We start from the raw sequence: 144,179 nt of genomic DNA, 5'->3' as shown, positions 1-144,179 counted from the left end.
TTTTTGCGAACTAGAATAAAGGTGATTTTTGCTATGCTTTAGCAAAGAGGCTGGTGACATTTTGCTTCTGGTCTAGAGATCTGTGGAACTTTGAACTTGAGAGAGATGGTTTAGAGCATTTGGCAGAAGAAATTTCTAAGCAGCAAAGCATCCAAGAGGTGATCTGGGTGCTCTTAAAAGCATTCAGTTTTATAGATTCACAAAAGAATGGTTTGGAATTGGGACTTACATTTAAAAGGGAAGCAGAGCATAAAAGTTTGGAAAGTTTGCAGCCTGATGATGTGATAGAAAAGAAAAACCCATTTTCTAGGGAGAAATTCAAGCCAACTGCAGAAAATTGCATAAATAATGATGAGTCAAATGTTAATCACCAAGACAATGGGGAAAATGTCTCCAGGGCATGTCAGAGGTCTTCACAACAGCCCCTCCCATCACAGGCCTAGAGGCCTAGGAGGAAAAAATGGTTTCCTGGGCTAGGTCCACTGTCTTGTTTCTTTGTGCAGTCTTGGGACTTGGTGCCCTGCATCCCAGCCATGGCTGAAGGGGGCCAATGTACATCTCAGGCCATTGCTTCAGAGAGTGCAAGCTCAAAACCTTGGCAGCTTACACATGGTGTTGGGCCTGCAGGTGCACAGAAACCAAGAATTGGGGTTTGGGAACCTCCACCTAGATGTCAGAGGATATATGGAAATGCCTGGATGTCCAGGCAGAAGTTTGCTGCAGGAATAGAGTCCTTATGGGAAACCTCTGCTAGGTTCCCCTCTGCTAGGACCCCAGAATGGTAGATCCATTGACAGTTTGCACCATGCGCCTGGAAAAGTCACAGGCATTCAATACCAGCCTGTAAATGCAGCTGGAAGAGGAGCTATACTCTGCAAAGCCACAAGGTTGGAGCTGCCCAAGGCCATGAGACCCCACCTCTTGCATCAGCATGACCTGGATGTGAGACACAAAGTCAAAAGAGATCATTTTGCAGCTTTAAAAATTAATGACTGCCCAGTTGGATTTCAGACTGGCATGTAGCCCCTTTGTTTTGGCTAATTTCTCCCATTTGGAATGAGAACATTTACTCAATGTCTGTACCACCATTGTATCTTGGAAGTAACTAACTTGCTTTGATTTTACAGGGTCCTAGGAGGAAGGAACTTGCCTTGTCTCAGATAAGACTTTGGACTTGGAATTTGGGTTAATGCCGCATTGAATTAAGACTTTGGGGGACTGTGGGGAAGGTATGATTGGTTTTGAAATGTGAAAGTGACATGAGACTTGGGAGGGGCCAGGGACAGAAAAATATGGTTAGGCTTTGTGTCCCACCCAAATCTCATATTGAATTATAATTCCCATAATTCCCACATGTCAAGGGAGAGACCAGATGGAGGTAAATGGATCATGAGGGCAGTTTCCCCCATGCTATTTTTGTGATAGTGAGTGAGTTCTCATGAGATCTGATGGTTTTACAAGTGTTTGGTAGTTCCTCCTGTGTTCATTCTCCTTCCTGCTGCCTTCTGAGGAAGGTGCTTTGCTTCCCCTTCACCTTCTGCCATGATTGTAAATTTTCTGAGGTCTCCCCAGCCATGTGAAACTGTGAGTCAATTAAATCTCTTTCCTTTATAAATTACCCAGTTTCAGGCAGTTCTTCATAGCAGTGTAAAAAAAGACTAATACAATGACACAGGTTTAGGGAATCCTCTCTGGAAGTGTCACCTAAATAAAAAAGAAGCATGATCATCATGGCTTTCCACCCACGTCTGCCAGGTTTTGCCATGGCTACTTGGCAGAGAGCTTCAGTGCCACTGCTTTGCAGCCAGAGGGATCTGAGCACCAATCTTAAGTCACCATGCTGCCCTTAGACATAGGCTTTTACCCTCTCTGAGGTTCAGTTTCCCCATTTGTACAGTGGGTCTAATTCTCTACGTCAATGGCATCCTTGGGGAGGATCAAACTTCCCAGTATGGAAAGGGCTGAGCAAGGGGCCTGCCTTGTAAAAGCTACTCAGCAGCTACTGCCATTGTGGAAATTGACTGACCCTTGCCACTCATAAAGCAGGCTCAGCCAGTTTTCTGACAAAAGGATGGATTTTCTTACAGTTTTAAAGGTGAGTTTTGCTCTCCAAGACTCCCTTCTGTTGGGCCCTTCTTTCCCCTCTACCTCCTTCTCTCTTTCTCTTACAGAAAGAAAGCCAGTCATTAAAAAAAAAAAAGAAAAAAAAAGGCAAGAGGAAAAATGCCACTCTTGGCTTCCTCTGGATGCCTTTCCTGTCTGCTGCCGTTGTCATGGTAACCTAAAGCTATTTGCCTGCCTCTTTCGGCTGTGCCTTCTCCCCAGAAAGCTGGGTGTGTGGTTGGTCTTTTCCCTGCCCCCTGAAAGCTACGTTTGGAGTTCCCTAATCTATTCTTAAATTTCCCAGCAGCTCCCCATTCTCCCTGCTTTCTCTGCCTCTTACACTTGAGAGGGAGAAAGGACCATAGCAAGCAGGTTCCCCATGGCATTCACTCCACAGATGTTTACAGCAGACCTCCTGTGTGCAGGCACTGTGCCAGACAGAAATTTGTCAGTGCTGGAATGCATGAAAAGAACTAGTCATTTTATCCTGGAGAAACTGAGGCCCAGAGATGGGAGGAGAGCCTGTCTCAGAGCCCCATGTCCTCATGCACAGGTGAGTGCTGAGTTTTTGTTGTCATTAGCCTTTGCCAATGACCAGCCTCATGTGGGCCCCAAACTTTCCATCTGCAAGTGCAATGAAACTGTGGAGCCACGGGCAGAGCTGGCCAGTTTTCCCAAGATTCTTCTTTCCCCTAGTGCAGCTGGGGGTTTAGGGCCCAGATCTCCTTATGAATGTCCTTTTAGCACAGCTAAGGCAGATCTTTCCCCACCATGGCCCTATCCACTGCAACAGACTTCCAGGAGTGCATGGAAGCTCCTGCTTCTCCCATCCTGCCTTGCTCCTTACCATGGGCAGAGCTGGAGAGAGTGTGGCTGCAGCTAGCTTTGCTCCACTTGACCTGCCAGATTCATCTGCAAGCTGACGTTACCTGAGCCACCACTATTCCTCCCACCCCCACCTGGCATTTTCTGCTTATTAAAACACACATGCCATCTCCGCTCCTGCACCATTAAGACGTTTGCTCGGCAGCACAAACTCGGAAAAAGGGAGGGATGGAGAGAGAGAGTCCACACACAGTTGAAATAAATTAATGTGGAATGAAACAGCAGTCCTGGCTCCCATAAGGTGGCTGGTTTGAGAGGCAGATAGATACTAAAAGGCTCTCATTACTAAATGAGGAACACTTAAAATAAGCACCCGTTGCTAATGGCTCACCCTTAAAAGCGAGAATATGACAGAATGCCTGAAGACCAACTATGGGTCAGCACTCTATCGTCTTCATCATGACCACATGTACACAGTACTTACTACGTGTCAGGTGCTTGACCACACTCGCTAAATCTGGTTTTCATTTATACATCCATTATACTTTCTGCCATCTCCACCCTCTGCTCCCTTCTCTCACTTTCTGCTGCCCATAGCCCATCCCTTTTTATTCTTTTTGTTGATTCTTTTCAGATTCATCATATCTATAGATAATCTATTTATTAGGGTGACTGACTTGGAGACTTTCTCTATTGACTTCCTACTAGGGAATTTAACCCTCTTTCCTTAGCTCCTATACCCACCACAGACACTTCCTACCTTCATCCTCCCAACACGGTCAAGTGGTCATTTTATTTAGATCAGCAGCTTTGCATGATCATGACTATGTGAATTTTTTATGTAGATAAGCCATGTAGTGTGGTGTGGTGGCCACAAAATGCACCACTCCAGTGTCTTCTTGAAGGGAGTATAATAAACTAACAGCTCAGCTGCTGTCCCTCTGGGCGCATCATTACCTTCACAACAAGGCCACTTTCCTGTGGCCCAGTGACTGAGCACGGGTCCATTCCTGCAAGACGTGCAACTTCTCCAATTGGCTTCTTGGGCTGGAGGCTCTCCTGTTGTCCTGGCTGTTCCTTTCTGGGAACTGTGCTGCAGCCTGGGCTGTCTCCCTGCCCCATCTTCCTCCCTTCCCTCCCTCCTGCACAGGGGCCAGCCCTGCACTGAGTTCTACAGGTGCTGCTGCCTCTGTCTGGGCCCTCCCACTAGATCCTTCAAAGGTGTTTCCCAAAATCAATCTCTCCAACATCTAATCCCATCTTAGTGTCATTCTCATCAAACCTGTACTTGTATATTTAGAGTCAATCATTGTCCCTCCCTCATACCCTGTTTATTTAGCTTTTTATTTGTCTCTTTGTTCATACCAGCTTTATTTATGATAGCTAAAAGCTGAAAATAAACATATGAATGGATAAATTAATAGCAGCATATTCAAACATCGGAAGAGTACTCAGAAAAAGAAAAGGCTGAACTACTCATACAACATTATTAATAAATCTCAAAGTAATTACACAAAACAAATAAAACCAGAAAATAAGAGGAGTAAACACTTTATGATCCAATCATATAAAATTCCAGAAAAAGTAAACATATATATTGTAGGGTAAAATAGATAAATGGTTACTTGGAGGCCTGGGAAGGATGAGGAGAGGGATTATAAAAGGACGTGGTTTCACAGCTTCATCTGTATGTTAGAATTTGTCCAATTGTGTATGTCAAATATGTGCAGTTTATTACATGGAAATTATACCTTTATAAAACTTTAAAAATTGATTCAAGATAAAAATCTACATATCCCACTCTCAGGCTGTTTGTTTCTTGTTTTATGAAACAAAAAATTCGTTCAAGAAAAAAATCCACATATCCCATTCTCAGGTTGTTTGTTTCATTTTTTATGTACTTATCACTAACTCTATTCTGAACTCTCCTGTTATGTAAATCTTCTCCCAATGTGTGCAGACACACTAGGCAGTCTCATAATTGCATTGCATCTTACAGAAACTTCTCCTGGCTCCTTCTAACCTCCTCCAGTCTGGGCTGGGCTCTCTCCACCTGCTGTGCAACTGACCTCTTGGAATCTTCGTTACCATCGTCCAGGGGTCTTCCTCTGTTGGGCCCCCTATTTCCTGTTTTTCATGCCTGGATCTCCTTTGACTCACCCTTACCTTGGTGTAGCACATCCTCCAGTAGCTTCCCACTGAAGGGTGGGATTACACCTGCAATCCCAGCACTTTGAGAGGTCAAGGTGGGTAGATCATTTGAACCCAGGAGTTTGAGACTAACCTGGGCAATGTAGCAAGGCCTTGTCTCTACAAAAAAAAAAAAAAAAAAAAAAAATTAGTAAATCTCAAAGTAAGATGCAAATTCTAAACCTGTCTTTCATCTATCCTCACACTTTAACAAGAATCTGGCTGGACCCAAAATTCTAGATGGAATCATTTTCCTTCAGAGTCTGGAAGGCTCTGCTCCCCTGTCTTTTGTGTTATGCAGTGCTGGAGTTCACAAGCCTTTTTCTCCCCTTGGAAAGGGATGGGATTCCTCCTTCCCCGCTATGTCCTGAAAGCTCATGGCTATGTGCCTGGTGTGGGTGGGTCTGTTGTCCTCCCTTCCTCTGTGCTCGGTGAGTCTTTCCAGGCCAGCAACTTGGCTCCTTCAGTTCCAGGAAAGCAACTCGAATTCTTTATGGGTGAATTCCTCCTTTCTCTTTCTTCCCTTTTCCTTATTTGCAGCTGCTTTTCCTTGGATATTGAATGTTCTAATGTGGTCCTCACATCTTCTCATCATTTAGCTCCCATTTTCTCATCTCTTTGTCTCTCACTCAACTTTCCATGAGATTTCTCAACTTTATCTTACTACATTTCTTATCTTTTTTTTTTTCTCTCTCTCTCTTTTTGAGACAGGGTCTCACTTTGACACCTGGGCTGGAGTGTGGTGGCACAATCACAGCTCACTGCAGCCTCAACCTCCCAAGCTCAGGTGATTCTCCCACTTCAACCCACACCACCACGTCTGGCTAATTTTTTCGTTTTTTGTAGAGACAGGGTCTTGCTATGTTGCCCAGGCTGATTTCGAGCTCCTGAGCTCAAGTGATCTGCCCACCTTAACTTTGCTCAAAGTGCTGGGATTACAGGCAAAGGCCACTGTTTCTGGCCTATCATGCTACTTTTTAATTGATTTTTTAAATTTCTTCTATCTTTTTTTTAATTTTCAAGATTTTTTTTTGGTCTTGGAATAGTCCTTTCTATAGCATGTTCTTTTTTTAATCATTCTTCTCTGTAAAAGAATATATTAATCATATTAATTGTTAAGAATAGTAAGAATAATTTATGTGAAGTTCACTCTACCTGAATAGCTTCTTCTTCTTTCAAGTGGCTTTTTTTTTTTTTTTTTTTTTTTTGAGACAGAGTCTTGCTCTGTCACCCAGGCTGGAGTGCGGTGGTGCAATCTACAGGCATATGCCACCATGCGCTGGCTAATTTTTTTTTAGTTTTAGTAGAGACAGTTTTCACCATGTTGGTCTTGAACTCCTAACCTCAAATAATCTGCCCATCTCGGCTTCCCAAAGTGCTGGGATTACAGTCAAGTGGCTTTTTGTTTGTTTCAATAGCTTTTGTGTTAAGTGCATTCCCAAAAGTCTTAGCTATTCAGTAGTATTTACAACTAGTCTTTGAGAAGGTAACTAGAAATCTGGGCAAGGTGGCTGGGGGAGCTTGTTATCTGTAGTTATGTTGGGTGATCTGACTGTTTCCTTAGGAAATTCCAGATCTTGGTATCTTTGACACTTTTCTTTTGAGCTGGTGAAATTTCCTAGAAAAGACTCCTAATCTCTTTCTGGACGTCAATAGATTGTGCAGAATTCACTGCCCATGATCAGCATTTTCAACTTGTAGCAGAGTCCAGCCCTCTCCCAGAGCAGACCCTATTTACAACCCCCTCCTCTATACGAAAAAATTATTCCCAGTAATAGTCATGTAAGAATCAACATTAATCACTTCTTTATTTCTTCTTTAGTTTTAAAACAAACAATTAACATAACAGATGGATAAATTTTCATTTTAATTATATTATGCAGATTCAGTAAAGTATTTTATGTAAGAACTAAAATCCGCACTTGCCAAACCAAAGTACTGCATTCAGTTCACACTCTGATTTACTAATTTAAATTTTAAGCATTCATGAAATTCCAAACAGTCATATAGAATGCCAAAGGTGAAATAACTCAAATTCTACTTCTTTGTCTTTGCAATCACAATGTCTCATTGTTGCAATCTTCTTTACAAATGCAAGAATATGCCGCACCCCAGGGATGGGACCCAGGTCACAACCGAAGAAACTGCACAAGATCTGAAGTGTTAGCCATCTCCTCTCAACCAAATGCATATGCTGAGTCCTCATATGCTGGAGTTCTTGCAAATAACTTCCATGTAGAATAAAATACTTATTAAAGGGTAAGTAATAAAATGTGCTGTTTTGAAGCTTACATCTATATGTACGTCTTTAATTTTTTGAAAAGGGATTTTGCTGTGTCACTCAGGCTGGAGTGCAGTAGCCCAATCACGGCTCACTGCAGCCTCAAACTCCTAGTCTCTAGTCTTCCTCCCATCTCAGCCTCCTGAGCAGCTGGGACTACAGACATTTGCCACCAAGCCCAGTTATTATTATTATTATCATTATTTTCTTTTTGTGAAGATAGGGGTCTCGCTATGTTGACCAAGCTAGTCTTGAACTCCTGGGCTCAAGCAATCCTCCCGCCTTAGCCTCTCAAAGTGGTGGCATTACAGGTGTGAGTGTGCCCAGCTGACATCTGTATTATTGAAACTCAACAGTAACCACACAGTTACTTAGAATATAGACTAACAAGATATTTTTCGGGGAGGAATCCTTTATCACAGCATTGTTTAGAATTACCAGCACATGGTGATAATAAAAAACCTTTGTTTTTTTATTGTTGTAAAATGTACATACCATAAAATTTATCATTATAGCCATATCTTTTTTTGGAGATGAAGTTTTGCTCTGTTCTTCAGACTCGAGTTTAGTGGTGCAGTCTTAGCTCACTGCAACTCCAAATTCCTGGGCAGAAGTGATCTTCCTGCCTCATCCTCCTGAGTAGCTGGGACTACAGGCACATGCCACCAATTTCAGTTAATTTTTTTTTTTTTTTTTTATGAAGTCACACTCTGTGGCCCAGGCTGGAGTGCAGTGGTGCTATCTCGGCTCACTGAAACCTCTGCCTTCTGGGTTCACGCAATTATTCTGCCTCAGCCTTCTGAGTAGCTGGGATTACAGGCGCGTGCCACCATGCCTGGCTGATTTTGTGAGTGTGTGTGTGTACGTGTATTTTTAGTAGAGATGGGGTTTCACACCATGTTGGCCAGGCTGGTCTTGAACTCCTGACCTTGTGATCTGCCCGCCTCGGCCTCCCAAAATGCTGAGATTACTGGCGTGAGTCACCGCACCTGGCCAATATTTTTATTTTTTGTAGAGACAGGGTCTTACTTTGTTGCCTTGGCTGGTCTCAAATCTCTGGCATCTAGTCACCCTCCCATCTCTGCTTCCCAAAGTGCTGGGATTACGGGCATTTTAATCATTTTTAAGCTTACAGTTCAGTGGCTCTAAGTACATTCATACTGTGGTGAATCACCACCATCAATCTCCAGAACTTTTTCATCATTCCAAACAAAACCCTGTACCCATTAATACACGAACTCCCCCTTCTCCTCTCTCCCTAGTTTCTGATAACCTCCTCTCTACTTTCTACCTCTACAATTTTGACTACTCTAGGTATCTCACATAAGTGGAATGCTACGCTATCTGTCCTTTTGTGACTGGCTTGTTTCACTTAGCATAATTCTTCAAGGTTCATCCATATTGTAGCATGTGTTGTTATGCCCAGACCGTTTATTCCCCTGAGAAGACCACCAGAGTCCGGAGTCAAAGCCAAGCAGCAAGGATCTTTATTACAGGTTCGAACCTGGAACTCTCACACACCCGTGAAACGAGCCGGGCGGGAGAGTTCCCCAACTGGGCTCAGGACTGTGTTATATAGTCTGGGGTAAACAGGCACAGAGTCATTATACAAATCAGATGTATGATTGGCTGATATTTGAACAAGGCGATTTGGCTGATTATGATTGGTTCCCGCCATTTCTAGTATTTCAGTTAATTTTGAAATTCTGATGACGTTTATCAGGGGCTTGCAGGGCAGGGGCAGGGCTTGTTTTCGCAAACCCCGAGGCGGGAAAGCAGTCCTACAGAAGCAGAACAAAGGCAGTTAATCATATTGTGACAGGTTTCACAACAGGTTTTGCAACATGAATGTACCTTACTTAAACGCCTCTTGTGACCTTGCCAGTGCCACAGAAAGAAAAACAGGAACTTACAAAATCTTTACAAAATGTTTGTGAGAGCAGAACAAAGGTTTAGCAATAGGGTGGGCACACACTTTTATGCCCTTTTAAAGGAAGGAATATCCTTCCTTTTTAAGGCTGAATAACAACCCATTGTATGCATATACCACATTTTATTTATGGGCACTTGGGTTGCTCCTGTTCCTGGCTATTGTGAATAACCACTACTATGCACATAGTTACACAAATATCTCTGTGAGTCCCTGCTTCCACTTCTTTTGAGTATATACTCCAAAGTAGAATTTCTGTACTATATAGTAATCCTATGTTTAATTGTTTGAGAAGTCACCATATTCTTTTCCACAGCAGTTGCAACATTTTATGTTCCCACCAGCAATGCACAAGGATTCTGATTTCTCCATATCCTTATTAACACTTGTTATTTTCTGTATTTTTTAAAAAAAATAATAGCCAGCCTAATGAGTGTGAAGTGATACACTGACTTTTCACCAGTTGAATAATTTTGGGGAAGTTCTCTAGAAACAGCCTGTGACTTTGCTACCTGCACCCAAGACAGACTCTTCCACCATCTCCCCTTGGTACTTCTCTGGCCTCCAGGATGTAGCGTTTTCCAGCATTGTGCCCTTGGCGCCCCAAGTCCAGAGCCCCTCTCTTTATCTTCTGCAGGGAATAAGGCTCACATCCCTCTGCTGGAGTGGGAAAGGGGCATGCCCAGTAGCATGAAGGGGCTGAGGAAGCTGGAAGTCTAACTGCTTCTTGAACTTTCAACCAATCCTTCTGTTTCTAGCCCCAAATCACTTCCACTTCCAAAACTGCAGTGCCACCAGGTCCAGAGCCTGTACGGTGTTCGGTGATGCTCATCCATTGCTTCTCAGACCCATTTTGACTTAGGATTTAATGCCTCCAATCTGCTCAGTCAGTTACCACGCATCCATCTGCTTTCCAGCCTGCAATTGCAGATTCCAGATCTGCTGCTCCCTCCTCTCCTTCTCTCTTTGGCCTTAAGGGTCCAAGCCTTCTTAAGAATTCCTTTGTTGTCATTTTCGGATGGGGTTTCAGGAAGGAGTAAAGCTAAAAACATGTGTTCAATCTTTCATCTTCAAAAAGCCTCAACTAAACTTTAATATGCATTATTTTACTTAAATTGTACTATTATAAATGAAATTAAACATGAGGATCTGAGCTGTGGTGGAGGTGGAGGGGCATGTGGAAGTTCAGGTAGGGCCTCCAGTGCAGCAAAGGGTATCACCGAAAGCTCCTCAAGGAGGTAACATCTGAGCACATGAACTGAGCTGTGAAGGCAGAGCAAGAGTTTGATTCATTTTACACCTGTTCTGTGCTGAGAACAGAAGCATAAAGTTTTAATAATTCATTGTCCATCCACCCAAACTAACACTTAGCTGCTCTCACCATGTGCCAGACCCCAGGAAAATGCTGGTGAGTCCTCAGCACATGCAACCAGCCCAGGGGTCTCCCCTGTATCCTCAGCTCTCTGAAACAGCCCCACCCAGAAGCCATCTGCTTTCTATGATCTGGCATCACCTCACCCTGCTTCTGAATGCTGATAAATCTCCCAGCCTCACCTAAATGTTCAAGCAGCCTGTGTGTAACCCAATCTTTGTAAAATTGTTGTAAAGTCCCTCCCGCCTTCTCCAAGAATGGAAGGTTACATAAAGGTCATACAGAAGAACTTGGATGAAATAGAGAGATTGTGCAGAATTCATTGTTGATGACAGCCAAGCTGGGGACAGATAATCCTAGAGAAAGCATTAGAACTGACTTGAATCTCTGCCCACAGAGAGGGGATCCAGAATTCAGAGTGTGACCTTGAACAAAATTTCAGTCTGCTCCTAGACTGAATATCAACAGCACTTAATTAATTGGAAGTGAGGTCCTTATGAATGACAGGTTGGCAGTGATTAATTATCTTAATATTTGCTTTGGGTTCTGAGGATGTGCAAAATGATTAAAGAGGGGTTTTGGAAACAGTGACTTGTTTGTTCTCTGTCCCCTAATTGTTTGCTAAATGATTCACCATAATTACATGTAGCGTCTCCCTGTTCTCCCAGATAATACTTGCATAATAAGGAAACAAAACTGAAATTCCTAAAGTACAAACACAGTGAGGACTGGGGGGTAGGCTGAGAAGTTCCAGAAGGCATCATATATGGGATCCGCTAATCCAAGGCTCTGATCTTGTACATTGCCTGGATTTGTAGACACCTGAACTGTAGTTCACACAGAGCTGTGGAGGGAGCAGTATTGTTTCACAGCAGGACATCGAGGGGGTGATTAAGAGGTGACACTGGGGTTAGGCAAGGAGTTAACCTCAGTGCCATCAGGAGACTGGGGTTCTAAACCTACTGTTGCCACTTTGTGTGCAGAAAAATAATTTGAGGCAGAGAGAATCAGACTGAGCCATCATGGGTCTTCCTAAGCTGAATGCTCTGATCCAAACCCAGCCTCCTCAGCCAAAGGCCCCCAGGCTTCCCTGCACAAACAGGAGAAACAAGTCCTGGACCTGCCCTCCTCTTCCGTTGGGCAAGGGGACAGCCACCACCTCTCACTCACCCTCCAGCGCCCACCCCTTGCCCATCGCAGCCATTGGGATGCTTGGCTAAGAAGAAATCAGCTGATCAGGGTGGGGAGTATCAGGGAGCATCAAGGTAGATGTTGGGCTTCCAAATTCCCAAAAACCCCCATCCTGATTTCAGCACTCCTTTATCAGTCAGTACCAAGGACAGCGACGATCGCTTCTGGTTCCAGAAAACACAATACAAAGGTTCAAAGATTCGAGATCCAGGAAGACCTGAGAAGTGGTAAAGTCTAGTCTGTCCCCTTATAGGAAAGGACACAGGCCCAGAGATCAGGAGGTATTTTCCAGCACCAAGCTGAGCCCAGGTATTCAGGACAGGCAAGATCTGACGGTTTACACTGCGTGCTACACCTGGAATGCTGCAACGCTGCCTGGACTCTGGGCTCCTTGGAGGAAGGGGCTGGACATAACTCATCTGTGTCCCCACAACCAAGTCCAGGGCCCAGCACAGAGGAAGTGCTCAGTGTACATGGGTTTAACTTATCTGTGAATCCAAATCCTCCCAGGAACCTTCCCATAGGCCCAGGCCAAGGAACACCTCCCCTGGGGAGACCACCCTCTCAGTGGTGGAGAAAGTGCCTGCAGCGTAGAGCTGGTATCACCATTTCACAGGAGTAAACCTTCTGTGTGTTATTCTGCTTTTCCCCCAACTATATAAATTGTCTCCTCAATAAAACTGAGAATTATGAATTCATATTCTCTGAATCTTTAATAATGCCTGGCATAGATATTTGTAGGACTCCCACATGACATACTGTCCCAATAGAAGAGGGAGAGAGAGAAGAGGAGGAGATAGTTAGAGGGACAGAGACTTAGAAAGGCAGAGACATTTTTAAAGAAGCAAGAAGAACACTATGCATCACTGTGTCACAACTATTGTTCAGTGGCCCCCAAAGCCCAAGAGGACCCATTTAAGCAAGTAGGAATCACCGGAGAGATTTCAGACTGTGCTTCCTTTAGTTAGATCCAGAAGAGAAAATAAATATTATGACTCATTGTTGGTTTAAAATGAGCTTCCCTACCTCCAAACCCCAAACACAAAACAAGCATGGATTCTATTCATCTTCCCTCCAGCCTACACTCTGGGCAACACCTTTGCATGCACACATCTGTCACCGCCTGTCACTTCCCCGTGGCGAGGGAGCATGCTGCTCAGTAAGGCTTCCCAACAGAAAGCTTATATCAGATTTGCAGAATCAGGTGAGTGAGTCACAGACCAGGCCCCTGGGCCTCCCCTGCAGACCAGTTACTTGGTGGAAACGTGCAAGGGTTGACAAACTGAAGGATGATAAAGTCAGAAGAGAGGATCCTTCAGCTATGTTGAAGAGACTCCTTCCTAGATGGTCAAATAAGGATCTTCAGGCTCCAGATAGAAAGTGTGGTTTTGTAACACGCTGATTTGATTGTATTTGGTTACTACTGAAGACCACCATGGCTCTGCTTTGCTCACAAAAGCTGCTTAACCCAAATAGCAGGGCACCAAGGTTGGGGTTATTCCATGAATGTGGTCTTTGCTTCTACCCCACCCTTTGCTCTAGCACCACCCACTGCTCAGCTAGGCACACACAAGGTGGCCCTCTAGGGGGACTCGTCCCTCCTAGGAATGCCTTTCTACCCTCCCCTGCCCCAGTTCTGCAATTAGCTGGAGACTCCCAGTCATCTTTCAGGACCCCAAGCTGAGCCAGCTGTCATTCCTCTGTGCCCCAGAGGCAGGCCCTTTGTGACTCCATTGGCTCCTGTATTACAGTGACTTTTTTACTCCCACCACTACACTGTGAACCCTTGAGGACAGAGTCTGGGTGGTGGACACTGGCTGGCTGCCAAATACCCCCTGCCATTCCCCGTGCCTCCCACTATACAGCAGAATGAGACCTGAGAAACAGACTCCAGTCTGCGGATGGCGGTGTGTTAGTCCAAACTATTGGGGCAACCTCATCCCCTTGGGCAGTGACTGGTCCTGAGCCCAGGGCTAAGCCAATCAGTGTGTGGTGGTGCCCTGGAGATGCTATTGGTCAGGGGCAATAGAGGCACAAGAGCTGCTCCAATCAGAAGGAAGATTGGGCTTTGCCTGTAGAGTCAGTGAGGAAGAACTCTTTTTTCTCAACTGGCCATGAATGAGGAACTCTCTTCTCCACATTTGGTCCAATGGCTCCTTGACCATGAGGCATTCCAGCCCCAATCCAGCTGGACACAGTGTGTCCAGCACTGTGGATGCCAGAGGACAAGATGGGAGAACCTGCATCCTTGTTGGCACCATAGAGCCTCTGGGTCCTCCAATTGCGCTCTGAGTTTCTGACACTGCTAAGAAGTGCATTTCCAGTGTTAGCCAGTCAGGACAGAGTTATCTGTCACTCAGAGTTGAAACTCCAGAACTGATATAGTTAGTCTCAGTCACCTTTGTGTGTCAGTGCTCAGAAGCATGCGGGAAACAGGAGATGCTCAAATATGAGAGTGTCAGCATTGGGTGCTCAATTCCTGTTGCTGGTCAGGGAAAGAATCAACGAGGAGGAGGAGAGAAGCTTGCTGAGGACAGTGAGATCACCAACCACCAGGTTGGGATGGATCAAGGGCAGGTCATGACAACCACCTATGCAGATTCCACAGGGGAGCCAGAACCCAGCCTGGGTCTCTGTGGCTCCAGTGCCTGGTTTATCTCTACCATCTGTCCTACCTTGTGGTCCCAGACCCAAAGAAGGCATTACTGGATGTATTGTGTATTCCATATTCAAGATATTTTATCAGAAAATGCTTTAAAGGTGCATGTTAATACCCGTCAAACAATATTATTTTATATTATTTCCTTTTACATCAGCATCACATAAAAATATAAAGTCCTTTTATCTTAACCCAGCAACCAGTCATATCTCTCCAGGGCCTCTGCTGATTATTATCAATGTGTCAACATTGTTTTGCTGTCTTTGTAATCCATATATATCCCTGCTTCCTAGGTCTTTTTAGTTAACTCTTTCATTGACAGGTAGCAAAGTAGCAAAGGACCTTATCTGTGTAATCATCATATTTATCATTTTAAACATCTGCACCCCATTCCATCATACTAATAGCTTGATTTTTCAGCCTCCAGTGGTTGGGCCTGAGGACTGTATCTGCTTTCACTGAAACAGTCATTGGAGTAATACAGCTGTACTGGTAAACAGTGACTGCCCTTGAGATGCTAACAGCCAGTGGGTAGAATGCAAAGTAGGGATCCCGGGTCTCCACCACTCATCAGTTTCAATCAGGGTGCATTAGTTTGCAAGGGACTGAAACTCACTCAAGCTGCCAGAAGCCAGGAGTTCAGTATGGACAGAGCAAAATATCTGGGAACCAGAAAACAGCCAGGCCTCAGGGAGCTGCTAAGAACCATCTCTGGCCGGGCGCGGTGGCTCAAGCCTGTAATCCCAGCACTTTGGGAGGCCGAGACGGGCGGATCACGAGGTCAGGAGATCGAGACCATCCTGGCTAACACGGTGAAACCCCATCTCTACTAAAAAATACAAAAAACTAGCCGGGCAAGGTGGCGGGCGCCTGTAGTCCCAGCTACTCGGAGGCTGAGGCAGGAGAATGGCGTAAACCCGGGAGGCGGAGCTTGCAGTGAGCTGAGAACCGGCCACTACACTCCAACCCCGGGCGACAGAGCGAGACTCCGTCTCAAAAAAAAAAAAAAAAAAAGAACCATCTCTACAGTTTTTCTGTGTCACCCTGTCTCTGTCTCTGTGTCTCTGTCTCTGTCTCCGTCTCTGTCTCTTTGTGTCTCTCTGTCACACATGAATCTCCACAACCACCAGACCTCAAATCCCCACTGACCCGCTGGTCCAGGGCCCATCACCAACCAACCCAGGGCTGAAGTTCGCAGAGGATTGTGCATGTCTATAGCCAGTGGGGGCTGGGGGAAGGGTATCATATGCCATTAACCTACACGCTGACTTCTGTCTCTTCAGCCAGGACTGAAGGTGAGCAGCTTTCAGAGAAAGGGGTTCTGGGGGAGGGAAGCCACGTGCACCCCCTCCACTCTGGTACTTCTATTATTAATACATCACAGAAAAGCACTTTATAAATTTTAAAATTCCCTTGAATGCAGATTTTCTTTTAAAGGCAGGCCTCTTGTATTTGAATCTGGCTCCACCACCCACCACTCTCTGATTTTGGGCAAGTCGTGCCCCACACCTAGTGAGCTCCCTGTCCCTAGGTGTATTCAAGTCAACAAACATTGACTGCCTGTTCTTAGCTGACATTAATTGCGCATTTACTCTGTGCCAAGCGTGGTTGTAAGCACTTTGCGTGAGTTAACTCAGGGAATGTTCACAGCCTCCTAAGATGAGAAATCTGAGGCACAACAAGGATAAGTAAGTACTTGTAGATTGGACAGTTAGTGTTTAGTATGCAAATAAATGCAAATCAAAGTAAGATGCCGCTTTGCATTCACCAGACTGGCAAAATGAGCAAGTTGGGTGACACTAAGTGCGGGCTGGGATATGAGCAAAGCAGAGCTCTCTTGCAATATTGATGCGTGTGAACTTGGAACCGCCTTTCTGAAGGGCATCCTCGCTGTGTTTATACTGGATGTATGCAAGTTCAATGACCCAGCACTGTCACCTTCAGGTTCCAATCCCGGAGAAACTCTCCACAGCTACCCACTGAGGCATATTCAAAGATGTTTGTCGCTCTGTTGTTTACAGTAGCAGAGGACTGAAAGTGACGTAATCTAGGCTTCACTCGCTAGCAGAATGGAAAAGAAAAGATACAATCCACATCTACACAGCTGTCAGCTTGATTGCAAAACCAGAATGAGGAGTGAAAACTGTGAGGAAAACAGAATTATTGTGAAAGGAAAATATCTTGGGCTCCTTCAAGCTGGGAACTGCGCAGGGCAAAACTGCCTCCCATTCTATTCAAAATCACTCCTCTGCTCAATGAGATAGATGCATATCTGATTGCCTCCTTTGGAAAGGCTAATGAGAAACTCAAAAGAATGCAACCTTTTGTCCCTCACCTACCTGTGAGCTGGAAGCCCCCTCCCTTCTTCTAGTCTTCCTGCCTTCAGGTTGTCCCGCTTTTCCAGACTGAGCCAATGTACTTTTTACATATATTGACTGATGTCTCATGACACCCTAAAATGTGTAAAACTAAGCTGTGCCCTGACCACCTTGGACGCATGTTGTCAGGACTTCCTGAGGCTGTGTCATGGTCGCACATCCGCAACCTTGGCAAAATAAACTTTCTAAATTAACTGAGACTGTTTCAAATTTTGGGGGTTCACATTATACATATGGTAAACTGTTAGGGACAAACCACCCCAAAAAAGCTTCTTGGTACTGCCAACACCCCTCCCCTTCCTCCAAGGCTTTTTACATTTCTAAGCCCTTATCTAGGCACTGTGGTGAAGCCCGCAGACTTTACCTATCAGGCCTTACTGCCATAAAGCAAACCCCAGTTACAAACCATCCAGACCACACAGGGGGAGGTCGTAGGAAGCATAAACAAACTTTACCCTCCTGTAAGTTCCTGCTATCATAAACATCACCAGGTGATATGTGGCAGAGTTAACCAACAAACGACCCCACGGTCTCTCTCCCTCATATAAAACCCCTCATTTTGTAAGCTCAGGGCTGCCTCCTTTGTCTGTAATGTAGGAGCCGGCATGTTCAATAAACTTACTCGCCTGAACTTGGGCCTCTCTTTCTCTCGTCCTTTCTCTCGGCTGACCTCACATAAACAATATGCATAGATATCCAAAACAATTACATATAAATTCAATATATATGTGTGTATACATGTTCCTCAAATTATGTAATTTTCTTGAGACATGTGAGTAAATAAATGTTTGGCAGGACACACAGTACGTGAGAATGCAGGTGTATGGAAGGAGAGGGCAATTGGATTGGGAATAAGGTGAAGAGAATGAAATTGAAATAAAATGAAATAAAACCCTAAGAACTCAGCTTCCCAGGTAATTTAGTTTGGATGTTTGTCGCCTCCAAATCTCACACTGAAATATGATCCCTAGTGTTGGAGGTGGGGCCTGGTGGCAGGTGTTTGGGTAATGGGGCAGAATCCCTTCTGAATGGCTTGGGGCTGACCTTGCCATTGTGAGTGAGTTCTTGTGAGAGATCAGGTTGTTTGAAAGCGTATGGCACCTCCCCCATCTCTTTCTTGCTCTTGCTCTGGCCACATGACATACTGGCTTCACTTCACCTTCCACCATGATTGTGAGCTTCCTGAGACCTCCCCATGCCAGCACCATGCTTCCTGTACAGCCTGAAGAACCATCAGCCAATTAAACCTCTTCTCTTTATAAATTATCCAGCCTCAGGTATTTCTTTATAGCAATGAACAAATGGCCTAATACACCAGGGCTTCTGAGAATCAACCTGTCAGGTGCAGAGAGCTGCTGCAGACACCAGATTGGTGTCCAAACTGAGAGATAAGGAGTAGATACAACATCAGTATCTCCAGGCCCCTGCCCTCCACATCCCATGGTGAGTGCCCTCTGCAAGAGGCATCTCTAAATCTGCCTGCTATGCTTGGGTGCTGCATCAGGTATTCTCGGTACTTTTACTCAGTTTGGTAATTGGACAATTCAACAAATGCTTAAAACTCTACACAACTCTTGCGACTGTTGTTCAATTACCAAACATGGGTAAAAGTACTCAGAATCCCTCTACTATATAGACACATGCACAAGTATGTTTACTGCAGCACTATTCACAATAGCAAAGGCTTGGAACCAACCCAAATGCCCATCAATGACAGACTGGATAAAGAAAATGTGGTCTTGTGGAAGCATGGATTGCGGGCCCCACCCCCCAGAGCTCCTGACTCAGTAGTCCGGGTAGGGTCAGGGAATTTGCATTTCTAACAAGTTCCCAGATGATGCTGATGCTGCCGGTCCTGGGACGATGCTTTGAGAACCAGTGCACGATACCATATTGCCTTCATTAAGCCAGAAGGGCTGCTATGTAAGAGCAACGACAATAATCATAATTAAAAATGAATGTTCCGCAGTGCTTTTTAGGTTCCAGCCAGTACTCTAAGTGCTTTAAATACATTAGCTCATCTCATCCTCACACCCACACTCCATGATGGAGAGATGGTCATTACCCTCATTTCACATGTGAAGACATTGACAGCAGAGAAGCTGAGTAACTTGCCAAAGGCCACTCAGCCAATAAGTAGTGAAGACAGGATGCCATCTACCTGGTTCCATATTAAATTGATCAATAATTACTTTTGGTGCATTCAGACCTCATTCTGACTTGACTTGACCTGCCCCACCCTTTTTTAACCTGTTCCCTTATGGTGTCTTTTGTTCCTGTGATTTTATGTACTCAAAATACAGCAGCCATGTTTTTTCCCCTGGGCCAGTCCAGCCTCTGAAAACTGGAGTGTGCATGGCATGGACTCATGGGTTCCCTGTTTAAACAGACAGATCCCTAGAACAATGCGGGATAGGGCATGAACTCATGACTATGGAATAATTTATCAGAAAAATGTCTCTCCAGAATAGTGATTCTTAACCTTTTGTGGGATACAGACTCTTCTGAGACCCTGATAAAAATAGTAACCCTCTTCCCAGGAAGACACACATGTCCATATACACCCGAGATGTTGCATCCAGTGCTAAGGCAGTTATGAATCTTCTGAAACCATTCACGGTCTGTACACCCCTATGTAGGGCTCTGCCTCAGAAAGCAAAGAACAAAAAGCCAGGGCAAGTGGTTTCCCCAAGTTCAGCCCCTCCTTCCATGAATGCAGCTTTCATCACATGGATCACATGGCCTTAAAGTCCCCCTCTGCCTGCAAAGCAGTGTCTGACCCTTAGCCTGCCATGCAAGGTGCTCCTACCTGGGAAACAGTACCCCACTCCTGCAGCTTCACCTCGGGAGGATCTCAGGCTACCCTCAGGCCCCAAAGACCATTGAATTTCCACTGGTCTTTGAAGTGTTCTGTCAAAAATGCAAATACTACAGGAAGGGATCACTGACCACAGCTGGCCCTAGTACAAATGCAAAGTGTTATGAAATGTTATGAGCTTTAAGATCTTTGTTGCAGGATCTGGCCAGCAGCCCACAATGCAGCCAGGCTCTTTCTTTGTTCCCAGGTGGATTGGCAGGTCGAGAAATAATAGACACACACAAGATAGTGAAAGCTGGGTCCAGGGGGGTCACTGCCTTCTGGTCCTGTGATACCACCAACGCACTGGATATACCAGCATTTATTACTAAGTTTAGTGAAAACAAGGGTAGGTTAGTGAGGGATTTAGGATCTTTTGATTATGAGGTGAGATGGTCACATGGGGATGAAGTAATTCTTTAACATAACATCTATATGCAGAAGTACAGTATACAGAGGTAAGAATTTACAATATAGTATGTGCATCAGTAATTTCTAACAGAGCCTTAAAACAGAAACACAGTCTTTCCATAACCTATGATTAGCAAGATATTAATCAGCAGTAACAGTTGCAACAAAAGCTGGTTATAAACAATCCATAGAAATAAGACCTGCGGCTAGACAACTAGTTAGACCAGAAATTCTCAGAAAGGAGTATGCCTTAACCCTAAAGAGGCCTAGAAGAGCCGTGGCAAGATGAGGGTGTTTATAGCCCTATCTTATCCATATGAACAGGCGCCCCTTATGTGTCTGTTTATAGGCCCTCCACAAGGGTCACATTCCATTCCCAGAGCTATGAACATCTGCTTTTCTGGGACAGGAATCTTGGTGATGTGAAACCTCCCTGACTGCATGTCCACTCATAGGCTCTCTGCAGGGGGAAGCACATCACGTGCTGTTGGCTCATTCTGGCAGTCCAATCTTGCATTGTCTTTACACAAGCCTGCATGCAGTTTTGTATTTACAATAATCAGGAGCATTTCATCTTTTATTCCACAGCAATAGTTTCAGGGGGTCTCCCTACAGATCTTGAAGCTGATTATAAGGAGAAAAGAGGCACCTGCTTAATTCTAGTTGTCTTGGGCCTCTGTGAATGATGCTGTAACAGACATCTTTGTCCATACTGAAACCACCTTAGCAAAGATTATGACAGCAAGGGGAGTCTAGCATGGCTGACTCTATCTTGCTTCTAGCCTCACAGGCTGGCTATCCTTGCTCATTCCTGGGCATAGGACAAGCTAACTGTAGGAGGAATTTAGTTTACAGTTTTAACTTTGAAGCCAGGATGATCATAGTCCCTCTCTAAAACTGATCCCCTGCTTGTGTTGGGGCCTGAAACTGCTTTAGTAAGACTAATGAAAGGCCACAAGATCATGATTATGGGCGGGGCCTGAATTCTGCTAAAATGTAGGCATACTTTCTGTAATCCCTTACTGCTCTGGAGTCATGTAGCCAGAGGTCACAAGATTTGTGACTTCCCCAGTTGCTCCAGTAAGTAACATCACAACTGTAAAACCTAAGACTGGCCTTTGGAGATGTTTTCCAGACTTCTGAATTCTGGTATCTGACTGACCCTACCTGGACTCATGACTCATGACTCAGTTGGTCCTGTGATCCCACCAAGAGGCAGGCTCAGAGCATGAGGACCGCTTTCCACACCCCTGTAATTGCATCCCCAACCAATCAGTAGCACCCATTCCCTAGTCCCCTGCCCACCAAACTATCCTGGAAAAACCCTAACCTCCAAGCCTAGGGGGAGAATGATTTGAGTAATAACTCCACCTTCTGTGTGGCTGGTGTAGCATTAGTTAAACTCTTTCTTTACTGCAATACCATGATCCAAGTGAATTGTTTTCGTCTGTGCGGCAGGCAGGAAGAACCTGTTGGGCAATTACAATATAAGAGTACATGCCAGTAGTTTCATTTCTATGGAATATATCCCAGGAACGGGATTGCTAGGTCAAGGTTCATTTGAATTTTTAAAGGTAACAGTTGTTGGCAGATTAGTTTCTTGAAAGTTTCTAACCATTCACACTTCCATTCACAATGCAGGAGAGAGCTTTTTGGCCTACATGGCCTCTGGCAATATTTATCATTCTCTTAGGTTTTGGTCAGGCTCGGGGGAAGAAAGTGATATACCATTGCAATTTTAATGCTTATGTAGTATTTAAGCTCTTTTCTTAACTGCTAGAAAATTTTAATATAATTTTTGGCCATTCGAATTTGCTGTTGTATACATTGCTTCTTCAGATAGCCTGCCCTTTTTTCTCTTGTGTTGTTTGTTTTCATCAAATTTTAAAGCACTGAATACATCATACATACATATATACACATATATACATACATATATATACACATACACACATACATACAGTCATCTGTGCTGTCAGCATTCTTTCCAAATTCACCATTTGTCTTTTTTGTTTTAGACAGATTCTTACTCTGTTGACCAGGCTGGAGTGCAGTGGCACAATCTCAGCTAAGTGCAACCTCTGCCTCCTGGGTTCAAGCGATTCTTCTGCTTCAGCCTTCCAAGTAGTTGGGACTACAGGCACGCATTACCATGCATGGCTGATTTTTGTATTTTTAGTAGAGACAGGGTTTCACCATATTGGTCAGGCTGGTCTGGAACTCCTGACCTCAGGTGATCCACCCACCTTGGCCTCCCAAAGTGCTGGGATTACAGGCGTGAGCCACAGCTCCCAGACTACCATTTGTCTTTTTATTTCATTCATGAGTGTTTTTGCCAAGTATATTTTAAAATTTTATAGACCCAAATATGCCTACCTTTTCTTTTTTAACAGCTGGGTTTCTTGTCTTGGTTCAGAAGGTTTTTTCCACCCTTTGATTATACATATCTACATAAATTTGCAAGTTTATCTTGCAAATTTCTAATCTTTTTAACACAAGTCTGTAATCCATCTAAATTTTTTGGGATGGATTCAAGTAGTGATTCAATTGTGTTTCCTTCCAAAAGGAGAACCGTTCCCGCACCATGTGTTCAAGTATCAAGTTTCCCAACCAAATTTAGCCACCATTTTTTTACATGAAAATCCTTGTTAAGTAGGACCAATTTCTGCATGCTCTATTCTGTTCCACTGATCTGTTTAGTCCGATACCAGTGCCAGATTGATTGGGTTACTATTGTCATGTGCATCCGTGTGAAGAGACCACCAAACAGGCTTTGCGTGAGCAAAAAAGCTTTTTAATCACCTGTGTGCAGGCGGGCTGAGTCCGAAAAGAGAGTCAGCAAAGGGCGATAGGGGTGAGGCCATTTTATAGGATTTGGGTAGGTAAAATAAAATTACAGTCAAACGGGGTTGTTCTCTGGTGGGCAGGGGTGGGGGGTCACAAGGTGCTCTAAGGGGGAGCTTTTGAGCCAGGATGAGCCAGGAAAAGAAATTTCACAAGGTAATGTCATCACTTAAGGCAGGAACAGGCCATTTTCACTTCTTTTGTGGTGGAATGTCATCAGTTAAGGCAGGAACCAGCCATATGGATGTTTACGTGCAGGTCACAGGGGATATGATGGCTTAGCTTTGGCTCAGAGGCCTGACAACAATGACTTTTTCCAAAATTCCAGTGTCAGGTAAGATGAGTCCTTCATTCAGGTCCTTTCAGCCTACTTTCAGGTCCACACATGTTTGGTGTGTGTGGGGGGACAATTATCAGGCATTTATTTTTCCATATAGATTTATATATTAATTTATTCAATAACTCACTTCAGAAAAATATTGCATTTGAAATTCTAATCAAAATTATATTTCATTTACACATTTATTTTGAGGTGAACTGACATTTTTATGGTAAGACATATTATTGTACAACTCACTATGTCCTTTCCTTTGATCAGTTCTGTATCAGTTCTATATCCTGCCTTAAGATCTTCTAATGTTCTCCATATAGGTCCTGTCTTTTAAAATTGTATTTATTTATAAATACTTTAGAGTGTTTATCACTACTGCAAATAAAATATTTCTCCTCATTTCCATTTCTAGATGCTTATTTACTGAAAGAGAGAAAGGCTATTGATTTTTGTGTTTTATCTTATAACAATTCCACCTTACTAAATTCTTTTTGCCATTCCCTTTATTTTAAGCACTTATTACCATCTTAAGCATAGTTTTTTCAAACACAGAATATGGTTGCATTTCATCTTTTAACCCAATATGAAAGTCCCTGTCTTTGAGTGGGAAAAGTCCAGCCATTCAACATACAGAGTAATTGCTGGTACGCATTGTTCTATTTTTTACAATTTGCTTTATGTTTAGTATTTGGTTCTCCTTTTTTGACTTTTGTTGTCTTAGTTTAGGTCGAATGACCAAGATGTTCCTATTCATTTTATTTCTTCCCATTGTGAATTTGGAGCTCTTCTGTCCACTCCCATTCCATTAGCATTGACTTTTCCTTTGCTGGCTCTCTTCTTTGACTATACATTTTGCTACAAGTATCTGTAAGTAAGATGTTAACTATCCTCTCTCTCTCTAAAGATATATATTTATCTTTACTATATTTACTAGTAAACTAGATATATTTACTCTATCTATCTATCTATCTGTCTATATCTAGCTATCTATCTATATCTATCTATCTAGATACATATTTACTATATCTATCTATCTAAATATCTATTTAGTTTCCTGCCCTGAGTCAGGAAACTAAAATACCTCTTGGTCTAGGTAGACACTTTCACTGAATGGGTACAGGCCTTTCCTGCAGGGTCTGAGAAGGACACCACGGTCATTTCTTCCCTTCTGTCAGACATAATTCCTTGGTTTGGCCTTCCCACCTCTATACAGTCCGATAACGGACCAGCCTTTAGTAGTTAAATCACCCAAGCAGTTTCTCAGGCTCTTGGTATTCAGTGAAACCTTCATACCCCTCACCGTCCTCAATCTTCAGGAAAAGTAGAACAGACTAATGGTCTTTTAAAAACACACCTCACCGAGCTCAGCCTCCAACTTAACAAAAGGGACTCCATCAAGAATAGAGCCCAAAAACTCACCAACCACACAAGTAATTACACTGAATCCCCTTGGATACGCTCTAATTGGAGGTCCTGGGGCCCCCTAATTCTTGGTCCTTTAATACCTGTTTTTCTCCTTCTCTTATTTGGAACTTGTGTCTTCATTTAATTTCTCAATTCATATAAAACCACATCCAGGCCATCACCAGTCATTCTATATGACAAACGCTCTTTTTTTAAACAACCCCACAATATCGCCCTTTACCACAAAAATCTTCCTTCAGCTTAATCTCTCCCACTCTAGGTTCCCACACTGCCCCTAATCCCACTTGAAGCAGCCCTGAGAAATATCACCCATTATCTCTCCATACCACCCCCCAAAATTTTCACCGCCCCAACACGTAAACACTATTTTGCTTTATTTTTCTTTTTTCTTTTCTTTTTTTTTTTTTTGAGACGGAGTCTTGCTCTGTCGCCCGGGCTGGAGTGCAGTGGCCGGATCTCAGCTCACTGCAAGCTCCGCCTCCCGGGTTTACGCCATTCTCCTGCCTCAGCCTCCCAAGTAGCTGGGACTACAGGCTCCAGCCACTTCGCCCGGCTAGCTTTTTGTATTTTTTAGTAGAGACGGGGTTTCACCGTATTAGCCAGGATGGTCTCGAACTCCTGACCTCGTGATCCGCCCGTCTCGGCCTCCCAAAGTGCTGGGATTACAGGCTTGAGCCACCACGCCCGGCCTATTTTTCTTATTAATATAAGAAGACAGGAATGTCAGGCCTCTAAGCCTAAGCCTGGAGTACACATCCAGATGGCCTGAAGCAAGTGAAGAATCACAAAAGAAGTGAAAATGGCCAGTTCCTGCCTTAACTAATGACATTCCACCATCGTGATTTGTTCCTGCCCCACCTTAACTAAGCCATTAACCTTGTGAAATTACTTCTCCTCGCTCAGAACCTCCCCCACTGAGCACCTTGTGACCCCTGCCCCTGCCCATAAGAGACAAACCCCCTTTGACTGTAATTTTCCACTATCCATCCAAATCCTATAAAACAGCCCCGCCCCATCTCCCTTCGCTGACTCTCTTTTTGAACTCAGCCTGCCTGCACCCAGGTGAAATAAATAGCCTTGTTGCTCATACAAAGCCTGTTTGGTGGTCTCTTCACATTGATGCCCGTGACAGGCTCAAGTAATCCTCTGTCCTCAGCCACCATGCCCAGCTATTTTCTCTCTTCCTTTCTCTCTGTCTCTCTCTCTCTGTCTCTGTCTCTCTCTCTCTCTCTCTCTCTCTCTCGTAAAGACAAGGTCTCACTATGTTGCCCAAGCTGGTCTTAAACTGCCAGCCTCAAGCAATCTTGCCTCAGCCTCCAGAATAGCTGGGATTACAGGGATAAGCCACCAAGCCCCGCAGATGTGAACTATTCTCTTTCCCACCAAAGATGCCTATGCTCCCAACCAAGATTCTCAGCATTGCTCATGCTCTCTCTTGGCCCAGTGAGATGGGTCCTTTTTCTCCTTCAGCTTGGTCCTCCTCCTTGCCCGCTGCCCCCTCCCTCCAGCCCATGCAATGAGACTTTGAAGTTGATGTCAATTTGCCCCCTTACCACACCATTCCGAACTCCTAGGTTTTGCTGGGATGGTTTGATAGTTTTGAACTCTGTGTGATAGTCTCTTCTTTCTGTTTAAAGATAATTTAACAAGCATATTATGCTACTCCCAGACAGCTTCATCATGTTCATCTGCATGTAATTGTGCATACACATATATACAATATTATATTTAACTACATATCACTGATCACCATGTACCTTCCCCTTCATCTCCCCATCTTTAGTCTATCTTTGGCTTCATTTCTCATTTAATGAATATTATTATCAAGTCCCTTTTCAGACGGATCATGTGAGTATATACTTCTAGTGAAGGATGACCTTGACTGAGTATGGATTTGGTGTCTCCATCCTTTTCACTCAGCTGTCTGTAGATGCAATTCCACCATCTTCAATCTTTTAGTTAATGCAGAGAAATCTTATGTGAGTCTAACTATTCCTCCTTTGTAGATAATTTATTTCTGCCAGGAAGCTCATAAAACCTTCTCTTTATCCTTAGATTCAGGGATTTACCAGGATATGCCTATATCTATGCCTTTGCTGATTAATCCAGGCCTAGAACTTGGTACAACTTTTCCATCCACAGACTCCATTTTTTTCTTTGGCTCAAGAAAGTGGTCTTCTATTAAGTCTTCTCTTCATTGATTGTCCTTTCTGTATGTATCCCTTTCTTATTTTCTGAAATTCCTGTAGTTCATGTATTAAGTCTCCTGCCTCTCTCCTCATAGTCTCTTATCTTGTCTCTCCTGATTTCAAAGCCATGTTGCTCTGAGATTTCAGATATTTCATGTGCTTGGCCCTCTGAGCCACTGACTTAGGCCTCAGCTATGACTGATACCTCCTATTCCTTTGTTTAGCTCAGAGACTAGTCCCAGGGAGTCTTTTTCTTACTGTCACCTGAACATCTTTATATTACTCTTATATTTTAAAATTCACATCATCATCTGCTTCCCCCAGGCCCTCTGTTTCACTGAGCACCTGTTCTGTCTATCATGGCTTCCCCCTCTGTCTCTACCTTTGGACCCTCTAGATAGGTTATGGGTTTTTGTTTTTTCACCTCTTTAGGGTGCTGGTTTAGTTTGATTATTAATATGTCCTCAGCAGAAGTTTATGCAGGGGAAAAGGTAGAGCTGGTGCAGACCACGGGTTAGCCCCTGGCCTCACTGCTGAGGCTCCTGGCTAGCAGGGCCTCCCTGCTGTCAAGGCTTCCTGTGCTGACCCAGAATCAAGGGAAGGCAGGACTTAACTCGCTATTTCATTGTCTTCTTCAGCAGTTGATGTCTAAGGGGCCAGGCCCATTGTGTGGGTAAGTGGTAGCCTTTCCTTCACTCCCTCTGAAGTCCTCAGGTCTCTGAGGCCCAAGTGCTTCTCACTGGGTATCTTAAAATGCCCAGTGCTTACCCTGGAACTCCAAGAAGGTGATGTCTTGGCCCTCGCTCAACACCACAGGGGTACAGGGGATAATGATTCATAGCTGTAATTACCACAAAGCCAGGACCCCGCCCTCCTCCACCCACACCCCCCTGCTCCCCGGCTCTGGAGCTTAACTCCTTCTGGGGATCTGTAGACAAGGCAAACAGAATGGAGAAGGGAAGAAGGGAGACAAGGGCTCAGCCAGTTAACAGACTTCCAGATTCCCCCTCATTAACTCTTTAGTATTAAACATTAGAAGGAGGGAGGATGACACAGGGAAAAAAAGTGGGACAAAAAAGAGTGGAACGTTTTGCAAATCAAGATGCTTAGGAATTTGAGACTAATACTTATTAAGCATCTACTATGTGCCAGATAGACATTGATACTTTTGTACATTATCACATCTCATTCTCTTATCAATCCTAAAATTAGATATGTTTATCCTCAATTATAGATGAGAAAACAGCTACAGATGAGAGATTCAGGAAGGTTCGTCCAAAAGTTCAAAGTCTAACGGGTAGAAGAAATGGCAGAGGTAAGATTGAAATTGGAATAAGGTCTTCCCTATTCTGAGATCATGATCTTTTACTACACCATACTGAGCACAAGTACTTTCAAATATTTTTCTTAAAAAACAAACAAACCATTCTGTCTAGTAGTGTCTGGTTATTTTACAAGGCCTTGTAACAGTCACATCTCCCAGTGGTGACACTACTTGGAATGAACATGCTATTTCTGTGCAGGGGAATAATTCATTTTCCTCCTGTAAGAATCTGCCAGAACTAAGAATAGGCCAGTGACAACCTGTGTATTTAATAGAGCTCTGCATTAGGAGCGCCAACCTGGTGAAGCATCCCCTTGGCTAATGAAGGAAGGCAGAGAGATGGCTGTGGCCTTCATGCTGAGGCAGGGCTGGGATCACCAGAACTTGCCTCTCAGAGGTGCTGGACACCTGTGCACCCTCACACGCACACATAGGCTGCTATGGTTTGAATGTGTCCCCAAATTTTATGTGTTGGAAACTTAGTCCCCAAAATCATATATTGATGGCATTTGGTGGTAGGGCCTTTGAGAGATAAATAGGATAGATAAGGTCATCAGGGTGGGGCCCCCATGGGGGGACTGGTGGTTTTATAAGAAGAGGAAGAGAGAACTAAATTAGCACACTTGCTCTGTCTTGTCATGTGATGCCTCCTGCTATGTCATGAGGTAGCAGGAAGGCCCTCAGCAGATGCTGATGTTATGCTCTTGGACTTCCCAGCCTCCAGAACTGTAGGATAAATAAACCACTATTCTTTATAAATTACCTAATCTGTGTTATTCAGTGATAACAACAGAAAATGGACCAAGACACATGCATCCACACACATGACATGTACATATCATACACACACACACCACAAACATACACACATTCACATCCATACCAGACATGCCACACATACACCACACACATACATACACATGCACACATAACCATGATACACATACACACAAACAACACATACACCACACAGATGCACATACACACACCACACATGCACACATCCCACACACATACTCACTGTGCATAAATATACATATACATGCATGCACACACACCACAGATGCACACACATACACACACATGCACACATACACATGCCACACATACACACAAACGGCACACAGTTATTCATATCACATATGTGCACACATCACATGTAGTCACACACACACACACATCCCACGTACATACATGCACCACACACATATACATATACATAGATACATGCACACACACCACACATGCACATGCATATGACACATATACAAATACTTGCACACAGACACACAAACAATGTACAATGTAATACTTCCTTCAACTTGAGTGTTTGCTGGACTCAAGTCAAATATCTTTAGCATAAGAGCAAAGAATAAGAACTTCCCAGTTAATGACTTTGTATTTTTTAAAAACTGTCTTTTTTAAACTCATGGCTCTTATATATTGCACAAGTAGCTTTATGCTAGCCATAAAGCAAATGAGAAAGATGGGAAAACATTCAACCAGAATCCCTCTAGTCCAGTCCAACACTTTGTTTTAATTTTTCCCCATCTCTCCACATCCCTTCCTCAGATGAAGGCATATTTTACAAAGCTCCAGTGTGTTTTCACTTGTCTTTTCCTGTGTTACAACATTACTTTCAGAGTTATTGTTATCAGCCAAAATTTGTTCCATCAAGTGGAGATGTCTTAATTTACTTTGTTGTGTAAATATCTCCACTGCTATATTTTTTTAATTGTTTGTAAAGATTTGCCACCATATGTAACAGCACAGGGAACATTTTCGTGGAGAGGGGTTCTACTGTTTTGGAGGCTGGATCAGTGGGTGGGTAGATGGGAGAGGTTGAACTCAAATTTCATCTTTGTGGGACTCTTGAAGAAACCCAGAGATGGCGCGAGGTACTCAGAGCGAGAGGCTGAGCTAGGAGAGTCCAGCCACCCATCTGCCCTCCAGCCAGAGCTTTGCTTTTGTCTTTTAGATGTTAGACCTTGGAAGACAGTGTTGTTTCATCCAAAAGTGGCACTGCTGAACATATGTTTGAAACTCAGAGGTCAGAATTAGACCTAAGCAGATTCCTATCCAGCTCCCTTTTGTTCATTAAAGTGTATTATCATTCACGAATGGGCATTGCATTTAATTAATCATTCATTCAGCACTTTTTGAAGATCCATTCTGTGCCAGGCTAAATTCCAAAGATAAACATACTAACAGGGAGTCCCTGCTTAACTGGCCCCAGTTTAGGACAAGTGAGAGAGACCCTCTAATGATGATCATGATAAAAGTTTACATTCATTGGATTTTTACTAGTCACCAGTATATTCCCTTGTTTAATTTTCATAAGAGCCTTTTAAGGTTTTACCTGTGATATGCCCATTTTACAGATGAGGAGATCGAGGCTTAGTAATGAGCCAAAGGTCCAGGGGTAATAAGTGTCATGCAGAGCTCTCTACTGCCATGCAACCCTGCATCTCTTGAAGAGATGACTTGTCAAACCATATGACAATGGCAGCACTGTGCAGTATAAGCCATACAGTACTTTACAGTGCTATGTAGTATAAACCCTGGAACATCACGTGTTTTCCAGGACAAAAACAGCAGGGGTGACAAGGAGGAGAAATTTCCCTGACAAAGAACAATGGAATGTGGGGTTTTAAGCATAGCAAGTCCTTTTGGGCTCTTTGAAAAACTGGGTCAGCTCCCAGTGCTGAACACCCTTTTTGCCTGGGGTTTTCTACCTGGAACTCTGTTTCTTGCAGTGTAGACGTCATTACTGCCCCCCAGGGGACTGAATGATCTGACAATGCTCCCCAAAGTTAATGACCAAAAATTATGCAAAATCTCAAGGAAATGAGAAACAGGAAAAACGTCCCTCACTCCATGCCATCATCCTTCCCTTTGCGGTTGAAGTTTTGAGATATGAAAACCAATCCGTTTTTACACAAACCCCATGGATGCTTCTGGAAATGATGAAAAGGCTGCATTTGCAAGGAGATAAGAGAAGGTAAGGTGGGCCCTCTTTGGCTCTGTTCTCTCCCTCTTACAGATTTCTGAAAAGTCATCATTTGGGGGACAGGAAACAGCCTGGGATCTAGCTACCAACTCAAAGCGTAACCCTAGGCGTGTCACTTCCCCTGGATGGCTCTTAGCCTCTCCTCTTGGAAGGCATTAGACCAGGTGTTTACAGTCTGGGCTGTCCAGAGAAACTGAGCCAATAAGAGCTATCTTACATTTAGACACACATACTTTATGGATATCTTTATATACCTATATATCCATATCTATGTAGATATATAGGTACCTATATATGCATATATTATATATTTTGTATATGTATTGTGAAAGGAAAATCTTGGGGCCCCAAAATTACTAAGCCAAAGGGAAAAGTCAAGCTGGGAACTGCTCAGGGCAAACCTACCTCCTGTTCTATTCAAAGTCATTCTTCTGCTCAATGGAAAGGCTCATCAGAAACTCAAAAGAATGCAACCATTTGTCTCTCACCTACCTGTGACCTGGAAGCCCCCTCCCTGCTTTGAGAACCAAAGTATTTCTTACATATGTTGATGGATGACTCATGTCTCCCTAAAATGTATAAAACCCAGCTATGTCCCGACCACCTTGGGCACATGTCATCAGGACTTCCTGAGGCTGTGTCGCAGGTGTGCGTCCTCAACTCTGGGAAAATAAATTTTCTAAATTAACTGATGCTCAGGGTTCACAGTACATACAATACAAATTTTGTTTATATATACCCATGTATATACATACCTCCATATATATCTTATACATTATACCTTCATATATTTTTACATATTTATGATTTATATGTACACATATAGAGACGGAATTATGGGAAGGAATGGGTTCCCGTGGTTGTGGGGCCCGGCAGGTCCAGTATCCGTAGGGCAAGCTAGCAGACTGAACACTCAGACCCAGGTCGAAGCTGCAGTCTTCAGGTAGAATTTCTTCTCCAGGGAACTTCAGTTTTTACTCTTTAGGCCTCTGACTGATTAAATGAGGCCAATCTATATTATGAAAGATAATTTCTTTTAGTTAAAGTCACCTGATTGTGACTGTCAACCATATCAACAGAATACCTTCACAGCAGCCAACATCTGGAGTGTGGTTGATTAAATAATTGAGTACTAGAGCCCAGTCAAGCTGACTAACAAGGCTAACATCCTACCAGGTGGTCTCCAAAGTCCCTTTCAGCTGAGAAGGAGCAAAGGCTTACTGATCCTCTGGGCCCCAGCGATACCAAAAGAAGTAGGGGATGCCCCTGGAATGGGTCTGTTCAAGCCTCCATCGTTTTTCACCCTTACCACTAAGCCCAGTGCAGGCTCTGGAGAAGAGAGCCTGGTCCCCACCCCAGCTCTGCCACACAGCAGCTAGGAGCTCTTAGGACTAAAACCTGGTCTTCTCACCTGTCAAAAGGCGGATAAATGGGGCCGGGTGTGGTGGCTCACGCCTGTAATCCCAGCACTTTGGGAGGCTGAGGCCAGTGGATCACCTGAGGTCAGAAGTTCAAGACCAGCCTGGTCAACATGGTGAAACTCCTACTAAAAATACAAATTAGCCGGACAGAGTGGCAGGTGCCTGTAATCTCAGCTACTTGGGAGGCTGAGGCAGGAGAATTGCTTGCACCTGGGAGGCAGTGAGCCAAGGTCGCACCACTGGACTCTAGCCTGGGTGATAGAGAGAGTCTCAAAAAAAAGGTGGAGGGGATAAATGGTCCTCACCTCGAAGGCCATTAAGAGTTAAAGGAAATGGTATTTGTGAGCTGCTTAGCAGAGTAACAGGCACATCAAAAATGCTCAGAAAATCTGTGCTCAAAAACCCGATACTCACAGCCTGGGGAGCCAGTTACTCTCCCCTTGTTCTCTCTAAAACCCACTTCAATCAGGCTGACACCTCTGCCCCTCCCCCAAAGTTGCTGTGGTCAAGGTCAGCTGAGCCAACAGCAGCAGTGCTGCCCTGGCCCTTCCCTCACTTCTGGAAACACTCCCTTGCTTCGATGGCCCAAGTCCTATACATGACCTCATCATCCTGCTTCCCTGGCTGCTCCCCTCCCCTCCCCTTCCCTTAGTTGGTCCCTCCTCATCACCCTCTATACCTCTTCCCTGTTTAGTTTTATTCAATTGCTATGTGAAACTTGTTTATTTTCCCTGGCTCCTCCCACTGTGAATCCGTGAAGGCAGGTGCTTTGACTGTTTTGTTAATTACTTTACCCCAGTGTCTAGAAGAGTGCCTTGAGCATGGATGTTTGTCTGTGGACGAATCAATACATGTGATTGATGATGACAATGGTGGCAATGGCAGTGACGACATGATGAAGTGTGCACGTACCCTAGATGCTGTGGACACGTGAGACACTGCTCAAACAACACCCAGTTTGGACGGAACAAAGATGTGCAGTGAAAAGTATATAAAAGGGCTGTGATCAAATCTGACTTCTCATCCCAGTACCCTCTGTTCATTACGAGTAGTTTAACCTACCTAAGCTGGATTCATCCCAGAGATTGAGACAATATCCAGCCCAAGAACCAAGGGACAGTCAGATTCTACCTCTAACTGAAGACGGTAAGTGCACCCACCCACACGTGGAGAACTCTCTTCCCTGAGATAGGCAGGCTTGACTGGCTGGAGCCGAAGTGGCTGCCCTCTTCCCACATTCACCTGCTAATGGCTTGTGTCTGGGCTTATGTCTCTTTGCCTCAGACCCTGGCGGCTGACCTGCCCCCAGCTCCTTCTTCTGCTTTCCCCAGCCTCTCAGCTTCCAAAGATACTGCCTAGAGCCCTTTATAGCTGCTTTCCTTCCCTTCTAATTTCTCTTCCTGCCTTATTTCACCAGCATGTATACTTTACTTATTTTAATTACAGTGAGCTTACAATTTTGAATCCAGCTTTTAGTCTTAACATCATGGCCTCCACATTGTATGCAGTTACAGCATGTTTTCATTTTTATGCCCCAGTAAGCGTACTGATTGGATTATCCAACACCCACTCAGTGTCGGAGCTGGGCTCTGTGCTAGGTCCGTCTCGGTTTCCAAGGAACTTACAGCCTGGCTTCACGATTTCATGCCCACGCTAGCTCAAATAGTCCTTATTATTGGATGTTTGGGGTTTGTTCAGATATCCCCTTTGGTAAATGATTCTGGGATTAATATCGTTGGGCATAAGGGTTTTCCCAGTTTGGGGGTCGTTCATTTCTTTGACCACTTCTATACTGTCAGGTGGTCTGCATTCAACTTGGCAACACCCCTGCACTCCCATCCCCTTCTTTGCTGCATCACAACCAAATTTCCCAGAATCATCTTTAAATTAAGTTTCTCTTTCATTTCTACAAATGAGAAGCCCTTGCTTGACACGTGGAAGGAAAAAGAGAAGAAGCTGTTTCTGTTCAAAGGAATCTGAGGATAGGCAGCTGGGATCATCAGTACCAAATGTCCTTTGCTTCTTGGTGTCCACTGCAGTCCTCCTGCTCCAGGTACATGGGCAGCTGGGATCACCGATGACGCCTTTGCTATAAAACCCAAGCCTTTATGCTACCTCAGATGGATGATGTGGTGTTCCTCTCATATCCTCTCTTCAGGGGGCGGATGGGTTACAGTTGTATCCCTCACTGGACATTGCCCTACCAGTGGGGTTTGGCCTTGCCCAAGCTTACATCCTTTCCAAGAGAATGGCCAGTAGCCAGTGGCTGGCCCGTGCCTAGATACAAAGGCCCAACTCTCTTTTTCTGGTTTGAGACAACACTAAAGGACCATCCCAGCTCCAGAGCTTCCTGTAAGACTGGCTGAGGCTTTGTGGCAACCACACTGGGAGTCAGTATCTCCTTCCACCCAGTCTTCCTTCCTCTCCTTACAGCTGCATCCGCAAGACACTTTTCAGAAAGCCTTCTATATACAACTGTCCTTCTCAGAGCTGTTTCCAGGGAACCCCTAGACACTGATATTTGCTGCCCAAGCTCTTACAATACTCACATAAGCCATACAATTTCAGAGTATGTATTTGCTATGGCAACTGCACTGATTATCTTGATGAAAACAGAAATTGGGGTTGGAAGTAAAGCTCTGTTATGGCAACAAACCTAAAATATGTGATACTTACTTCATTGTGGGGTGACAGGCATTGAGGAAAATTATAATTTAGGATGCAAATATGTCAATTCATGTTGTCATAAAACACTACCATGTGTGGCGAAACCTGCCTACGGTTATTTGGGAAGCAGACCATGTGCTTACTAAATTGACAATTCTAGGGTAGGGCTTGGAAAACATATGTTCAGTGGTATGTTTTGGTTGCTATTGGCTGCATTTCATAAAGTTTTATAAGAAGAGCTGAGCTTACAGTGAAAAAAAAAGGTTGGGGTGGGGGAGCAGAGAGGGAGGAATAGAGAGAATCCAGAAATGTGAAGATTAGTTGGATGAAAAGCTAAGTGCTTCTGGATCCCAAACAGGAAGACATGGAGCAAAAAAGGCTTTAAGGTATAAAAGCTCAACCAAACTTCCCTGTAAAGATCAAATTCATGGCAAAGAGTAAGGGCAAGATTTTCCTACCTACTACTCCAGATGACCTCAGTGGTGCCTCTATTGAGTTGGGTGGGGCACACAGCAAGGGAGCGAAGAAGTAATGTAGATTGAGAACCAGTTTTAAAACAATTTTTGGGTGCAGTTACTGATGCATGGATTTGGCTGGGAGCAAATAAATCACAAGTGTATAGCGTACCTCAAAGATACTGTCGGTTTGATTTCAGACCACTGAAATAAAGTGAAAATCACAATCAAGTGAGATACATGAATATTTTGACTTCATCTTAAGAGATTTCAGCAATTCAGTGATATCTTCAAGCTTCACTTCTAATTCTAGTACTCTTGCTATTTCCACCACATCAGTAGTTACTTCCTCTGCAAAGTCTTGAACCCCTAGAAGTCATTCATGAGGGTTGAAATCAATGTCTTTCACACTCCTGTTCATATTGATATTTTGACTTCCTCCTATGGATAAGGAATGTTCTTAATGGCATTTAGAATGGTGAGTGTTTTCCAGAAAGTATTCAATTCACTTTGTCCAGATTCATCAGAGGATTTACAATCTATGGCAGCTATAGCCTTATAAAACGTATTTCTTAAATAATAAGACTTGAAAGTCAAAATTACTCCTTGATCCATGGGCTGCAGAATGGACGTTGTCTTAGCAGGCATTGAAACAACATTTGTCTCCTCCATCAGAGCTCTTGGGTGACTAGGCTTCTTGTCAAAGAGCAGTAATATTTTGCAAGGAATCTTTTTTAATGAGCAGTAAGTCTCAACAGGGGACTTAAAATATTCAGTAATTTATTCAGTAATCAATTTCATTAATTTCTCCTCTTCAGCTATGGAAGTCCTAGATGGCCTCTTCTTCTAGTAGAAGGCTGTTTCATCTGCACTGAAGCCACCTTCATCAATGATCTTCTGGATAACCTGCTGCAACTTCTACATCAGCACTTGCTGCTTCCCCTTGTTCTTACATGTTATGGAGACAGTTTCTTTCCTTAAACCTCATGAACAAACCTTTGGTAGCTTCCAGCTTTTCTTCTGCAGCTTCCCCACTTCTCTCAACCTTCGTAGAACTGAAGAGAGTTGGGGCTTTGCTCTGGGTTAGGCTTTGGCTTTAGAAAATGTGGCTGACTTGGTCTTCTATTCTAATCACTAAAACTTTCTCCATATCAGCAATAAGGCTGCTTAGCCTTCTTATCTTTTGTGTGTTCACTGGAGCAGCACTTTTAATTTCCTTCAATAATTTTTCCCTTACATTCATAACTTGGCTAACTGGCCCAAAAGGCCTAGCTTTTGGTCTGTCTCACTTTTTGACAAGCCTTCTTCACTAAGCTTAATCATTTCTAGCTTTTAATTTAAAGTGAGAGACGTGTGATTTTTCTTTTCACTTGAATGCTTCAAGGCCCATTGTAGGGTTATTAATTGGCCTAATGGCAATATTGTTATGTCTCAGGTAATACGGAGGCTTGAGGAGATGGGAAGAGATGATAGAACAGCTAATCAATGAAGTAGTCAGAACACATGCTTTTATCAATTAAGTTCACTGTTTATGGCACCCCAAGACAACTGCAGTAGTGACATCAGAGATCATTGATCACAGATCACCATAACAGATATAATAATAATGAAAAAGTTTGAAGTATTTTGAGATTACCAAAATGTGAAACAGAGACACGAAGTGAGCACATGCTGTTAGAAAAATGAGACTTGCTGAACACAGGGTTGCCATAACCCTTTAATTTGTAAAAGATGGAATATCTGTGAAGTGCAAAAAAGTGAAGTGCAATAAAATGAAGTTTATACTTGTACTACATTTTCAAGGGTCATATTACCAAAGAAACCATATAGACAGACTGAATAAGACCTTCAGTCTTCAAGCCTTAAGGCTTGCACCAAACTTTTAGAACAACTGTCCCTAAGGAGGGCTTATTTCTCAATACCTGATTCACATGCTACCAAGGAAGCTTACAAAAAAACAAATAACCTCATGGGTGGAACCAGGCTCGTGGAGAAAAGTGAACAAAGAAGCATCTCTCAGAGAGCAAAATTAGAGCCTCACCACGGATGCTGAGGATACAGGCTTTCATGACATCTGCCTAGTGGGATTTCAGAACTGCTATGGACAGTGACTCTATGTACTTCCCATCCTTCCCCTTTCCAAGTGGGAAGTACCTATTGAGGCCATATTATCTCAGTTCCATCATTACATATTGGAAGCAGGGATGGCAGGGGACTTTTTTTTTTCAGTTTGGATATCCTTGGATGTGAACTTGCTGGGAAGATGGCCAGACATCACCCAGAGATCTGAGTTTGAAACGGATGTGGTGACTGGGAGAGATTTTGGAGGAGGGGTTGAGTGAGCTCTACATGGGGGCAGAAAGAAATGAGGAGACAGTTAGTGATGAGAAGGGCATGCTTGGCAGAGATGGCATGCACCAAATACTCCATGTGCTTCTTTGCACTTCTCAGCCTCTCTTGCAGTTGGATTGAGACTATGTCAATAGTTATTGCCTATGAATGCAAGTGACGTGTGTCTTTCTCTCTTGCAGAGGCAGTATACATCAAGTGACATACTAAAAAGTAGAAGAGGCCCCCCTGAGCACATTGAACTTTACACAAGGAAAAACATAAACCTTTATTCCATGAAGTCATAGAGATTCCTGGGTTAGTCAGTTTCTGCGGCAGACCCTAGCCTGTCCTGACTAATATTCTGACTATGTGCTACTTTTCTTCAAGTCACTGAGTAGAATCAGATGTTGAATAAAAAAACAACATGTTTAGGTAGTTACAAGGTTTCCAAATGTTTATAAAATTCTGATGATCCTGGTCCCTGAACTTCTAGAACCTCTTCTGAACCAGTGTATAAGTTTGGTTGAACTTATTTTTTCTGCTTTTATTTCTGAGCATGAGGGAGGAGCTGGAGGACTTACTCTTTCTTACTCCAGCCCTTCAGTAAACAGTGAGGGCCAGGTTCTGGGGGGACTTACATTATTTTATATTCTTTAATTTACTGAAATACTATGTATTGATATATAAATAATATACAACTGCATTCATAAATACTATCATTCTAGATGACACACTCACTGAACTTTCCTCTATACTCCCCAATCCCACACTGAGTTACATTTGGGTTTGAGGTCCCCGATGGGACCAGATTGTTTCATTCCTTCATGCTTTGGCTGCACTCCTTCTTCTGCCTGGAACACCCTCTCTCCCCACTGCCTTCTCCATAATCCAAACTCACCCGTTCATTTTCTCAAATTGGGCTCCTTCTGTGCTCCTAGGCTGACTAGACCACCCCCTCATTGGTGAACCTGTGGTGCTTCCAGTACACCAGCCTCATCACAGGAAAGCCCTGTAGGCATTTCCCTTCTGTGATAATTAATTCTGTGTGTCAACTTGACTGAGCTAAGAGATGCCCAGATAGCTGGTAAAGCATGATTTCTGGGTGCGTCTGTGAGGGTGTTTCCAGAAGAGATTAGCATTTGAATGAATGGACTGAGTAAAGAATGTGGGTGGGTTTCATCCAATCTGTTGAGGGCCTTGATAGAATAAAACGAAAGAAGAGGGGCAAATTCTCTTTCTTCTTCAACTGAAACGTCCATCTTTTCCTGACCTTTGACATTGACTCCTTGCTCTTGGACCCTCAGACTCCAGGACTTACACCAGTAGCCCCTCTGTTCTCAGGCCTTTGGACTCAGATCGAATTACATCACCAACTTTCCTGGGTCTCCAGCTTGCAGTTGGAAAATTATGGAACTTCTGACTCCAAAATCACATAAGCCAATTGCCGTAATAAATCTCCTTTTAGATCTCTCTCTTGCTCTCTCTCTCTGTGTGTGCGTGTGTGAGTATATATATATACACACACATATATTTACCTTGTAAACATATACACACACACACACACACACATATATGTGTATATATATACACACATGCACACACACCTATATATCTTATTGGTTCTGTTTCTCTGAAGAGTCTTGACTAATACACCCTCTGTCTTCCCTTCCCTTCTCAACTGTGGGATCATGGAGCCAATATCTGTGTTCTGTGGTCTCTGTCTCCCCTGCACCAGCACATCTCATTTTGAGTTATCCATTGGTCTGGTCTTGGCTTGTGTGACTTTGGCTTTGGGAGGAGGAGTCCTTGGGACTTGAAGGCTCCTGCTATGCTGAGACCATGGGAGGTGGGGAGCTCTGACTATGCTGGTCCTCAAAACAGGGCAACCAACCACCCCTTCACTGCATCTCTCTGCCTTTAGGACTTGAGTGCTGCTCTTGAAAGTAAGGAAACCCAGGGAGTACAGTGAGGAAAGAAATCAAAGAACTAAGAAGGGAGAATTCCCTAGATGAGCTCTTTTTGGAATTCCTCATGGAATAGGACAGGCCCCAGAGGACACTAACTCTGCCATGATCAGACATCTGAATGTGCTGAGCCAACTAAATTCACGCTCCAATTACCCTCTGTTGTTCCTTCTAGATATTCAGTGAACTTTTTGGAAGTTCTTGTGGCCTCAGCACAAGGACTCCAAAAACAGGAGCTTGGTCTTATGCAAGCTCCATTATTCAAGGGTGAGAGTCTCCTCATGGGAACCTGAATAGCTAGAGAGAAGAGACCAGGGATAGAGCAAAGGATGCCAGGTGGACTGCCACCACCCGACACCTGCAGGCTTAAACACTGAGTATGTTTCAATAAGAAAACTGTTCCCAAAAGGCCCTTTGCCAGATGAATATGAAAACAAAGCCTGGATATATGCTGAGCAATGACACCTGAAGTGAGGAGGCTCCCATATTTCTCCCTCATATCCCATACAGGCAGGGTGGTCATCTTCCCAGGGATCTCACCTACTATAGCTACTGTTGCTGACCACCTGCTATCTGCTCTTCCCTGTTAGAAGTCACCTCTGCACCATTCCAAGTTTCCCACCCATTCAGCCAACATTGACTCACTGCCTACATGTACCAGGCACTGTGCTAGCCATTGACAGTCTGAAATGAGTAAGGTGTGTGCAGTAAATAGCAAGAGGGCCAGCCTCCTAAAATGTGCACCATCCAAATGGCCAAGACTGATCTCAGCCCAACATGAGACAAAGGCCCAGATGGTCAATGTCCCCTTCCCATTTCAGCTTTACGCTTTCCCTGTTGAGCAACTTTCCCTGAGCTGTTCTCAGGCACTAGTATCCCCAAGGTGAGCTGCAGAATTCTCCACCCTCCTCCAGTAAGGAGCTGCACACCCTCATCGAAGCTGGCCAATCCACTGTCTGCCCAGAACTCAGCTGACCACAAACCATTTATTTTCTTCTTTGATGCTCTGTAGACAACTCATTCACCCAGCAAACACTTAAGAAGTCCCTTCTAGGTGGTGGTCACCCTGGAGTAGACCCTGGGGTATGATGAAAAATGAGACAGTGATACTGCCTTCAAGGAGTGAAGGCTCAAAGCTGCAAGGTGGGCATACAGTGCCCCATAGTATGGCAGGTAAGATGGCAGGAGTAAGGACATGGAACAACATGAAGGAATGTAGAGTCAATGCTCTCTGAGGACAAATGATTCCAGAGAGGTTTTGGGGAGGAGATTAAGCAAAAGGCATGAGCAGTTATTCTTGGGTTTCCAGGAGAAAAGGTCAGTTGGGGATTTGTGTAGAAAACATCTCTCGGGACCATAGCCATTGGCCTCCTAAAGGTTCACTGAAAAATCACTGGAACGAGACTGTTTGATTGACAGGAGAAAAGGCATAAAAATTTATTTAATGTGTATGCACAGGATCCTTCAGAATGAAGACCCAACTTCCCAATGAGCTACAGGAACTTATATATCATTTTGAAGTTACAGAAGAAATGGGGGTTTGGATTCTGGTAAAACAGGTTATTGGTCAGGGGGAGAAGAAGAATTCTATTGAAGGGCAATAAGTGAGTGCCAGAAAAAGTGATTGGATGGGGAACAGAGCTTACTTTGTAAATAGTAAATAGTTTTATTTGAAATGTAGACGATCCTTGGACAGTCATTATACTTGTAAAAGAGTCTGTTCACGTGTGGTCACATCTTGGTCTTCTTTTCTGCAACAGATAATGAGATAATAGGGAGCGGAAGAAAGAACAGTTGTTCTCCTTGATGGGTCTGGATTTTAGGTAGATAAAGAAACTTCAGCTTCTTTGAGAGAGATGGTGGAAGAAGGAGGAGGTCAGGGAGACCTGAGGCTTCTTCAGTTCAGCATGTCAAAATGCCATATTTTGGAGTATCAGTTTCTGAGCTCCGATACAACATTCAGGAGAAGGAAATAGCATGAGCAAAATCACAGTAGTATAAATTATCCTTGAGAATTCTCCACAGTCTAGATGGTAGGGGAATGCCCAGTCACGATTGTTAAAATAATGAAATGGGAGGTCACTAGATTGAGGTGGCTCTGACACCCTGGGTTCCTATATAATCAAACTGAAACCTAACTCAGAAATTAAAAGAAAACAAAACTTAAGCTTACCAATCACAGGTAGCCAACTGGGCATTTGTTATTTTGTCTTGAACTTCCTACCAGGATAGTTCAAATGAGGCTATAACCATCCAATGAGTTCACCTTTCCCACTGCCGAGATAGAGCCAATTTATCGAAACAGAGGAATTGCTAGAGAAAGAGTTTAACACACATAGAGTCAGCCAACCAGGAGAACAGAGTTTTATTATTACTCAGATTGGCCTCCCCTAAAATTTGGAAGGTAGGATTTTTCAAATACAATTTGGGGTGCAGGGGGCTAGAGAATGGATGCTGCTGATTGGTTGAGTATGCAATCACAGGGGTGTGGAAAATGATCCTCATTCTCAGAGTCTGCTTTTGGGTGGGGGCCATAGGACTGGTTGAGTGGAGAGTTGTGGGTCTGCGTAGGGTCATCTGTTCATGAGAAATGCAAAAGTCTGAAAAGACATCTTAAAAGGCTAATCTTAATTCTACAATAGTAACGTTATTTACAGGAGTAATTGGGGGAGTTGCAAATTTTGTGACCTCTGGAATAATGGCTGGTAATCATTTAACTGCAAATTCAGATCTCTCTCATCCTTCTAACGTGGTGGCTTTTCATTAGCTTTACATAGGGGCTTTAGTTTTGAGGAAGAGCTATTGTCATTTAAACTATAAATTTCTCCCAACATTAACTTGGCCAATACGCAGAAGTGACCAAGGGCAGTTTGGAGGTTAAAGGTAAGATGGAGTTGGTTAGCTTGGATCTCTTTCACTGTCATATTTTTCCCACCGTTACAATTTTCGCAAAGGCTATTTCAAGGCAATTGCTCAAACATTAATTAAATCATCTTTTGCTCTGCTTCCACGTTTGTTCTATAAAAGCTTTTCCTTCAAACTTCTTTGGCAAGACCCTGAACCATTTGAATTCTGGAGCTGCCCAGTTCATGGATTGTTGAATTCTCAAATAAGCTCTAATATTTTAACGTGTCTCAGTTTACCTTTTAACAAAGTGTACGGTGTGTGTGTGTGTGTGTGCACATTTATGTGCTGTTGGGGAAAGAAGTACACAGGAAGGAGCATTAGGCAGGGGCTGGATTCTGCGGGGCTTGTGGGACATGCGAGAGAGAGGCTGGACTTTTCCCTGTGGACAGGAGTCTCAGACTTCACTGTGCGTCAGAATCACCCAAGGGTCTATTACAGGCAGATTGCTGGGCCCACATCGGCAGCTCTGGTTCAGTAAGGCAGGTAGAAGGCAAGGAGTCTGTATGTGTGACAGATGCCAGGTGATCCCAATGCTGTGGTCCTGGAAGCCCTGAGTGTTAACGGAGAGGCAGAGCCTGTGGACATCACCTTGACCCAACCCCACCCTAGCTGACAAAATCAAAAGCCAATCACATTTGGTAGAGTTCACACTGTTACAGGAAAGGGGTCCAGATCCCAACCCCAAGAGAAGGTTCTTGGATCTCGTGCAAGAAACAACTCAAGGTGAGTCTGTAAAGTGAAAGCAACTTTATTAAGAAAGTAAAGATATAATAGAAAGGCAACTCCATAGACAGAGCAGCCCCAAGGGCTGCTGTTTGCCCCTTTTTATAGTTATTTCTTGATGACAAGCTAAACTAGGGGTGGATTATTCATGCCTTCCCTTTTTAGACCATATAGGGTAACTTCCTGACTTTACCACGGCATTTGTAAACTGTCATGGTGCTGGTGAAAGTAGCTGTGAGGACGACCAGAGGTCACTCTCGTTGCCATCTTGGTTTTGGTAGATTCGGGTTGGCTTCTTTACTGCAACTTGTTTTATCAGCAAGGTCTTTATGATCTGTATCTTGTGCTGACCTCGTATCCCATCCTATGACTTAGAATGCCTTAATTGTCTGGGAATGCAGCCCAGTAGGTCTCAGCCTCATTTTACCCAACCATTACTCAAGATGGAGTTGCTCTGGTTCAAACGCCTGTGACAAAACCATCGTCTCCTAAAATCAGGATTCAGGATCCCTGTGAAAATAAGAGCTCTGCCCATTCTGCGGTCCCACTCACAGACTCACAGACGAGGCTCTGAGACAGAAGGAGCTTGCTGGCAGCTGCAGCCTATATCTGTCAGTGGCAGAGCTGAGATTAGAAGCCTCGCTATTACCCTGCTCCACAGTGCCACAGCCATAGCCATGACTGTCGCAGAAAAGTCATCCCTGGCTCTCCACCAAACTGTCAAGGCCCAGGATGGGTCAGCTGCTAGAGTCCCTGCTGTTCTGCCTGCAGGGTATGTTAACTGAAGAGAGTGCTCTGGAGAGCCAGAGGGATGAGTCTGTAGTGAAGACAACTCAGGTGCTATGACAGGAGAGAGTTGGGGGCAGATCAGGACTTTCTCCCAAGCCTCAAATCAGAGCACAAAAGAGTCATTCAGTCATCACTGAGAAAATTTCAACAAAGAATGTCATTAAGTACTTTTCATTTAATAAAGGGCCTTTAAGTGCAATCGCATATATAAAGCCACCCTGGAGTGGCATTAATGGTCAGACTTTGGGTCTATGGAAAGCTAATTGAAACGTTTTTGGAGTCCCTGTCTGAGCCCTGCCGGCAACAGAAAACTCACTAATCCTGAAGACAGGCTGTTCTGTTTGGGGATGCCCCTTAGTGGAGTTCAAATTCCTTTTTGCCAGGCTCTTCAGCCACAGGTTTGGGTAGCGTCCACAGCAGAAAGAGGCTTCTCCCCGATGGGTCCCATCAGGAGCTAGGGAGACAGGCGCTCTGCAATTGCAGAGTTCGCTGTGTTCTGAGAAGGCAAATCATTTACTGTGGGGAGAATTTAGCCAATTAGCAGAATTTAGCTGATAGCATTTCTTATGCACCAGAGCCCCCTGCTGGCTAAATGGAAATCTTGCTAGTCCTGCAGAAGGACCCTCTGTCGGAGCACTCCCAATTTAGGGTATCCGGACTTTCTGCTGGTGGAATCAAATCACGCACCTTCAAAATCTATTGAGAATCGTGTGGCTTTTCCCATAATGAGTTCCAGGGGTCAACAATTTAGGGGGTGGAGGGAGTTAATTAGAGTCCATTAGAGTCCTGTTTCACTCAGAACACTGAGATGAATTCCCAGATGAATTAACGAGTTACATATTAAAATAAAGAATACTAAAAGAACCAGGAGAAAATAAATATGAATGCATATTAATTTGATTCGTGATGGAAAATACCTTATAAATGTGGAACCAAAATAAGATTTTACAAATGAAAATATAAATAGATTTGGCAAGGGAAAAGATGTTTATTTCTTCATAGCAGTCATCTTACACTGAAACGGACCTAGGACGGAGACTTGTGTGCAGGAGGTTTATTGGGAAAGCCTGTTGGAATGGCACCTGCAAGAGAATGAGTAGGACAGGTAGAGGGACACACTGAACTGCAGTGCAATAGCAACAGGGCTGAATTAAAGTGAAGGGCTCAGAGCTTTGTGTGTCCCAATGGCCCAATCATTGGATGTGAGATCCATTAGGGAGGCAGCTTCCTTAGGCAAGGATAATTTCTAGGGAAGGACTCTGCTGTGAGCCATGAGCAGGCAGCACTCCTGGCAGCTGGGGAAATAGGTGCCTCTGTCCTTCAGTGGGAATCTGAGTGGCACACTACAGCGTCCACTACACTTGTGCTTGGCTATGCCCATGCCCATTTTATCCTACCCTTGGCAACACTTACAATTGATATGCTTAAATCTTTGCCAGTGTAAAAAGAAAAGACTATTGTCTTCATTTGTTAAAGTACCTTTTTGTTAATATATTTACTGATTTTCTCCCGTATTTTGTAGCTTGCCTAGTCAAATGTCTTGTTTCTTTTTCTACTAATTTATTTTATCTAAGTATATTCTTAAGAACTTTAAAACTTTATACTCTAATTTATGTTTACTCTCCATTCCAACCAGTTAGATTTCATTTTCTTTCTTTTCCTTAAAAGCCTGAAGGTAGCATCTTTAATGAATGCTAGCTGTCAACTGCTGAAATGACAGTCAAGTTCTTTTGAGAGAAATTTACCTTCTAGCAAAAAATAATTTAGCTTCACTTGTAGATGTTTTGGAATCTAGATATGGTTACTGAATCTTTTGTATCCTCAGAAGTGTACATGGACAAGCCTCTAAAAAAGCTGTATATTCTTTTAAAATTATGCTTTATTTAACTTTTATTTTAAGTTCAGGGCTACACATGCAGGTTTCTTATGTAGTAGGTTAACTTTTGTCATGGGTTTTTTTTTTTTTAACAGATTATTTAATCACCCAGCTATTAAGCCTAATACCCATTAGTTATTTTTCCTGATCCTCTCCCTCCTCCTACCTCCTCTCTCCATTAGTCTCCAGTGTGTATTGTTCTCCTCTGTGCGTTCACGTGTTCTCATCATTTAGCCCCCACTTATAAGTGAGAACATGCAGTGTTTGGTTTTCTGTTCCTGTGTTAGTTTGCTCAAGATAATGGCTTCCAGCTCCATCCATGTCCCTTTAAAGGACACGATCTAATTCCTTTTTATGGCTGCATAGTATTCAGTGGTGTATATGTGCCATATTTTCTCTTTTTTTCTCCAAAATATGTTATCTTAGCTATCATGTTAAGTAGTATTAAAAACATGTAACAGTAGACTTTAATTAATTTGTTACTTTATTTTTTTTAATTTTATTTATTTATTTATTTATTTTTATTATTATACTTTAAGTTCTAGGGTACATGTGCACAACGGGCAGGTTTGTTACATATGTATACATGTGCCATGTTGGTGTGCTGCACCCACTAACTCGTCATTTACATTAGGTATATCTCCTAATGCTATCCCTCCCCCCTCCCCCTCCCCACAATAGGACCCAGTGTGTGATGTTCCCCTTCCTGTGTCCAAGTGATCTCATTGTTCAGTTCCCACCTATGAGTGAGAACATGCGGTATTTGGTTTTCTGTCCTTGCGATAGTTTGCTGAGAATGATGGTTTCCAGCTGCATCCATGTCCCTACAAAGGACACGAACTCATCCTTTTTTATGGCTGCATGGTATTCCATGGTGTATATGTGCCACATTTTCTTAATCCAGTCTATCACTGATGGACATTTGGGTTGATTCCAAGTCTTTCCTATTGTGAATAGTGCCACAATAAACATACGTGTGCATGTGTCTTTATAGCAGCATGATTTATAATCCTTTGGGTATATGCCCAGTAATGGGATGGCTAGGTCAAATGGTATTTCTAATTCTAGCTCCTTGAGGAATCGCCACACTGTTTTCCACAATGGTTGGACTAGTTTACAGTCCCACCAACAGTGTAAAAGTGTTCCTATTTCTCCACATCCTCTCCAGCACCTGTTGTTTCCTGATTTTTTAATGATTGTCATTTTAACTGGTGTGAGATGGTATCTCATTGTGGTTTTGATTTGCATTTCTCTGATGGCGAGTGATGATGAGCATTTTTTCATGTGTCTGTTGGCTGTATGAATGTCTTCTTTTGAGAAGTGTGTGTTCATATCCTTTGCCCACTTTTTGATGGGGTTGTTTGTTTTTCACATTTTCTTTATCCAGACTATCACTGATGGGCATTTGAGTTGATTTCATGGTGCTGCAATGAGCATATGTGTGCATGTATCTTTATAATAGAATGATTTATATTCCTTTGGGTATATACCCAGTAATGGGATTGCTAAGTCAAATGGTATTTCTAGGTCTTTGCGGAATAGCCTGTATTACACAACTGTTGAGCTAACTTACGCTCCCACCAACAGTGTATAAGTATTCCTTTTTGTCTGCAAACTCACCAGCATCTGCTATTTTTTGATTTTTTAATAGTGACTATTCTGGCTGGTGTGAGATGGTATCTCATTGTGGTGTTGATTTGCATTTCTCTAATGAACAGTAATATTGATTTTCTTCCATATGATTGTTGGCCACATGTATGTCTTCTTTTGAAAAGGGTCTGGTCTGTTCATGTCTTTGGCCCACTTTTTAATGGGTTTTTTTTTTCTTATAAATTTGTTTAAGTTCCTTATAGATGCTAGATATTAGAGCTCTGTCAGATGCACAGTTTGCAAAATTTTTCTCCCATTCTATAGACTGTCTCTTTACTCTGTTGATAGTTTCCTTTGCTGTGGAGAAGCTCTTATTTTAATTTGATCCCATGTGTCAATTTTTGCTTCTGTTGCAATTGCTTTTGGGTCTTCGTCATGAAATCTTTGCCTGTTCCTATGTACAGAATGGTATTGCCTAGGTTGTCTTCCAGAGTTTTTATGGTTTTGGGTTTTACATTTAAGTCTTTAATCCATCTTGGGTTGATTTTTGTATATGGTGTAAGGAAGGTGTTTAGTTTCAATCTTCTGCATATGGCCAGTCAGTTCTCCCAGCACTATTTATTGAAAAGGGAATCCTTTCCCCATTGCTTGTTTTTGTCAGGTTTGTTGAAGATAAGATAGTTGTAAGTGTGTGGTTTTATTTCTGGATCTCTATTCTGTTCCATTGGTCTATGTGTCTGTTTTTGTACCAGTACTATGCTGTTTTAATTACTGTAACCTTGTAATATACTTTGAAGTTGGGTAGCATTATGCCTCCAGCTTTGTTCTTTCTGCTTAGGATTGCCTTGACTTTTTTGGCTCCTTTTTGGTTCTATATGAATTTTAAAACAGTTTTTCTCTAGCTCTGTGAAGAACGTCAATGGTAGTTTAATAGGAATAGCATTGAATCTATAAATTTCTTTGGGCAGTATGGCCATTTTAACGATATTGATTCTTCCCATCCATGAGCATGGAATATTTTTTCCATTTGTCAGTGTCATCTCTGATTTCTTTGAGCAGTGTTTTACAGTTCTCCTTGTAGAGATCTTTCACCTCCCTGGTTAGCTGTATTCCTAGGTTTTTTATTGCAATTTTGAATGAGAGTTTGTTCCTGATTTGGCTCTCAACTTGACTGTTGTTGGTGTATAGGAATGCTAGTAATTTTAGCACATTGATTTTTACATACTGAGAAAATGCCATGTATTTTTAAGGATCACCTTCCAAGAAAGAGTCATTAGTTGTCAAGACAGGAGACTTTTCTTCATAATGAATATAAATGTCACATTTTGGCATAGTGAAAGTGTTCGGAGAAATGCTGTTGTTAAAAAAGACTTGGTGAGGCTGAGACTTTGAAATCACCTCTCTTTAAGTAAAAGAAAATAGACAATTCAAAATAGAAACAATGAAGATTCTATCTATTGCATCCATTTAACTCAGTGTTCCAGGTAATTGTTGAATATCTGCCCTCTGGAAGGCATTGGGCTAAGCTTGAGTGATTTATGTGTAACTTCTTCAATACAGCATTCGAAGTCCTTCATGTTTTTGTTCAACCTAAGGTTTGAGACTTTTCTCCAGCCACATCTACAATGACCCTTAAAGTGCAGCCACACAGGACCCTGGGGTGGTCCCAGAATGTGTCGTCTGCCTCTCACAAGCCGCTGTGTTGATGAGAGTCCTTCTAGCATCTCCCTTCTCCACATCAGGAGCTGCTACTGAGATCCCAACCTGTAGCTCAAATCTTCTTTCCATGTCAACTGTTTGCTTGCCCCTGTCCCTAGCAAAAGCTAACCCTTCCTTCTCTAGGCTCCTACAGCACTTTGTCCAATGCCAACCATAGTCTTTTTGTAGATTTTGACAATTGCTCTCTCCAACATCCTATGAGGCCACAAGAGAGTGAGTTGAGCCCTTCACATTGTGCAATGTGCAGCATATAGGCATGGTAACAAAAGTTTGTGAATAAACAAATGAGTAGATCTGGAAAGCACTTTGTAGTTTACAAAATGTTTTCATAGATTTGAAGCAATTTAATCATCACACCAGCCCTGAAGGCTTGAAATTGTTATGAGAGAAAAAGAGAGAGAGAGAGAAAGGAGACAGAGAGTAAAACAGGTCCCTGCCTTCAAAAGGTTTACAAGCTGATGAGGGAGACAGAGATATTGTCAGCACTGGATAGTAATAGAAACCTAAACAAGATACTGCAAAATCAGATTTGGGGATCAAGAGGTAAAAAAAGTGAATTCCAACTTAAGGGGAAAATAAATAATATTCATTTTGGTTTTTCTATGAGTGAGAGAAATCCTAGCAATAACTTGAACACACCACACAGGGGCAGAAGAAGCTCAGTGTCATTAGGATTTAATATTCCTCCATGAGTGTGTGCCTGCTCATAATTCTACGTTAAGTGGAGATGCCAAAGGAAATGAGGATCCTCACATTTATTGAGTATCCACTGTATACCAGACAGTTTACATGGAGTGAGTTGGTTAATCCTTTAGCACAAGTAATCCTATAAGGGATTCTTACCTGTCCTCCCTCATCTCCTTTCCAAATTCTCTCCACTTCCTTTCCTCCCCCAATGTGATGTGACTCATCCATGGTTACACATGTGGACCAAAGTGAAGCTGGCATTCAAATTCAAGTCAGATTCCAAAGTCTAATTGCATTTCTTTCACTTCTTTTACTTTCTTTATTTTTTCTTTTTCACACTTTTAAAATCACACAAATAATACAAAAATATGTTCTCATCATTAATAAAGATATTGCAGATAAACACGTGTCACCCTGACCCTCACCTAATCCCATCCCATGCTCACATATACAAATGCTTCTTTCAGTTTGGTGTACCTCTTTCCAGATGTTTGTCCATGCACTTGCAAACATGTAGATATTTATTTAAACAAAAATGAGTTCACATAGAATCATTATTTCACTCTTGTGATATACTTATTGACTTAAAAATATAGCTTATAATTACATACTATGTTCAGAATTTCTTGATGAGCAGAATTTGTTTTCGCAAAATAATCCATTAGGGTGGAAGGAAGTAGGGTAGAAATCGATGAAACTAATGAGGTCTTTGGTTGATCATTGTTGTAGCTGGGTGATGGAGTTCATTATACTGCAATTTGCCATAATACAGTTTAAAAAAATACTCATAGACTTCCATTCTCCACTTAGGAGATAGGCAAATGGAAAAAAAATTGCTTCCATCTTAACAACAACAAAAATGCTGGACAACCTGTAAATCTTGCACCTGTTAAAGAGCTGAGGTCACAGGGCAACCAACTAATGTGAAATCTAGGGAAATACAGGATCCTCCAAGAAGAAAGGGGAGGCAAACCCTTGCTTACCTGTGGCAAATCTCACCAGACACTGGTAAGAAAAGTCAGCTAAAAATGCTAACAAATTGCTAAAGGACAAATACAGACAGGCGAGAGGATATAGAACTACTGGGCATCACAAGCACAAGGGGAATTTGTAGCTGCTAGCTAGCTGTTCTCCAAGCTAGATGATTACAGGAAAGATGGGTCAGAGCATGAGTGCTGAGAGGCATCACTGATGGTGCTGACCCAGGAGAAAGGCACTGTAGCAACTGTGAGAAAAACATTAAACCCTACCTGGATCCTTTTTTCTATGTCTCCTACAGAACAAATGGCTTATACCCCTGAGGAAAGACAATATACACTCTATCACACTCAGCACATTGATGGAAACCCATTCTAGCTGGGTGAAGGAACATAAAAATACCTTCTACCTTTGCAGAAGGTGCAAGATCACAATCCCCTGACCAGACCCACAGTTGGAAGTGTGCGATACTGCTGAGAAGGCCCCATCTCCAAGACCCAGGGACAGTACTTGCCTCTAAAACTGAGGCTTAGCCAGAACAGGAGAGGATGCCCCAGCTCTGTCCCCCATTAGAGGCAGAAATGACTTCATGGCCAATGACTTGTGTGATCACACAGCCCATGCGTAGAAGGGTCCTGCGTTTGGTTTAATACTGTGCTATTGCCATCTTGACCCTTTTAATACTTTTTGAGCAAGGAGCCTTCATTTTTATATTTTTCACCTGCAAACTCTGTAGCACATCCTGTCAACAGGCTACAACAGTATCAAGTAACAAATGACAGCAGTTTTCAGCTGGGAAAGAGACAAGAGCATGAAGAGAGACTCTTTCTCTCTCTGTCTGTCCAGGCATGGCACAAAGGAAAACTCAAAGTCAAGGGTGGAGCAGATATTGATTAAAAACACACTCTTTAAAAGCAGCCCATATGCTAGATACGACTTCATTGGTGAATTCCACCAAACATTCAAGGAAGAAATATGAATTACACACAAACTCTTCCAGAATGTAGAAGAAGAACAAAGACTTCCCAGCTCATTTTCTGAGGCCAGCATTACACAGGTACCAAAACCAGCCACAGAAATTAAACACACACACACACACACACACACACACACACACACACACACACACATACAACCAACTGGAGAAGAATATCACTCATGGATACAGACACAAAATTCTTCAGCAAAAATATTAGCAATTGTGCCATATATATGTACTTACATGGTAATACACTATTACTAAGTGGGATCTTTTGCAGGAAGTTCAGGCCATTTCAACATCCAAAAATCAATCAATGTAATTAATCACGTCAACAGACTAAAAATGAAAGACCGTGTGACCGTTTCTATAGACGCAGAAAAAATAATTTATACAATTCACCAAGTCTTAAAAATATTGAATAGAGGCCGGGCACAGTGACTCACACCTGTAATCACAGCACTTTGGGAGACCAAGGTGGGTGGATCATGAGGTCAGGAGATCGAGATCATCCTGGCTAACACGGTGAAACCCTGTCTCTATTTAAAAAATACAAAAAAAAAAATTAGCCAGGCATGGCAGCAGGTGCCTGTCATCCCAGCTACTCGGGAGGCTGAGGCAGGAGAATGGCGTGAACCAGGAAGGCAGAGCTTGCAGTGAGCCGAGATCGCGCCACTGCACCCCAGCCTGGGCGACATAGTGAGATTCCATCTCAAAAAATAATAATAATAAAATAAAATAAAAAGCCATGTTTAATATCATACTTAAAACAGAAGTCTAAATATTTTCTCCCAAAGATCAAGAACAAGGCTGGGATGCCCCCCTCCCCATGCTTATTTAACATCATACTGGAGTTCCTAGCTAGTTTAATAATGTAATAAATAAATATCTCTACTTGCAGACAATGTAAATTTCTATGTAGAATATCCCAAAGAATCTACCCAAAAAGCTACCAGAACTACTAATTTTCACAAGGTCATAGGATTAAAGGTCAACATTTAAAAATCAATCGGGCAGTGGAGTCAAGATGGCTGACTAGAAGCAGCAATGGTCGGAGGCTCCCACTGAGAAGAACCAAAACAGCATGCAAATCCTACACCTGCAACCAAGATACCCAGGTTCTATCATCAGGACTAACTAGGCAGTTGGCATGACCCATGGAGGGCAAAGAAAAGCAGGATGGTGCATCAGCCTACCTGAGAGCCACACAAGACAAGGAGAGCACCCCTATGCCCAGCCAAAGGAGGCAGTGAGTGAGTGTGTTACCCAGTCTGAGAAATCGTGCTTTTTCCACAGGTCTGTGCAACCCACAGATCAGAAGTTTCCACTCATGAGCCCATGCCACCAGGACCTTGGGTCCCAACCACAGAGCCACAGATTCTCAACAGCCTCTCAGCTGAAATCTGCTTAAGACTACCGAGTTCCCAGCGGGAGGGGTGGCCATCGTCATTGTGCCTGCCTGTTGTCTAAGCCATCTGAGATCCCTGGGGGAGGGGCAGCAACCATCACTGTGGTTGCCACCTGCCAGCTGCCTAAGACAACTGAGCTCCCTGAGAAAGGGGCAGCCATCATCACTGTGGCTGCCAGCTGGCTAGGAAAGCTGAGCTCCCCAGGGGAGAGAGGGCAGACATCACTCCGGCTGCTAGCTGCTTAAGACACTGAACTCCTGGGGCAGGGGAAGGGCGGCAGCCATCACTATAGCTCCAGGCTGCATTTCTTCCCTGCTAGAGCCAGGGAGACTGGATGGCTTGGTCCCAAGAAGTATTCCCCACAGCAGGGTGCACAGCTATGGCAGACTATGGCCAGACTGCCTCTTTAGGCTGGACGCTGACTCATCCCACCTCACTGGGCGGGGCCTCCCTGTAGGAACTACAGCAACTCCTGCCAGGGGATGAGGGGCAGAGCTCTGATCTCCCTGGGCCTGAACCCCTAGGGGAAGGGGTGGCCACAGTCTCCGTGGACCTGCAGACTTAGTCTCTCTGCCTGCTAGCTCTGAGGAATCTGGACAGCCCAGATCACTGGCTTTCCCCTCAGTGCAGCACACCCCCACCACCAAGAGACAGCCAAAGTGCTTCATTAAATGGGTCCTGATTCCTGTGCCCCCCAATTGGGTGAGACCTCCCAACAGGGATCATCAGATACCCTATACAGGAACATTCCTACTGCCATGAGGTTGGTGCACCTTGAAGTCAGAGATCCCAGAGGAAGGAGAAGGCACCCATCTTTGCTGTTCTCCAGCTTTCTCACATGACATATCCAGGTGGGGGAAGGACCCAGATGAATACAGCCCCAGCAAACTGCAGCAGCCCTACAGAAGAGGGACCTGACTTTTGAAATAAAAACAAACAAACAAACAGAAAACAACAACAACAGCTTCAACAAAAAGGTCCACACAGAAAACTCATCCAAAGGGCAGCAGCCTCAGAGATTGAAACTAGACAATCTCATGAAGATGAGGAAGAATCAACAATAAAATGCTGAAAACTCAAAAGGCCAGAGTGCTTCCTCTCCAAATGATTGCAACACCTCTACAGCAAGGGTACAGAAGTGGACGGGGGATGAGATGGGCAAATTGACAGAAGTAGACTTCAGAAGGTGGGTAGTAACAAAATTCACTGAGGTAAAGGAGCATGTTCTAACCCAATGCAAAGAAGCTAAGAACCATGATAAAAGGTTACAGGAGCTGTTAACTAGAATAACCAGCTTAGAGAGGAACATAAATTATCTGATGGAGTTGAAAAACACAGCACAAGAAATTTACGATCCAAATGTAAGTATCAGTAGTTGAATCGATTAAGTCAAAGAAAGAATATCAGAGCTTGAAGACTATGTGGCTGAATTAAGGGAGGCAGACAAAATTAGAGAAAAAAGAATGAAAATAAATGAACAAAACTTCCCAAAACAATGGGACTATGTAAAAAGACTAAACCTACGACTGATTGGAGTACCTGAAAGAGAAGGGGAAAATGGAAACAAGTTGAAAAACACACTTCAGGATATCATCCAGGAGAACTTCCCCAACCTAGCAAGACAGGCCAATATTCAAAGTCAGGAAATACAGAGAACCCCAGTAAGATACTCCGTGAGAAGATTAATCCCAAGACACATAATTATCAGATTCTCCAAGGTTGAAATGAAGGAAAAAAAATGTTAAGGGCAGCCAGAGAGAAAGGCCAGGTCACCTACAAAAGGAAGCAGTGGACTTCTCAGCAGAAACCCTACATACCAGAAAAGAGTGGGGCCAATATTCAAAATTCTTAAAGAAAATAATTTTCAACCCAGAATTTCATATCCAGCCAAACTAAGCTTCTTAAGCAAAGGAGAAATAAAATACTTTTCAGACAAGCAAATGCTGAGGGAATTTGTTACCACTGGGCCTGCCTTGCAAGAGCTCCTGAAGGAAGCAATAAATATCAAAAGGAAAAACTGGTACTAGCCACTGCAAAAATACACTGAAATACTAAGACCAATGACACTATGAATAACTGCATCTACTAGTGTGCAAAATAACCAACTAGGATCATGATGACAGGATCAAATTCACACATAACAATATTAACCTTAAATGTAAATTGGCTAAATGCCCCAATTGAAAGACACAGACTGGCAAACTGGATAAAGAATCAAGACCCATTGGTATGCTGTATTCAAGAGACCCATATCATGTGCAAATTCATGCATAGGCTCAAAATAAAGGGATGGAGGAAAATTTACCAAGTAAATGGAAAGCAGAAAAAAGCAGGGACTGCAATCCTAGTTTCTGACAAAACAGACTTTAAACCAACAAGGATCAAAAAAGACAAAGCAGGGCATTACATAATGGAAAAGAGATCAATTCAACATGAAGAACTAACTATCCTAAATATATATGAACCTAATGCAGGAGTATCCAGATTGACAAAACAAGTTCTGAGAGACCTACAAAGAGACTTAGACTCCCACATAATAATAGTGGAGGACTTTAACACCCTACTATCAATATTAGACAGATCACTGAGAGAGAAAATTAAGGATATTCAGAATTTGAACTCAGCTTTGGATCAAGTGAACCTGATAGATATCTACAGAACTCTCCACCCCAAAACAAAAGAATATACATTCTCACTGCTACATGGCACTTACTCTAAAATTGATCACATAATCTGAAGTAAAACACTCCTCAGCAAATGCAAAAGAACCAAAATCATAATAAACAGTATCACAGAACACAGTTTAATCAAATTAGAATGCAAGATTATGAAATTCACTCAAAACCACACAACTACATGGAAATTGAACAACCTGCTCCTGAATGACTCTTGGGTAAATAATGAGATTAAAGCTGCCATCAAGAAGTTCTTTGAAAGCAATCAGAGCAAAGAGACAATGTACCAGAATATCTGGGAAGCAGCTAAACCAGTGTTAAGAGGGAAATTTATAGCACTAAATGCCCACATCACAAAGCGAGAAAGATCTCAAATCAACACCCTAACATCACAACTAAAACAACTAGAGAAGCAAGAACAAACAAATCCCAAACCAAGCAGAAGACAAGAAATAGCTAAGATCAGAGCAGAACTGAAGGAGATAGAGACAGGAAAAAAATCCTTCAAAAACTCAATGAATCCAGGAGCTTGTTTTTTGAAAAAGATAAAAAATACACTGCTAGCCATACTAATAAAGAAAAAAGAGAGTAGAATCAAATAGATGCAATAAAAAAATGCTAAAGGGAATATCACCACTGACCTTGCAGAAATAAAAACTACCATTCAAGAATACTATAAACACATCTACACAAATAAACTAGAAAATCTAGAAGAAATGGATAAATTCCTGGACACACACACCCTCCCAAGACTAAACCAGAAAGAAGTTGAATCCTTGAATAGACCAATAACAAGTCCTCAAATTGAGGCAGTAATAAATAGCCTACCAACCAAAAAAAGCCCAGGACTAGACAGATTCACAGCTGAATTCCACCAGAGGTACAAAGAAGAGCTGGTACCATTCCTTCTGAAACTATTCTAAGCAATTGAAAAGGAGGGACTTCTCCCGAATTCATTTTACAAGGCCAGCATCATGCTGATCCCAAAACCTGGCAGAGACACAACAAAAAAAGAAAACTTCAGGTCAATATCCCTGATAAACATTGATGCAAAAATCCTCAATAAAACACTGGCAAACTGAGTCCAGCAGCACATCAAAAAGCTTATTCACCACAATCAAGTCAGCTTAATCCCAGTGATGCAAGCCTCATTCAACATACACAAATCAATAAATGTAATTCATCACATAAACAGAATTAATGACAAAAATCACATGATTATCTCAATAGATGCAGAAAAGATCTTCAATAAAATTCAACATCCCTTTATGTTAAAAACTCTCAATAAACTAGGCATTGATTGATTATATTTCAAAATAATAAGAGCCATTTATGACAAAACCACAGCCAATATCATACCAAATAAGCAAAACCTGGAAGCATTTCCTTTGAAAACCAGCACAAGACAAGGATGCCCTCTGTTCTGGCCAGGGCAATCATGCAAAAGGTATTCACATAGGAAGAGAGGAAGTCAAATTGTCTCTGTTTGCAGATGACATGATCCTGTAACTAGAAAACCCCATTGTCTCAGTCCCAAAGCTCTTTAAACCAATAAGCAACTTCAGCAAAGTCTCAGGATACAAAATCGATGTGGAAAAATCACAAACATTCCTATACACCAGCAATAGACAAGCAGAGAACCAAATCATGAATGAACTCTCATTCACAATTGTTACAAAGATAATAAAATATCTAGGAATTCAGCTAAAAAGCAACGTGAAGGATCTCTTCAAGGAGAACTACAAACCATTGCTCAAGGAAATAAGAGAGGATACAAACAAATGGAAGAACATTCCATGCTCATGGATAGGAAGAATCAATATTGTGAAAATGGCCATACTGCCCAAAGTAATTTATAGATTCAATGCCATCCCCATTAAGCTACCAATGACTTTCTTCACAGAGTTGGAAAAAATTACTTTAAAGTTCTTATGGAACCAAAAAAAAAAAAGAACCCACATAGCCAAGATCATCCTAAGCCAAAAGAACAAAGCTGGAGGTATCATGCTACCTGACTTCAAACTATACTACAAGGCTATAGTAACCAAAACAGCATGGTACTGGTGGCAAAACAGAGATACAGACCAATGGAACAGAATAGAGCCCTTGGAAATAATACCACACATCTACAACCATCTGATCTTTGACAAGCCTGACAAAAACAAGAAATAGGGAAAGGATTCCCTATTTAATAAATGGTGCTGGGAAAACTGGCTAGCCATATATACAAAGCTGAAACTGGATCCCTCCCTTACACCTTATACAAAAATTAATTCAAGATGGATTAAAGATGTAAATGTTAAACCTATAACTATTAAAACCCTAGAAGAAAACCTAGGCAATACCATTCAGGCCTATATAGGTGCGGGCAAGGACTTCATGACTAAAACACCAAAAGCAATGGCAACAAAAGCTAAAATTGACAAATGGGATCTAATTAAACTAAAAAGCTTCTGCACAGCAAAAGAAACTACCATCAGAGTGAACAGGCAACCTACAGAATGGGAGAAAATTTTTACAATCTACCCATCTGACAAAGGGCTAATATCCAGAATCTACAAAGAACTTTAAAAAATTTACAAGAAAAAAATCAAACAACCCCATCAAAAAGTGGGCAAAGGGTATGAACAGACACTTCTCAAAAGAAGAATACATGTGACATTTATGCAGGCAACAGACACATGAAAAAATGCTCATCAACACTGGCCATCAGAGAAATGCAAATCAAAACCACAATGAGATACCATCTCACACCAGTTAGAATGGCGATCATTAAAAAGTCAGGAAACAACCGATGCTGGAGAGGATGTGGAGAAATAGGCACACTTTTACACTGCTGGTGGGACTGTAAACTAGTTCAACCACTGTGGAAGACAGTGTGGCGATTCCTCAAGGATCTAGAACTAGAAATACCATTTGACCCAGCCATCCCATTACTGGGCATATACCCAAAGGATTGTAAATCATGCTGCTATAAAGACACATGCGCATGTATGTTTATTGCAGCACTATTCACTATAGCAAAGACTTGCAACCAACCCAAATGTCCATCAATGATAGACTGGATTAAGAAAATGTGGCACATATACACCATGGAATACTATGCAGCCATAAAAAAGGATGAGTTCATGTCCTTTGTAGGGACATGGATGAAACTAAAAACCATCATTCTGAGCAAACTATCACAAGGACAGAAAACCAAACACTGCATGTTCTCACTCATAGGTGGCAACTGAACAATGAGAACACTTGAACACAAGGTGGGTAACATCACACACTGGGGCCTGTTGTGGGTGGCGGGAGGAGGGAGGTGATACACCTAATGTAAATGATGAGTTAACAGGTGCAGCACACCAACATGGCACATGTATATATATGTAACAAACCTGCATGTTGTGCACATGTACCCTAGAACTTAAAGTACAATAAAATAAAGTACAATAAAAATAAATAAAATAAAGTACAATAAAAATAAAATAAATAAAAATAAAAATAAAAGAAAGCTAAAAAATAAAATAAAATAAAATGAAAAGACCAGTCACAGACTGGAAGGAAATGTTTGACATTGCATGTCAGGTAAAAGATTTGTTTCTAATGTATAAACAACTTTTAAAAGTCAATAAACAAACAACTTTTAAAATAGACAAAATATTTAAATGGGCACTTTATCGAGGAAGATATACAGATAACAAATAAGCATATGAAAAGATGCTCAATATCCTTAGTCATGAGGAAAATAAAATTTTGGATCAAAATGAGATAAAGCTGCATGCCAATTAACATAACTTTATAAAAAAGCAAACCTGATGACAGGAAGCTTAGGTGAGGATGAGGTGCAACTGGAACTCTTATACCTTGCGATTGGGGATGCAAATGGTACAGACACTTATACTTTGGCATTTTCTCACTGTATGAGGCCATTCTTGCATTGCTATAAAGAAATACCTGAGACTGGATAATTTATAAAGAAAAGAGGTTTAATTGGTTCACAGTTCTGCAGGCTTTACAGAAAGCATGGTGCTGGCATCTGCTCAGCTTCTAGGGAGGCTTCAGGAAACTTACAATCATGGCAGAAGGCAAAGGGGAATCAGGCATGTCACATGGTGAAAGAAACAGAAAGAAAGAGAGAATAGATCTCATGTGACCAGATCTCATGTGAACTCAGAGCAAGAGCTCAGTTATCATCAAAGGGATGGCCCAAGCCATTCATCAAGGATCTGCCCCCATGATCCAAACATCTCCTACCAGGCCCCACCTCCAACACTGGGGGTTACATTTCAATATGAGATTTCAGTGAGGATGGCTATCCAAACTATCATTCTGCCCCTGGCCCCACTAAATCTCATGTCCCTTTCACATTGCAAAGCACAATTATACCTTCCCAATAATCCCCCAAAGTCCTAACTCATTCCGGTGTAAATTCAAAAGTCCAGAGTCTCATCTGAGACAAGGCAAGTCCCTTCCACCTACAAGCCTATAAAGTCAAAACAAGTTATTTACTCCCAAGATACAATGGGGGTATAAGCATTTGGGAAACATTCTCATTTCAAAAGGGATAAATCAGCCAAAGAAAGGGGCTGCAGGCCCCACGCAAGTTCAAAACCCAGCAGGGCAGTCATTAAATCTTAAAACTCCAAAATAATCTCCTTTGACTCCATATCCTGCATCCAGGCACACTGGTGCAAGGAGTGGACTTTTAGGCAGCTCTGTACCTGTTGCTTTTCCATGCTGAGATTGCAAGTTGCTGGTGGCTCTACCATTCCTGCCTCTTGAGTGCTGTGGCACCCTTCCCACAGCTCCTTTAGGTGGTACCCCATTGGGGACTCTGTGTGGGGACTCAGTCCCACATTTCCCCTTGGCAATGCCCTAGTAGAGGTTCTCTGTGGGGGCTCCACCCCTGCAGCAGGCTTCTGCCTGGGTATCCAGGCTTTCTCATACAGCCTCTGAAATCTAGGCAGAAGTTGCCAAGTATTCTTCACTTTTGCACTCTGCACACCTGAAGGCTAAACACCACATAGAGGTTGCCAAGGCAGCAGGGTGTGCTGTATCTGGGCCCCTATGAGTCAAGGCAGGAGCTGGAGCAGCCCAGATGCGGGGAGGAGTGTCACAAGACTGCACAGGGCATTGAGGCCCTGGCCCTGGCCCTTAAAATCATTCAGTCCTTCTAGGCCTCAGGGCCTGTGTTGAGAGAAGCTGCCTCTTACATCTCTAAAATGTCTTTGAGGCCTTTTCCTCTTTGTCTTGGATATTAGCACTTGGCTCCCTTTCAGTTATGGAAATATCTTTAACGTGATTGCTCCACAGCCTGCTTGAATTCCTCTACCTAAAAAGCTTTTTCTTTCTTTGCCACATGGCTAGGCTGAAAATATTCCAAACTTATATCCTCTGTTTCCTGTTTCCAGCTGTTCCAAAATTCCAACTTTAAGTCATTTCTTTGTTCACACATCTGAACATAGGCTGTTAGAAGCAGCCAGGCTACACATTGAACACTTTGTTGCTGAGAAATTTCCTCCACCAGCTCTTCTAGGTTGTCACTGTCTAGTTCTAACTTCAACAGATCCCTAAGGCATGAACAAAATGCAGCCAAGCTCTTTGCTTAACACACATGACCTTTGCTCCAGTTCCCAATAAGTTCCTCATTTTCCCCTGAGACCTCAGCCCCTGGACTTTACTGTCCATATCACTGTCAGCATTTTGGTCACAACCATCAAACCAGCTTCTAAGAAGTTCCAAATGTTTCTTCATCTTCCTTTCTTTTCCTGAGCCCTCCAAACTCTTCCAACCTCTGCCTGTTAACCAGTTCCGAAGTTGCTTCCACATTTTCAGGTATTTTTATATCAATGCCCCGCACCTTGGTACCAATTTCCTGTGTTAGGCCATTCTTGCATTATTATAAAGAAATACCTGAGACTAGATAATTTATAAAAAAAAAAACAAAAAAAAAAAAACAAAAAGAGGTTAACTTGGCTCATGGTTCTGCAGACTTTACAAGAAGAATGTTGCTGGCATCTCCTCAGCTTCCAGGGAGGTCTCAGGAAACTTACAATCATGACAGAAGGCAAACGGGAAGGATGCATATCATATGGTGAAAACCAGAGCAACAGAGAGAGAAAGAGTGGGCAGCAGGAGGTGCCACACACTTTGAAATGACTAGATCTTGTGTGAACTCCGAGTGAGAGCTCACTTATCACCAAGGTGTTGGCCCAAGCCATTTATGAGAGATCTACCCCCATGACCCAAACACTTCCCATCAGCCCGACCTCCAACATTAAACATTACAATTTTGCATGAGATTTGACTTGGGACAAATATGCAAACTATATCACTCACAAAGGTAAATACATACTTAACATATGGCACAACAATCCCACTCCAAGGTATTAATCCAAGTGAAATTAAAACTATATTCATATAAAAGCTGTGTATGAATGATACCACCACAAGAAATGGTGCAGTAGGGACTTTACATAACAAATTTCCACCCCATTTTTAATAACAAAACAACTAGACAAAAGATAAAGAAATATAAGACTTGAACAATACTGTAAAGCAGCTATATCTGTCACCAAGGAAGACAAACATGTATAGAACATTCCACTCAGCACTAGAAAAATGAAGTCTTCTTAATTTTTAAGTATGTGGAACATTCTCCAGGATAAACCATAAGTTAGGCCATAAAATAATTCTCAACAAATTTAAAAAGGTTAACTGAAATCATACTAAGTATTTCCTCTGAGCATGATGGAATAAAATTAAAAATCAACAACAGAAAGAAATTTGGGAAATTCACAAATATGTGGAAATTAAACAAAACACTACTAAGTAATTAGTAGATCAAAGAAGAAATTATAAGAGAAACTAGGAAATATTTTGAGATGAATGACAATAGAAACACATCATACCAAAATTTATGAAATTCCGATAAAGCAGTGAAAACAGGAAAATTTATAGCTCTAAATATCCATGTCAAAAAAGGAAATCCCCAAATCAATAACCTATCCTCCACCTTATGGCATAACAATCCCAAAGCCGACCCAAAGCCAGCAGAAAGAAAGAAAGAATAAATATTGGAGTAGAAGTTAATGAAACCGAGAATTTTAAAAACAGAGAAAGTCAATGAAACCAAAAATTTGTTCTTTGACAAGAATAACGATATTGACAAAACTTTGGCTAAATTGATGGGAAAAAAAGAGAAGACTCAAATTACAAAATAAAATCAGAAATGAAAAGAAGAGACATTATTTCTGACTTCTGAAAAATAAAAAGGATTTTAAGGGAATACTGTGAACAATTGTATGCCAACAAATTAGATAATCTAGATGAAATGGACGTAGATTTAAGTCCCTAGATCTGGCAATGTGTCCCTACATTAGGCAATGTTCTCTTAGATATAATCCCCAAAGCACAAGCAACAAAAGAAACAATAGATAATTGGGCTACATCCAAATTAAGAACACTTGTACTACAAATGATACCATCAAGAAAGTGAAAAGACAGCTCGCAGAATCTACAAAAGAGGAGAATATATTTGCAAATCATAACTATGACAACGGACTTGTATCTAGAATGCATAAAGAACTCTTAGCATTCAACAATAAAATGACAAATTCTCAATTTAAAAATTGGCAAAAATTTGAATACACATTTCTCCAATTAAGATGCAAATGGCCAATAAGCACAGAAAAATGCTTAACATAATTTAACAATTACTGAAATTCAAATAGTGAGACAACATTTCACATCCACTAGGACTGCTAGTGTGAAAGTTAATTATTCAAATTGGGTCATTCTTGTCATACCCAAATAAATCAGTCAAGGGGCCACGGGGAAAAACCTCTGGGAGCTCATAGCACCTGCTCCAAGAATTAAATCTTCTACAAGCCCAGCTGCCAAAATGGCCTGCTGTAACCCAAAAAACAGCTTTACCTAGCAGCTGCTGAAACAACCTGCTTGGACCCTCACACTGGTTTTACTTACCACCATCACTCACTAATCAGAGCTAACAAGAAGCTTACTATTTCCCAAAAGCTTCTCTAGTGCAAATGAACTTTCTTTCAAAACCGGAATATGTCTCTTTCTAATAAAATTTCCAACGTTCTCTTTGGGACATACTGAGGACCACTTGGTCTGTGTGTGTGCCCTGAATTGCAATTCTTGTTTTCCGAATAAAACATTTTAAATGTAAAGATTCATCTCTATATTTCATTTTACTTAGACACTAGAATCAACACAACAGGCAATAACAAGTATTGACTCAGATGTGCAGAAATTGGAACGCTCATACATTGCTGGTGGAAATACAAATTGGTACAGCCACGCTAGAAAAAAAGAAATGGGTAGTTTCAACAAGTTAAACATGAAATTATCCTAAGAGCTAGTAATTCCACTCAAAGTGAATTGAAAACATATATTCATACAACATTGTACGTGAGTGTTCACAGTAGAATTATTCATAATAGCTGTAAGTAAACAACCTAACTATCCATCAACTAATGAATGAATAAATAAAATGTGTTGTGCCTATACAATGTAATATTTCCAGCTATAAAAAGAAACAAAGTAGGGATACATGCTCCAACACTGACGAAACTTGAGACAAGCTAAGTGAGAAAAGCCAGAAACAAAATGCCATATATTTTGTGAGTGCATTTATATACTGAAAGGGGAAGATCAAGAGCGACAGAAAATAGATTAGTGGTTGCCATATAGGCTGGCAGCAGAAGCAAATTGGGAGTAAGTGCAATGGATATGGGGTTCTTACTGGTGTGACGAAAGTGTTCTGGGATTAGATAATTATAATTGTTGCACAATTCTCTGAATATAGAAAAGATTACTGAACTGTACACTTTAAAATGATGTATTTAAAGGCATGTGAGTTATAGCTCAATTTTTTAAAACTATGTATGAGTGTTTATAGTGGGTTCATTTTTTTGTAAGCCAAATAAGGAAGAGGAGGGGCAAGGGAAGAAAAGAGCAAGAGAACAACTTCAAGTTCCTCAAATGGGGAATGGATAAACAAACTCACACAGTCATACATTGGAATACCCCTCAGCAATGCAAAACAGAATGAACTACTGAAACACAATGACATCGGTGTATAGCACATTCATTACACGAAGTGGAATAGCCAGACTCAAAAGTCTACATACTGTGTTATTTCATTCTACGACGCTCTCGCAAGGACAAAATTATGGGGATAGATTACAGATCAGTGGTTACTTATAGCTGGGATGTTTGTAGTGGCTGACTACAAAGGAACATGGGGTACACTTTGGGGGTGGGTGATGGAACTCTTCTATTTTTCATGGTGGTGGTGATGATTACACAACCGCCTACATTTGGCAAAACTCACAACAGTGTACACTGAAAAGGGTAAATTTTGCTTTCTGTGCATTATACCTTAATTTTAAAATGGGTTGTTTCTTCCTTAATGCCTTAGAGCCCTGTCGGTACGGGGAGTGTTTGAGTACTGCATAGATTCCACACTATAAATATATTCTAATCTGTTTATATAGTCCTTAATTGATGGTCACTGAGGTTGTTCCTTTTTGTTCTTTTTCTTTCCTTTTCTTGCTGTTAGAGCATTGCTTCAGTAAATATTCCTGTACTTGCTTTCCTATCCCGTGTGTTTTTATTTCACTAAGACACACACGTAAAAATGGAATTCCTAGGTCCAGTTTTGCAGAATATGGAAAACTCTTGGAGATTTTTCTGCCAAGTGGCAGCCTGGAGCCTTCCTGTACAGCGTAGTATGGGGCTGAATACTGAGTACTCCTGCTCAGCCTTTCATTTTGTAAGTTAGTTGCTTTTTGGCTCAGAGACTTGTCTCCAGCATTATTTCTCTGTTCGGTGGGTTGAACTGGCTGATATATATCCCATCCGTGGTTCATTTATCTTGATTGCCAACAATCCTCCATTTCAGGAGGTAGCCAATAGATGTGATTCTAAAGCTACACAGGATTTCTTTGGCAGAAATATTAATAATTTTAAAGCAATGCTGGACAATCTTAGTTACCATAATCAATGGCCTTCTTTACCTTCCATGGATGATTGCTGCAGTGTGTGTGTGTGTCTAATTGAAAATCCCCAGGAAGGAGAAGCAGTGGTTTCCCACAGTAATGTAATGTAAATACTATATTTTAATAATATATTGTTACCCATGGACTCTTGAAACTAGGAGGGATCCACTAGACTCATAGGGAAGGAACCACAGATAAGATACTCACTGTGGAATTCTCAGTGGCTAGCAGTTCCCGGCATGGAGTAGGTATGCAGTAAGTGTTGAGTAAACAAACCCCCAGGCATTCAGTCTGGGCCAGCCAGTTCATTACAGCATTTATCTTCCCAGGCTTTGTAATCAGACAGGACAGCTCGCTCCCACAGCTCTTTCTCCACCCCAGCATTCTCTTCTGAGCCCTAGAGGTGCATGTCTGTTGCCTACCAGACCTCTCCACTGGGATGGCCCATCTACACCTCAATTACCATGTGCTTAAAACTGGACATGGCTTCCCCACTCTGCTCCTCCTCCAGCATCCTCACCTTGGGAAAGAGTGGGCAAAACGGCCCACTTGGTTTGCCAAACCAGAAACCTGGGTATTTTCCTTCTATATCACTTCCCACATCTAATCAATCCCCAGTCCTAGTGAGTATACTTAATTTTCTCTCATAAATGTCTCTGGAAATTGCTGACTGCTATCCATCCCATGATCACAGCCACATCCAGACTGTGCCCAAGAAGGACTATAAGCTTTTCCCAGCTGATCTCTTAACTGGTGCCTTTCTTAATGTCATTCTCCTATTAGCAGAAGTGATATCTTTTGAAAGAAGCCTGCTTAACACCCCACAACACCATCCTTGGAATAAAGTCGCGACTCCATGTGGCATCCCAGTCTGCCATGACCTGTCCCTTGTCTACCTCTCCAGCTTCACTCCACACCCCTGCCTCCTTCTCCAAATGTGTTCTTAGTCATTTGGCCTCCAGAAGTGACTACGATTTCTCTCAGTGTAAGTAATAATAAAATACTAATTGGAAAAAGAGGACAAGGAGAAAGAGGGAGAAAAGGACAGCAGTGGAGAAGAGGGAAGAGAAGGAGGAGGGAGAGAGAAGGAGAATGGGGAGAAAAAGGTGCTCAAAATATTTGTTGAATGAAGGATAGATGGGCGGATGGGTAAGTGGACAAATGGATAAATGGATGAATAGATGGATGGATGGATGGATAGGTGGGTGAGTGGGTGGATGGAAGGATGGATGGATGGATGGATGGATGGATGGATGGATGGATAGATGGGCAGATGGATGGGTGGATGGGTAGATGGATAGATTAATGGATGCCTGGAAGCTCTGGGTTTTGAATCTCTGATTGGCCACTTAATCTTTGGAATGTGATGATCTTTGGTGCTACCTATGGATACAGAGCTTTCTCCTTCCTCTGGCTATCTGGTAGACCACACTTCCTGCCTCCATATGGTAGATGGGGCCAAGTAGCTATTTATTGTCAATGAGTTGTGAGAAATGACCTATATCACTTTTGTTCCAGAGAAGTGTGAGGTCTTCTAATGCTTCTTTCTCTTCCACATGGCAACTGGCAACACTCAAGATGGTGGTTGCTCCCATCAGCCTGGATCTTGGAATTCTGCCCTTTCCTCCTCCTTCTCTCTCTCCTCCTTTTCCTCTTTGAGTACAGTAAGCAGAACTCCCCTTCCAATTTGCTATGAATATACAGTATGAATGAGAAATATCATTTGATATTTTAAGGAATTGAGACTTTCCAGTTGCTTACAGTGTAACCCATCCTATCCTGATTGATACAGAGTCTGAGAGAAGTGGTTAGCCTTTGTGAATCAAAATCTTTTCTGTAAATGAGAATAATAATGATACAACCATAAGATTGAATAAGGCAATTCTATATGGTACATAACCCAGCACCTTTGCTGCTCCACCCTCCAGGGCTTTCCAAGGGGTGCCATCAGCCCAAGTCATCCTTGGGAAGCCAGTCTCTTGGTTCTGAATCCTCCAGAACTTCTCTGAGATATCAAAACTCTGCTTCCCCGTACTCTCTGACCCCTCTTTCCCTAGTCCATCAATTTTATCTGCTTTTGTCCAGGAACTGGTTCTTATATCACCCTGCATTCTTCTAAATTTTGCTGTTTATGTGATACTTTTTGTGTATTGAGTCCTTCAGGTTTTGACCCTTAATGTTCAAAGACAAAATTTTGTAACTTCAACAAAATACTTGCTTTTACAATTGATTGAAACTTTGTCTTTTGCAACTGTTGTGTTGGCTAAGAGTATAAAAATAATGTACATAGAAACACAATTGACAACTTCGTTCTCTCAAAGGTTGGCCATTCCCCTGAGGCTGTAAACCTCAGTCACCTAGTACACTTTTAGTGTTGGAATGATTGTGGGTAAAAAAGAATTACCTAGAATTAAACAATACATGTGTCAATATTTCAAAATGTTCTCCTTGCATCCTATTTGGGAGCAGAAGAATAAATGATATGAAGTACACTGGGAACCTGAATGCTGAAGCTGCCATGGACATCTCAGAGGGCCACTCAGCGGCCAGCTCCATCTCTGAGTCTGGACCTGTGGGACTAAAGTCTGAGAAGGACCTGGACAGTATCAGTTCTTTGCCTTCATTAGTCACATGGGCACCTCTGCCATGTGTGGTCACCACATCTGCCACATCAAGAAGGAGGGCAGATGGGTGACCTACAACCACCAGAAAGTGAGTGCCTCTGAGAAGCCACTGAAGGACCTGGAATACATTTACTTCTACCAGAGAGTGGCCAGCTAAGAGCCTGTCCTTACCCCTATGTAGCATGAGGGCAAGAGAAGACCACCTAGCATGAGGGAGAGGACCTGAGGGATGGACTTCAGCCCCCCTGCTCTCTAACCTTTTTCCTTTTGTCCCCAGCAGCAGGGAAGAAGCTGGAGGCCATGAGAGAATGACCAGACAAAGCAGAGAAGCACTCGATAGAGTCTGGGGATGGAGCAGGAAAGGGGACAGGAGGGACCAACCACTGATCCATAAGGAGACTTTCTTGCTTCCCCTGCCCCGGGAATCCACAGTGCTCGACTTCTCTCCATCACCCTGCCGAGCACCCTGTCATGGAGGGAAGGGATCTTCCTTGTGTGCATGTGTGGGTGTAGCTTTGTGCATCCTCTTCGAGGGGAGGGATCATCTGCTTTGTGTTTGTCCCATGTGTGGTTGAGAAAGGAGAGGGTGATATGGTTTGGCTGTGTCCCCACCCAAATCTCATCTCAAATTGTAATCTGAATTGTAATCCCCATGTGTCAGGGGAGGGACCTGGTGGGAGGTGATTGGATCATGGGGGTGGTTTCCCCCATGCTATTCTCATGATAGTGAGTTCTCACAAGGTCTGATGGCTTTATAAGGGGCTCTTCCCCCTTCACTCTCTCTCTCTCTCTCCTGCCACCATGTAAGACATGCCTGCTTCCCCTTCTGCCATGATTGTAAGTTTCCTGAGGCCTCTCCAGCCATGTGGAACTCTGAGTCAATTAAACCTCCTTTCTTTATAAATTACCCAGTTTCAGGAAGTTCTTCATAGCAATGTAAACATGGACTAATAGGAAGGGATATGAGAAAAATGGGGACTCCCCTTGCCTTTCTATCTCAGTCTTTCTGCCACCCCGTCTCTTCCTTGTCCTTCTCTGGAAAATGCCAAAATACACAATGTGAATAAAAGTGCAGTGGCTAAAATTAATAATAATAATGTGAGCTCCACACACACATAATGGACAGGGAAGCCTGATGCCTGGGCTAAGATATTCAGTTCTGATGAGAGTAATCACAATAGCAGGTCCATTTCTTATTCTGTCTTCAGTTATGGAAGAAAAACTTAAAGTTGATAAGATTTAATTTTTTTCCTAAGAATCAGGATGTGCTAGAGATATATAACTGCAAGGAATAGAAAACTACTCAAGTGAGTTCAAATACAAATGGACTTACTGAAATGGCAGTGGGAGGCTCATGAATATCAGGTATAGGGGGTCTCTGAGACTAAAAGGTGTCCACTCCTGCTGCCCACTGGCTCATGCACAGACATGGTGGGGGTGCCTCTTGGATCAAGTGGTTGAGGGAAACACTGAGGGATGAGGCAATAATTAGACAGAAGAAGCCTGCAGTCCAGCAACTTTGCAGAGTAGAGCTCAGTAAACCAAGTTTTCCAGAGTGTGGAATGAACAGATGTGCTGCCCCAGTCAGTAGGTTCAAGAAGGTATTCATGATGATAACACAGGCTCACTTGGATTGAATGCATCAGTAGATTCCCCAAAGTGATGATATTCAGCTTGGGAAACAATTAGCTAATTAGCACAATAATCCATCACTGGAAATCAAGGTCATTACCCAGGGAACCTGTCTCCTGCTGCCAAGCCTCTCTTTGGAGAGAAGGCAGGATGCCCATGAAATCTGCCTGTGCTCCGTCAGGTGGCAGGGCACCCCTCCCAAGGCAATGCAAGGTGGAGCCCCTCTGGCAATGCCAGTGGCTCAAACACTCATGCTCATGCTCATCCTTTTCAACCAGGTGATGGCAAGATCAGTTTACATGTATGGAATGCAAGGCAAAGAGCTCCCTGTGGAGGAGCTGAGGACCGAGATGATTTGTGGTGGCCTGGACATTTACTTGGGGCACCTGTCTTTAGAACACCCTGAGCCAAAGACTGGGAAGTGGATCAGGCAGGCTGTATGCCTTAAGGTTACTGAAAAGATCTGAAAAGATCTAGGACTTGGAGCTTATGAACAAATAAAAAAGTAAATCAATTAACTATTAAACTAAGAATAATAGTAGCCTTTTTCGAGCATGGCCCATGTGCAGGTACTGGAACAGGCACTTTCTATTTAATTTCATGACAACCCTATGCTGTACCATCATTGTGCTCACTTTACAAATGAGGAAACTCTTCGAAGTCCAGGTCTTGAAACGTTTCCTCTTTAACACCTGGGAGCAGGCATGGCCATGCCACACACGTCAAACCTCAGCACTGTGTGTTCATAAAATGTGGAAAATTCCATATGCCTTTGGACATCCTTCTTCAACCAGAGAATTCTTTTTTAAAAAAATCTATATGCCAGGCATAAATACCACCCCCACCTCCCACATGCACATATGAGCACAAAATATCACACTTAGAAAATAAAATTTTAAAACATCAAATCAGATCTGGTTCTGAGCTGCTCTCATAAAAGTTTCTGAAAAGCCCAATATCTAATGCTGGAGGTCCCACCTCCTCCAGTTAAACCAGAAACCCCAAAGCTTATGCAAACCCTAAAATTGGGAGAGAGACCTGCACTCTCCTCTGTGGTACCTATGTTCACTATTGTCATCCACAGTGGCTGTTTGTGGGAACAGAATCCAGCCACACTCCACTCCACTCCAGGGCACCCTAAATCAGCCCCTTTCCAAGCTCAAGACCACTCCATGCCCCTTCTCAAAGCTCCGAAATAGGCTCTTTTATGAGAAGAATCAGCTTAGTTATGAAAAACACAAAATTATTAAATCTCTTTGAAGCAAGAGAGCCTCCAACTTGGAACAGAAAGCCTGGCTGCCCATCCTATTGGTGTAAGGATGGACAAATTCCTTTTCACTTTTCCTGAAGAGTCCTCAGCAGTCAAAGAAGCCAGACATCAATTAATTTCTCAAACACTCACTCAATCACATCTGTCTTACCCACTGAGCTTCTTTGAACAAAGTATGTCACAGCAAAAAATAAAATGGTTGAAACTGGGGTCCACTGTTTGCATCTTACAGATGAGAGTCAGAGGTGAAGAATTACTCCCAAGGTCTCTGAGCTACCAGAGAAGCTCATCAGTCCCAAGTGTTGCCAGATTCTAGACTCAAAAGCTCAACAGTTACTAGATATTGGTTTCTTAATGTCAATTCCACTAAAAGAAACCAAGGCTCCTTGGAAGAATGACTGGTCCCCAGGCTGAGAAAGAAAAAGTATGACATGGGCCTGTAACATCTAATTGTTTCTGAAAAGTAAGTAAGTGCTCAAAAAGAAAAATGATTGAACATATAAAAAGAACACAGAAACCGACCTGAATCCATTTGAATGGCCAGATTTCACAATGTGAGCATTAGAATAATGATTCTTGTTATGAACTCAATTGTGTCCCCAAATTGTTATGTTGAAGCCCTAATCCTCAAGGTGATAGCATTTGGAGATGGGGCCTTTGGGAAGTGATTTGGTTCAGATGAGGTCATGAGTGTAGGGCCATCATGATGGGGTTAGTGCCCTTGAAGAAGAGACACACGAGAGAGCTTGCTACCTCTTTCTCCACCACATCAAGACACAGTGGATGGCGTCACCTGCAACCCAACCATGCTAGTACCTTGATATTGAACTTTCAGTCTCTAGAACTGTGAGAAAATTAATTTCTGATGTTTAAGCCATCCAGTCTATGGTATTGTGTCATGGCATTGCTAGCAGACTAAGACAATAGTAAGATCGTAGTTCATTGAATAAAATAAGAATCCAAGAGTTCATACAGATAGGAAAGGAAACCTCTTTTTTCCCCCTTGGTCCGGAGAGGGTATTTCTAGACTCTTCTTGGAATATGTCTATCCCTGGTAGACTGTGAGATGTAATCACTGACAGTCCAAGTTTGGGTCATAAAGTAACGTCCAAGGCTGAGAAGCTGGAAGGTGGAGTTGTCAACCTGGTCTAACCACTCTGTGTGACTGTTGGCAAAGTTTTTGGAAGAAAAGCAGGGTTTTTAGAGCAAAAAAAGACCAGGATGGGTGTGAAGCAGGCAAAAACAATAGATGTCAACAACATCCTGCCCTCTGACTGTCCAACTTCCATATACCAGTCTTCTGACACCCTCAAAAATGCCTGCACTTAACAGAATGCAACAAATCATGTACGACCAAACACTGCCCTCTCCCCTACCCCAAATAGAGACAACCTAAAGTCTTGTTCACATACATATCCAGTTCCAAAATGGGTAAATTTCACTAATCTCCATTAGATCTGAATGTAGTTTCTAGAGTTCCAGCAACCTACAGCTGAACTCCCCCACTCAGCCTATCTCTTGTACAACAGTGGAGAGACAATAAAAAAGAAAAATTGCAAGAAAAATTCCTTTGGGAAAAGAGGAAGCAGCATAAGGCTGTCACTTCACATTATTTAGCTTATGCATAGCCGCTAGGGGTTCCTCCTGGCAATGGATGAGTTCCTTGCTTAGCCATGTTTGGCTGCCCCTGTTTCTGCTCTCTGGGGAGATCCCCCTCAGCTGCTGACCTTTACTGCTGGATCATAAAGGATGCTCCTTTGACAGTTACATGTCTTTTGCAATCCAATTCTTGTTGGTGTAGGCTCAAAACTTCACCATTGTCTTGGGGGTTGAGTAACTCAGGCTTTTAATTCCCATGATTGGGAATTCTCTAGAAGTCCAGTAACTTGCAAACTCATTAAGATTCTGGTCTATTATGTCTGGACAGCTCCATGGAGCAGCACCCAAAGCTAGAAGTTTGCTCGAAGTCTAGTGCTTGCATGCAGGTTGTGCACAGCTTGGGAAATTCTATGGATTAGAAGCAGGCCTCCTTCTGTTCTCTCTCAACCCCAATCATCCCTCAACAATGTGGCCACCACCTTGGCTAGGCAACCTAACAAACAAAGTGTGGAGAGGTGAACATGCTCACCTGCTCTGTGCCCAGGCTAAATCCTAGTGACGTCTTTTTCTGGAGTAACTCTTACCCTGGTGGTTGGCACACATGGGACATGAGATTGATATTTGGAGGAAGTGGAGTGTGAGGTGGATGTCACACTTTTCTCAGATCCTACATGTCTGTTTCTTTCCCCCAAATTAACCTGATTAAGGAACAGAACTGGTTTTTCTAATTCTGTAAGGAGTAAGATGATCTGACTCTCGGTCAACTTGGATTATTGGCCAGAGACCAAATAAAGCCTCTTGTAGGAAAGCCAGATTTTATTCTCTCTCATCACTTGGATGTGCCAGTTTCCTTCAAAGCTCATCTGTTTCTTGTAAGGATTTACTGAAGTCTGTAAGAAGCATCCAAAATGCTCCAAGATCCTTTTTCCTGCCATGTCTCTTAAAGTTCAATACCAGTCGGCACGGAGCCCCAGTCCCAGGACAAGCAAGCAACTCTCAGGCTGATTTGCTCCTGCATAACAGGGAAGGCCAACTTGTCACCTGCAGTTAGAGAAATCCTTGTCATTCTCACACTAGTCCCTTTCAGCTGATCCTTCATTCCAGGTTCTATCACTTGCAACGTGCCACTTCTGCTACCAACTTTAACACTGAGTAAGAGCTTTTGGTTGCAGGAGACAAAAACTCTAAATTATTTTTTCTGGTAACTGAAAAATCCAGGGGTAGATAGGCCTTCAGGCCCCAAAGGATCCAGATGCTCGAATGCTGTTACTGGAAACTCTCTGTTCATTTCTCAGCTCTGCTTCCCTACCGGTTGACTTTGGTAGGAAGATGGCAGCTAGCAGTTTCCCATTTATAGCCTATCAGGTTAGCAACTTCTCAGACTGACAGTTTCTCTTTGCAGTCAAAACGCCAAGGCTCACTCTCATTGGACCACCTTGGGATCATGTGTCCTCCCCTGAATAAAATCGTCCATGGTGATGGAGGATAGGATCAGCCCAGCTGAACTCCTTGGACAGAGAGTTGTTGATGGGGAAAACTGGAGCACAGTAACCAGAGGAGGGAGAATGAAGACTGGACAGGCACAAACATCACATATCCACTATAAGGTGCCAGACACACAAGGCAGCTGCACTTGGAGAGCACAAAACGAGAGGGAAAGAACACTTTTGGAATATCTACTATGTGTCTTTCTTCTGCTTATTTTTTCAACATAAAATTTTTAGCACCTATTATTACAAATAATAGTAATAGCTAATTCATAGCCTTTTTGTTTACTTGGCTTTACACTATTAATTCATTTAATCCTCACAAATCCACAAAGTGAGGACTATAATATTCATTCTCATTTCACAGGAAAGTGAGGTACAGAGCATAAGCAAATCGTTGAAGATTAGACACCATGAGTTGTAGAGTTTAGCATCTCTTTTCATTTCCTGGGGCTACTGCAACCAAGTATCACAAACTGGGTGGTTGAAAACAATAGAAATTTGTTCTCCACATTTCTGAAGGCCTGAAGTTCCTAATCACCATGTCAGCAGGGGTGTGTTCAACCCCAAGAATCCTGGTGGAACCCTTCCTTGCCTCTTCCCTGTTTTCATGGTGGCCGGCAGGCCTTGGCATTCCTAGGCTTACAGCAACATCAGTCCCGTCTCTGCTTTCATTATCATGCCTTGATCTTCCTGTGAGTCTCTGTGTCTCTTCTCCTTTTCTTATAAGGACATGAATTATATGAGATTAGGGCCCACCTTAATGATCTGTGTTAACTTGGTAACCTCTGCAAGATCCTACTTCCGAGTAAAGTCACATTTAACAGGTTCTAGGGGTTTGGAATTCAACCCCCTAGAACCTGTATCTTTTTGGGACATGCATAACAGCATCTAGGCCAGCCTGGTTCCAGTATCTTTGCTCACCTTTAGCCCCAGTCTAAGAGATAGCCACTGGGTCCCAGTGGCAAGGAATCCAGGAGTGTATCTTCCAGGGACTTTCAGGTTGTAGGCAGATGTATCTGGTATGGTAAGCAATGAGTGCTCCAAGGAGGGTGGTCACAGAAACTGAGTACCCACTGAGCCCCAGCAGGTTCTGAAGGAGGGGATGTCTTCACGGAGCCATGAAGGAGGAGGAGGATGCAGCCGAAGGAGAAGGAGAGGGAAGGAGTGTGCTCTAGGAGGAAGGAACACCGGAGCAAAGGCTGAGGGTGCAGAGGGAACACGGCTTGTTTGGAGAGGACAAATCAGTTCAAAGAGATGGCAAAGAGTGAAATGAAAAAGAGGAGTTAAGAGGCCGGAGGGAGGGCAGAACTGGAAGGGTTGGGGCAGCCATGCTGAGGAGTTCAGACATCAAGATATCAGGACATCTTGTCCTAGGTGATGTGAGGAGCATTGCAGGGCAAGTGAGGGGCTCAAACAGAGGCACTGAGACTGCAATTCAGTCCTGGCTGTCCTGTGAGGTTGGTGGTATTAGCTCCATTTTACACAATGTAGAAAGAAACAGAGGCTCCCGAGATTAAGTTGCTAGGTCTGGACAGAGGCAGAATCTGGACCGTACTCTCACCCTGCAAGGTTCCCAGGGGACTCAACTTACTCCAGGAAGCAGTGGGGCATGAGGCAGTGGCAATTGCCAGCCCAGATGCTGAGTTCAAGGTCCGCCCTTCAACTCATGAGCCGGGTGACAGGAAAGTTGCTCCTCTTCTCCGAATGCAGACACCTTGCCCTGGCCTGGGCTGCCTTGCGGGGCTGCTCTGGGGAGTGACTATGTGATGGGTGCTAAGGGCTGGGAAAATCGACATGCAGGGAGACAGGAGCAGGCTGGAGACCACGTGGTCACTGTCATCATAATTGTTGTTCTGCGAGATGATGGGATGTGGCTACCCTGGGCAGGCAGAGCTGCAGGAAGAAGTATCTTACAATTTGCTTCCTGCATCACCACTCTGCCACCCTCCCCAGCAGAGCTGCATGTTCCCCCATCATTTCCTTCCAATGCATTCCTCACTTTAATTAAAATGAGTTCATCAGACTCTTTGGAGGTGCAGCCAACAAAGGAAGCAAAAACAGCAATTACCTTCTGGGGATGGTGCCTGGAGATTTGCAAGTTTCCTGTGAAGAAAAGCAAGTGTGGGTGGCATGGAAGGATTTAGCTGGAGCTTTGGGGAGGAGACACTTCCCTCTTGGCATGTGGGAGAAGCCGGCAGGCATGCAGCATGGGTTGGGACTGGGATTACTGAGAGGGATGTGGGCTTCCTGAGAAGGAGCATTCATATCCCAGCTCCCAGTTAAGGTGATGGGTCCAGGCCTGGATGCCAGGGTAGAGGGGGCTGTCATCTCCAAAGACAGCATGGCTGCATTTGAAATGGCTCTGTTTTGTCCGCTTGGGAAACGGGGGCTTTATTCTGGTTAGAATTGCCTGTGCCTGGCTCTCTTGCTGGAGCACTTTGTCTGTTCCTTCTGCTTATGTGTCCCAAACCAGTCATCCTCAAGGGCCACGAAGCCAGCCTAGCCCCCTCCAGCCCTCCTGTATCCCAGCCCAGTCTCATACATGAGCTGTACTGCGAATGGACAATGCCAGTGCTTGTCAACAGAAACAGACTGCAAGCCACTTGTGCAATGTAAAATGTTCTAGTCGCCACTTTAAAAACATTAAAAAGAAATGGGTGAAATTAATTTTAATAATATTCCCTTTAGTCCAGTATATCCAAAATATTGTCATTTCAACATGTGATTAATGTTAAAAATCATTAATTCTTTTAGACTAGGTCTTGGAAGTCGTGTGTTTTACACTTACATCTCAACTTGGACTGGCCATGTCTCAAGGGCTCAGTAGCTGCATGTGGCTGGTGGCCACCATGCTGGACAGTGGAGTCTGTGCTGTGTTTTAATGTTGGGTGTGGCCTTGTTTCCATTTATCAACTTGCTTCATCTTCCTCCTGTGGAACTGTGGTCGAGGAAGGTGTATTCACCCACGGGGACCCTGGCACAATGCCTGGCTCTTGTAGGAGCTTAGCAATTGCTTTGGAGTAAATGAATGATCGTATGTGAGGGTTCCTCTGCTCTCACATTAAGAAGTCATGCTAGAAAATATGGACATTTAAATCTCCCGGTGTAGCAATGGCGAGGACATCCCGCTCCTAGTGCCCTTTTCTTTCCCAAGCTGCAGAAACCTGGCATCAATGAGGAAACTGGGGCCAACAGGTGAGCTTCTGTCCATCTGAAAATCACTCAGTATAACTCTCAGCCCTGATGGGTGTGCATGGGCAAAGGAAAGCAAGTGGGATCATTGAGATGGGCATAGGGAGACGTTTCCTTTCCGCGTTCTTCTGCCTACTTTCATCCATCCCCTTACCCAGCCATAGATGCTTATAAGCTCACTAGTTTGTTCATTTGTGAAGCATTCTCAGAGCACTCCATTCAAGCCCAGCGTCTCCAGGTGCTGGCATGTTTCGTGGATAAACAAAAAGCCTTCCTGCCTCTTTCTCTGTAATCCTCTGGTGCACTTGTTCTAGCAGGACATTTGTTAAAACTAGAACAAACATAAGCACATAAGCAATCCCTGCACACAACAGGCCCCTCCCTCCCCCCCGCGGTCTGTAACCTTCCTTCTATACTTCCACCGACAGAGTGCCTACTATGTGCCAGGTATGGCGCTAGGCACTCTTACCACCATTTCATTCAGCCCTCCACTTTTACAGATGAAAATGTTTGGCTCAGAAAGGCTAAGTCGCTTGCCCGATGTCATCAGCTAGCAGGGTCAGAGTCAAGATGCAAACCTGATTCTTCAGCCTCCCAACTTTTGGCCATATTTCAGCTCCTTGTCACTGCTGTTGAAACTCTGCCACTCTGGCCACCCTTTCCAGGCATACAGTGCTCAGCACATAGTAGGTGCTTAGGAAACACATATTGGATAGATGAATGGAATACCTGCTGAATAAAAGAATGAATAGGTGAAGGAATGGATTAATTCTTCCTCACTTTAATTATTTCTGTTTTTGCATTGATCTGACTGAAATATAGATACAATAGCATAGAAGACATTGGGACTTTAGACTCATCTGGGTATGGACTGAAATCCTGGATTTGCCTATATTTGCTCAATAACCTGAGCAAGTTAACCTTTCTGAGCCTCTGTTTTTTGTAGTTTACTGTCCATCTCATGTGTGTCATAGTGTGATATGCTCAGTAAATTCTTATTAAATTTGAATTGATTTAAATGGAAACAAATTGAGTTGAACTGCAATTTCATAGCAGAGTCCTAGGGAGCCCTAGAAAAGAGAAGGCTTAATTTGGATTGGAAGAAAGATGAATGGGCATCAGACTCACCTGGAAAAGCTGTAAGATCCACATTACACAGCCCCTCTTCCAGAGAACCTGGTTCAGGAGAAATCTGTTTTAACAAGGTCCCCTGGAGACCCAGATATCCAGATACTAGGGTCCAGGGGTCACCTTTTCCAAAGTGCAGGTGGGAGGGACCCCCTGTAGAGAGTGGTCAGGGGAAAAAAATGTGTCTTACTGAGTGAGTGGACACAGGAGGGAGTGTTGGGGCCAGGCCTTGAAGGACAGCAGGATTTCCTGTGCACGTTGCTGTCCCTGCTGGCCTCAACTGCTTCTGCCTGTTAAAAAAGGGTGGGTCATGGGCTAGGTCCACCCACTGCGATGTGCCTTGAATAATGTATGAGGTCACTCAGTGAGAAGCTCATGAATGCTTAAACCCTTTTAAGGGCTTCCCAGGGAGGCAGTCATCCACCCCAAGGCCTCTGTGGACCCCTGCCTTCTCCATCTGGATCCCAGATGAGGCATAGTGACAAGGTCATGCCCCCCTGCTATGGCCTTAAGGCCAAGAGCCTTTTAAGGAACATTCTGTTCCTTCTCACAGATTCCAAGTTCTCTGCACACATGAATTATGTATCTAGCACTTGGCGTAACAGCATTCTGTAGAGTGTTCCAGGATCCCAAAGGTGCAGTCCCTGACTCCATCCCTGCGTCACACTGCCCAAGAGCATGCAGGTGGCCCGGCCCGAGACTCGACTCCAGGTCCCCTTCCTCTCACCTCCAGCCCTCACCAGCTCCGTGTGGCTGGGTTAAATCACCTTGCTGCTCCTGGCCTCAGACGGGATAATTAGGTGTTCTTGCCTGACTGCTGTGAACATGGGAGGAGAGGACATGGAGGAGGCCCTCCGGTTCGGCTCCTCGTGCAGATCAAGGGCTGCCAACACAAAAGCTGATGCTGTTTTCCCTGTTAGTCTTGAAGTTTCTCCCCACGCCTCCGTGTCCCCAGGGAGTTGACACTTGTCTCACGATCAGTGTCTCTCACGCATTGGGCTGTGTTACAGGAGGGCAACACAGAGCCTCGAGGATTCAGTGCTTTGAAGGTGAGCAGTGAGCGAGTCTGCTCTGTGTCCACGGGGAGACCTGACCCCGCTGTCTCTAGGTGCTCACTAAAAACAGAATCCTTACTTATAAGTGGGAGCTAAACATTGAGTACACATAGACATAACTATGGGAACAACAGACCTATTAGAGGGTTGAGTGGGGATGGTTAAAAAAAACCACCTCTCTAGGCTGGGCCTTGGTTGTTCACACCTGTAATCCCAGCATTTTGGGAGGCCAAGGCGGGTGGATCACCTGAGGCCAGAAATTCGACACCAGCCTGGCCAACATGGTGAAACCCTGTCTCTACTAAAAATACAAAATTTAGCTGGGCCTGGTGGCGGGCACCTGTAATTCCAGCTACTCAGGAGGCTGAGGTAAGAGAATCACTTGAACCTGGGATATGGAGGTTGCAGTGAGCTGAGATTGTGCCACTGCACTCCAGCCTGGGCATTAGAGTGAGACTATCTTAAAAAAAAAAAAAAATCAGAACCAAATAAACTATCTCTCCAGTACTGTGGTCACTACCTGGGGGATGGGATTTGTACTCCAAACCTCAGCATTTTGCAATGTTCCCATGTAACAAACCTGCATGTGTACCCCTGTATCTAAAATAAAAATTCAAGGAAAAAAAATGCAACCCTGAAAAGTAGCCCAGGAAAAGAGTCACTAGAACCTTGCCTTCCCGCCATCCCCTCTAAGACCCTACAGGTGATGCTCAGGGCCCATGGCAGGTTGCTTCTCCCAACAAGTAAATAATTTTAAAGTGGAGAAATGCTATGGAAAACACAAAACAATGTGCTATGACAGAGAGTGGCCAATTACTTAAGCTAGGGTGATCAGGGAGGGCCTCCTGGAGGAAGTGGCTTTTGAAATGAAATCTGAACCATCAGAATAAGGATCTAGAGAGAGTCCCAAGTAGAAGGAATGGCAAAGACTAATTCCCTAGGGAGAAACACAGCTTGCATGGTGTGCTCCTGGGACAGAAAGAAGCCTCCTATGCTGGAGCACAGTGAACTCAAGGATTAGTGGGCTGAGAAAGGGTATAAGAAAGAGAGGAGATGAGGATGACTTTGTTAATTCCCCCAAAAGACCCTTCTATGAATTTTAGGCCTCCCTGCCTCTCCACCAGGTGCCCTTGTGTAGGGCACAACTTTTAGAATCATACATGGAGGACTTGGGTAGTTCCATTCATTACTTGCCTGTGATGGAGCCAGGTGGGCAGGGAAATCAGCTCAGTGCTGGCCAGGCTAAATGTGAGATGCCATCAGCCACTCAAGAGACAGTGCTGAGGAGACAGCGGAATGTGCCCCTGAAGCTCACAACAGAGGTCTGGGTGTCCTCAGCGGGTCATTTTACAGGCCTGGATGAGGATCACTCACACAGATCATGTAGGATGAACTTTCTAATGTGTATATCTGCCTGGGAGGTGCTTACCAGATAGTGGGTGATGCCAGCCAGGAGCCAATGAATCAAAATTTAAGGAGGCACTCACTACCAGACTCCCGCCAACGTAGGGTTGGTGCCTGAGAGTGGGTGCAACCTTAAATTTTGTGTCTCCTTAAGTCTAGCCCCAGTCCTGGGTAACTGAGCAGATAGAATGGTGCTTACAACAAATGGTGCTGGTATAATTGCACATCCCTTTAGGGAAAAAAAGAACCTTAACTTTTCATTCAGACCATACATAAAAACAAAAATAGATTAGAACCCTAAGCATAAAGGCTATAACTATAAAACTTTTAGGGAAAAAAGGAGAAGCATCTTTGTGACGTTGAGGCAGGCAAAGATTTCTTAAATAGGACACAAAAAGCGTGGACTTTGAAAGATAAAAAATAAATCAATAGGATTTTTATCAAAACTAAGAACTTTGAGAAACACTGCTAAGAAAATGAAGAAAAAAAGCCACGGACTGACATAGCTAAGTGTTGATGAGGATGTGATGAAAAAGAAACCCTTGCACGCTATTAGTGGGAATGTTGACTGGTACAGCCATTATGGAAAAAATATAGAAATTCTTTTAAAAATTAAAAATAGAACTGCCACATAACCCAGCAATCTGTCTTCTAGGTATATATAGAAAGGAAATGAAATCACCACATCACAAAGATACCTGCATGCCCACATTCATTACAGCACCATTTATATAGCCAAGATATAGAAACAAACTACAAATAAATGGATAAAGACATTGTGTGTGTATGTGTGCACATATATAGTGGAATATTATTCCACTTTAAAAAAGAAAGAAACCCTACTATTTGCGACAGCATGGACAAAACTAAAAGACATTATGCTAAGTGAAATAAGCCAGACATGGAAGGAAAAATACTGTATGATCTCGCTTACGTACGTAAACTTTTAAATAAGCACGTAGAAACCTAATAGAACAATAGTTACCAGGCACAGAGCTGGGAAATGGGAACCTGTAGATCAAAGGGTGCAAAGTTGCACTTATGCAGCATGAGGGAGTCTAGAGATCTGATGGCAAGAGGACTGTGGCTCATCGTATCATATCGTATGCTGGACATTTGCCAAAAGAGTAGATTTTAGTTACTTTTACTATAAAGAAAGAACAACAGAAAGAAAGAAAGAAAAGAAAAGGTCAACTCTATGCGATGATGAGTGCGAATTTGCTTGACTGCAGTAACCATTTCACTATATATGTGTATAAGAAGATACATATATCAAAACAGCATGTTGTACACTTAAATACATACAGTTAAAAGACCAGAAACAATAAAATTAAATAATAAATAAAAAATTTTTAAATGAAAAAATACCATGGGTTATTGCAGCATATGTATTTGACACAGGACTTGTACCCAAAATACATAAAGAACAACTTAATAATAAAAAATAAGAAAAAGACAAGTGATCCAATTTTTAAAAAAATAGGTGAAAGATGAGAAAATAAAAGAATGGCCAATAAGCACATGATTTGATGCTCAGCATCATCCGTCATCAGAGAAATGCAAATGTAAGCCATAATAAAATACTGGCTTACACCCATTAGAATGGCTAAATTAAAAGCAACGAAAATACCAAGTGTGGCAGGGAATGTAGGGCAATTAAAATTCTCATACATGGCTGGTGGGAATGTAAAATGTACAAACACTTTGTGAAACAGTTTGGCAGTTTCTTGCAAACAAGCAACTAAGCAAACAAAATATCTATACAAATTCTGACACATAAATGTTCATCAGTGCTTTGTTCATAATAGCCAAATACTTGGAAACAACCCAAATGCCCGTCCACAGGAGAATTGATAAACAAGTTGTGCTATATCCACACATCAGAAAACTATTCAGCAGTAAAAATAGAACTACTGACACAGGCAACAACATGGGTGATTCTCAAAAATATCATGCCAAACAAAAGAGTCAAAAGAAGAGAAGAGTACAGTTGTATGACTGCATCTATAGACATTCTACAAAAAAAGGATATGCCACTGGCAAATAAGCATCTGAAAAGATATTCAACATTGTTAGCCTTTTCTTAGGAAACTATAAAGTAAAACCACAATGAGATATCATGTCATGCCTATCATAATGGCTAAAATAAAGAAAAATAAAAAGGACAATGCTCATATTAGTCAAAGTTCTCCAGAGAAAAAGAACAAGTAGGACATTCCTAGAGATAAATAAGAGGAGGTTTACTATGAAGAGTTGGCCAAGAAGTCCCAGAATCTACCATCCATAAGCTGGAGACCCAGGAGAGCTGGTGGCGTAATTCAGTCCACATCGGAAGGCCTGACAATCAGAGGAGGCCATGGTGCATATCTATATCCCAGTCTGAGAGGAGGACAAGATGCGATGAGATGTCCCCAGCTCAGGTAGTAAGGTAGGAAAAAAAAAAAAGCAAATGCCTTCTTCCAGCTTTTTGTTCTATGCAGGACCTCAATAACTGAATGACATTCATATGGTTTGGCTGTGTCCCCACCCAAATCTCACCTTGAATTGTAATAGTCCCCACATGTCAAGGGCAGGGCCAGGTGGAGATAATTGAATCATGGGGGTGGTTCCCCCGTACTGTTCTAGTGGTAGTGATTAAGTCTCATGAGATCTGATGATTTTCCAAATGGGAAGTTCCCCTGCACAAGCTCTGTTGCCTGCTGCCTTGTAAGACGTGACTTTGCTTCTCCTTTGCCTTCTGCCATGATTCTGAGGCCTCCTCAGTCATGTGGGACTGTGAGTTCATTAAACCTCTTTCCTTTATAAATTACCCAGTTTCAGGTATGACTTTATTAGCAGCATGAGAACAGACTAATACAGATGCCCACCCTCCTTGGAGAGGCCAATTTATTGTCCTGAGTCCACTGATTCAAATGCTTACCTTATCCAGAAACATCTTCAGGGACACACCCATAAATAATGTTTTATCTGGGCACCTGATAGAAACTGATTCATAAAATTAACTATCACAACAACAAATACTGGCAAGGATATGGAAAACCCACTCCTACGTTGCTGGTAGGAATGTAAAATGTTACAGCCACTGCGAAAAACAGTTTGGCAGTTTCTTTGAAATGAAAACTGTAACTACCATATGATCCTGGGCCTTTATCCCAGAGAAGTGAAGACATGTTTATACAAAAAGCCATACACCATGTCTCTAGCAGCATTATTCATAACAGCCAAAAGCTAGAAACAACCAGGATGCCCTTTGACAGGTGAGTGGTTAAACAAACTATGATACATCCATAACATAGAATAACATCCAGCAATGCAAAGGAACAAAGGAACAAACTATTGATACAGGCAACGATCTGGATGGACCTCCAGGGAACTATGCTGTGTGAAAACTGCCGATCTCAAAAGAGTATAAACTGTATGATTCTTTTATAACATTCTTGCAATCACAAAATTATAGAAAGGGAGGGCAGATGAGTGGTTGCCCCCGGTTAAAGAGTGGGTGGGGCAGGGAGGAAGTAGGTCTCCCTGTAAAAGAGCAAAGTGAGAAATGCTTGTGGTGATGGAAATGTTCTGTATCTTCACTATATCAGTGTCAGTATCCTTGGGCCGATACTGTACTCTAATTTTGCAAGATGTTATCATTGGGAGAAACTGGATAAAGGGTACATGAGATCTCTGTATTGTTTCCTACAACTGCACATGAGCCTATAATCATCTCAAAATAAAAATTTTTAAGAAAGGCACCATGAAATGATTTCAGCAAAAGATTTGCAAGATCTTTATGTAGAAATACTAAAGAAAAGTTAAGCATATAAAGAGATATGGCATGTTCTTGAAGAGAAATATTTATTGTCTGTAATATGTCAATGATACCCAAAAAGAGTTAATAGAATTGTGTTCAAGTCCAGGTTTCTTGGAGGAGCTGACGAGGTCACCCTAAAATGTATCCAAAGAGCAAAGAGCCACAGGTAGTAAGGAAACAAAGAATGCAGTGAGGAAACCTGCTCTCCCATACATGAATTAGCATGAAACTAGAGTAACTAAATCAGAATTGCATTAGTATTAGAGAGATGAACAACCAATGGAACAGAACAGCCTAGAAACAGACTCACAGCTGGATGGACACCTGATAAACTTGGTGTTGCAGATCAACAGGAAAGAGCCGATCTAGTCAATATGGGGCTGGAATAATTGAACATTAATATGAGAAAAATAAAATTGCTTCCTTACTCCCGCCTTACACACAATACATTAGTTATACAAGGCTGAAATATGAGAAAAAGTATTTAAATTTTTACTAAAATACTACAGGACAATATCCTTATGGTCTCAAATTGGCAAATAATTTATTAAGCAAGGGCTAATTATAAAAGAAAATATTAATAAATTTTGACCAAATTAAAATTATTTACTTCTGTTCATGAAAATATATAATAGAGTGAAAAGAAATGTAAACATGAAAGATGATACTTAAAAACCTATAACTAACAAGACTAGTACCTAAAACATATACATACTTTTCCTGAGTCAATAAAAAAACAATAAGCAAAATTTTAAAACAAGCACGAAAGACCTGATGAAAGGCATTTCTCATCAAAGGAAATGAAACTGATCAATAGGTGTGTAAAAGATGCTTAGTGTCATTAGCAGTCAGAGAAATGAGGATCAAATCCGAATGAAACACTACTTCATCGTATCATCTTGCAAAACTTAGAAACAAATCCTGACAATGCAAAGTGTTGGTCAATTGTAGAGCAATAAGAACCCATGCCTGCTATAGGTAGGATAATAAAATGGGCGAAACCACCTTGGAAATCAGAAACTGGAAAACAATGGGCATCAATTAGTAAAAGCACAGAGGAGCTGACCACAAGACCCAACTGTTCCATTCCTAGCATATTCCCTGAGGACCCCTTGCACCTGTGCATCCGAAGACAAGATCGAGAGTGTTTATAGCAGCATTTTTTTTTGTTTGTTTTTTTGGCATTATCAGAAAACCTGGAGATGACCAAAGTATCCATCAAAGGGCTAGTGCATCAATAAAAACTGTGATAAAGACATACAAATGGGACATTGTGTAGCACTGAAAAACAATAAACATCAACTACGCAAATAATGCTGAGAAAGGAACAGAGAAGACATGGAAGAACAGATTCAGAGCAATTTAATTTTTCTACAAAGGGTTAAAGCAGGTAAATTGTAAAGGTAAAACTATAAAGAAAAGCAAGATAATTGACATGAATGAATACTAAATAGGATGGAGGTGACCCTGGAAACGGGGCAGGTAGGAGATGCCTTAGGAGAGATACACAGCAGGACTTGAAGACTGTTTTTTATTGTTCCATTTTTTAACCTATGCAAGGCTACATTATTTTTCAAATTGCACACACACAACATACATACCCTTTGATTGTGAAGTATGACACTTCACAATAAATGTACATATTTCTTACAGCAAACGGGGAGCCCTGAACCGTCCTGGGCAGGCTGCTCTGCTATTGGCCACAGGAAGCATGGGAGGAGGTGGGAGGCTCTTGGCATGGACTGTTTGGGCATGCCCCGTGTGGACGACGCTGGGAGGTGGCAGGAATGATGGGTGTGGCGAGCACAGTACTGACTGAAAACAGGGAGGGAAGGGAGGGCCAGGGAATTGGAAGGTTTAGAGACCAGAGGAGGAAGGGAGAAGGCAAGCATGACGGGAAAAGTGAAAAGAGAGAAGAAAGAGAAAAGTGCTGGGGGCCAGGTGGGGGAGAAGGAGAGAAGGAAGAGGAGGAAGAAAAGGACAGAGAAAGGAAGGGAAGGAAAAGAAAGGAAAGTTATAGGAAAGATAATACTGAGAGCCTTCTATGAGTCAGTGAGGTTCTGGTCCCATTCCCACAGCCACAGTCCCTGCTGGGCCCCCAGCTGCCCGGGGACCTTGAACAAACCCCTCCATCTCCCTGTGCCACAGCTTCCTTGCCTGTGACAAAGTCTGGGAGTCCCAGGCTGCCACTCACAGAGGCTCATGATGACCATGAGTGTGAAGTACCTGGAAGAGATACCACCCGAAGGGACCAGTGGTACTCTACACACACACACACACACACACACTGTTCCCCTTACTTGAACTGTGGCATCTGCATAATTTTCGATACTTGTTTGAGCTGAGAGCCATAGAGTTACCCGCTGTGCAACTTGAGCACCGTGCAGTCCTCGAAGACACCACTCACAGCCTCATCTCTATTGGATGATTAGCCATGTTAGGGCTCTCATTTATTGAGGACACCGCGTGCTATATTCCCTATCTCATTTAATTATTCGGTTCTGTATTGTCTTTTCACAGATGAGGAAATCTAGGCTCAAAGACACTATCTTGTTCAAGCTGCACAACAAAGCAGAGCTAGGATTAAACCTCGCCGAGCCGGGAGCACACTGGACTCTGGGAGGAGCGTTGGCGTGGGAAGCCAGGTCACTCCGATCTTGGTCCTCAGGCACTGGATAACGTGTCAGCCCCAAGAGAGAGCTGCCCACAGCCCCGGGTGGGTTGGGCTCAACTGCACGGGGCGGGGCGCCAACAGCTCAGGACTTGGGTTCCAGGCTGGTTTTTGCACCAACCAGCGGGGCGGCCTCGGGCCTCAGTTTCCCCATCCCGCGCACGAAGTGAGGTGATTGTGAGCGCTTGGGGTTTCTGACGGACCCCGCCCCGGGGGTGGGGCCGGGAGTGGTCACGTGGAGGGGCTCCCAGTCCCCCGAGCCCCGCCCAGCCCCGCCCCGCCCGCCCCCGCGCTCCGGACTCTCCGCCCAGTAGCTGTCTGGAGGCAGAAGCCCAGAGACAGCCGAGGGCGCCGTGCAGCCTCTGGACGCTAGCTGCTCCGCCCGATCCCCGCCAACTGTGCAGGCTGCTGACCCGCAGCGGCAGCTGCAGCAGCGAGGACTCGAGCGCGGGCGGCAGCAACAGCCGCGGCGACAGCGACACCATGGATCTCTCCTTTATGGCCGCGCAGGTAACGGGGCGCCCTCCCCACGCGCCCGGGGCTACCAAGTTTGGGGAGGTTCGGGGCCACGGTCTCGCCCTCCACGCTGGGACTGGGCAGTGGCGCCCGCCCGCGATCCGCGTCCCGGTCCTTTGTCCCGAGCCGGGCACCCCCACCTGGTGCACGCGTCGGGGGCGGCGATCGCGGCTCTCCCGGGGTGGGGCGGGCTGCGCGCCCCGCACCCCCGTGGCTCGAGCTGTTCCCACTCGGGCCCCTCTCTCTGGCAGGGAGGCTGCGAGGAGCCTGGGCAACCCGAGTCGCCCCCTTCCTGCCCATCCCCCACTGCTGTCCCCCTTCTGGGGTCCCGGAGCCCTCCAAGACCGGGGCGGCTCAGACCCGCGCGGACGCGGATGGGCGCACAGTCTCGCTCTTCCCCGCTCTGTTTTCCCGAGGCGCCGGTAATCTGTCTCTTGCCGGTGACCTCGAGCGCCCCCTCTGCCGCCGCCTGAGGAAGGCGCTGAGACCCGCTTTGTGACCGTGACCCGCCAAGCGTCGACGCGCCGCGGTCATTTGTCCCCTTTTGCTTTGTGTAGAGTCTAATGGAGCCACCAGTGCCCAGCGCGGCCGGAACCCTCCGCCGACACAAACAGGCTCCCAATGGCCGGAAAAACAGATCTCTCACAGCTTGAATTTTCCTCCAGCAGAATCCCCTGGAGTTCTGAGCTTGGGTGATGATTCTGTTTCTGTGCCTTAACTCTCTTGAGCCAGAACAAAGACAAATCCCGGATTTCTCCATCAGTCTGGGGCCCTAGAGAAGACTCAGAGCTGGCTCCAGGGAAGGGCTGCATTTGGCTTGGGAGAGTAAGTCCCAGTCTACCAGAGCCACATCTTGCAACTTCTCTGGTTGTGTTGGTTGGTTATGGTGGGAGCAGAGAGGTCGGGAGGCCACCCAGGCTCCCTTCTGTCTCCATGGTGTGGGGCAGGGACCCCATCTGCTCCTGTTTTCTTTTACAGGGAATGAAGTTTGAGGGGACACTTTCTTTTTCCCCAAGCTTCACCTGTAGTGGAAGCCTGCTTGAAAAGTGACAGCAAAATCCAGGCTGTGTGTGGACAGCGAGTCTGCAAATGGAAGCATGAAAGACGCAGAAGCCCCAAGTTAGCTCTGAGGGTCTAGATCCCGGCTCTCTGGCAGCCTGTTAAGTTTTCCATGATGCTAATTGTCCTTCTGAGCATTGCTGTCCCCCTCCCTTTTTTTTTTTTTTTTTTTGCCTGATTTTACATCTCCTGTGCCTAAATCCATATTTATAAATATTATCATATAAACATCATTTTAGATAATGATGGTTTTAGCTGCACGAAAACTAAGGAGGCTTTCCAGGACTTATTTCTAGAGTGGAGAGGAACTGTGTCTGCCTTCCCCTCTGGATCCCACCGAACCTCCGGAATTTCCATGGTTACAAGACAAATTGATCCTTGCTAACCCTGGAGCTGGCTGGAGCATCAGTGCTGCCATGGCAACTTGACAAAATAAACACAGGGCTTTTCAACGTCTTTAGGCAGAGTCTGCCCAGAGACCAGGTTCCTATTTTTCCTTTTTTGTTTATAATTCACATTCCACTTGGTCAATGTATTCTTGACACCTTTTTGACACTGGTTACATGCGCAGTACTGTGCTAGCTACAAGGGATAGAAACGTGAAGTGCCACACACATGAGAACAGACCCTAAGGTTTTTGGGCACCTACTAAGTGCCAGATGCTGGGTGCTTGGCATATTTTATCACAGCAAACCCTTACAAGTCCATGACGGAGGCCCCGTTTTACAGGTCAGGACACTAAACGAGATTAAATAATTTGCCCAAGGACGTGCCGTTTGTAGGGAGGAGAACTGGATTTCAAATCTGAGTCTGACTACCTGCAAAGCCACTGGGTTTTCCACCTTATTGCTTCATCCTGAGAAAGATATGCTGTAAGGTACAGTACAGATCTATTTCAGAGTGATTTCTCTCTCCTCCTTCTGGGAAGGGGTCTTACTATTGTGCCTTTCTAGTGGATTGCTTTCTGTTGTTGATTCATCCCATTATCCCCATAAGGATGGGAACTGTTACTTGCTACCTGCAGCACTTCGCAGTGCTTGGCTGGAGTAAGTGCTCACACCCTGCCCCTGGTGTGTCCTGTGGCCACCAGGTGAGGGTGACAGCCACGGTCTCCCTGTGCAGTCTTTCCCTCAGCAGGGAGCAGTTTGCAGAGAAATGGTGCATCCATCCACTTGCTCAGCAAATGTCTAGTACCTGCCTTGTGATAAGCTCCGTGTCAGGCACTGGGACAGGGATCCTGTGATACAAACTTGAATGGAATGTAGATTTTCTTTCTGCATGTTTATCAAATCTTGGAGAAATGATGGGCCCAGTCAAGACCCAAAGAGAGGAATGGCTAAAGTGATGGATTGAAGAAGGTGCCCAGCACAAAGTAGGTCCACAAGTATTTGTTAGAGGATTGGATGAGGACAAGATGTATGTTCATGAAGAGACAGTAACAGGAAAAGACGGTGCATTCAAAGTGTCAAATGCCAATGCCACTGAACAGCTGTCATCATCAGGACTTTGAGAATGGGGGCTGTAGATGGATTAGAACTATAGGCATATATCTCCTGGTGGACCTGGGCATTCAGACTGTTCTAGGTGGAGAGGTATCAAGATAGGAAAGCCCAGGAAATATTCACAGAGTCCTTCAGAAAGTTAGAGGATAGGGGTGCAGGAGGGCTGGGAGAGAGAGGCCAGGGCCAGATTATAGAAGGTGCTGATTGCTGGGGTGAGAAGTTTGCATCTAATTAGTAGGCAGTAGGAGCCATTGCAAGTTATTGAGCAGGGGAATGGCATAGAGTTGGAGCAGTCCCTTGGGAAAACCTCAGCTCCTGTAGAGGAGAGAAGCTGGAGGGATGCCTGGGGCTGGGCGTGCACACTTGTGTGATTAAGTCAGTGAAGCCAGATCCACGTGACTCCAAGCCCACGTTTCTTCTTACCCATGTTGTTAAATGTGATTCCTGTTTTTGGCTGAAGAAGACCCAGAACACATGAGCCATTTTGGAAAGATTTTCCACTCAGAAGCTAAGCATTAAATAGATATCCTCTTTGGGTGTACAGAGTAGACACCAGTTACCTGGCAAATCCTCTTATGCAGAGGCACCCTCCCTGGTTCGGTACCCCTGGCTGTATGACATCATAAGAGAGGCTGCAGGCACTGAGGGTGTGCTCATGGGCCCCATCTTGCTTCTGAGCCCTGGTGGCTCCTGGTTGCCCTCTCCCCGACCCTGGAAACATCCCAGCCCCCCTCCACACAGTCCCTGAGTCTCTGGAGAGTCTGGAGGATGTAAACAGTGAAAAAGGGCATCCTTTTCTCTTTGACCAAGAGTAGCCAAGAGGACAGGGTCACCTGGGCGCCCAGTGGGCTGGGGACAAGGGGAGAATCAGTCTTTTAGGACTGAGTCCAAAATCCCTGTGTCATTGGTGGGGTCACCCATGTTCAAAGACAGCTGCTGTGCATTTTCCTCTCTCTCTCCTGGACACGCTTGCTGCCCACCACTTCAAGAGCTGGAATCTGATTCTTCTCCCCTTAAATCTGGGACTATCCTTGGTGAAGAGAAAGTGTAGTGGCTTTCTTGGTGAAGAGAATGCAGTATTGGTGACATTCTGTGGCTAAGTCCTAAAAAGCCTTAACTTCCACTTGGGCCTGTTGGGACGCTCACTTGCTCCAGGGGAAGCCCACATCATCCAAGAAGTGCAGTGACACAGAGGCCATGGTGCTGGGGGAAGGAAGCGAGCATTTCAGGAACGTTCTGCAGGTTAAGCCAGCACGCATTACGGGGGATTGGCATGGACAACAGAGACAGGAGGACTCCTTCGCTTGTTCTTACGGTGTAACTCTCCTGTTAAAGCATGCCTCGGGCGTAAGAGCTCAACCTTATTTTTGTCTTGCACTGTCCCGTCCCTATAGTGAGTGGTTTCAACCCAGTGGTTCTCAAATGTTGTTGCCATTAGAATCACCTGGGAGCTTTCAAGGGTCCTGTTTTTGCCCTAGTGGCATCAGCTGGAACAGCAGAGGCTGGAGTCTAGGCTTCTAGCCTGTAGCTTCCTCCGAACTTGTCTGGTGCCTCTGGGCAACTTGGCCACTCTCTCCTCTTGGGATTTCATCCTGCAAGGGCTTCTTCAGGTGGCTTGGGCTTCCTCCCAGTATGGAGGTCCCAGGGTTGTTGCTCTTCTTGCATGGTGCTGGCTCCCCCAAGAGTATTCCAGCAGTTCTAGGTAGAAGCTGCAGGCTTACTAGGACCTGCCTGGAAGTCCCAGCATGTCATTAACACTACGTTCTTTCAGTCAAGAAAGTCTCCAGGCCAGCCCAGATTTAAAGGAACAAGAGTCAGATTCCAGCTCTTGATGTAGCGTGTGTGTCTAGGAGAGAAGGACAGAATGGATGGTCATTGTCCTTGGGGACTGGCTACTACCTGGACCAAACAAAACAGGCATGTGGGCTGGATTCATCCCGGGGCTGCCAGTGTATTATCTCTAGACTAAATAACAGTGTGTAGAGCTTGGCAAAACCTTAAAACACTGCCAGGCCCAGTAGAAAAGTCACTTATTCCTAAGGAGGTAGGCCATGACCTTATTAGGCTGAACCATGTGAAACTGCTGACATCTGACCATTTTTGACCTATCAAATGACCATTTTATTTGGTTCAACTTCCTTTTGGGGAGATCCAAGTAGGCTTCCTGTGCTTGAGGAGCTGGGAATTCCCCCACATCTCCCGTCCACCTGTCTCTTGGAATCTGGCCCTTGCTAGGTGGGAGAATTCAGTCTCACCTACATATTTACATCATATTAACACTGGGCGTGTCCTTCTGGGAGACACCACACGTGTATCTAATCACAGCTGAGATGCTGGCATATCCCCTGCTAATTCCCCTTCTCTTTACCCCCAGGACCTTGAGAGACTCACAGTTAATTTGCATTTCAATCATTTTTCAGGAGGAAAAAGACACAAAAGACATCTCTTCATATTGGAGAGGTGATTTTTTAATCTCTTGAAACAGGCAGAAACCAGGGGCCGTGAGTCTGAGGCAGTGTGTTTGGTTCCTGGCAGGTAATCTTTTGGGAGACCATCCCATACAATTAGTGTTACACTTCTCATATGGAGGAGTGTAACTATGGAGCTATGTCAGAAGGGCCTCATTAGCTATGGAGAAGGGCCTCATTCTGACAGATACGCAAGAGACTAGCAGAAATTGTCCATCCCCAGAGGAACATATTACTGTCCAGAAAAATAGAATTCCAGGTAATCTGGCAGTCTGCTTCTTAGAGAATATTTTCTTCAGTCAATGAGTGCTTCTTTTCCTTTAAGCAAGAATTATCATTAAAATACAAATTGTCTGTTATCTTAGGGCTTGTCTTGTTGTACTTCAGGTTTCCATTGCAAAGATTTAAATATTTTATCCTTCTAATTAGACCGGCTTCAGGAGAGAGTACAAGGCTACATTTTATGCAGAGATGTAATGAGCAGTTCAAGAAGTAAACATTCCAGTGATTTTTGTAGACCAATTTTCTAGTGTTTTAAGATTTCAGACATTTGACTTGAACAATGGAATCTCACAAAGCTAAGAGTCCTGGGACATATGCGGGTGGACGGCAAGTCTCCAGTGAAATGCCTGAGTGTTTACGGAGCACTTGCTGTGTGCTCTGTTCTGTTCAGGTCCTGCACTCCAGCTCTTTCTACATTGAGGTGATGGAGACCCATCTGTGTTCACTCCCTCCTCACTGTGTCCCCTCAAGACGCCCCTGTACCTTCCCATCACAGCTACCATTCAACAGATGCCTTTGAGGTACCAGACAAACCCTGTGCTGAGCAATACACAGAATCTCACTGAATCCTTGCAATGGCCCCATGGAATAGGCACATTCAGATCCTTTTAATAGGTGAGGAAACTGAGGCTTGGAGGGCACACAGCTGAGGATCAAACAAAGGTCTCTGCATCACGTCAGCCTATTATTTTTACAAACTTTTTAAAGAGATGTTTTAGGTTCACAGAAAAATCGAGAGGAGGGCATAGAGATTTCTCAGATGCCCCTCAGCCCCTGTTCATGCACAGCCTTTTCCACCATCAGCATCCCCACTGGAGCTGTGCATTTGCCACAACTGATGAACCTACATTGACACATCAGAATCCTCCAAAGTCTCTGGGCATGGTGGCTCATGCCTGTAATCCCAGCACTTTGGGAGGCCGAGGCAGGAGGATCACCTGATGTCAGGAGTTGGAGACCAGCCTGACCAACATGGTGAAACCCTGTCTCTACTAAAAATACAAAAATTAGCTAGGTGTGGTGGTGGGCACCTGTAATCCCAGCTACTTGGGAGGCTGAGGCAGGAGAATTGCTTGAACCTGGAAGGTGGAGTTTGCAGTGAGCTGAGATTGTGCCATTGCACTCCAACCGGACGACAGAGTAAGACTCCATCTCAAAAAACAAAAAGAAAAACAAAAACAAAACACTCCAAAGTCCATAGTTTACATTAGGGTTCTCTCTTGGTGTTGTACATTCTGTGGGCTTGGACAAATGTATAATGACGTGGATCCACGTTATAGACAGTATTTTCACGGGCCTAAGAGTCCTCTGGACTGCATGTATTCACCTCTTCCTCCCCTCAACCCCTAGCAATCACTGATCTTTCTACTATCTTCACAGTTTTACCTTTTCCAGGGTATCATAGTTGGAATCATTCAGTATGTAGCTTTTCAGATTGGCTGCTTTCACTTAGTAATATGCACTTAAGGCTTGATAGCTTTTTCTATTTTCTATTTTATTTTTATTTATTTTTTATATTTTTGAGATGCATTTTCACTCTGTTGCCCTGGCTGGAGTGCAGTGGCATGATCTCAGCTCATTGCAGTCTCTGCTCCCCAGGTTCAAGTGATTCACCTGCCTCAGCCTCCCGAGTAGCTGGGATTACAGGTGCACGCCACCATGCCCAGCTAATTTTTATGTTTTTACTGGAGATGGGGTTTCACCATGTTGGCCAGGCTGGTCTCAAACGCCAGACCTCAGGTGGTCTGCCTGCCTTGGCCTCCCAAAGTGCTGGGATTACAGGTGTGAGCCACTGTGCCCAGCCTGCTTTTTCCATTTTAGTGCTGAATAATATTCCATTGTCTGGATGTACCACAGTTTGTTTATCCATTCACCTATTGAAGAACACATTCTTGGTTGCTTCCAAGTTTTTGCTTTGCTTTTTGAGATGGAGTCTTGTTCTGTCATCCGGGCTGGATGACAGTGGTATGATCTCAGCTCAATGCAACCTCCACCTCCTGGGTTCAAGCAATTCTCCTGCCTCAGCCTCCCGAGTAGCTGGGATTTCAGGTGCCCACCACCATGTCCAGATAATTTTTTGTATTTATAGTAGGGTTTTGTCATCTTGGGCTGGGCGTGGTGGCTCACGCCTATAATCCCAGCACTTTGGGAGGCCGAGGCAGGCAGATCACCTGAAGTTTTGGCAATTATTAATAAAGCTGCCATAAACATCTCTGTTCAGGTTTTTCTGTGGACATAAATTTTTAAGAGCCTATTTTAAAATCCAATCTAACAATATCTGTTTTTTAATTGGACTGTTGAAACTTTTATTTTATTTTATTTTATTTTATTTTATTTTATTTTATTTTATTTATTTTGTTGAGACAGAGTCTCACTCTGTCACCCAGGCTGGAGTGCAGTGGCATGATCTCAGCTCACTGCAAGCTCCGCCTTCCAGATTCACACCATTCTCCTGCCTCAACCTCCCAAGTAGCTGGGACTATAGGTGCCCACCACCATGTCCAGCTAATTTTTTTTTTTTTTTTGTATTTTTTAGTAGAGATGGAGTTTCACCATGTTAGCCAGGATGGTCTCGATCTCCTGACCTTGTGATCCATACTCCTTGGACTCCCAAAGTGCTGGGATTACAGGCATGACTCACTGCTCCTGGCTGAGACTTTTTACATTTAATGTGATTACTGATATGGTTGGGTTTAAATCTACCATTTATTGTATTTATTTTCTATTTTTTCATCCTTCCTTTGGTCAGTTTTTCTTCTTTTTCTGCCTTCTTTTGGGTTGGGAAATTTAAATGTTTCCATGTTATCTCCTCTGCTGGCTTATTAAACACAACTCTTTGTTTTGTTAATTTATGGTTGCTTTTATATTTATAAGATAGATCTTTAACTAATTACAACCTATTAAAAGAAGGCAGAAAAAGAAGAAAAACAAAGGAAAGAACTGATGAAAAAATAGAAAACAAATACAATAAATAATAGATTTAAACCCAACCATATCAATAATCATGTTAAATGTAAACAGTTTAAACACTCTGATTAAAAAAGCAGAGATTGTCAGATTGGATCTGCAAGTGATAGTATGCCACTGTACATACAGAAAGAACTTTAAAACAGTAAAACTCTATTTCTCCCTTCTTAGTTTTTGTGCTATTGTTGTTATACATTTTACTTGTACATATGTTATAAACCTCAAACTACATTGTTATTATTTGTTGAAAGTCAGTTTTCTCTTAAATGGTTTAAATAGTAAGAAAAATTTTCATTTATTTTCCCATATTGTTATTATAACCAGTGCCCTTCATTCCTTTGTGCAGATCCGTGTTTCTATATGGTATCGTTTCCCTTCTGCCTGAAAGACTTTTTTAGTAATGCAGAAGTGCTGATGAATTCATTCTTATATCTTTTGTATGTGTGTGGGGGGAAAGGGCTTTTTTTAAAAAAAGTTTGTTTGTTTCTTTGTTTTTTCCTGGGCATAGAATTCTAAGTTGACAGTTTGTTTAAAGATATTGTTCCATCATCTTCTAGTTTACATTATTTTCAGTGCAAAATCTGCTGCCATCCTTATTTTGTTTCTCTGAACGTAATGCATCTTTTTGACCTCTGGCTGCTTCTAAGATTTTTTTCCTTATCACTGATTTTGGGCAATTTGATTATGATATACTTTAGTGTCATTTTCTTCATGTTTCTTGTGCTTGGAGTTTGGAGAGTTTCTTGCACTTGTGGATTTATAGTTTGCATCACTTTTGGAATTTTTCTGCTATTATTTCTTTGGAGATATATACACACACATATGTCTATATATGGATGGATATATATATATATATCTCCATCAACTCAGGGAGTCCATTGAGCCCTGCCTGAGTTTCCTGCTCCATGGCCTGGAAACTTTCCACAGGCAGTAAACTGGAGCACCTGTATGGCTCACCTTGCTAATATCCCATCTCTCAAGGGTCACTGTCCTTCATGTATATATATGGATATACATATGGATATATGTATATGTATGTATATGTGTGTGTGTGTGTATATATATTTATAGTTCTGTCTTCTCTCTCCTCTTCTTTTGCCACTAATACACATATGTTAGGTCACCTGAAGTTGTCTCACTGCTCACTGATGCTCCTTCCCTTTTTTTTTGGTCTTTGTTTCTGTTTGTGTTTTATTTGGACAGTTGTTATTGATATGCCTTCAAGTTAACAAGATTTTCTTCTGAATATCTAATCTGCTATTAATAATAGCACCACCCAGTGTACTTTTGATACTAGATATTATGGTTTTCATCTCTAGAAGCTAATTTAGATCTTCTACATAAAACATATCTCTTCCGTTCTCTTCTTAAGATGTTCATTGTTTCCTGTAGCTTTTTGAACATATGGAATATGGTTATAACAACTGTTTTAATGTCCTCACTTATTAATTCTAAATATGTCAATTCTGGATTGCTTTTGATTGATTGCCTTTTCTCCTCATATGGTTCATATTTTCCTGCTGCTTTACATGCCTGATGATTCTTGGTTGGATGCCAAACATTGTGAATTTTACTGTGGTGTAGGCTAGATATTTTTATATTCCCATAAATATTCTTGTGCTTTGTTCTGGGATGCGGTTCAGATGCTTGAGAACAGTTTGATTTTTGTAAGTACTGTTTTAAAGATTTGTTAGGCAGGATCAAGCCATATTTAATCTAAGAGTAATTATTCCCCATCACTAAGGCAATGCTGTTCTGAGTATTCTACCTACTCAGTGCCCCATAAATGATGAGATTTTCAAAATCTGAGGGAAACAGGCACTATTTCTTGTCCTGTATGGGTGCCAGGCACTGTTTCCTGCAATTTTTTGGGTGATTCTTTCCCTGCCTCAGGCAGCTTCTGCACAAACACGCACTGTTGAATGTTTGAGTGGTCCCTCTCTCAAAGCCCAGGGTTCTCTCTCTGTGCAGCTGTCTTCTCTCCGTACTCTGCCCTGTGGTCTCCAGCTGCCTCACTCTCCCCAGACTCATTTCCATTCTTCAACTCAGGGAGTCCAGTGAGCCCTGCCTGAGTTTCCTGCTCCAGGGCCTGGAAACTTTCCACTGGCAGTAAACTGGAGCACCTGTATGGCTCACCTTGCTAATTTCCCATCTCTCAAGGGTCACTGTCCTTCATTGTCTGATGTCCAGTGTCTTGAAAATCATTTTCATGTATTTTATCTAGTTTTCAGTTGTTTCAGTTGGGAGAGTAAATCTAGTCCCTATTACTCCATTTTGGCTGGAAGTGGAATTTTCTTAAGCCTGTGTTTTTAACAGCTATATTTCCACCCTTCTTCCTTTTCTCCAATTGTGGGAAAAGGAATGTTAACACTTGAATCTAAATCTAGACCGTCACTCCTACCTCCCAGCTGTGGACCCTGGTCCATCCGGCACTTCTCTTTCTCCCTGTCTCCCAAATGCCACAAAATGTGAGTAACATACATACACACTCTACAGGTCAAGTGAGCCTGGGGAACAACAGTGAGAAAGCCAAATCATGCATGGACCAGCCTAACTCCTTTCCATCCTGCCATTGCCGCTTGGAGTTCTTCCAGGTATCCTGTGACAGGATGTTCCATGAGATATTGAGGGAGCCAGTCTGTAATTCAGGTGTGGGGTCTGCATACCAGGAGCCAGAATTGGGTAGTTCAGTGAACAGGGATGGGTTATTTAGGCCTCCATCCCAAATACCTGGGCCCTAGGAAGTCTGGTTCCCCAGAAGGATGAAAGTAAAGGGAAATGGTGGAAGCAGGTTACTCCAGCCTGAGGCCCATGCAGTTTGCCAGCCTACCATTTATCCAAGAGCTGGAATACTGCTTATTTCCTCCAGCCCTCGTGAAGACCCCACATCCATTTCCTCACCATGATGCTCTGGAAGCTGATTAGAAATGAATTAAGACTTGGTTTCCAGCAGCTTTGAGGGACACCTGAGGGGGGCTGACTAATGTGCTCTCCCAGGCACCCTGCACCCCCGTCTCTCTGCACTGAGTCCTAGCAGCCCTTCCTGCATCTCCTGCTTTCTCTCTGACCTCCTGCGAATCCTTCTTCTCTCCCTGAGGAGGTTCCATCTGGGCCCTGCTGCATATCCCAATAATCAAATCAATCAGGCAGGGCCAGCCTTGCAGGCAGGCTGTGTTGGGGAATGTGGAAAGCCAGAAAGAAGTGATTGCCAGCCTTCATCGTCTTTGTCATCCTTACCAACAGCGTGAGAGCACACATTGCATAAAGAACAACATTCCTAGGCACGAAGACCGCTGAGGCAGGAGCCCCACCCTCTGGTGAAAGAAGAGGACAGATGGTGTAGGTGAATCTTGAGCACCTGCTAACAGCCAGGTTCTGTGCTGCACGGGCAGCCTATGAAGGCAACACATTCAGCATGCCCATTTTAGGGAAGAGGACTCCACTTCCAAGGGCCAATAGACATCATTGAGGCTCAGAGAGCTTTGGGGCCTTGCCCAAAGTCATCCAGGTGAGAAGAGGCTAAGCTGGGGTCAAGGCTGGATCTGAGCCCAAGGCTAGGTCTGAGTCACAGCTGACGGATTGTAGAGTGTTGGAGGGAGATGGAGGCAGATCTGAGCCCCAGAGAGTGTGGTTGTCTGTCACAACCCCTTCTAGCCTGGCTGTCTCTGCAGCCTGTCCGGGCAGAGTGGATTGTGGCTGAAGACAGGTGTCCCACGACTCAGACAGGCTGGTGCCAGAGGTGGAGGTGAGGACCCCACAGGAGGCTGAAAGAACTGAGAGGGGCATTGGAGGACAGGAAGCTTGCTCCCCCCAGGAGGGGCCATGCCTCTCCTCTGCCCCTGCAGCTCCAAGCAGCTCGCCATCAGGGCATCCCTCCCTTCTGAGGTTCCCTTGAGGGCCCAGCAGCAGACTCCTTTCTGCCAAACATTGCAGGAGTGATGTCTTCTGCAAAAGGGGAATCTGTTTGGCCTCCTGCTGATGAATGATGTCTATTGGCCCTTGGAAGTGGAGTCCATTTTTTATACTTTTGGTCAGGAAAATCACATGGTGCTAGTAGACATCCTGGGAGAGGATCCTGCAGGCCTCCTGTAGTCTCTCTGGAAGGAAGCTCATCTCCACCCCTGAATCCTTTGTGGAGAACAACGTGAAGGCACTGAAGCTTTTTCCTTCTCTTGGTTCCTATCATGAAGGTTGGAGAAGCTAACCTTCAGGTGCCATTGGTCGCTTGAGTCACCATAACCAGAACTGACCATACCGACCATGCTAACGCCTGCCTTGCTGTGTGCCACGCTCTCTGTATTACACGGAGCAGCACAGCTAAGCCTCACCACCATGCTCTGAAGTCGAGATGACAATTAAGCCCAATTTTCAGGTGAAGCAACTGAGGCGCAGATTTGAACCAGCCACCTGGCTCCCACGTGCTGCGTCTCATGGCTCACTCCCTCAGCTCAGGGTCTCCACTCTCCTCCTTGTCCACACTTCATGGGGCAGATCCTCCTCACTCGGTCACTCTACACCTCTGTCTGTGTCCGACTTACTCACAAACACAACTTGTGGCTCCTGGAAATAACTGCCCTCTGTGACCCAGTGCTATTTTATTCCATCGGAATAAAGATCCTTAATGACACCATTTCTACCTCCCCTCTTCCCTGACTTCCACTCTCAACTCACCTTCCCCTTCTTTTAAGAATCTTGTGAACATTGGCTTATTTATACTTATGCACCATCTCAGGCCTCCCGGGGCAGGTTTTAATCATCTACCTTCTTGCTGGAGACATCTTGAAAGACTCCAATCCCTCACCCGTGCTGAGAACATTTCAAGCAAAGCAAGATGCATGAGAACAGTTTTTAATTGAAGTTAGCATTGTGGCTTTTCCCACACAGCCAGACACTGAGGCATGTTGGGGAGATTAAAAGTGATGTTGGAGAATGCGTCCACGAGTCTGTGCCCTCAAGCAGAAAGCAGCAGCCACCTGGGCTCATGGATCAGACAGGATGCATCTCAAACAGGGAATGGGAAGGATGGGCCTCCATAGATTCCCCTACCTGGCCCAGCCCACTCAGGTGCCTCCCGAAGCATTGCAGCAGTAGGGCTGCCACTGGCAGGGCTGGGAACAGCTAGGGGGCTATCTTCTGTGCAGGGTAGCCACAGGTTGCCCAAGGGGCTTCAATTCCCCAGTGAGCCTGATTGCATGTCCCGAGAAAGTCATGACTGAGCCTGTCTGCATATTTGAAGAGGGGCTCAAGATTACATTCCCCAGGCTGGGCACAGTGGCTCACGCCTATAATCCCAGCACTTTGGGAGGCTGAAGCAGGCAGATTGCTTGAGGTCAGGAGTTCAAGATCAGCCTGGACAACAGAGTGAGACTCTGTCTCTACAAAAACTACAAAAAAGTTAGCCAGACGTGGTGTTCAAAAATTAGCCTAGCCAGGTGCACACCTATGGTCCCAGCTACTCAGGAGGCTGAAGAGGAAGGATGGCTTGAGCTCAGGAGGTTGAAGCTACAGGGAGCCATGATGGCAGCACTGCACTCCAGCCTAAGTGACAGAATGAGACACTCAGAAAATAAAACAAAACAAAAAACCTGCTTCATGGGTTTATTTTGAATGTTGGAGGGGGTAATTTGTGCAAATAGCTTTGTAAATATACCAGATAGTAATGACACAGCTTGACATGTATTGAGCACTCAGGAAAGGCCAGGCTCTGCTCTCAGCACTTCTCATCATTCCCATTCTATAGATGAGGAAACTGAGGCCCCAGGGTTATGGCACCAAGCCACACAGGGAGCAAGTGGCAGAGGGGGATTTGCAGGTCGTGTTTGGGCATCCTTGCTGTCAGCCCCTGTGCTGTGCTCACCTGTCACACGGCAGCATAGCTCGTAGGATATTCTTTAACCTGGCAGCAGTCTCTGCTGAGGGGGTCCTAGATGGGCTGGGTATTTCTTGACCCAGTAACATCCATCCAAATCGCTATGGCACTGCTGCAGCCCTCAGCCCTGCCTCTCCTCCTCCCTGAACCACTGCAGGTGCTTCTCATCTGGGGGGGTGTCTCCAGTTGCTTCCTGATCTGTTTCCTTTCTTCACCCTTGCCAGAGGGAGCTTCCTCCTGCTGAGGGTCTTCTGTGGCTTCCTCCATCCATGGGATACAGTGCCAAGGCCTTGGTCCAACCCTTGTTCCCATGAACAGACCCCATCTCTAGGCCTGGGCCCGAAATGCATCTTCCTGGTGTCCACACCAGCTAGGCTGAGACACATGTAGCTCCCCATAGTGGTGTCCCAAATTTTTAGTGCCTTGTCCCTGGGATGCCCCCCTCCCCTCCTTCAATGCTGGATTCAGAATCCCCTTCCCACAAAATCAGGTGCCTGGATCCCACACACTAAGATGCTGTCCTTCTGAGTGGCCAGTGCTCTTCTGTAGCATTCCTGGGGACTTCTCCCTCCCTATCCGCATTGTCATTTGTGGAGATGATCAGCCGGTTCTTGTGTGGCTCCCACTAGCACAGGACATAGGGCTGGTATGAAGTCAATTCTGCACTGAAGATGAAGGAAGTGGGATTGGTGTCACAGGCCCAGGTCTCTGCTGGCCCCCACACTGGCTGTGGGATCTTTGCAAAGGTGACCCCTTACAACCACCATCTCTGCAACAGTAGAAGTGGAATGACAGCCGTTCTATTGTCACAGCGAGCACTGACCAGCCAAGGGAGCTGCGATGTGCTTTGTGACATGTAGAGAGTTCCAGTGCCGTGCATATTTGTTGCTTGAGTGGCTAAACAGAATGTTGAGTTTATTCAGCAGATTTTTGTTATCCTCTGCACCCTCATTCTCGTGCTACCATCTGGGGACTCAGGGCTCAGCTTCCTGACAGAGCAATGTCCTTCCTCACTCTGGCTTCCTCCCTTGCCTCACCCATTCACTTGGTTTCCTCCTTGGCCACCCCAATTCCCACGCTGCACATTTGAAAGAGGCAGGAACTTCACCTCTACGCTTTGGCCAGAGGCCTCTTCCCTCCCACCCGTGCCCAGTGCCAGGGACCCAGCCCAGCATCAGCAAATCCAGCAAACACATCTGTCTAAAGAAGAATAAGTCCCACATCTCTCATGCCAAGCATCCAAGGAGCTGAGATGGGAAGGGTCTGGGTAAAGGGTTCCCTGAGCCCCGAGACACACCCCTGCCCATTTCCATAGCCCATTGTGTATTTACTGTAGACCTTTGAATAGGAAGTGAAACAGTAAGCTCTTAATTCTCAAGTTTGAAAAAGTTCTTCCCAGAACATGCACCATCTTAAAATAGTAAAAACAAAGACAGTGCCACGACCATCACCTACTACTAGTGCTGCTAAAGCTAAACACAATGGCAGCTTATTAAATTACCGTTTCCCTGGTGCCAGGCTCTGTGCCTAAAACCATGCACTGGGTCTCATTCTCGGGGCTTTTCTTCTGTCAGCTCAAGAAGCCCTCACAGCACCTCAAGGAGGGAAATATTTTCATTACCCACATTCAGAGATAAGAACGATAAGGCCCAGAGAGAGTGAGGGATTAGTCCACAGTCACACAGCTCCATGGTAGCCAAGTCAGACAGGGGTGCGGACGGCCCAGCTCTTTGTTCCTGCACCTTCTTCCTGTTAGAGTAGCTGGGGCTGGTGTTATCTGTTGCCACTGGGCATGTGTATTCACACTCCTCATTTTAGTTCATAGGTTCATTTAAGGAGCTACCTGTGTGTGTGACAAACAGCAAACGTGGCTGCCTAGAGAGCCCACTGCCAGAGCTAGAGCTGTGTGTGATGAACGTCTGCAGTGGCAGATATGATTCACGGGGGTTCTGATCGTGTGTGGATTTAACTTACTATGTTTTCTTCTAAGTAGCACTAATTAGCCATCATGTGCCTTTGGGTGGGCAATATTTAAAGAAATAAACATCTCAGGGTGGGTGCAGTGGCTCACACCTGTAATCTCAACACTTTGAGAAGCTGAGGCAGGAGGATGGCTTGAGGCCAGGAGTCGGAGACCAGCCAGGGCTGGTCTCTACAAAAAATAAAGTTAGCTGGGTGTGGTGGTGCATGCCTGTAGTTTCAGCTACTTGAGAGGCTGAGGCGGGAGGATTGCTTGAGCCCAGGATTTCGAGGCTACAGTGAGCCAAGATCACACAACTGCATTCAGCCTGGGTGGTAAAGTAAGACCCTCTTTCTAAAAATCAATCAATCAATCAATCAATCAATAAACATCTCAGCATAATTCCACAAGTTTCTTACAAATGCTCAACAGAACCATTATTCTAATACTTTGTCTCTAAGTCACCACATTCCCCCTTAACGAGGAGTTAATCAAACTTCCTGAGGATAAACCCTCTATCCAGCTGGTCTGGTCCTTTGGCATATGTTGAAGTCAAAAGCCCTTGCAGGCAGCTTTTCTTATCTGCTCATGGCTTTTCTCCAGCAAGTTGCTCCATGGATGGAGTCCCTGCTATGTACATATGTCATCTCTGAACCTTCCACAGTCTGCCCACTGGAGTGAAATGGGCTTGGAGTGAGGGAGCGGATGTGTGGCTATACTACCAGTTGGAGACAGAGCCTGACTTTGCACCCTGGCCTGAACCCCCAGTCCTCTTTCACCCTCAACCATGAGATGAGCATCACCAGCTCTAAATGTTCTCCATTAATCAAGAAAGAAAGCAAAAAGGACCAGTGGATCTTCGTGTTTTCCTTTCATTAATCTACTTTATATCTCCCCTGCCTTTTGCAAAAGCTGACATGGGGATTGCAGCCCTCCACATGTGTCTTTATGTTAATAATTTGAAACACCAGCACTGTCTGTTTCAATTGGAAAGGAGGCATTTTCTGCCTCTTAAGAAAAAGTCCTCCTGCCTAGCTCCCTTCTCACAGATGCTAACGCTTACAACCCCCTCAACTCCACCACTCTGAGCTGCATGCGTTTCAGAACCCCTAGAGAGTGGCCCAGATCCCTTTGCCAAACATTTCGGCAACTGGACTCAGGTTTTTCAACAGCGGATTAAAGTGCTGTCTTCTCTCCTGGGCTGCCAAGTACTTTCTCGGCCTTCGGAGTGCCCTTACATACTCTCAGGACGAATCCAATCTTGTTTCTGAGATGATTTTTCTCTCCAACAGACAGATTACTTATGGAGCATAATATAGACTTGATGTTGCCCAAACAAGCCACTGAGCATTTATTGAGTGCCTGCTATGTGCAAAACACTGAGGATCAAAGAGATACCACAGACCCTTTCTGCCCGGAGTCACAAAAAGAGTGGGTATCAGTACCTTTACCACAGAAAATGTTTATTTTCATCTGATGCTTTTAAAGAGTTTGGGAGGTGGATGAGGCAGGGATCCTCATGTCTGTTTGAAAGCTGGGTAAGCAGAGGCCAGGGAGCTGTGAAGCAGCCATTGATTTGCAGCTGGGTGGGTCTCAGGCCTCCTTGCTCCTGTCCAAGCTGCCATCCCCTCAGAAACAGAGGGTGAATAGGAAGGAGGTTCCTTATAAGAACTGACCTCTCGAAAAGTGCTGTCCACCCAAGGAACAGGACTGTGGCATCAGCATCCTTTTTGTTTGTTTGTTTGTTTTGTTTTTTTGAGACAGAGTCTCCTCTGTCACCCAGGCTGGAGTGCAGTGGTACAGTCTTGACTCACTGTTACGTCTGCCTCCTGGCTTCAAGTGATTCTCCTGCCTCAGCCTCCCTAGTAGTTGAGACTACAGGCAAACACCACCACTCTTGGCTAATGTATGTATTTTTAATAGGGACAGGTTTTCACCATGTTGGCCAGGTTGGTCTTGAACTCCTGACCTCAGGTGATCCACCTGCCTCAGCCTCCCAAAATGCTGGGATTACAGGGGTGAGCCACCATGCCCAGCCATGTGGCGTCCTTTTGAGGAACAACAAAAGTCATGTCCCTACATTGGCTCAGGCAAGGATTTCATGACCAAGAACCCAAAAGCAAATGCAGTAAAAACGAAGATAAATAGCTGGGACCTAATTAAACGAATGAGCTTTTGCATGGCAAAAGGAACCGTCAGCAGAGTAAACAGACAACCCACAAAGTGGAAGAAAATCTTCACAATCTGTACATCTGACAAAGGACTAATACCCAGAATCTACAACGAACTCAAACAAATCAGTAAGAAAAAAACAATCCCATCAAAAAGTGAGCTAAGGACATGAATAGGCAATTCCAAAAGAAGATGTACAAATGGCCAACAAACATATGAAAAAATGCTCAATGTCACTAATGATCAGGGAAATGCAAATCACAACCACAATGCGATACCACCTTATTCCTGCAAGAATGGCCATAATCAAAAAATCAAAAATAGTAGATGTTGGCATGGACACGGTAAACAGGGAACACTTCTACACTGCTGAAGGGAATGTGAACTAGTACAGTCGCTATGGAAAACAGTGTGGAGATTCCTTAAAGAAATAAAAGTAGAACTACCATTTGATCCAGCAATCCCTCTACTGGGTATCTACCCAGAGGAAAAGAAGTCATTATGAGAAAAAGATACTTGCACATACATGTTTATAGCAGCACAATTTGCAATTGCAAAATCATGAAACCGACTCAAAGGCCCACCAATCATCAAGTGGATAAACCATCAAGTGGATAAAGAAACTATGGTGTGTATGTGTGTGTGTGTATGTATGTGTGTGTGTGTGTGTGTGTGTGTGTGTGTATATATATATATATATATGAGATGGAATACTAGGAAGCCATAAAAAGGAATGAATTAATAGCATTTGCAACGACCTGGATGAGCCTGGAGACTATTATTCTAAATGAAGTAACTCAGGAATGGAAAACCAAACATACTATGTTCTCACTGATATGTGGGAGCTAAGCCATGAGGGTGCAAAGGCATAAGAATGATACAGTGGACTTTGGGGACTTGGGGGAAGAGTAGAAGGGGGCATAAAAGGCTACAAATGTGGTGCAGTGTATATGACTCAGGTGATGGGTGCACCAGAATCTCACAAATCACCACTAAAGAACTTACCCATGTAACCATAAACCACCTGTACCCCAATAACTTATGGAAAAATCAAATTTAAAAAAATTAAAAAAGAAAAAACTCACATCCTAGTCTTAATTTGCTTTCCTGGCATTTTGCATTTTCCATGCTGGGATTCTGTTCAGGCCAGCTCTGTTGAACAGGCTTGCTGGTTGGCAGGGATTGTGCACACACATGGTGCCACCTCCCTTAGCTTTTCTGGCCCTGTTTTCTTCCTAACCCAGTGTGCTCTCTTCCTCCCATACACAGATCGGGGGTGTTGGCGTGACTTCCTGAATATCATGTGTAGTGGTGGGGGGAGATTTCTCTGGCTTCTGACCCAGCTGGGTGTACTGAAATAACTGTGAGGCTGCAGAGTCCTGAGCTGGATTGTGTTGGCACAGGATGGCCACCTCTGTGCCTTCCTCTTCTGCTCATACAGGTGCCCCTGGGAAGGAGGGTGCAGTGCATTCCCCTGAGAGCTACATTGGTTGGAGGAGACTGTAGCATTTTAGAATGTTCTCCTGGAGATTCCGATGTGCACCTCCAGTGGAGAATCTGGCCTTTTGTTGCTGTTGTTTCGTGCTATGATTACTACTGAAGACAATTTTGCCATATAGAGGAGAGGATGTTTAAAAATAAACCAAAAGGGTCCACTTAGGGAGGTGAACCCGCTGGACTTGCCATTGCCCCAGCCCCTGCTTCACTCCAGGATGCATGTGCTCGCTGATGGAGAATGATGCTCAATTTCACTTTTATTCCTTTGGTCTTCTCTTCTCAGCCTTCATCACCCACCACCACTTTCCCGTTCTCTCTCTCTTCCTCCAAAATAGGGATTACATAGTTTTTCTCTTGGTACCTCTGGCTTCCAACCTGACCCCCTGGCATGTCATAGGTGCCCAGTAAAATGTCTGTTTAGCCAATGAACGAGATAACAATGGAACAAACAAATTCCCCACCCATCCTTCTAAGGCCCTGATACTTTATTCTCCACAGCGGAAAGGAATTTAATCTGATTAGGAGTCTGCTGGCCCACACAGGGGACATCCATTTGGTTCCAATGACACTGCTGAATCACTTGAAAGATGCTATCGAGTTAATTGGGGTAGAATAAATACTAATTTATAGCAATCTTTGCCAGCTATTCCCTAAGGGAAAATTTTTAAACTCCCCATCCTCTTGCTTTGCTTGACTGCTGAGATCCAGTGAGAGTGGCCTGAACTTCTCATAGCTGAACCAACAGAGGCACAGACTCCTCCCCCCTATCCCCACCTCAGGAAGCCACAGCCAGGTGGAGGAGCTCCTCAGGTACAGCCAGGGAGGTGGGGCATCTCAAACTGGCCTTGGCTGTTTCTTCTTAAGGTTCTTAGACAGCCTCCTCTGAATGCAAGCTGTGGCTCTGGGGCTTGTCCCAGTCTCCTGAGTTCTCACCATGGACCATGGGATGCATATGGAGGACAAGGTCCCCAGGGCCCTGGACCACATCATCTGAGCCTTTCTGTCCCCCCAGGGCAAGTGCTTCCTCCATTATTGCTAATCTAAGATGATGTACTCTGATGAGACAGCGTTTTCTCCCCCTGCGTTGTGCTGAGTTACTATGGCAACACTTTCAGAAAAGGTGAATTTGCTTTTTCCTCTTAATTCTGAAATGCTCTCAGGCTTTCCAAAAATATCCTTATTTCCTTGGGTCCTACATGTCGGACACACAGAAAATACAGCCATCTCCTCCGCCATGTATATATTATATCGAGTAGCTCAATGCACAGCAATTGATTGGGTACACTTTTTTTTTAATAAAAAGTATTTTTAGCATCTGCTCTATGTCAGTAGATGTGCTAGGCACTGGGATTCAAAGAGAAGTTGGACTCGACTCATATCCTATAAGTGCTCACAGTCCCTAAGAAAAATAGGTAAGTACACAGCTAACTATAATGTAACATAAGTACACATCTAACTATAAGGTAATGTAACATAACATAATATATTGTAAAGGAATATAATATAATGTACTATAATACATGCAATGTAATAAATATAATGTAATGTAATGAATATTTTGTCAGTTCTAGGAATAAATTAGCATGTATTCCTTTCTCTACTGGGAGAGAAAGCTGTTTCTCTCCCAGTAGAGAAAGCTGTTAATTCAGCCTGGAGTAAGGAGGGTTAGGAGTCGGTAGATCTGGAGTTTGATTCCTGATCAGTTACATACGAGCTGTGCCAGCTCAGGGAAATGAACATCCCTCTCTGAGCTCCAATCCTCCATCTCATCCTGAGCTGTTGTGAAAATGAGGGGACACCACAAAGTCACAACAACCAGTCCCAGAACAGCTGTTACTCGAAAGATACTGCCCCTCCCTGCCCAGGTGCTGGGCACCCCGAAGGGGCTCAGGAGAGGAAGTGAGCATAGATAGTGGGACCTGCAGGCAGCGAAGAGGTAGGCCAGCACTTCCGTCAAAGGCAGTCGCGCCAGCAGCAAGGCGGCCACGTGAGCACACCTGACACATCATTTCGGGGGGAGATAGGACAGCCAGTGTGGCCAGTGTGGGGAACTGGATCTGAACCCATTGCCATCCTTGGGCTCTGGGTGGGACCCCTTTTGAAAGCTTCCGCTGAACCAGAAAGATAGCACAGTGGTAAAGTGCTTACAAGGGAGTCACCGCAACAAACATGAACCTTGCTCTAAAAATTAGCATGCACTTTGGGAGGCCGAGGCGGGCAGATCACCTCAGGTCGGGCGTTTGAATCCAGCCTGACCAACATGGAGAAACCCCATCTCTGCTAAAAATACAAAATTAGCTGGGCGTGGTGGTGGGTGTCTGTAATCCCAGTTACTTGGGAGGCTGAGGCAGGAGAATCGCTTGAACCGAGGAGGCGGAGGTTGCTGTGAGTGGAGATCACACCATTGCATTCCAGCCTGGTCAACAAGAGCAAAACTCTGTATTAAAAAAAAAAAAGAAAAAAAATTAGCATGCAGTCAGCGTAGATCCCAGTGTCATTGTGCCTGGTCACATTTGGAGTGCCGTAGGTTGCCCTCTGCCTTCCAGCAGCTTAGATGCTCTTTGAGGGAAGAAAGCAGCCCTCTTTGTCCTGCGCAATGTAAGGACATGCAGGTGGCCACTTACAGGCGTTCCAGAGAGGTTTATGTCTTCTTTACCATGTGTGTCTGTGTCCTCGCCTGTCAAACAAGGGTGACAATAGTACCCACCTCATAGGGTTGCGATAATAAAACCCAATCATGCCTGTAATGTGCTCAGCCCATAGCTGGCATAGAGCAGGCTCTCAATAAATATTAGCTTTCATTTTTATTTTATCCACCTCATTGTAAATTGAAGACTCTTCAGCATGGAAACATTAGCCAAGGAGGGTGGCAAGTACTGATATCCAGTAGCAAATCTTGCCCTTAACTGCAGCCTGCATGGGCGAGCAGCACAGAAAGGCTTGGTAGCTCCCTGTGCATTGGAAAGCTTAATGAAAGGGCGGATTATGTTTTTTCAGCAAAACAGCCAGATTTGGAGGCCAGTTCTCTGCAGGATGTCACCCCAATGTGTTGCAGGGCTGGGCAAGTTAATGAGAAAGCCTTTGGGGTTTGGGGATCGGAGGAGGCTTGGATGCCATTCCCAAGTGTGTGATGTGAGTGATCTTAGGCGGGGTGCTCCGTGCCCCGTCCGGCAGGCACTCACTGTAGATGCGTGGGTGCTGATTCTAGCCTTCAGCCCCCTGTCTGTAGAAAGAGGCAGGCCCCACCCACTGATAACCTCTACAGGGAGTAGAAAAGAATTTCTCACTTCCAGATGCGACTAAAGCAGGGACTCTTTGGAGCTCTCTATTTCCACCTCCATCAGGATGAGCACATGGACCACATAGGGATCCGCAGCCACTTAGTACCCCCGGGAGAAAAGCTTGGCCACATTCATCAGCAGAAGCCTATGTACCTGGCTTCTGTGCAAAATTCTGCCCATTAGCTCTTGTCACCTTTAGCACGTGCTATGCTCCAGGCGCTGTGCTGAGCACCAGGGACTGTGATGGTTCATTTAAGGTGTCAACTTGGCTGCACCCCGGGATGCTCAGATTGAGCGTGTCCATGACAGTGTTTCTGGATGAGGTTAGCGTTTGAATCCGTGGATCCAGTAAAGCAGATGATCCTCCCCAATGTGGGTGGCATCAACCAGTCCACTGAGGGAGAAGGAAAGAGGAATTCGCCCCTTTTATCTCCTGCCTGCCTGCTTCAGCGGAGACATTGGTCTTCTGCTCTTGGACTGGGTTTTACCACCCCAGCTCCACTGGTTCTCAGGCCTTTGGACTTAAGACTGAATTATGCCACCAGCTTCCCTGGGTCTCCAACTTGCTGGTGACAGATGGTGGGGATTCTCAGTCTCCATAATTGCATAAGCCAATTCCTCATAATCTCTTCATATATGTATGTATGTGTGTGTGTGTATATATATGTTATTGGTTCTGTTTACATTCATATATATATGTTATTGGTTCTGTTTCTGTTCATATATATTAAATATATATAGAGAGAGAGGTTCTGTTTCTGTTTCTCTGGAGAACCTGGACTAATACAGATTTGGTAGAGACTATTGATTTCTATAATTCTGGAATATTGCAAAGTATACCACGATACTCGGGCAGTTTGAATTTAGTTTCTGGTTCTCTGGAAATATTTAAATTGTCAAAGCCTCAGTTATAATACCTGTGTGGTGGGAAGACACCACCTCCACCTCACTGTGAGACACACCGTGATTAGCCAGGGCAGGCACGGGGTGTGCATCAAGCTGGACAACTGGCAGCACAGTCTGGAGCTGGTGCAGTCAGCCTGGGCAGACAGGCAGCTTTCGAAGGCTTCAGCCTCCTGCACTGGCTTCAAAGGCCCAGGACTCAGAGGCTGACATCTGACCAGGGACCTCCATGAGTCACTCATGTAATGGTGTTGAGGGCCTTGATGATGTGGAATTGCACGCCACAAAATCCTGCTTTTTTATTAAGCTTTAAAGGACCTCGATATGTATTATTTTAGAGAGGATGGCTTTCTACTTTGAGATCCCTTCTTCCCAGCAAACACCAATCAACCCTTATTTTTACAGCCTAGAAGTTTATTTTGATGCTCTTGGCACAGACATCTCACTAAGGAGAAGTCTTCAAACCTGTGCTCGTTAGCATTTCTTCCAGGGCCTTCCAAAGACCCCTGGGAGGAAATTCACAGAGCATGCTATTGTCCTGCTTCCACTTAATATTCCACACAGCAGAGCCCTGCCCCAGGAAGAGGGGTTGACTTTTGTACTAAGCCAGGCAGATTTACTGAAATGCACCCCCAGACCTCAGCTCCACTTGGAGCCAGGGCTAAACCAAGAGCCTATGAGGTAGGAACTCTGTGGACAAATGAGGGTTTTCCACTGCGGAGGGCACTCAGGTTGTGCCCCTTGGAATTGTCCCTTTTCCTTGGTAATTAAGTCTAAGTGCCTAGAGTCCTACGTTCTTTTCCTGGTTGTTTACTTTTTAAATAATTGATTGCCCACCTCAGTGTGTCATGAGCCAGGTAGCCATCCTTCCCTTGGATCACTGGAGCTGACCTCAGACCGGCCTTCCTTTTCTGGAGCCGGTTACCTATCGCTGCCTCATTCTTCTTCTGCACCATCTAAAGGTCTCTCCTTTTCTCTCTCCTTGAGGAAGCCCATGGCAGATAAAACTGGAGCCAGGTTTGTAGAAATGCAAGTCCTCAGGGAGGAGGAGATACTTGAGGCATGTCCCAGGAAACCCAGATTCTGATTTGAACTGGATTGCAAAGGTTCATTCGCCAGTGTACATGAATTCTCTCTCCCTCTCCCTCTCTCTCTCTCTCTCTCACACACACACACACACACACACACACACACACACACACTGCACTGACCCCTTCTACTCCTTGCTAGCTGAGGGACTAACCTTGGGCAAATCGCTTAACCCTTTCTAGGGGCAGTTTCTGCATCCCCTTTTGTTAAAGGCATGGATAGAAATTACCCCACCAGAGTCATTGGCAGTTCTGAAGATTCCTATGGAAGGTGTGCAGGGGAGTAGCTGCATGCCCTGCATCCTCGTGGGGTGCACCTGTATCACCTTAGTTTTTTCATCCCTAGGGTGGTAGGGTCTCTGAAAGGCAGCTAAACCACTGTGAGTTAATGACTGCTGCACTGTGAAGGTCATCGATCATTGTCTGCCATTTGCAGAGACAGCTGAGCTCACTCTGAGCCTTCGGTGATGTGCTGAGAAGGGGAAGCAACATCCAATGAGGTTTGTATTAGTCCATTATCATGATGATCATAAAGACATACCTGAGACTAGGTAATTTATAAAGGAAAGAGATTTAACTGACTCATAGTTCCACATGGCTGGGGAGGCCTCAGGAAACTTACAATCATGGCGAAAGGGGAAGCAAACACATTTTTCTTCACATGATGGCAAGAAGGAGAAGTGCTGAGCAAAAGAGGGGAAAGCCCCTTTATAAAGCCATCAGACTGTGTGAGAACTCACTCACTATCATGAGAACAGCAGCATGGGGGTAACCGCCCCGGTGATCCAATTACCTCCCACCAGGTCCCTTCCACAACACATGGTGATTTGGGGAGCTACAATTCAAGATGAGATTTGGGGGGGAACACAGTCTTTTCACTCTCCCTCTGTGGCCCATGTCTCCCTTCAAGGCTTCACCACCAGGGGTCTTTCTCCTATAGTGAAAAGCAAGCAAGCCCCTGTCTCTTCTCTACCTTCCCTGGATTTGGTGGCATAAACTCAAGTGTTCTGATTGCCATCATTGCTACTACTGTCACCCCAATTAAGCCATGAACACACACACTTCCCCCCGGGGATCCCCAGTCTTTGACCAGTTTGCCACAGTTCCAGCCCTCTCTCCTGAAGGGGTTCAGGTGGCAGCCTGTGGACCCAGCCTGTTGCCACCCTGAGGGATGGTGCCACTCAACCTTGGGAAGCTGGGCCCTGGTCTGTGGTGAGTGAGAGCCCGCAGATGTCTCGGCAGGAGACTAGCCCCATGGGGAGTGTGGAGAGCTGCGGGGAGGTGGGGCACACAGGGTGTTCTGCCAGGGCTGGTGGACATCTCCTTGTGCCTGTCCAGCCCTGGGCCTTCATCACAAAGGACTTTTGCTGAAATCAACCAACTTGAGCCTCAGCACAGCTCCAGGGCATGCCTGGGAGAGCCATGTGAATGTGGCCTCACAGAGAGCTGAAGGGAGACCTGGTGTGAAGGGAGAAGCTCTCTTTGGAGTTGCCTCTGACTCAGACTCCACACTGGTCATGCAGGGCTTAAGAGAGCCCCCAAGTCAGAATGGCCATCAGGGTTAAGGTGGGAGATGTGAATGGAAAGGCCTGGGACCTGGGCAGCCGTGCTACGCTGCTGAAGACTCCTTCTGAGCACTTCCTCAGGAAAGTTGTCACGTGTTCTGCAGGCCTGTCGAAACGCCACAGTGATCTCTGCTGTGGGCCGAGGTCCACTGAATCTCGATTTGCCAAGCACCTTTGTCATACATGCAGTAAAATCTTGGCGCTGTAGAAAGAGCTTGGGACGTGGAGGCAGATGTGGTTTGGGGTCCAGCCTGACCCTGGGCGCTGGGGCCTCAGCTGAGAGACTGTGCAGTTGGAAGGCCACCACCACCTCCCAGGGCCCTGAGGACCGCATGGAATGGTGAATACTGGGCTTGCCACAGCGCCTGGCTCAGACCAAATGCCACAGTCTCCTTCCCAGGTGTGCTTTTGATTTACCTACTAATATACATACCAGAAGATTGTTTTGGTGGAGGGGATGATATGGTTCTCTAACTGGTAACAGATGCACAGAACCCTGTGACCATGACCACAATCAAAATTTAGAACTTTCCATCGCCCCAAAATATCTCCTCCTGCTGTCTCTTGCAGCCAACCACCCCCTACTGCACACACCCCTGTCTCTGCTGTTGTCCACCCCATTGTTTTTTGCATCATCCAGAATACCATCTAAATGGCCTTTCCCATATAGCTTCATTCAGGTAACCTAATGCATTTGAGATTCCCCCATGTCATTGTGGACATCAATAACTTCTTCATTTTTATTGTCGAGTGGAATTCTATTGGGTGAATGTAGACAGTTCACCCATTTACCAGTTGAAAGACACTTGCATTGTTTCCAGTGCGGGGCAGTTATGAATAAAGCTATTGTAAACATTTGCACACAGGTTTTTGGTGAACATCAGTTTTTATTCCTCTTGGGTAGAATACGTAAAAGTGGGATTTCTGGGTCATATGATAAACATATGTTTAACTTTGTAAGAACTGGCTTAACTATTTTCTTTAAATGGCTGCATAATTGCTTGCCATAGCAAGGTACAAGAGTTCCGGTTGCTCTACCTTCTCATCAGAAATTAGTAACACAAGAGTTTTTTTTTTTTTTAAGTTTAGCCATTGTGGTAGATGTGTAGTGTTATCTCATGGTAGTTTTAATTTACATTTCCCTAATTAATGATGATGAGCACCTTTTCAAGTGTTTATTTGCCCTCTATATATCTCTTGTTCAGTGATATATTTCCTATTTAGCTGTTCAGATCTTTTACCTATTTTTAAAAGTGGGTTGTTTTCCAACCCCATTAAAAAGTGGGCAAAGGACATGAACAGATACTTCTCAAGAGAAGACATTCATGTGGCCAAGAAACCTATGAAAAAAAATTCAACATCACTGATCATTAGAGAAATACAAATCAAAACCACAATGAGATACCATCTCACACCAGTCAGAATGGTGATTATTAAAAAGTCAAGAAACAACAGATGCTGGGAAGTTTGTAAAGAAATATAATGCTTTTATACTGTTGGTGGGAGTGTAAATTGGCTCAACCATTGTGGAAGACAGTGTGGCACTTCCTCAAAGATCTAGAAGCAGAAATACCATTTGACCCAGCAATCGCATTATTGGGGCTATACCCAAAGGAATATATAATAAATTATTCTATTGTAAAGATACATGCATGCATATGTTCATTGCAGCACTATTCACAATAGCAAAGACATGCAATCAATCCAAATGCCCATTGATGATAGACTAGACAAAGAAAATGTGGTACATATATGCCATGGAATCCTACACAGGCATAAAAAGGAATGAGATAGTGTCCTTTGCAGGGGCAGGGCTGGAGCTGGAAGCTGTCATCCTCAGCAAACTAACACAAAAACAGAAAACCAAGCACTGAATGTTCTCACTTATAAGTGGGAGCTGAACGATGAAAACACATAGACACATGTGGGGACACTGGTTTCAGTGTTCTTTATGTATTCTACCTATAAGGGTTTTTTTTTTTTTGTCAGATAGATGATTTGTAAATATTTTCTTCCAGCCTGTGGCTTGTCTTTTCATTCTCTTGATGATGTTTTTCATGGAGAAAACATTTATAATTTTAATAAGATCCAGTTTGCAGTGTTTTCTTGTCTGGATTATGCTTTTGATGTTGGAGCTAATAACTCTGCCTAAGACAAGATTACAGGCATTTTTCTCTTACGTATTTTCCTAAAGGTGTTATAGTTTTATGATTTCATTTAGGTCTAAGATTCATTTTGAGTTTTTGGTATGAGGCATGAATTTTGTGTTTTTTTTTTGCTGCGGCTGTTTTGTAATTTTTGTGTAAGAGATTGGGTTCCAAGTTCACATATCTATCTCTCTATATATTGTTGCATATTGATGTCCACTTGTTCCAGTATCATTTGTTGAAAAGACTATCATTTTTCCATTGAATTGCCTTTGCAATTTTTTCAAAAATTAATTGGCCATATTATGTGCATCTCATTTCTGGAGCTTCTATTTAATGTATGTAGCCATCCTTTTGCTAACACTACACTGTCTTGATAACTGTAGCTTTATTATAAGTCTTGAAATACAGTAGCATGAGCTCACCAAATTTGTTTTCTTTCTCAAAATTGTTTTGATTATGCTTAGTCCTTTGCCTTTGCAAATAAATGTTTGAATCAGCTTGTTGGCATCAACAAACATTCCTGCTGGGATCTTCATTGGGATGGCATTGAGGTTCTACATCAATTTGAGGAGAATTCATATCTTAACAATATGGAGTCTTTGATTTCATGACCATGGTATTTCTCTCTATTTATTTAGATCTTCTTTGCTGTTTCATCAGTATGCCGCTTTCATGAAGCATTTGGATCCTGCACATATTTTGTTAGATCTAGGCTAAATATTTTATTTTTTGGTGTTGTTGTAAATAGTGCTTTTTGGCTAAAGTTCATATTGTTTGTTGCTTGAGTGTGGAAACACAATTGATCTTTTAATATTGACTTTGTGTGCTATGACCTTTCAAAATTCAGTTATTAGTTATATGATGCTTTGGAAATTCCTTGAGATTTTCTGTATAGACAATCATGTCTTCTGCAATTAGAGACAGTTTTATGTCTTCTTTATATATAAGGCATCTATGTATATATGACTTTTATTTCTTTTTCTTGCTTTATTGTACTGGCAAAAACTTTCAGTGTGATTTTGAATGGGAGTGGTGAGGTGAGACATCCTCTTGTATTCCCTAGCTCGTAGAGGGAAGCTTTCACTCTTTCACCATTAGGTATGATGTTAGCTGTAGGTTGTTTGGTTTTGTTTTCTAGATGTTCTTTGTCAGATCCAGGAAGTTCCCTTCTATTTCTATTTTACTAAGGGTTTTAAATAATGAGTGGATGAGGCTGGGCGCGGTGGCTCAAGCCTGTAATCCCAGCACTTTGGGAGGCCAAGATGGGCGGATCACGAGGTCAGGAGATTGAGACCATCCTGGCTAACACGGTGAAACCCCGTCTCTACTAAAAAATACAAAAAAACTAGCTGGGCGAGGTGGTGGGCGCCTGTAGTCCCAGCTACTTGGGAGGCTGAGGCAGGAGAATGGCATAAACCCGGGAGGTGGAGCTTGCAGTGAGCTGAGATCCGGCCACTGCACTCCTGCACCTCCAGCCCGGGCGACAGGGCGAGACTCCGTCTCAAAAAAAAAATAATAATAATAATGAGTGGATGTTTACTTTTGTCAAATGTTTTTTCTGCATCTACTGATATGATTGTTTTGTTGCTTCGTAGTTCTGTCAGTGTGGCATAAATTATATGGGTTGATTTTTTTTGAATGCTGAATATTTGAATGCTTTGCATTATCTTGTTTATATATTGCTGGATTTAATTTGCCAATATCTCATCGACTGCTTTATGTCTGTGTTCGATTGAGGTATTGATCCACAGTTTTCTGCTCTTGTAATGTCTTCGATTTTGTTAGCAGGGTAATGCTGCCTCATTAAGATGATTTGGGAAGTGTTCCATAAAATGAGTTGGTAAATATTCCCTCCTCTTATTTTTTGGAACAGAATGTCTACAACTGGTATTTTTCTTCTTTATATTTTTGGTAAATTCTTCAATAAAATCATTTGGTGATTTTTCCCAGGAGACTTTTAACTAAAATTTTAATTTATTTAATAGCTAAAAGGACTGTGTGGTTTATCTTTTTTCCTTGAGTAAGTTTTGGTAGTTTGTGTTTTTTAAGGAATTGGTTCATTTCACCTACATTGACAAACCTATGGGTATGTAGTTGTTTTTAATCATCTCAGTAATTCCTTATTGTCTGTCCTTTTGCTATCAGTAATGTCTGTGGCAATATCCCTTTTCCATTTCTGATATCAATAATTTGTGTTTTCTCCCTTCTTGCTCAGCCTGGCAAGAGGTATTTATCATTGCTATAGATCTTTTAAAAGAACCAGTTTGTAGAGTCATTGATTTTTCTCTACTGTTTCTGTTTTCAATTTTATTGAGTTTTGTTCTTATCTCTATTGTTGCCTTCCTTCTGTATGCTTTGGGTTTAATTTAACTTTCCCCTCATCCCAATTTCTTAAGGTATAGTTTAGATCGGGGGTGTCCAACCTTTTGGCCTCTCTGGGCCACATTGGAAGAAGAATTGCGTTGGTCCACACATAAAATACACTAACACTATTGATAGTTGACGAGAAAAAAAAAAAAAAAAAAAAAAAGAAAATCTAGTAATGTTTTAAGAAAGGTTATGGATTTGTGTTGGGCCACATTCTGTCCTAGGCTGCATGCAGCCCGTAGGCTGTGGGTTGAACAAGATTGGTTTAAATTATTGAATTGAGACCTTTCTTCTTTTCTCATATAAAAAATTAGTACTATAAATTTTTCTCTAAGCACTGCTTTAGTTGCATCAATGCATGCTGATAACTTGTATTTTCACTTTTATTCAGTTCAGAATATCTGCTAGTTTCCCTTGAGACTTCCCTCTTGATCCATGGATTATTTAGAAGTGTGTGGTTTAGCTTCCAAGTTTTGGGAGATTTCCTCAATAGCTTTCTGTTATTGACTCCTAGTTTAATTCCATTATGATCAGAGGACATATTTCATAGGATTTTGATTTCTTTAAACTTGTGAAGGTTTGCTTTATGACCCAGGATATGATCTGTCCTGGTGACTATTTCACATGCCCGTGAGAAGAATGTGCATTCTGTTGTCAGGTGGAAGGCTCAATACACGTCAGTTAGATCCTGTTGGTTGACAGTGGCATTCAGGTCTTCTGTGTCCTTGTTGATTTTCTGTTTCTTCCTATACCAAGAGAGAAGTGCTGAGGTGTGATAATTTTGGATTGGATTCTGGGTGTTTTGAATATTATGTTGTGAGATGCTGGCGGCTATGGGCTGAGTTGTTGCCCCCTCCTCCAACCCCACAATTCCCATGCTGAAGCCCTAACTCCCAATACCTTAGACGTGAGTGTATTTGGAGATAGGGTCTTTAAAAGTTAAAATGAGGTCACTAGGGTATGCGCTAGTTCATATGATTGGAGTCCTTATAAGAATGGGAAATTAGGACACAGATACGCACAGAGGGAAGACCATGTGAAGACACGGGGAGAAGGCAGCCACCTGCAAGCCAAGGAGAGAGGCCTCAGAATAAACAAGCCCTACCGACGCCTCGATCTTGGACATCCAACCTCCAGGACTGTGAGGATGTAAATCTCTGTTGTTTAAGCCACCCAGTCTGCAGTACTTTGTATGGCAGCCAGAGCAAACTAGTGTGCTGTGTCTTGTTAAAAATTTTAGAGCATTGCTTTGTTTTAGCAGTTTGGGTCTGGTCTGAAAATTCTCTGTCACCTTCTATAAGCAGTGATTGCACGTCGTTTGGGCGTGCCTTGCAGGTGCACCCCTCAAGGGTTAGTCTCGACATGGCAGGGGTTTGCACCACAGTTGAGTTATCAGAGCCTTTACTGTGCTCCTTTGAATCTCTTTTGTGCATGCAGTTTGGGGTGAGCCCAAAATGTGTACAGGTTCACTCAACAAACCTAGGGGGTTCCCTTCTCCAGCTTCTTCCCTCTGGGTTCCCCTGACACTGTCTAGCTCCCAGGGGCCTTTCTGTCTAAACCTCTGGCTGCAAAGCCGGCGTTTCTGCCCGCTGCATCCTCCTGTGCTGCTGCACGGGTCTGCACCGCCGGGGCACCCTGCAGGCAAAGCAGTGAGAGAAAATGGAAGAGATCAAGGGAGCCCCCCCCACTCTTCAGAACATGAGGCCCTTCCCCGGGTTCCTCTGGCCAGCAGGAAGGTTTTCTCTTGTGTTTAGGTCACTGTCACTGCTGCCGTCGCGACCGTGGCAACACAGCTCAGCAACTGACACTGCCTTGTGAGGCAGGGCCAGGAGATAAAAAAGAGAAAACAAGCAAAAATCAGGGATTCCCCTCAAACTGCCAGCTCACAGGAGCCTGGCTTCTCAGTCTTCTGTCTAGAGAGAGGGGGTTTCTTCTAGAGCTTTTGTGCTCAATCCTGGGAGATAAAAAAGGCAAAAGCCCCAGTAAGCTCATGACGCCTGTCTTTCTCCAGGTTTATTCCCCCTCCCCGAGCCAGCTGCTGCGGCCTTCTTGTCAGGGGCCTCGCCATTGCTTGTTGGAGCCTGCCTCTTAGTTGTAATCTGCAGTGGGCTTACTCTATCTGCACCGGCACTGCAAACATTTTATAATATTCTCCTGGTTTCATAACGGTCCCATGGGTCCCAGGCAGGAGTTCTTGTGTTGAGACAGGGAACAGATCCAGCAATAGAAGTGGCCTAGTCTAGCAGGCAGACTGGGCTGGCACCAGGATCTTACATCTCCCTTGGGGCCCCTTCAGGTACCACCCATCCCTTCAGGAGGACCTGCCTGCCTGTTCACGGTCTTGCAGTCCTGCCCGTCCCAGGTCGGGAGGCCACTGTGCCATTCAGAGCCCAGCCTTCCAGCAGTTCCTGCTGATTTGTAAGAGCCCGTGAGTGGGAAATGAAAACTCAAGTGCCTTTCCATCCTTTGCTGACCCTCCTGCTCTGTGGGGCTTCAGCCGTCCCCATCAGAGGACATTATGAGGAGATCAGCGTGTACCTCGCCATGCGCCTTTCATTTCTTTTCTTACGTTCCCAGTGAAATCCACATAAAGTAAACCAGACTCAAAAGTGGTAAATGGAGAAAATCAAAAGAGACCCCACTCTGGAGAGACCCTGAGACAGCAGGTCCAGCTCTTTGCCTTGGAAGCTATGGGGCCACACAGCAAGGATGAAACTTAAGATGACAGCTCACGAGCGTGGAACACACACAGCCGGGTGCTCAGTTTCTGTCACCCCACAGCACCTTACGAGGTGGTTCCTGCTCTTCATTTTACAGATAAGGAAGCTGAGGCATGGGATGGATAAGTCACTTGCCCTCATCATACAGCTATAAAGGAATCACGCGGGAGCTCAGCCTCATGCCTGATTCTGCGGCTCTTGTAAAGAATCCCGGCCTGTGTTGCTTCTTTCTAACCAAAATGTCTTCACCCCATCAAAATCCCATCGCCTTTTTCCTCTCTCTGTGAAAGTGCACACGACAGTATTTTATGACTGTGTGTTTAAGTCTATATTCTTTTAAAATGTTGAGCCCTTCAGAGGTCATGAGTAACCCTTGGTGTGCCTAATGTCTGTCTATCACTTCCTGGTGCAAGTGGGCCTTCGGTATTTGTTGAATGAATGATGAAAGGATGGATGGATGGTATTCAAATCTATCCAGGCTTTATGTTTAGACCACAGACAGCCTGCGAGAATTTAGTGATGAGAGAAATTATCTTTATAATGTTTGTACACTAACTGGAGGCTTCTCTGGAATTTTCTGATGTGCTAGGTCCCCCAGAGACCCTGGGCCACAGATGGTGAGTTCTGAAGAGACAAAACTGAGGGCGTGGTCCCTTGTACAAATTCTGAAATTGCTGCTATTTTTTAGATTAGCCACATATTGAGTTGTCAGATGTAGCAAATAAAGGATGCACAGCTAAATTTCATTGTCAGATAAACAACAAATAATTATTTAGGATAAGTATATGCCATGCAATATGTGGGATACACTTATGCTAATATGTGGGATATACTTATGCTAAAAATTGTGTTGTTGTTTATTTGAAATTCAAATTTAACTGAGCATCTTATATTTTGTTTGATGATTTTATTGAAGGCTTTGTGTGGCAATATTTGCCACACAGGCTGTCACTTTAGGCCTGTCTATAACTGACTTCAGCCTTCTTAGTATTGGGCAGGGACTTCTGACCTTAGATATCACCCCATCCAAGCTGCTCCCTAGTACGTAAAGCTGCAAGACAGGGCAGGGTTGGAGCAGGGCCAGATCTCGGCTCTCCAGACCCAGAGCAGCACGGGAGCAGCACAGCCCACTGGGGACATGGTTGTCTTTACCCCCATACAAATTTAACTGTAAAATTCACAGCCCAGGAGCATCAGTTTCTAACTGTTCTGGGCCAGGATGCCACAGGACGGGCGAGGCCAAGCTGGGCACTGAGACTGCATCTAAGGGAGGAGGGTCTTCTGGTCCCCGTATCACAGGCCATCACAATTACACTTCTGTTGTTTTGTGTTTACCCCTCCTCTGAAAGGCCTGCTGGGGTCACCTCTGATAACCACGCTTTGTAGATTTCCTTCTGAAAGCATTTTCCATTCCTTTCTCCGTAGAGGTGGCGCTTAGGGGAGATTTATATAACAGTCACCTCCTTAGCAGGAACAAGTGGAGACCTAAAGGCCACCCCACTCCTTGGAGCAGCTCTGCTCTGGGAGCAGGATGGAGACTGTCGGGAAGGCAAGGCCCTCTGAGGCCCCTGGGGGACGTCATCTCATTGTCCACAATGGCCCGGACCACCTGGAACACCCCACATCGCACTCAGCCACCACACGCCACATGGTGCCCCAACACTGCAGGGCAGGGAGTCTGAGCCTGGGGCACCCTCCTGAATTCAGAGAGCACTGAATCCCACAGCCACGATGGATTGTAACCATCACGCATGTGGTGCACTCCAATACTCAAAGCACTGCTCTTAATTTTAGGAAGTTCAAAAATACCAAACTATAGCAGACACTCATATACCCACTGACCAGAATAGGCCATTTATAATATTTCATCATGTCTGCCTTGTCTTTCCTTATAAGAAATGACTTCTGATGAAATCAGTCTCCTTTGTCCCATCTTCCCCTTTCCCAGAGGCAGCCGCGATCGCGAATCTGGCTTCTCGATCCAAGTTGGTACTTTTACTAACATTTGGGTAAATCCATGCATACTACATGGTAATATTATGCATGCATGTTTTTGATTTCAAGAATGCTATCTGAGTTTATTTTGCGACTTGCCTTTTTCCCCTAGAAAGCATTTTTCATCCAGTGTTAAGAACCTCCCAGCAGCCCCCTTCTATGAGCTGTCTGTATTATTTTCCCTGTTTTTAACTGAGAACCCTCTGCCTCAGAGAGGTTAAGAAGTGGGCCTAGATCACACCAGGAGGCAACGTTGGCCCTGGGGCTAAATCTCATCATGCCCTCAGGATTCTTGACTGATGGTCCTAGGGATCATTCATTCACCAGATATTTTTTGAGTGTCTGCTCTGGTCTAGGCATTGGGGATACTGTGATACTGTGGAAGATCCCTGCCTTCTGAAAAGTGTAGGCAGAAAAATACAGCCTTCTCTCTTCGACAAGCCAACAAGTGTTTCTGTTTTCTTTTCTTTTTTTTTTTTTTTTGAGACAGGGTCTCACTGATGCCCAGACTGGAGTGCAGTGGTGCCATCACACCTCACTACAGCCATGATGTCCTGGGCTCAGGCGATCCTCCCACATCAACCTCCCTAGTAGCTGGGACCATAAGTGTACACCACCACACCCCGCTAATTTTTTTTATATTTTGTAGAGATGGAGTCTCACTATGTTAGCCAGACTGATCTTGAACTCGTAGCCTCAAGCAATCCTCCCACCTTGGTCTCCCAAAGTGCTGGGATTGCAGGCATGAGTCACCACCGCACCCGGCCAACAAATGTTTTTTTTTTGTTGTTGTTGTTTGTTTGTTTTTAATCTTGACATGAATATGTCCTCCAATAGGGAAACAAGGCCCCCATCGCCCCCAGGTCACCTCGTGTTATCCTGGTTGCCAGCATCTAACTCAGCAACAGGAGACTCATTTTCTTGCTCTGCCCCCTTAAGCCACTCTCGCTTCTGCACAGTAGCTTTTCTAGGGTTTAAGGTTAGGATCACACCCCCCAAAATCTGCTCTGAGTCAAAACCTCATCCAAGAGTCCCATTCTCTGAAGGCCGGTGGCCACCCCTGCCCACTGGTGTGGGAAAGCCCAGCTGCTCGTTTCCAGCAGTGGCGTGCCACCGAAAGGGCATCTTTAAAAGTGGCTAAAAGTAGACTGGAGCTGGTCGGGCGGGCTTTGAGGGTGACATTCTCTCACCATCTGCTTCCAGGATGACCTCAGCCAACACCCCTCATGCTGACCACAAGCCAGATCCTGATCAAATTTTTGTGACTTCCAAATGTTGGAATTGAGACTGACTTTTTGTTTTCAAGTCGTGGAATTCTGCTGTTGGAAGTTTTATTTTTATTTTTATTTTTATTTTTTGAGACAGAGTCTCGCTCTGTTGCCCAGGCTGGAGTGCAGTGGCACGGTCTCGGATCACTGCAAGCTCCGCCTCCTGAGTTCACGCCATTCTCCTGCCTCAGTCTCTGGAGTAGCTGGGACTACAGGCGCCCACCACCAAGCCCGCTTAATTTTTTGTATTTTTAGTAGAGGTGGGGTTTCACTGTGTTAGCCAGGATGGTTGAATTTATTTTTATGTCTAACTCAGCACTTTCCATTTAGAACCTATTTCACAAAGAAAAAAATATCAAAACAAAATAAAACCAACAAGCTTGAGACAGATGGGTGGAGCAACAGGGCTGACCAGCTTTGGAGCACCTCTCAGCCGCCTGTCTCAGCACACGTTGGGGGCACGGGCAGCCATCTGCTGACAACTAAAAATGAGTATCTAGTTATCGATCACACAAAAAGCACATGACCAGAAATGCCGTGTTCCTGATCTCCTCACTTTAGCTTAAGCAGCTGGATAAGAGATGCATGTAATATTCTCCTACAAGGACGACAGAGGGAAGGAATACTGATTGGTAATTGTTGTGTAACTTTTCTGGGCCATGCTTTCTTATGCATGATCTTATTCACTGCTTGCAACAATCTCGCTGGTTGGACTGCATTCTCTTCATCACTTACAGAAGGGAAATTGAGGCAAGTCGGTAAGTAACTCACCCAAGCTCCACCGTATGTGGATTCACCCCGAGCCTTTCTGACACCAGAACCCACCCTCGTTTCCCACGCTCCGAGACAGCAGAATCCATCCAACACTGACCATCCTCTCTGGCAGTTCTGAGCTCCCACCACAGGTGCAGGGCAAAGGGGACTCCCCGTGAGGCCTGTCCCATGTCTGGGAGCTCCAGGATTGGGGTTTATGAAGTACCGCCTGTGGGGAGCCCTCCTGCTGATTTCATATTCATTAATTCCGCATGCTTTTACTTGTCACTTTTGTTGTATGTTAAGGATGGGGCTGAGGGAGTTTGTGATGAGTAGACCATATCCTTGCCTTCAAGAGTTCTCTGTCTAATGGGAAGTGGACATCCAATTATGCACACCATCCTGACTCCTTTCTGGAACAGAAGTCCGGGGTGTGGTCGGCAGAATGATGCCCCCACCAAGGATGTCCACATCCTAACCCCTAGAACCTGTGTACGGGTTACCGTTCATGGCCAAAGGGACTTTGCAGATGTGATTAAGGATTTTGAGATGGTAGGAGTGGCCTGGATTAGCCAGGGGAGCTCAGTGTCATCACAAACGCCCTTGTAAGAGTGAGGCTGGAAGATGAGAAAGAGAGATTGGAAGATGCTGCACTGCTGGCTTTGAAGATGGAGGAAGGGGCCATGAGCCCAGTCATGAGCCCAGGAATGTGGGCGGCCTCTAGAAGCTGGGAAAGAGGAGAAAACAGATTGTCCCCTAAAGCCTCCAGAAGGAGTGCAGCTCTGCCAACGCTTCGATTTTAGTCTAGTGAGGTCTCTGAAACTGTATGACAAATTAGTGCTGTTTTCAGCCACTGTGCTTGTGGTAATTAGTCACAGCAGCAACAGAAAACTGACATGCAAAGGTATTAAATAAATACCTGCAGGGAGGCAGAGAAGTGAGGGGTGCAGAGGCTGGAGGGCATCACCCTGACCCATTTGGCAGGAGTATTTGGAATACAGGTGCCGAGTGCCTTCTGGCAGGAGCCCATCGGAAGCAGGTGCTCAAGGGCCACCTGATGACCCGGTTGGCGGGAGTCCTACAAAAGGATCTGTCCAGATTCCCTCCCTCTTCCCCAGTGATTTGGATGAAAATACTCATCTCATTCACATTTGCTCTAAAGAGAGGAGAGAGACGGGACATATGCCCAGAGAGCTGCATGGGGTGGGAGAGTGGATCAGATCCCATGTGTGGAGTCCAGGGAGCCATCTGTCTGAGCACCCAGCAGCATGGGCCTGGTGAGGGAAGAGAGACAAGAAGCAATGAGTGGGAAGGGACGGGAACTCTGGTTAATTCCAGGGAATCTGGCAGGGGTCATGGGGGGATGTGGGGGCAGAACAAGCCCCCGCAGCCCTCGTCACACCCAAGAGGAAGAAAGCACACCTTCCCACACTGAGCCTGCTTTCCAAGAGGCCACCAGCAAATGTTGGTGACTTTACCTTAGCCTGGGAGGCCTTCTGTTGTGGACAGGCTGGGCAAAGGCACTGACGATGTCACCTGGGGAAGGGGAAGCCGCTCATTAGGCTGGCATGTGTCTGATTCACCCGCACCCCATCTGACCTGCAATTCTTTTGCTTCCACTTATAATTGTATTTTTAGCCTAAAAAAGCTGTTGTAATATTCTTGTTTGCATTGGTCATTATATTTAATTTAAATATATTAATAGAATATGTTATACATATAAGAAGTACTTATATAAAAATGTACCCCTCGAGGGGTGAACACAGCATGGTAACCTGCAGCCCCCACTCAGAAATTGCGCCTGGCTTGCCCTGAGCCCCATAGCAGTCCCTTCTAGTCACTGCACTGTCAAGGTCAACAACTGCCTTGCTCCATCCCCTCAAGGACAGCACCATGTTAGGAATATAGGTGCCGAGTGCCTCCTGGCAGGACCCCATCAGAAGCAGATGCTCAAGGGCCACCTGGTGACCTGGTAATGGTCATCCTTTAAGAAGAGGTCACTAAGACTCAAGGCAGGCCAGAGAGCTTCTGAGCAGCAGCTGCCCAGGCACCCATGTGCCTCTCATGTTCCAGGAGCCTGACCCTGAAGCCCATGGGGCTGCATGCAGAGCAGGGAGTGCCTGGGCTCATAGTCGGACACTCCTGGAGCTCAACCCTGACACCACCACAGGTTAGTGCTATGGCCTTGACCTCTGCTTATCCATCTGTAAAATGGGGTTGCAGTAGTAGCCTCCGCCAGGATAGTTGAAATGATTGAGAGTATTTTAATATCTCTAGCAAGCCCCTGACCATAGCAGGAGCTCCATGCAGAATACTGTCTCATGCAGTGCTTGGTAACTGTGCATCCAACGCAGGCATCACTGTGTCATGTTCATTCACTCAGGTTCCCTTCAAAAGAAACATTGATTATGGGCCAATAGGTGTCAGTGCCAGCCCGGGAATGCACATGCACATTCTGCCTCTGGAGAGGGCCTGGGAAGCCTGGATGTGGGCCTCCTGGGCCGGGGCAGGGAGGGGCTTCCTCTTCACTGCTGTGTCCAGGATCACCCCCTCCCTTGGAGCACCCCACCTCCCACCTGAAGTCTGAGCAGCAGAGAACCTTTAAAAACAGAAATGGGAAGCTCTGATCCATGAATGCAAACATTCTGGCATCCCGTGTGCAGTGGTGTGTGGTGCGGGCGGTGGGAATTAGGGTCACTCTTCCGGGGTATTTGTTCCTATCCACCGGAAGTTATACAGTGTTCATACTCATCGACTCAGAAATTGTGTGTCGGGGAGTCTGCCCTAATAAATAACAATGTGTGTACAAGGATGCATGCACATGCTAAAGGATGTACAAGGATGTTGATCGGTGCATTACTTTTCATAGGAAAAGTGGAAATTGCTAAATCTCCAACTGTAGGGCAGTGGTTACATTTTGGCTTATGTTCGTGATAGAATAACACACAACTGTTAAAACGGAATTTTGATGGCCATTTTGAAACATGGATTAAAAAACACATTTAAATGTGTTTTCGCTCTCTCTCTCTCTCTGTCTCTCTCTCTCACACGCACACCTACACACACACACACAGAGGAAAAAAAGATTGAAAATAAAAGCCATCAAAATGTTAGCAGTGATTATGTGGTGGGATCATGATTCTCATTTTTTTTTATCCTGTTTTGTATTTTCTTAGTGTTCTATGCTAAGCATATATTATTTTTAAAATTAGAAAAGGAATGAAGGTATTTTACAACCCATATTGTCATGGAGGAGCCTGGCACTGGGGGAGGGGAATGGCTGGAGGGGTTGCTGTGAGTCCTAGTGAGTCACCAGCTGTTGGGTGAGTTCCTTGATGCTTTCATAGTAGCATGGGCATGAGAACGTCTGCCTCAACAGGCTGCTGTGAACACTAATTTTTTATAGATTACCATATGCACCATCAATTATAAAACCGTGAAAGCAAAGCCCCGTTTTGCAGGTGCAATAGAAGTCATAGCTTCATGTGGGGCTGTTTGGCCAGGCCACTTCCCTTTTGGAGGGCACATCTACCCAAGCTCCCGTGGCCCTGGATAATTGTCTCTTTCTCTCCTTCTTCGCAGCTACCCATGATGGGAGGAGCTTTCATGGACTCGCCCAACGAGGACTTCAGCACCGAGTACTCCCTGTTTAACTCCTCTGCCAATGTCCACGCAGCTGCCAACGGCCAGGGCCAGCCGGAAGATCCTCCTCGGTCCTCCAACGACGCCGTCTTGCTATGGATTGCCATCATAGCCACGCTGGGGAACATCGTGGTGGTGGGTGTGGTGTACGCCTTCACCTTCTGAGGACGGCGCACCCTCCACCACCATGGGGTGAGGCTTGGCACGTAGCTCTGACTTGCTATTGGCCTTTGGCTGCTCCCATGTTCTAGAACCAAGAGTTTTGACCAGAGGCAGCAGCCATCCTTCTGGAATTTCCCCCCAGCAGCCCTGATTTCAAATATCCCACATTGTGGTCACGCTGAGTCAGAAGACATGGAAGTATGGGCCTCCCACCCCTGGAGGCATGATGGGGCAAGGCCTTCAGAGGGCAGATTGGGGATCCTTGAAACTACATTCTAGGAACAGGAGACTAGTTAGGTTTAAAACATAGGCACGGTTTGATGGTCGCTTGCTGGTGGTAAATAATCACTCTTGTGTTTTGTTTTTGTGCAAACTTATCGAATCTAGGGTGCGGGGTGCTGGGGCAGGAGCAGCCCTTAGGACTTCAGTGTTCCCGACCCAATTCTGGTTTAACATTCAGTCCCTTGGCCATCTAGTAGGGCCATTGGATGTTCCTAATTTGACTTTGAAATGGCACCTTTGTCACGAGACACCCGGTCCCTTCCAAGACCCAAGTGCATCCGGAGACCCAGGGATGGGGGTTACTGTAATAGGGTGGGGTTTCCGGGAGTGTTGTTGGTGGTTTTTATCTCCTGGTCAGACTTTCTCTTCTTTTTAAGAAGAGGAGGGGAGAGGATGTCCTTAAGAGCTAGATCTGCCAGGCAGTGGACTCTTCAGGCCACCCACATGAGGATGCTTTTTCTTCTCTGAGGAATCGTGGAATTTTAAAGATGAACAAGATTCATGTCCACTGAATTATTCAATGCATGGGTCAGAGAGGGGGGTGATTTGCCTGTGGTCACCAGGCACGTTCGTGGAGGAGTCGGGACAGAAAGATGTGTCCTTTCTGTTTCAGCTCACGGCTCTCTCTCACTGCTCAGCTCACTGCTCTGTCTGCCCCAACTAAGCACTTCCCTGAGGAGGTTGCTGAGAAGCTGTCCTGGGGAGAATGTCCAGGCATCTTGAAGGTGGATGCAAGATGGGCAGGCTGCTCAGTCACCCGTCCTTTACACTCAGTGTGGATACCGTGCATTCTCCTGCAGCTGTGAAAGTGCTTCTGCCCAAGCCACTTCCTTAAATTCTCAAAAATCAGCATCTGGGGTCCTGGCAAACAAGGAAGCTTCCAAGTAAAAACCAGAAAGAAGGGCACACTTTTCTTTCTTCCTTAGGAAATCTTATTGCACAGGACCCACCCCCACCCCCACATCTTCCCAAGGCAGCCTCCCTGTGCAGATAGAGTGGGAAAGGTCCCAGAAGGGGGCTCACTCACCTCTAGGCCCAGAGAGGCTTTCTCCTCACTTGGTACACTTGGTACACTTGGTGGTACACTTGCAAAAAAGGGGAAAAATTGTGTCAATAACACCCTCTGTGGTAGAGAAACTTAAAAAGCTGGTTAGGAAGCTCGCGTGTATGTTTAGGGACAATTACAAGAAAGCTGGACTTTTCACTGTGGTCTCAGGAGAAATGAGTGTTCTTAACGACAGGCAAAGGGACTTCTTAGTTGTCCAGAAGCAGCACTCTTCCCTGGAAGCCGCCATGGTAATAGGATTCCTAGCTTGGCTCCAGACAGTGCCTGCTCATGGCTGCCAGTTCTTACTGATCACATCTGTCACTGCCGCCATATATCATCTGCCAGTGCATCAGCTTAAGGGGACGTCATGAGTGCAAAGAACCTGACCTTGGCATTGAGGGAGAAGGGACACGGACCACCTGCCTCGAATTCCTGGAATCACTGACAGGGTGGAGGCTGGGCTGGGGAGTTAGCCACGGAGTGCGTGGGTGGCTGTGTCTCCAGCAAGTCTCTCTCCATCAAACCCCAGGTCTGCTCCATAAGCAAGATCTTTAACAGATGGATGTCTCCATGAGAAAACCCAAGGCGAGAAGCCCAGAGCCAAGGCGGGATTGAGTGATGTCCTCATGGAGTCACTCTGCCCTACATGCTCAAATCTTCCCTTCTGGCCCCACATCCCTAGGAGGGCCTGACCCCTGTAAAGACGCAGGAGGCAGCTCCCTGGCTTCCAAATGGCCCATGGAGATGGCAGTCGAGAGAGAGAGTTCTGTGTTTGCTGCAGCAATGGGAAGAGAAGGCAGGAGAAAAGGGTGGCTTCTAGCCCTGAAGAGGACTCCAGCATCCCAGGAACTGGGTGCTTCTGGCTGCAGGAGTTTTCCCTATGGAGGCCCCTCAGCCTCCAGCCCTTAACATAAATGACAGTTAAATTCAGTTTTCAAGCCTTTCTCGTTTTTCAATATCAGAGCGATAGGTGATCCAGGGCATTGGAGACCTCGACCACTCTACATTGCAGATTACAGTGACTTCCTCGGAGTTGCTCCATCTTGGTATCCTATGGTTTCTTTATCAACTTTTTTTACTACCATCTCTCAAACAACAATGAAGATAGATGTGCCTGTTAGTGTCTGATTAAGGAGCAAAGGATGGATTTCCCGCCAGAGCGAGCTGCACTCTCTCTCCTGCCTCAGCGGGGGTCCATCTTAGCAGTTCAGAAAGGGGAGAAAGATGCCAGTCCTCACTGCTTATGTGTCCAGGTGCCGCTAGACTTGCAAGCACACTAACTCCTTACAATCACCATACAGCATCATCGCCCCAGTGCACAGATGAGGAACCAGAGGCTCAGAGGAGTGAAGTCGCCTTCCTGAGGTCACACAGCACGAAAGTGACAAGCTAGGATTTGAACCTGGGAAGTTGGGCTCTAAAGCCAGGCTCTTTCTGCCACACAGTATTGCCTTCTGTGACTGGGTGGCACCTCCAGGGCACATTTACACCAGGCCCTGAATCTGCAGAGGCTGTTTCTCAAGATGCCCGTCATGGTGTGGCCTGGGCCAGCTCTGGCTTCCACACGTCCCTGACCGCCCTCAGAGTGGAATATGCTCAACCTCCTGCCCAGTGCTCTGTCTCTGTCCAGATTTCAGGGGTACCGGTGCCGAAGGTGTGCCCATTTCTTTAAGACTGAGCTCAAGTCTCCTTGGAAGTCTCCAGTGAAGTTCCCAGAGACTGGTTTTCTTGGGATGCAGTCAGAAAGGGGACCCTCCCTGGCCAACACCCAGGAGCCCAACAGAGGCACCCACACATAGAAAGAGGCTCACAGCAGCCAGAACTGCAGAGTCAGAGTCCTGGGACCATCTTGATCTGCAAGGTGACCCCAGGCTCCCCAGGACAGGGGAGAGGGATCACCCGTGTTCAGACTATAGCTGGGGTCTCTGTACTGGCTTCTCCCTGGATGGGGTTGCCTGTTAAATAGCTGTGCCTCAGAGAAAGTGTCCTGCATTTTCTGGAATGTTCTCTGTGCTTGCCCGTCTGTGTGCCCCTCCATTGCTCCTCTACAAGCAATTAAGTGATTCAAAAAAGCAACTTAGGCTGGGCACAGTGGCTCACGCCTGTAATCCCAACACTTTGGGAGGCCGAGGCGGGCAGGGACAGGAGTTCAAGATCAGCCTGGCCAACATGGTGAAACCCCATCTCTACAAAAAAAAAAAAAAATACAAAAGTTAACCAGACATGGTGGCATGTGCCTGTTATCCCAGTTACTCAGGAGGCTGAGACAGGAGAATTGTTTGAGCCAGGAAGCAGAGGCTGCAGTGAGCTGAGATCGTGCCCCTGCACTCCAGCCTGGGCAACAGAACGAGACTCTGTCTCAAAAAAAAAAAGAGCAACTTGCTGCTTTGTGAGGTTGTGAGCGGCCACCACTGGAAGTCTTTGAGAAGAGGCCAGACACCGCTGTAGCCAGGCCTGTCTTAAGAGGACTTGTGCCTCCAGGGAACCAGGCAGGTAGGATGATGGCGCAGCTCTTCCTACTCCAAGACAATGCTGTCCTTCCCTGTTCCCATGAAATCAAGGTCAAGAAGCAAATAAGACTCCCTGCTCACTCTACCCCCAAGAGAGAAATGATTCTCTCTCCTTTCAGATCCCCCAGGATCTGAGGGAGAAAGGCTGGGAGGAGGGGCAGCAGCACTTGGCTGGAAAGGCAGCAGACGCTTTTCCAGCCTGGGATCAGCTGGAAGGCTTGGAGGCCGGCCAGACCACTCTGGCATATCCTGGAGTGGGTCCCTGGAGACTGAAGAGGCTCAGTGGAGTCTGTCTGTTGTCAGCGCTGCTGCCTGATCCCTGCAAGACAAATGGCACTTTCCTTCTTCAGAAGCATGATCTGCCTTCGTTATTAGCAGTAATATTATTACCAGTTATTATTCTTGCTGGTGCCAGTTTTGCATATCTTTTTGTTGCTCTATTTGTTTCTCATTTACTTCTCAAATTACCCCTGGGGGCAGGAATGAGGATGCAGAGAGATGCACATTAATTACTGTCGCATTTTTCTGTGGAGAAAACTGAGGCCAGAGCCGATTGCTTACAGCTAAGGAGCTGTGATTCAGACCCAGTTCTGTCAGCTCCAGAGGCACCTGCATCTGTGCCCACCAGGGTGATCCCCCGGGATGGACCATCTCTGGATATGGGGCCTCGGAGACTGGGGTTGAGGTTTGGTCCTGAAGAGCTTGTAGCCAGATTGCCACGTTCAAGTGTGAGTCTGGGAAAGGGGCAAGCAGCAGTGCACATGGATTTATCAGTTTCAGAACCCTGCAGTGATAAGAGGCTTTAGAGAGCATCTAATCGAGACCTTTAATTTTTGGGGAAGAGCAGTTGAGGCCACATGGAGAATTAGTGGAGAGCTGACAAGAGTCTGGGCCCCTGGCCCAGGGGTCTGTGGTCCAGCACGTTGTGCATTCAGTGGGAAGCAAAGGGCTTGCCCAGGATTGCCGGCCCCGGCCCTGAGGTGGGTTGTGCTCACTGCAGCTGCCACCGGCCCCGTTTGCTTCATCCTGGCAGATGCCCAGTGATTGTCCCTGAGCAAGTCCCAGGGTTGGGCTGAGCTGCTGTGACAGGGAGGCCCAGGGAGCTCTGCTCAGGGAGCTAAAAGGAACAGTCAGAGCTTGAATGTTCTATGTTCACCTGCCCCAGCCCCTCCCGCCCTGGCCCACTCCACAGGCCCCTGACCGTGGTCACTCACTGAGAGGGATGGAGGAGAAGGTGGTTCAACTGAGTGCTGAGAACCCAGAGGGACAGAGTCCACAGCTTCCAAGCAGGAAAAGGGACCTCTCTGAAAAATCTGGATAACCAGAATTATCACAGCACCCACGCGTTCCCAGTGCGTCCTTCTGAGATCAGACCTTGAGCATTTACTGGGTTTCTTTTTGAGGAGGAGGGAAAGTGACAAAGGACAAAACAATGCAAACCATCATGACTGAAGATGATAAAAGACTCCCTGGAGCGAGAAAACAGTTACTGCCAGAAGCAGAATGGAAGAGCCAAAAAGTACACAAAATTGACTCCATAAATTTTGAAATAAAAGTGTATGGTGTGTTCTGAGTCACTGTGGAAGCCATGCGTTTATTATCAAGATAGAAAATAAAAGCAGAGAATGACATGGACATTGGTCCTTGGAGAGGCTGCACAGGTGGTGCGGTCCCCGGGGGGTTCCGGATGCTGGTCTTCTGACCATGGCGGCAGCCTCGCCCCTGCCCAGATGGCTCCATCCAGACATTTGGCAAAGTCGTCACCTGCTCCTGGTCCTTTTTCAAGCTGGTCCTTTTTCAGGCTGGTTTCCTGCCTCCCCAAGAGGAGGTTTGAACCCCATTCTGCCTTGGAAATAAATCCTGACAGTTGTGCACAGCATATTTGCAGGGAATTTGCAGGCCTTGGTTATTGGGAGAACCAGAGCCCACTCCACACCGAGCCCGGTCTATGTGGCTGAGCAACACCCCTGTGTCCCCTGTATCTGTCTCACTGGCTCTGTTTCTGCCAGTTTCTTAAAGAACCACACCATTACCGTGTTTGCCGTTCGAAACATTATCCCAACAGTGCAGATGATCCTGACAAGCGCTCTCTACGCTGGCAGAAGGGAACTTCCAACCTTTTAACCTGAGGAAACTGAGTCTCTGAGAGGCTTGGGAGTGTTGCCAGGTGGAGCTTCCCAGGAGACAAGGGTCTTGAGCCCAGGACACCTAACTATCGAGTTTTCACTAGGAGACTTAGTAGTGACTTTCATGAGGCCAGTTGTTCTCAAGGAAGGGCTGGGGGCCATCAGCAATGTCTGGAGACCTTTTTGATTCTCACAGCTTGGTGGGGACTGCTACTGGCATCTCATGGGTGGAGGCCAGGGATGCCACCGAACATCCTACAATGCACAGGGCAGCCCCCCACAAATAAGAATTATCCAGCCCCAAAATGCCAACAGTGCCGAGGTCAGGGAATCCTGCCCTGCACCATCCTATCTCTGATTCCAAAATGATGCGTGCTTTCCACTTTTCCCCATTTGTGAGTCATTGAATGAATCAAAGCTCTTCTGAGCAGCAGCAGTGATCATGGTCACTGCCCTGAGTTCAAATAATGCCAGCTGAGGACAGTGATCTGGAACTCCCAGCATGTCATATGGGTCTCTTAGAAATCCATGTGACTGTTTCCACCATCTTGGGCATTTGTGGGGACCCCCAGACTGAAGGCAGAAAACCCTACAAAGTGGATGGGAGTGTGGGGCTGGATTTTTCCCCACCCCTAACTTTGTGGCTCTGGGATCTCCGGGGACGTGGCCCCTCACCAGTGCATCTGAGGAGCATGCTTGGAGAAGAGCTTAGGAATGGGATGGGCGTGGGAGTGCTGGGTATCAACCTTTGAGCAAATCTGCATCTTCTCTTATTTCTGACCTTTTTCCACGTGCCCAGTCCTATTTCTGCCAGTTGAAGGCATACTAATATTCTTTATACTATTTAATCTTTTGCAGAAACCTTATTATTGTAACTTGCTGCTCTCCGGATACCAGTTCTTCGTGCCGAGAGCATCGGAAATGTTTCTGTATCTTACTGACGTTTTCATGATCAACTTGTAAATGTAAGCAATTGACTTCATAAAAGGTATTTTAACTATTCTTGGACCTTTGCTACCCAAGCACCGGGTTTCACCATGCGATCACTCACTTTTCTACAGTGAAGACTTTCTTAATGTAGGATTTCGATGTGCTCTTTTGATTAAAAATATCTAACCTTAAAAGACGTAAAAATGTATCTGTGAAATCTTCTCACTTTGTTAGCATTGTTACTGTTGTCATTTTCTATTATGATAATTGAAGAGAGAAAAGAAGAAAACATGAACTCCTGTGTGTCTGTTTCTCATCTGTGCTTTATATAAAGCAGACAATCTACTCAGCTTTAAAAGGCTCAGCCCCAGCGTCACCTCCGTTCTGATGCTTTTCCTGCCCCACTGGGGCAGGACAGGTCCCCTGCTCCCTATCCCCTCCTGATCCCACTCCATCATCACACCTGTAGCAAATCGAATCGCAAAGCTACATTCAGTTTTCCCAACTATCTGAGCCATCTAAGAGCAAAGTTTATCTTATTCAACACGTTATCCCCACCACCCAGCATAGTGCCTAGCTCCTAGCGAACACCCGATATTCTGTGAATGAGTGAATGATACCTGAATGACCAGCCCAGTACATTTCAACACTACGAGGAACACGGACCATATCATTTTCTTTATTAGTTCACTGATAATAACAAACATTCGTATAGCACTTATGAGATGTTTGGTGCAGCTCTGAGCTCTTTCCACACATGTTAACTCACTTAATCCTCATTTTACAAATGAGTAGTCTGAGGCATGCAGAGGTTTCTTGCCCAAGGCCATGTAACTGGGAAACCAGGACTGAAACCTGATTCTGGGTCAGTCCAGGGCTTAGGCCTTAAGAAACCTCTTTTTGGTTCTGTCTTTGGAACCCTGAGAATGCAAGCAAGGCTAGCCTGCTGGATGAGGAGAGACCATAGCCTGGCCATTCCCAGCCTGCCAACAGCCCAACAGATAAGTGAGTCAAGGGAGGGGTTAGAGCAAGAAGGTGTTCCATAATGTCAAGAGCTGCATGGACTTTGTAGGCAGCAGCTAAAGAGATCGCTGAGGGCTGCCTGGAGGAGGCAAGACTTAACTTGCATGGAATCTGCAGAAGCAGGTGCACAGCAGAGGGTGCATGGGGATCGGGCAACAAGGCCAGGCTGGATGAAGGTCAAGGCAGCAGTGGAGCTGAGGCTGCTGAGGATGAAGGGATACAGCCAGCTGGAAGGGGCCTTGAATGTCAGGGTGGGCGCCATGGTGGGCCATAGGCCACCATTGGCCATAGTGAAGCGGGGCTGATTCTCAAGTAGAGAGGGCTGCAGTTTCTGGAGCAGGGAGGCAGCAAGAGAACTGGGAAAGGGCTCTTGATTTTTCCCCTTGAACCTGCCCCTCTGGCATCTTCCCTAGCTCACTGGATGGCACCTCTGCCCTGCACCCATCGCTGATAGGCTAGGGTCTCCCTCCCAGTCGTGTGCCTTGCAAAGATGGCGGAGGCTTTCACGTGGCCCAAAGGACTGCGTTCTCAAGACTGAAAAGCATTATTCTGAAATAGCAAAAATGGCTAGCAGCAAGGGTTTTCAAGAAAAGGAGGCATCCCCGGTCCAATGCTGCTGAATTTATGTCTCAAGAAGTTACAGCCAGTCCAGCATGTCCTTTGGTTCCTGCCCCACCCTCCTTGCTAACATTTAATTGAATTTTTGGTTTTACCAGTCAGGATTGTAAACACATACATCCTCATGCAATGTGCCTGTTCCTAGTCAACCCTGGTATTGTAAGGGTATGGGAAGATTTCCTGGAACAGAATGTCCATCTGTAATGTGGGGCCTGTAAAGAAATAAAGGTTCAAACAACCACAGCTCTTCACTTCTGCCCAAGAGCCAGTTACGCTGTGGGTAGTTAGGTATTCCTCTCTCCTGGGGATGAGCTGGCCCCCCATTAGCTGTGTACCCTTGGAGGGCTAATGCCTCCTCTGGCTCACCCCTGTGCCTTCCCCAATGCCCGGCCCAGGGATGGCAGTGTCAGGCTTTCCATAAATGAACTAATGAGGGGGGCGGGGATGAACACCGCAGCCTCCCTTCAGTGCCTGCTGGAATGGCCAAGCCCTGCATCCGCTCCCCAGAGCTTCCTGAGCCTTTAGGGGTGGAGGAGGGGGAGAAAAAGGGGAGGGACAGGTTTCTAAGGCCGAGCTGGGCCCCTTAGTGATTCTGGCGAGGCTGCCTGTTTATTTAGTTGCCTGATACCCATGTTCTCCAAAGCTTGCCCTCGCTGGGGATTTTCCATTTGACTTCCAGCGGCTCAGGTTCCCGCAGGGTGCTGGCCATACCAGGCAGCAGAGATGGTCCAACAATTCATATTGATAAGAGCCAGCTGCTGAGGCCTCTTCCGCAAGCAACACAAATAATATTAACTACCATGGCAACCAGCATTTGAGCCGTGCTGCCCTTAGAGTTTGTGAGAACTTTCCATTCCAGCTTTCCATCCTCTGAACAGGTGACCTGTGTCAGCCCCTCCCATGCCCCAAGCACAACGAGGCAGGGCACCTACTCTCTGTCTTGTGGGGGGGGGGGGGAGGCAAATGATCAGATGAAGACAATGGGTTATAACTGCATGACAGTGAGAAGCTGAAATGGGCAGGGGCTGAGGAGGGCCACCTAACCAGGCTAGCACTTCAGGCTAGAACGCCAGGGAGACAAGCCTCCAGTTTTTAGAAAACAAAACTGAAGTTCAGTGACTTGTTCATTCAATAAGCAGTGACTGAGCACCTGCCACGGGCCAGGCACTGTTCTAGACACTCAGGGCGTAAAGTGAACAAAACAAAGCCCCCTCCTTCTGATGGCAAAGGGAAGGTAGACAAGAAGCCAATTAAGAAATAAAGATCAAGCCTTACTTTCTGAAAAACCAAAAGAAAGAAACAGTGAAAGAATGCGCTGCGGAATAGAGACAGGTGTTGGGGGAAACAGAAAGTAAGTGTGGGGCTGGAGCAGGAGGGGCACGCGGTTTTGGAGAGGACGATCAAGGCATTCCTATCCCCAGGGGAGAGGTGGTGCCAGTGGCTCAGGGTAGGGTGACAGCTCAGAGAGGTGACCTGACATCCTGCCTGGCCTCCCCAAGCTTCTGGATAGAGAGAGTTTTGTACTCAGTTCTTACAGAGTGTTGTCTTGTCCCGGAAGTGCTTTTGGAAATAGCATCATTCATTCATTCATTCACTCATTCATTCATCCATTCCTTCACTGAGTCTCTACTCTGAGCTGGACAGGCAAGAATACACCCTGGCTCCTGCCCCCACGGTGCTCATGGTCCAGGTTCAAAATTCCTATGTCGTGTTCATGGTTGGGGCTGCAGGACCCAGTTCTCCCCTGAGATTAAGTCTCAGAAGATACCTGGTTAACCATCCAAAGTCTGCATGCGGGTGACAGTGGCTGGAGACTGCTGCCTACAGGGAATGCCCAGGTGGTGCCATGTACCTCGTTGGACACTTGTGAGTAGGAAAGGCACCTCCCTGTGTGGCTCCTGCAGGTGCTGCTGGGGCCTACCACCCTAGCACCTATCTCAAGAAGTCAGACATGGCTGCTGGGTTAGGTGCATGCTGGTCTTGGACTCTCAGCATCTGTTGTCACTCCTTTCGGTAAAGCGTGCTATTTCCTCTTGGGTAGTCACAACCCACTGTCTGTGTACTTGATCCCTCCTGGGCTGGGTAGCCTGAATGCCCCACGGCCACAGTGATATGTACAAGGTGGGTGCATGGCTCTGGCCTGAGCAGTGGCGACCTTGCAACCCTCTGATCCCAATGGCTGGGCCAGGAGTGATTACACAACCAGGCAGATGTAAGCAGCATAGATGCCCGGATTTGTAAGGGAGCACTGGGAAGTGAGGTCTGCATGGGGGACTCTGTCTCTCTGCTGGAAGGAAAGCCAGGAAGATGTGAGCCTGTCATGGCAGCCACCATCTCACCACTGTGAGAGCAGCTGCTGAGAGTGAAGCTGCAGGAAGCGGAGCCCAGGGATAGGAAAAAAGAGACTGGCTCCTGATGAGTCTAACTGGACCCCCGTGGATCAAGCCACATCTGATTCTCCTGAAGTGAGCTGATCAATTCCCTGTCTACCTGAACCAGTTTGAGTTGAGTCTCTGCCCCTTGTCATAGAAAGGATTTGGCAATACTACTTCAGTTCACTCTGACCTTCACCCCACATGGCGATGGCCACCCCCAGGTTGAGGAGCTCCAGGGCGCCGTCCTATTCATTCTTGGCCATCCTGGGCTCTCCTGCCTGGCTGCTGCCTCACTCTATTCCTGCTCTCGCCTAGTTCTGTTTGTCCCTGGAAGTTTGAACTGTGAGTCTAGCCACAGGCTCATCTTTTCTGGCTCGACACGTTGTCCCTGGTTTTGGCCTTATCTGCTGGTTTCTGATGGCCCCAGATACTGACCACCAATGAGGCTCAGCACCTAGGACCTGACCCCGGGATTAGCCTGACCCTGCCTGCAAAGAATTAGAATGTGTCAAACAAACTCGCTTCTCATTTTTGTTTCATGCCAGTAGAGTGGGGTGGGAGACAGCCCCAGTACAGCCCTTTGTCATTACTGCTGCTCCAGGAAGCCTACCATAACCCACATTATGCATCCACTTCGTAGTTTGCAGAAATCTTTCATGCAGTGGACTGAATATTTCTGCCACCCCCCGAAAAAATTCCTGTGTTGAAATCCTAACCCCTAATGTGATGGTATTAGGATGTAGCGGGGGCGGGGAGGGGATCTTCTGAAGGTGATTAGATTATGAGGGTAGAGCCACATGAATGGGAAGTTCCCTCATCAAAGGGACCCCAGAGATCCCTCTCGCCCCTTTCTGCTGAGTGAGGATGTAATAAGACGGCCCTCTGCAACCTGGAAGGGGTACACCAGAACTCAACCTTGTTGGCACTTTGCTCTTGCACTTCCAGCCTCTAGAGCTGCAAGAAATAAATCTCTGTTGCTTCTCCAACCTAAGGCATTTCACATACATTTTTAAATTTGACCACACAGGAGCCCTGCAGTGCACTGCCCAGATATCCTCAGAGGACCGGTGCATTTTGGTGTGCACAGCTCCCAGCAGCAGTGTGCCTCTGTCTGTAACTGAAACCCCTGCAGGCTGCCCTCTGGCTATGGGAGCAGCAGCTTTGCCCACACAGAGGGAGCAGCCGGGAAGGCCAGGCAGTTTGCTCCTTTCCTCCTCCCACATGGTGGCACTGATGACAGGTGTCCCAGCCCCTTTGCCTCCAATGGGCTCTAACAACTTACACCCCAGAACTCCCTGCAGGACCAAACTGAGGCTGCCCCGAGCAGGACACTGCCTGAAACTGCTACCCTGGCTTTGCTTCCTGCAAACATTCCCATTTCCCAGAAGCACTTCCTGAATAAATCACTTGCATTGAACCCTGGTCTCAGGTCTGTTTCTGGGGAACACACCAAAAGAAATGACCCTAACTCGCATGAGAGCTAGACATGCTCATCTACATTTTACAGATAGGGAAGCTAAAACTCAGAGAGGTTAAGCGACCTGTCCAGTATCACAGAGCCAGAGAGTGACAGGGTAGGCTTCAAATTCAGTTCTTCTAGACCCCACAACCCAAGGCACTCCATCCTCCATTGATTAATTAGATGCCTGGGACTGAAATTAGCAATCAGCAATCAGTCTTCAGAAGCTGGACACTAACACCAGAGCCTTAGAGAGCTCTCTGCAGCCCAGGGTCATCGTAAACACTGACCACAGAAGCCACAGCCCTGAGTTTCATCTGCCCTCTCACCCAAGCTTTGTCCATCCTTTTCCTTGCTCTGTAAGCCAACTGTGTGGATCCTAGGATGGAAGCCTTCATGTCCATCCAGATAGCCCTGAAGAGGAGAAACACAGAGCCCCAGTTGCTACAGGGTCTGACCCCAACAGTGACTGCTTCCACCCTGTGAAAAAGATACTTGCTATGAAGCCACTGACGAAGGTTTTCTTATATCCACTCAAGGCTTCCCCCACCTTGCAGTGTGCTTAGGGTTCCTTTTGTTTGGGGGAGGGGGCAAGAGCACTACTGGGCAAATGTGAACGTGAAAACACCATCTGATGGATGACTGGTCAGTCACAGGCACGTGGCTGTGTGATGACCCCGGGTGACTTCCACTGGCTGGCTCCAAGCGCTGCTAGAAGCTGACTCAGAGGCGAAATCCTTGGTGGGCCGCTCAGAGCCATGAGCTCCTGGGCTCCCTTACACACATAGGCCTGCAGAATCAGGAGGTCGTGTGAGCTGGAGCGGCTTTCAGAGGAACACGTGGTACAGCCGAGATGTCCTCCCTTCTCACTTACCTACACTACCCTCCTCCCTACCTCCCCATTCCCTCCTTGTGCTCCCATCCTCCCTACCTGTGCTCCCAATCTCCCTACCTGCACTCTCCTCCCACAAAGAGTATTGTGTTTGTCTGCACCTGTGTTGACTCTCAAGTTTTGACTCCCTGGAAGCACATTCAAAATCCTGCCTTGCCCAAGAAACTCCAAAACATTTAATTTATTACCAAAATTTGCCCCCGGGGCAGTTATGAGTTACTGGTCCTAGAAAATCAGTCGTATGGAAAAATGCAGTGAGCCAGGACCAGCAGGGGGCAGTGTGGTGTTAGGGATGGGAAGGGACCCTGGTAGCTCTGGGGTCAGTGGGTTGTCACCCGCTGGTGGCTGCAAAGA

The 144,179-nt window shown here is 44.8% G+C and overlaps 1 protein-coding gene across 4 annotated transcripts; it reads left to right on the top strand.

The window, feature by feature from the left end:
• Positions 1–88,670: 88,670 nt before the first annotated feature.
• C6H14orf132 (chromosome 6 C14orf132 homolog) lies at positions 88,671–137,835 on the top strand. 4 transcript variants are annotated; one of them, XM_023205576.1, is made up of 3 exons: positions 88,671–88,886; positions 130,341–130,592; positions 137,387–137,835. In XM_023205576.1, the coding sequence occupies exons 1-2, from the start codon at positions 88,860–88,862 to the stop codon at positions 130,563–130,565; spliced, it is 252 nt and encodes an 83-aa protein (XP_023061344.1). In that variant the 5' UTR covers positions 88,671–88,859; the 3' UTR covers positions 130,566–130,592; positions 137,387–137,835. The 4 variants fall into 4 exon arrangements, with proteins under 4 accessions (XP_023061344.1, XP_023061345.1, XP_023061342.1 ...); XM_023205574.1 differs by lacking the exon at positions 137,387–137,835 and adding an exon at positions 89,625–89,717 and having other exon boundaries at positions 88,751–88,886; positions 130,341–130,565; XM_023205577.1 differs by lacking the exon at positions 137,387–137,835 and having other exon boundaries at positions 88,709–88,886; positions 130,341–130,980.
• The last annotated feature ends 6,344 nt before the right edge of the window (positions 137,836–144,179 follow it).

The sequence above is a fragment of the Piliocolobus tephrosceles genome, chromosome 6 (genome assembly GCF_002776525.5).
Source record: "Piliocolobus tephrosceles isolate RC106 chromosome 6, ASM277652v3, whole genome shotgun sequence".
NCBI classification, from domain to species: domain Eukaryota; kingdom Metazoa; phylum Chordata; class Mammalia; order Primates; family Cercopithecidae; genus Piliocolobus; species Piliocolobus tephrosceles.
The sequence above is the reverse complement of the archived record's forward strand: the minus strand, read 5'-3'. Positions and strand labels throughout refer to the sequence as shown.

Bases quoted from the DNA above. Each gene is read 5' to 3' on its own strand.
- C6H14orf132 (XM_023205574.1), top strand. From the start codon at position 88,860: ATGGATCTCTCCTTTATGGCCGCGCAG. The intron at 88,887-89,624 runs GTAACGGGGCGC...CTCTTGAGCCAG, and splicing joins TCTCCTTTATGGCCGCGCAG to AACAAAGACAAATCCCGGAT. The intron at 89,718-130,340 runs GTAAGTCCCAGT...CCTTCTTCGCAG, and splicing joins GCTGCATTTGGCTTGGGAGA to CTACCCATGATGGGAGGAGC.